This window comes from Heloderma suspectum, chromosome 6, assembly GCF_057233095.1.
Source record: "Heloderma suspectum isolate Gila_16-S chromosome 6, 16-S_ref, whole genome shotgun sequence".
Lineage (NCBI taxonomy): Eukaryota > Metazoa > Chordata > Lepidosauria > Squamata > Helodermatidae > Heloderma > Heloderma suspectum.
The window spans coordinates 79,251,402-79,372,269 of record NC_139463.1 but is presented as its reverse complement, the minus strand read 5'-3'; the positions used below and the strand labels follow the sequence as shown (position 1 = coordinate 79,372,269).

Below are 120,868 nucleotides of genomic sequence, written 5' to 3'. Positions count from 1 at the left end.
AATGCCATTTGCCAGAACACATAAAGGAAATGCATCAGTGTCTCATCAGCCTTCATGTTTCGGAGAAAATCCTGGAATGTGGGCACTGCATTTGTTTGGACTGAGAAAGTTAATGAGCCATGGAAGGTTTTGGAAGAAAACTTTCTTCCATACATTGTGCTGGTGAAATCCCACTGAGGAGTTGTAATCCAAACCTTCCCTATATGGGGATCATGAGCACCATAACTGCCTAAGATGACAGTTAATGGAAACAGAGTATGAACATCCCCGCTGACAATAACCACATTGCCTTTAGTTAATAAAAGTGCTTTCTTTAACTTAGAAAGAATCTCGATGTAAGCAAGTATATTGGATCTGTGTACTGCTCGGGACCTTTCCAGAAAGGCAGCACAGATATGATTCTGAGCAAGCAGAGGATTCAGCATCTGCACAAACCTTTCTCCATCTTCATCATCTGAAACAATGAGGCCAATCCATGTCCATCTGAAATGCAGGAGCAGCTGGACAATCCCCTCATGCAAAGACGTTTCCCTGGGTGTCATCCAGTACAAAGAAGGAATATGGGTTTTACTGGAGAGTGTAGTCTCATGCCCAGTATATGTGATGTAATGGGGAAAATGTTACGTAAGGCTAGAGAAATATTTGCAGGTTTCCAAATTACTGTGTCCGCAAAATTTCTTTCAATATTTGTCTTTTCAATGTTTCCTAAATAATACGAAACATACATTTTCTGTAATATTAGGTTCATAAAGAAACATTCTACTAATGATAAATTATTTTCTGACTACAATAGACAAAAAGATCGAATGAAGCTGGTTAAAATAGGCAAAATCAGTTCCTCAAGCTGAGCAATTGTTTTACTTCATGCCAAGCATAACCTCCACTAGATCATGGCTAAAATGCCCAATACTCAGAAAAGAGTGTCTTCTAGGCATTTTACATCCAAGTATTTAGATTTAATGACATGGAAGTGACTTCAATCCATCGTTTCTATCCCCAAAGAAAACCATAATTACCACTGGTCAGCCTGTGAAATATAGACCAAAGCAACATCTTTAAATGAAGCTTCCTTCAAATCTTTGCCTAAAACCGTGGAATCAGAGCATGTCTCATGTTAGCTGGCTGCAATATTGGGGGATATATTTTGGTTATGGGGACATAACAAAGCACCAAATGTTCAGAGAGAGAGAGAGACAGAGAGAGAGAGAGAGGGAGGCAGGCAGGCAGGCAGGCAGGCAGGCAGAGAAGGAGACATGCAGGCAGATGAAATAAATTTGGGTGGATTTATTCATTACCACAACAGTTATCAAGGATGTATATCCATTCAATATGCCCTTCCTTAAATACTGGAGCAGGAAATGAATGTTACATTAGGTAACATATATTTTAGTTTGCTTTGACTTTGTAGATTGCAGTGAAGATGCAACATCCTCATGGAGGTCTACAAAGTCAAAGCAAACTAAAATATATGTTACCTAATGTAACATTCATTTTCAGCTCCAGTATTTAATTTTGGTGAAATGAACAAAGTTAATGGAAAGAACATCATATTAGAATATGTCTGAAAAGCAAGATTTTTTACCCATCCCAAAAGATGTTTTTTACCTGTGGAATCTTATACAGACCAACGATGCTGGCCATCTGGATAATGTATCCTACACTGAGCCCCCCAATGATAGACAACACCTCTTTTTTCCGATTACACTTGAAATTAGGTGCCTTCCTTTGCTGTGCGAACAGCAGATCCACAATGGCATCAGATGTGCCTCTTGCATTATGTAGGTTGTCATACATATGGAACCCCAGAGTCAAGTTGGGTAAGAGGCTGGGATTCTTATTGATCTCGTGGATGGCAAAAATAAAAGCAAAGACCTGTTGATAATTCTTTGACACTATTCTGCAATGAAATTGACAGTGGGAGAAATATTGCAATGCATTTTCACTAGTGGCAGATGGGTGAGAGGTTGTAGAGCTCCCCATACATATCAGAATGGGGGAATTATTTATTTATTTATTTATTTATTTATTTTCTTAATTGCCCATCTGGACAGTCACCTGGCCACTCTGGGCGATGTACAATGGTACAAACTGTTTAAAACAGTGAAATTGCACATTGAAACATGGTAAAAATACCCTAACCCACCCCAAATGCCTGCCTGAACAACCAAGTTTTCAATGTGTGGTGGAACCCCATTAAAGAGGGGCATGTCAAAGTTCCCTAGGGAGGGAGTTCCACAGAGTGGGGGCCACCACAGAGAAGCTCCTCTCCCTCGTCCTCACCAGCCTTGCTATCCTGGCTGATGGGATAGAGAGAAGGCCATCCTAGGCTGATCTTGTTGAGTGGACACTCTGCTGCTGATGGAGGTGCTCCCTTAGATAGGCTGGGCTGGAACCATACAGGGTTTTAAAGTTCAAAACCAACACCTTGAATTTGGCCCGGAAAACAACGGGTAGCCAGTGCAACTCCTTCAGCATTGGAGAGATTGAAGCAAAAGGAAGGGAAGGGTTAAACAGAGGGTAGACACACCTCTAATAATACCTGAAATTTTTCAGCTGATCCTATTTTCCCAATACCTTGAGAGCATTGATAGGCAAAGATGCACCAATTGAGTTCCATCCTTGGCCATTCTAACCTTCATCTGGGAAACTGTGTTACTACTACTACATAATAAAGGAAGGCTTACTGAAGATCACCAGGAGTCCAGTCTGGAGGATCTGTAAACTGAAGTGAATCATACAAAGGATGTAAGAGAGAGAGGAACCCTCCAATTATTATATCTCCAGACTTAGAAGTATTGGTTGATTCATGAACCTTCTGTAGCTTAAAATCATACACAATAGGAGGCAGCAGGAGAAGCAGCCATACCACCACTAACAACCACTTGATTCCAAGAACATGCTGACTCCTGCAACAACTGCACACCTTCATCTTTAATGACTGCCTTGTCTACATTGGTCCCCACAGCAGGAAACTCACTGAAATGTATCCCTTTCATTCATGCACCACACAGGAGAAGAATGAGTGGATCAAAGAAAAGATGATGGATTTTGGCCTACTCCTCAAAGGAGCAGTACCCTAGCTCTGAGCGGCACATTATCAGTTCAGCCCAGAAGTCAATTTAGGAATGAAAAAATCCTACGTTTTAAACTGGATTAATAATTCTCCCCTTAATATACACAAAACAATGACAATGATTTTGATAATTACATAGTATACAGATACCTCCCTGGTGTCATGGATTCTCTGTCTGTGTAAAGCAAAAAAACAAAACAAAACAAAAAAACAAGTTTTAAAGATGTCATCAAACCATCTCCCTGGAGAATTAGTAATAGGAAAAGTTGGCTCATATTGCACAACAGTTGCGTATGGACATCCGGCATGTGTGGTATTGGTAATAAGTTCCCGAAAAAGAGACATTGGTTCGAATCCGCCCTTAGTTGCATTACTGAAAAAGATGTGTCTACGATACCAATATATGGGTCTGCTTTGAGGATGGCTACATCTGACTCCAACCAATTCTCCTTTCGACTGTTAAGAGAATTAGGTGTGGTTTTACTATGCTAACAATACGCTGCAAGTGTAGGTCTCAGGGTGGGTAGGTCAAATCCTATAAGCATATGTTTCCCTCACAATTACCAGGGTTAACAAACAACAGAGTATTCATTTGAAGAGGAATGGTGAAGGAATCAGGTAAATCAAAATCTGCACTGAATGTCATGGGGACTAGAAATCTCCTAAACTCATTACCCCCCAGCTCATCCCCTCTACCCTTTTTCATCTCCCTCTTCCAGCTATCCACTCAAATAATTCCAAGGATGATGTCAGCCTCCCTCCAACTTTCCTTAACATTACCTAATCCAAGCAATCTCCTCCTTCCTAGCATCCAAACATCAAACACCAAGGATGGTTCATCACTATTTATTTAGTTAGTTAGTTAGTTACCATCTTCATATGTCGCTCCACATCTCAGATTTCGGAGCGGTGAACAACAAGATATAAGAATAAAAACCTCAAATTAAAACAATTAAATCATTTTAAAAGACACAGATTCTGAACGTAATACACTGCCGCTGTTTGCTTAAGGAAATTAGGGCTTTTCTTCACTTTGGCCTGAAGCCCAAACTCTGAGCCGAATGTGGGTGTCTCAGGCAGGCCACCTCTGAGTCAAGTCAGAGGGCCCTGAAGTGGCCTGAAGCAGATCAGGTCGCACAAAAGCACTTCCGTGCACTTTGGAGAGTTACGGAGGCCAAACCACCATGCCTCGTTCCAGAAAGATAGGGAGACACTGTTTTAAAAATTGTTCCCTGATTCCCTGCAGCAAGATGGCTGCCAGTGTGCATCCAGATGGCCTCAGAGCTGGTGGAAGCAGGGGCGCCCCCGTGGCAGTGGCAGCAGTGTCAGCAGCCCAGTCTTATGGTGAACTGCTGCCGCTGGCCTCACTCCAACCTCCAGGGACTCCTTGCAAGTGAGCAACCAGTGAAGGTTTGAGCAGAGGCTGGAGTCAGCCTGCAACTGGGTGCCCTCCCCTCCTTTGAAGGATGGGGGCAGCGCAGATGGAGGGCGACTCCTGCCTTGTACCTGTTCGCGGTCTGTGAGGCACAGCCCCTTCCCCAGCAGTTCTTCTGACAGCATCTTCCCCAGCGGCAGCGGCTGCTCTCTCACAGCAGCAAAAAGAATAGAACATAAAATGTAATTATATGAGAAGGACAAGTGGGGGGGGGTCTCAATTGACAATGCTAATGTCGTCAATGACAATGACTCAATGACAATGCTAATGTCGAAAAATACAGTCATACTCTAGTGACGTGAATTGTAAATGACTACAGGCAATCCAACCAAACACAAACAAAATAAATATACCAAAATCCTGTTCCCATAATCAATGGATATATAAAGTTCAAAAAAACGCAATCCATTTTCTTTTTGTTGTTGTTTTGCAAAATGTAAATATCCAGCCTGAGTCCGAGAGACAACCAGTCTTATAGCCTGTGGGGTGGCGACATTGTGCCTATGGGCAGCAGGGCACCCCCACACAAATTTCTGGGCACCCACCGATTTGCCCTACCCCTCCCACTTTTTATTTGCTTTTTAAAAAACAAAAACAAAAAACAAATGTTCTTACTGGCAGCTTGGATCACATCATGCCAAAGTGGAGGCCTCGGTCCACTGCCACAGAATCATAGAATAATAGAATAGTAGTGTTGGAAGTGTCCCATAAGACATCGAGTCCAACCCCCTGCGCAATGGAGGAATCTGAGTCAAAGCATCCCTGACAGATGGCTGTCCAGCCTCTTCTAGAATGCCTCCAGTGTGGGAGAGCCCACCACCTCCCTACATAGTTGGCTCCATTGTCCTATTGCTCTACTAGTCAGGCAGTTTTTCCTGATGTTCAGCCAGAAATCTGGCTTCCTGTAACTTGAGCCCATTATTCCATGTCCTACATTCTGGGATGATGGAGAAGAGATCCTGGATTTCCTCTTTGTGACAACCTTTCAAGTACTTGAAGAGCACTATCATATCTCCCCTCAGTCTTCTCTTAAAAGGGATGTATGAAAGTCACTTATGTTTTCGTGGATTGATTCGCGGTGGGGGGGAGGTGCTCCGTCCCTCCTCCCGGAATCCTCAATGGGGGGGAGGTAATCTAGTCCTCCACACACACACACCCGGAATCCTGCCTGGCCAGCTCCGCTCCTTGGTGGCTCCGCGGAGCAGCTGGCCAGGGCCGTCCGCAGCCAGAGTTCCAGACGTGGACTGGCTGCTGCCGTAGCAGCCGCCATTTGCATCCAGCCAGCCTGCCATGATAGGCTACGTAACTAAGTAAGGGAGGCAAAACAAAAACAAAAACAGCTTACGCAAATGGTGGTGGCTACGGAGGCCGCCATTTTCATTCCCTATTTTTCGCCGTTTTAGCCTACGTAAATATTTACGTAGGCTATTACGGCGAAAAAAATGGGGAATGCAAATAGCGTAGTGGGTGCTATTTGTGTTCCATTTTTGTCTGCCATTTTAGCCTACATAAATATTTAAGCTACGTAAGCTATCATGGAGGAAAAAAAAGGAATGCAAATAGCATCCACTACGCTATTTGCGTTCCCCTTTTTTTCACCGTAATAGCCTACGTAAATATTTACGTAGGCTAAAACAGTGAACAATCGGAAACGCAAATGGCAGCTGCCGTAGCCGCCGCCATTTGCGTACACTGTTTTTTGGGGGGGTTGCTTGCTGTGATAGGCTACGTAAATACTTACGTAGCCTATCACGGCAAAGAGCAGATGCAAATGGCGGCCACGGCAGCCGGTCGAAAGGTGCCACTGCCAGAACATCCACCCCAGGTATGCTTCATCCAGGGGGGAATCCGCGGGGGGGGGGCTATTCCGCCACGGATTTTGGGGGGCCAAATGCCAGTGTATTCTTCCTCACTGAAATACGTGGCGGAATTCTCTGCCATCCCTAGTAGGGATGTACAAAAGTCACTTACCTTTCCGCGGATTATGTTTATGGTGCAGGGGAGGCGTTCCGTTCCTCCCCCCCAGAATTCTCGACGGCCGGCTCTGCTCTGCGGCAGCTCTGTGGAGCAGCTGGCCAGGCCCAGGCCAGAGCCGTCCGCAGCCGGATTTCTGGCGACGGAGGGCTCTGGGTAAAGAAAGCACAAAACATAATCGCATACACAAATGGCGGCAGCTATGGCTGCCGCCATTTGCGTTCCTTATTTTTCACCGCCTTAGTCTACGTAAATATTTACATAGACTATTATGTTGAAAACAAAGGGGAACACAAATAGTGTAGCGAGCGCTATTTGCGTCCCCTCTTTGATTCGCCATTTTAGCCTACGTAAATATTCACATAGGCTAAAATGGCGAATCAAAAAGGGGACGCAAATAGCTCCCGCTACGCTATTTGCGTTCCCCTTTGTTTTCAACATAATAGTGTATGTAAATATTTACGTAGACTAAGACGGCGAAAAATAAAGAACGCAAATGGCGGCAGCCATAGCCGCCACCATTTGCATACACGTTTTTTTTTTTTTAACCCAGCCATGATAGGCTATGTAAATCTTTACGTAGCCGATCACATCCCTGTAAAAAAAAAAAAAAAAACACCTCCAGACTGCAAATGGCGGCAGCCGGTCGGAAGACCAGCCTCTGCCGCCACCAGAGCCGCCGCCACCCGGTGCATCCGCCCCAGGTAAGTCTCATACCGGGGGGGATCCGCGGGGGGGGTGGGGGGTTGCAGGCCATTCTGCCACAGATTTCGGGGGGCCGAATGCACTGTCATTTGGCCTCACGGAGATCCATTGCAGAATTCTCTGACATCCCTACCTCTCCCCGTGCACCAACCACATCACAGGTCTCTGCAGTGGCAGGAAGATGACAGGCTATTTTTGCCATTGCCAGAGGAACTCAGGATTGAGGTGAGAAGGGTCACATGCTTGTCTAACTGGGGACTGACGCAGCCTGTGCAACACCAGGGCACATACCATGAGACAGTGGCATAGCGGGGCAGATGTGCCTGAGCCCAATGGCACAATCCCACTCAACCTTACGGAGGGATGACCTGTACCTTAAGGTTGATAAAGTTGCAATTCCAACTGTCAGTACAACCACCGATGTGATGATCTCTTCCGCCAGCTACCAGAGAAGATACGGAGGGGGGAGCGGGTAGATGTACCCCCCCATTCTGTGAAGAGATACTGAAAGATAACACAGGGCAGAGGATGCTGGACAGGACAGGGTGAGACACAAGATGGTGTCACACATGAGCTTCTTGGTGTTCTCCAACAGAACTTTCTATAGAGGGTTTGGATTGGCCTTTGACCCTTCATTCATTGGTAAACTGCCTCAGCTGGGGACTTTCTTGACCTGTCTCCTGTGCCTGGACCTGCTTATTATACTAAGAAGGCTCAACAGGAAGTGGATTATATTCTTGCCCTAGTGGACACCAAGATTTAAGGGTTTCTGGGCCTCAGTCTGGACAAAAGGGGGCAGGAGGGCTGGCACAGGGCAATAACCCTACCCAAAGGGATACTCCCCTTTTTGAACTGAGCCCCCATGTGATTGTTGTGGTGGTCCTGTGGAAGGAAGATGCACGTGTGCTTTGAAAGGGGCATTTGAGAAAGGATCTGGGATTCATTCCAAGGCCCACTTTTCTAGGGATGTATGAATCCCTTACCTGGCTCTGCACAGGGGCATCCACGGTGGAGGGGGAGGCACTCCATCCCTCCCCTTGGAATCCTACCTGGCTGGCTCTGCTCCACGGCGGCTCTGCAGAGCCACTGGCTGGGGCTGTCTGCAGCCAGAGTTCCAGCTGCAGCTGGGCTGCCAGGGCCGCAAATGGCGACCATCATAGAGGCTGCCATTTGCGTCCTTGCAAGCAGCCGTGATAGGCTATGTAAGTATTTATGTAGCCTATCACAGCAAAGATAGGAGGCTGCTATGCCATTTGCACCCCCTGCTCTTTGCCATGGTAGGCTACGTAAGTATTTATGTAGCCTGTCAAGAACAAAGCCAGCCACACAAATGGCATAGTAGCCACCATTTGCATGGCTGCCTTTACCGTGATAGGTTACGTAAATACTTATGTAGCCTATCACGGCAAAGAACAGGGGGTGCAAATGGCATAGCAGTATCCATTTGCATCCCTGTTCTTTGCTGTGATAGGCTACACAAATACTTACATAGCCTATCATGGCTGCTAGGACGCAAATGGCGGCTGCATCAGCCCGGCTGCGGCTGGCCGAGAGATAGGGAAGTCAGAGAATTCCATGACGAATCTCAGGGAGGCCAAATGCCAGCACATTCGGCCCCCCGAAATTGGTGGCAAAATGGTCTGCCCCCCCCAGGACAGGACTTACCTTGGGTGAATCCTCCTGGCGGCAGCAGCGGCGGTTCAGCAGTGGCAGCTGCGGCGGCCAGTCTTCCGACCGGCTGCCACCACTGCCACTTCCAGTAAAAAACAAACAAACAAAAAAAAGTGATAGGCTACGTAAAGATTTACGTAGCCTATCACAGCTAGATTTTAAAAAAAATACCGTGATAGGCTACGTAAATGTTTACGTAGCCTATCACAGCTGATTTAAAGGGAAAAAAACCCGCGCGTACGGAAATGGCAGAACCCATGGGCACCGCCATTTGCATTCCTTATTTTGACACGTCTTAGTCTACGTAAACATTTACGTAGACTAAGACGGCAAAAATAAGGGGAACGCAAATAGCATAGACGCTACGCTATTTGCGTTCCCCTTATTTTCGCTGTAGTCTACGTAAATGTTTACGTAGACTAAGACGTGTCAAAATAAGGAACACAAATGGCGGCGCCCATGGGTGCCGCCATTTGCGTACTTGCATTTTTTTTCTTTTAAATTAGCCATGATAGGCTACATAAACTTTTACGTAGCCTATCATGGCTGACTGCAGGGACGCAAATGGCGGCAGCTACGGCCTCCGCCATTTGCGCACCCGGCCGGCCAGGATTCGGGGCCAGAAATTCGGGGGGGAGGGACGGAGCACCTCCCCCCACCTCGAAAAAAATTCGTTAAAGGTAAGTCACTTTTGTACATCCCTACCGAGAGACCAGCTGCCGCTGCAGGAGCTGCCGCCGCTTCCACCGGAGCCACTGCCGCATCCGCCCCAGTTACGTTCTGTCCTGAGGGGATTCCACACGGTGGCAGAGGGTGGGATGCCATTCCACCACGGATTCTGGGGGGGGCAGATTCTAATGAATCTGGCCTCACTGGAATCTGTGGCAGAATTCTCTGACATCCCTACACTTTTCTCTGAATCAGAAATGTATCCACAGCAGGTACATTTTGTTATATTGATATTGATAAGGAGGTGCAGCGTGCAGGGTTCTATGCTTGTTTGTGGCCTTGTCCATTCTTACTCTCAGAGTATCTTCCTGCATGATAGTGCCTAAAGGGTGCCTGTGGGGAGACAGATGGATCTATGATCCTTTTGTCTCAGCAGTGGGTACCTTTTTGAATGGGGTGAGAGACAGGATGGGCTTGCAGAGTATGGTCCATAATTCGGATAGGTTTTCTGTTACAGGCCCTGGGGGTTACTTCCCAATCCTCTCATTTATCTAAATGTTCTGAACAGTGACCAAGGAACAGTGACCAATGAGAAGAGGGGCTAGACACCTTACAGGTGTCCCTTCTTCTGGTTCTTCCCCCAACCTGATGGTTCCTGGCAGCCTTACCAGTCTGCCCTTGGGCCTGGTGGTGCTGCTGCTGAATGCCAGGTCGGCCCAAAATAAAATCTCCCTCATCCATGATTTGATTGTGGATGAGGGGGCTGACCTGGTATGTATTACTGAGACCTGGGTGGGGGAACTGGGGGGAGTCACTCTCCCCCAGTTGTGACCTCCTGGGTACTCAGTGCAGCACCAACACCGACTCAAGGGTCGGGGACAGGGGGTTGTCGTGGTCTATAGGAATTCAATCTCCCTCTCTAGGCTTCCTGCCCATTCGAGTGCAGATCTTGAGTGTTTGTACCTTGTGTTGGGTACCAGGGACAGATTAGGGATCCTGTTGGTGTATTGCCCACCTCTCTGCCCATCAGATTCCCTGCATGAGCTGACAGAGGTGGTCTCGGACTTGGTGTTGAGGAACCCTAGGGTGATGGTCCTGGGGGATCCCAACTTCCATGCTGAGGCCGCTGTATCTGGGGCAGCTCAGGACTTCATGGCTGCCATGACAACCATGGGGCTGTCCCAACATGTCATTGGCCCAATGCATATAAAAGGACACACGCTTCATCTGGTTTTCTCGACTGGGCAGGAGGATGGTGATCTGAAAGTGGAGGAATTAACATCTGTCCCTTTGTCATGGTCAGATCACTTCCTGCTGAGGTTTAGACTCTTGGCAACCTACCCCTTCTGCAAGGGCGGGGGACCTATTAAAATGGTCCGCCCCCGGAGATTAATGGATTCTAATGAATTCCAGAGGGCTCTGGGGGATTTTCCTGCTGGTATGGCTGGTGCTCCTGTCGAAGCCCAGGTCGCTCTGTGGAATGCAGAGATGACTCAGGTTGTTGACACGATTGCACCCAAGCACCCTCTCCCTCTGAGCAGAGCCCAGCCAGCTCCTTGGTATACACCTGAGCAATGAAGCAAGAGGCGAGACGGCTAGAACGCAGGTGGAGGAAAACTCATGCTGAGTCTGACAGAACACAGGTAAGAGCCCACTATCAAGCCTACTCTTTGGTGGTGAAGGTGGCAAAGAGACAGTTCTTTTCCACCAGCATTGCATCTTCTCAGTGTTGTCCAGCAGAGATTTTCTGAGTGGTTTGCAGCCTGTTACATTCTGGGCCAGGGAGAGAGACTGTGGAACCCTCCGTGGCATGCTGTGATAAGTTTGCACAGCACTTTGAAGATAAAGTTGCTCAGATTCGTCATGAATTGGACACCACAATTAATGCAGTTCCATTGGTAGAGGCATTCAGAGCACCCTCTGGACCAGTTTTATTGGATGAGTTTCAGTTAGTGAGGCCTGAGGATGTGGACAAGGTGCTTGGCCAAGTCCGATCAACCACTTGTGTGCTTGACCCTTGCCCTTCATGGCTTATTAAATCAAGCAAGGAGGGGATGTCTGGCTGGATCCAGGAAGTTGTAAATTCCTCCTTGAGAGAGGGAGTGGTGCCTGCTGCTTCAAAAGAGGCGGTAATTAGACCACTCCTGAAAGAGCCTAACCTGGACCCAGAGGATGTTAACAATTATAGGCCAGTGGCCAACATCCCCTTCCTGGGCAAGGTGCTTGAGTGGGAGGTTGTAGGACAGCTCCAGGCACTGTTGAATGAAACAGATTATCTAGATCCATTTCAATCAGGCTTCAGGCCTGGTTTTGGAATGGAAACTGCCTTGGTCGCCATGTAGGATGACCTCTGCCGGGAGAGGGACAAGGGGAGTGCGACCCTGTTGATTCTCCTGGACCTCTCAACAGCTTTCTATACCATCGACCATGGTATCCTTCTGGATAGGTTGTCTGGGTTGGGAGTTGGAGGCACTGCACTGCAGTGGTTCCACTAGGGATGTCAGAGAATTCCACCACAGATCTCGGGGAAGCCAAATGCCAGCGCATTTGGCCCCCCGAAATCAGTGGTGGAACGGTCTGCCCCCCCACTCCCCCGGGATGAGACTTACCTGGGGCGGATCTTCCTGGTGGCAGCGGCTCCGGCAGCAGCTCCAGTGGCGGTTCGGCTGCAGCGGCTGCGGCAGCCGGTCTTCCGACCGGCTGCTGCCACCACCATTTCCAGTTAAAAAAAAAAAAAAAGATGTGATAGGCTACATAAAGATTTACGTAGCCTATCACGGCTAGGTTTTTTTAAAAAAACCATGATAGGCTACATAAATGTTTACGTAGCCTATCACGGCTGACTTATAAAACCAACAACAACAACGCGCGTACGCAAATGGCAGTGGCCATGGCCGCCGCCATTTGCGTATGCGTGTTGTTTTTTTCATGGCTGACTGCAGGCTGACTATCACAGCTGACTGCAGGGATGCAAACAGCAGCGGCTACGGCCGCTGCCATTTGCGTCCCTGCTAGCCAGCGGCCAGATGTCCGGCTGCTGGTGGAGCCGGCTGGCGGCTCCGCAGAATCCCTGTGGAGCACAGCCGGCTGGCCAGGATTCCGGGGGGGGGGGGAGGAACGGAGCGCCTCCCGCCCCATCCAGGATTCCGGGGGGAGGGACAGAGTGCCTCCCCCCCACCATCAATATAATCCGCGAAAGGTAAGTGGCTTTCGTACATCCCTAGGTTCCGTTCCTACTTGGGTGGCCGATTCCAGAAGGTGGTGCTGGGGGATTATTGCTCTGTCCCATGGCAATTGTGCCATGGGGTTCCACAGGGCTCTATTTTATCCCCTGTGTTGTTTAACATCTACATGAAACTGCTGGGGGAGGTTATCTGGAAGTGTGGGCTGAGGTGCCATCAATATGCAGATGACACCCAGCTCTACCTCTCTTTCTAATCAAAACCAGGTGAGGCAGTGGCTGTTCTGAATCAGGTAATGGACTGGATGAGGGCCAATAAACTGAAACTCAATCCAGACAAGATGGAGGTACTATTAGTGGGTGGTTTGTCTGCCCAGCTAGGTGATATTCAACCTGTTCTGGATGGTGTTGCACTCCCCCTAAATGATCACGTTCATATTTTGGGGGTGCTCTTGGACCTAGAACTGTCACTTGAGGCACAGGTGAACTCAGTGGCATGGAGCACTTTTTATCAGCTTAGGCTGGTATACCAACTATGCCCTTATCTGGCCAGAGATAGACTAGCTACAATTATTCATGCTGATAACTTCTCGTCTGGATTGTTGCAATGTGTATATGTGGGGCTGCCTTTGAAAATGGTCCAGGAAACTTCAGCTGGTCCAAAATAGGGCAGCAAGATTGTTTACAGGGACTGGCCTGCGAGCTCATATAACACTGCACTGGCTGCCAGTCCATTTCCAGGCCAGATTCAAAGTGCTGGTATTAACATTTAAACCCTTAACGGCTTGGGGCCAGGTTACCTGAAGGATCGCCTCCTCCCATATGTGCCTGCCCAGACCTTAAGATCATCGTCAGCGGCCCTTCTCCATGAGCCCTTGCCAAAGGAAGTGAGGCGGGTGGCTACTAGGAGGAGGGCTTTTTCTGCTGTGGCACCCCGGCTCTGGAATGAGCTCCCTAGTGAGGTTCGCCTGGCAACTACATTGTATTCCTTTCGGCGCCAGGTGAAGACCCTTTTATTTTCCCAGGCATTTTAGCATTTTAGCTTTCTAAACTTTTAGCTTTGCTGTTTTAAATCTGTATTTTAAACTCCTGCACTGCTGCTAGGTTTTATTGTGGTTGTATTGTTATATTGTGGTTTTAATGTTCTATATATTTTACATTGTTTTATTGTGTGCTGTTTGGTTTTAATTTTTGTGAACCACCCAGAGAGCTTTTGCTATTGGGCAGTATAACAAACAAACAAACCGGGAATACCCTTCCTGATCAGATGACCAAAAGCCCACCAGCCATCTTAATGTCTCTGGGTGAATGTGCTGGACTCTACTCATCAGTGCCATCAGACTCTATTGATCAGCGCTGTAAAATCCCAAGGGACAAGGTCCAGGCTTTGCGAAAGAAGATCTTGGTGATCATCTGCTCTCATGATGTCTCCCTTCATGCCCTCTAGGAGTGGCAGACTCCTTATTTCTCCGGCAGAGCTGTTGTCCCGTGATGCCCTTTCAGTGCAGGCTGTGCTGTGCCACACAAGGGCTTTGGCTCCCGCACCATCAACTGAGGGTTTTCCCCCCACTCTGGGAGAGGATTTCTGTCTGGGACTCAATTTTTCCAGAGCTCACCAGTGTTTCCTTTCTGGAAACATGAGTTCTGCATCGAGCTGGAGCAGGAGACATACTCTGATGCCACTAGTGGACGGGGACTTAGGGTCAATTTGCATGATCGTTGTGTGTGGAGTGGCAGGCCCAAGGGTTGGCCCTCTTATCTTTCAGGATCCCATTTCCTGGAACTTCTCCTATATGTGGCAGCACTTATACAGGCCGATGAATGCCTAATGCCTAACCCTTAAACTCGTTTGTGTGTGAAGAAAAGGTCTCCATTCATGTCTTTATGACACAGTCCTCCCACAATCCGAAAGTTATGGCTCTGATTTTAGCGTTTAGTTTGCCCTGCCTCCTGCACAATACCTGGGTTCTCATGAGGCAAAAAGTGGACGGGGACAATGCCAGTGCCAGCACTTTGTCGCATGGCTGGATGCAAATGTTATGGTAAAGGGGGCCCCCTGGGTACTGGCTCTTCCACAGACCATGCCAGAGGTTCTCGTGGAGACTGGTGAATTTAAGCTGGGCAAGCCATGGTGCACCCCATCGGTCATGGTACAAGGGCTTCCTATACCTCGGTAGATATGCATCCCTTGGCGTTGGGCTCTGATGTTCAGCTGCAATGGTTGTCGCCATCTTGGTAGTTTACAGTTATGGTATATTGTCCATTCCTGGAGTGTAGGACTCCCAACGAGATGATAGGTGGTGAGCTGGCTGGTTTGTCTTCTGGTCAAGTTTGAAGTGACAAGCTTGACATACACCACAGAGTTTAGGGTCTGGTGTACCCTGCAGAGTTTGGCCGGTGTGTGGCCCGCAGATTTTATTCAAGATACCCATGCCTCCCCTCCCGTAGTTCTCCATGTCTGTGGGGTCACCTTAGTGCAACTGCCTTTATGATCCGATTTGTCCCTTGCAGCAGAATTGAGAGTTTTCTTGAGGCAGTTTATCTTCCCTACTTATTGTTGGCAGCTACGAACAGTGTGTGTGAATGTGCTAGGGATGTGCGAACTCACCGCTGTCCGGGTTCCCTGGACTCCTGCCCAGCCCCTGCCCCAGCCAGCTGGTCCCCGGATTGCGCTCGAGCCCCTCCCACTCTCAGCGAGCCGCCTGCACTCACCCCAGCAGCCTTGTCAAGATCCATTGTCACCAATTCTAAAAAAAAAAAATAAAAAATGGTGAACGCAAAAGTGTGCATATTTTTGTATGCAGTAAAATGCGTATTTTTGCGGAAACACATATTCTCATGTGTGAAAACCATATTTTTGTGAAGGCAGACATTGGTGGGCGTACAAAAATGTGCATTGTTTGTAAAATGCACATTTTGCTCATACACAAAGATGCACATGTACAAAGATGCGCTTTCTTGTGTGTGTGCCAATTTGCGCATTTTTTCAATCGCCATTTTAGTTCTCAGAAAATAGCAACTGCAATGCTTGACAAGGCTTTCCTGGGTGAGTGCAAGCCATTTGCTGACCATGGGCAAGAGGCAAGCAGGGGAAGGGGCTCAACGATTGGGGCTCCGTGGTGCAGCCTGGAGCAGGTCTGCCAGTTTGCCTGACTGAATCGGGGACCCGTGTCATCCCTAGAATTGTCCTCTTAGTTGGGATATTCAGTTCTCTCAACAGGCCATACGTATCTGGCTCTGTTGTGTCAGGACCAAACTGTGGGGCACAGATGTAAGAGTGTCTGCATTTCCCATCCAGGTTATGGAATTGCACACTGTGGAGGCTGTGGTGGCTTTTATTTGTGTTATGGGGCCAGGAGCACCCTGCTTTCCCTCGCAGTGGTTCCCCATTAACTGAAGTATTCATTTCAGTGATCATGAGGGTGGCCTGGGAGGCGAGAGGCCTTGGAGCCTTCATATTCCCTCCATACCTGGACTGCTTCCTTGGCCATCTCTATTGGTTCATGCTGGACAAGGTTCAGGAGGGGTAGGTGATGCTCCGAGGCCTTTCAATTTGCACATGCAGTCATTCCGTGGGCACTAAAGATGCAATATTATGTAGTGTTCAAGCTCACCTGTTGGTTTTGTTCCCTTAAATCACAGGATTGTTGGAAACCAGTGCATATGCTCATACATGGGCACCGCAGTATGTTTTGGGCCGGACATGGCATTGCCAGGTCAAGCTGAGGAGCCATAATGGACACGGATGGTGCCAATGTTCAGTTGTTGGGCAGACACACAGTCAAACCAGACCAGGGGCTTCCAGGTCAAGCTGTGGTGCTAGCTTTGACTTTCCTGGAATGCCAACAGTCAAGTGTTGGGCAGACACAGTATGGGGGGGAAGAGAATTCAGCCCAGTTTGCTTCCCAGGGTGGAAGAACTGCTGGAGCCAGTGGGCCTTGGAGTGGGCCCTCCAGGAAAGCCAGACAGGAAATGGCCAAGGGGCTCTCTCTGCATGGGGATGTGTGTATCCCTTATCCTGAGATTTACGGACAAGGAGGGAGCTTTACAGGCAGGTGGAGTTCACCTGTATAACATAGGAATTGACCTGTTCTTATTCAATCTGCAAGGGGAATGTGGGAATTAATTATGTGCGGGGTGGGGGTAGACTAAGCATTAGGGTTGTTGACCCCCTGTGGCTGTCAAGGACAGGCAATGGGAGGAGAACAGGGATGGTGAGCATTCAGGGGCACTGTTTTAGTGACAAGTGATGCCTGAGGCTTGTGCTCTGGGTTTTGCGCATAAATTGATTAAAAAAACACAACATATTTACAGATAAGTCATATTTCTTCCTGGTGCACAGAGCATACTATACCTTCTCCCACTCCTACAAACTCTTTTCCAAAGGCTGCTATATAAATGAATGAATTTGGCAACAAACTTAACCCCATGTAAGTTTCTGGGGAAAGCACACACACACACACACACACACACACACACACATGTGGAACTGCTGGTGTACACTTGTCCAATTTTAAACTTCTACAAATACTTCTTGGACATTCTATGCCAAATGTGGTGCTGACCTTCCTCAAGCCCCATCTCTCCTATACTGCCTAGTTTCAGATCAGTCCACCCATTCATTTTATCGGTATAAGTCCCACCTATTTCTGGTTGTAATGGTAGAATAGCATTCAGCCAACTCACCCTTAACATGGAACCATGACTGTAGCCTTCTAATAACATGATGTGCTGTCTGATATTTTGGGGAACTGAACCACAACACCAGAACCAGTTCCAGCTCAAGAATGGGGGGGGGGGGCTCTCAACCATCATTAGTAATATGGCTGTAAAATGGACACATCTAGAAATACACAGAAAGCAGCAAAACGATTTTAGTATCAGGGCTACGTTACAATATATTTAGTATCTGGTCTATTTTTTTATTTCTTTACATTCCTCCATTTAAATAAATAAAAATAAACAAGGTAACTGACAAAATATAAGTATCAGAATGATCTACAATATAGTATCCATTAAATGATCTGGTGGAACATTAAAGTGCTAAAATGGAGAAGTCCCATTTCAATTCAGCAGAAGAAATCCATCACGGAACTTATATACTTAACAAATTCCCTGACTATAACTACCTTGGTCTTCCTCCAAATAAACAAGTGGATGAAGTAGAGGACACCTTTGATTTCCCCATATTCCCTAAGTGGTTTTCTCTGTTAGAAGTTTCCTGGAGTTGAGCTCGGCTCTTAGAACAATGATGCAACACTTTGGGAGAAAGATGCAACCCAATAACCCAGTGTTGGAGGCCAAGATGGCAAAAACTTCCACAGCCACCACATCTTTCCCCTTGGTGCTCAGGGAAGCTGGAATGAAGGAGATCCAAACACTGCAGAACACCAGCATGCTGAAGGTGATCAGCTTGGCTTCATTGAAAGTGTCTGGCAACTTTCTGGCCAGGAAAGCTACTGTGAAGCTGATGAGGGCCAGAAAGCCCATGTAGCCCAGAACACAGTAGAACATGAGGATGGAGCCTTCATTACATTCCACTATGATCTGCCCAGCTTGAGAGTGCATGTCAACATCTGGGAATGGAGGGGAGGTTGAGAGCCATGCAATGCAGATGCACACCTGAATGAAGGAGCAGGAAAGCACAATGGCATTTGCCACTTTTTGCCCAAGCAGTTTCCTCATCCTGTTGCCTGGCTTGGTGGCCATGAAGGCCAGGACCACCATGATGGTTTTTGCCAAGACACAAGACACTGCAATGGAGAAAATGATAGCAAATGCCAACTGCCGGAGAAGGCAGGAGACCTTCCCAGGAGTGCCAATGAACAGAAAGGAAGAGAAGTAGCAAAGCAGGATGGAGGTGAGGAGAATACAGGTGAGGTTTCGGTTGTTGGCTTTGACAATGGGTGTATTCCAGTTCTTTACAAAAGTCAATATCACCAAACCTGTAATCACAGCAAGGGAAAGAGCCAGGGAAACCAGAACGATCCCCAAAGGCTCTTCATAGGTGAAGAAGGTGAGGAGCTTGGGCATACACTGATCTTGGTTCTTGTTTGCATATTGATCTTCTGGGCACTTGATACAATGAACAGCATCTGAAAGGGTTAAGAAAAGTGTGTGGTAGTGTTAGCTTTCTTGACAAACCATGGCTGTCGCAATGCAAAGTTAATGTTTGACAAGAATTACTAACTTTGGATTTATTTCCTGTTTGGCCTTCAGGTTTCTGACATAGACTGACTTCAGTGTCCCTGCTACTCTTGTGGGCTGGTAGTACAGCAGAGATCATATTTATTCCCAGCAGCAATGTTCAGAATAATAAGCATTTCAAACAACATATATGTTAGATGTTATCAACTGCAACTCCACGACGGTTCATGGAAAACCGGCAACTCACCCCAATGATGTTGTTACATGCTGAGGATTCCATGTGGTAGCCAACCTTGGAATCATCCAAACAACATATCCAGGCATGACTTTATGTCCTTTCATAACTCACCAAAAGCAAAAACACAACTCCGCAGTCTCAAAGATACTAAAGTCCACTGAGCTATATTAGTTACTGTGAAGGCCTTTCAGACACCTCCAGCATAAGGAGTAATTTTCCAAGCACTTAATGTTGAGTTTCAGAGAGGCTGAGAGAAATAAGGATGGTGGAGAATTCCGCCACAGACTCCAATGTGGCTGGATTCTTAGAATCCCCCCCCCCAGAGTCCATGGCAGAATGAAAGACTAACCGCCGCCACCCGGGGAATCCATGCAGGGCTGGATCCTCCCTTCTGCCAGCAGCCCACTGCCGCCTGTCCCCTCTGCTCCTGCCTGTCTTCAGATGCAAATGGCATCCGACATAGTGGACATCATTTGCATCCCTGCCATTTGCCATGATAGGCTACGTAAAGATTTAGATATCCTATCACGGCAAATGGCAGGGACACAAATGACATAGCAGGCGCCATTTGTGTCCCTGCTCTTTGCCGTGATAGGCTACAGAAAGATTTACGTAGCCTATCACAGCAAATGGCAGGGATGCAAATCGCATCCGCTATGCTGGATGCCATTTGCATCCGAAGACAGGCAGGGTGGAAGCAGACGGACCCGGCCAGTGACTCTGTGGACTCGCCACAGAATGGAGCCGGCCGGGCAGGATTCTGGGGGGAGGAATAGATGGCCTCCCCTCCACAGACCCCCCCGGCAGATGCGAAGTTCAGTTCCATACACCCCTAGGGAGAAATAATTTGTGCTCTTTTGAATTTTGAATCATTTTCTAGTTAATCCAAGGTGAACTGACATTGGAGGTTCGGCCCCAGCATCAGTCTCACCTTCACCCTTTTTGTTTTTCCTCTAAGCAGAGATGTCCATATTATACAGTATTGGTTGTCTTTCCTTCGGTATCAGTTCCTCTAGTCATCATAACTTGAACAGAATTCAGCCAGCCTTCATTGCAATACTAAGAGAATGGAATGTGTATTAACATTCAAAGACATCGCACAATCTCAGCAAGTATCTCAGCAAGTATGTTCAAGGCTTGATGGCAGCCCTCTTTGCAGCTGTCCTTTATAGATAAGGCAGTCCCATTTCTTGATGGGACCTTTTTCTTTTTGCTGATTCATAGCATCAGCTGGTTCCCCCCCCCCCCTCATGATGGAGGAGGTTTTGAGGACAGGAAAGGAAGCAACTTTCCTCTCAATCCTCTGGGCAGAGTAAACATGTATGTACATAACAGGCTCTATAAAATGTAATTAACTGAAAATTGATTATGGATCCCAGGAATTAAATGGCCAACATCCCCCCTACACACACACACACACACACACACACACACACTCCATGAATATGGCTGTTAATGATCCAGTGAAGACTGGAATACTGAAAGGTGGAAAATGCAAAAAGTCATTTCAAAAAGAAAAGAAAATAACAGCAGAACTTGTTTTCTCAAAAAAATCATTTTAATCTTGAATCATGAGAAAACACTGATACAAAAGCACAAGCATTTCATGGACTACTCAGGAACTGGAAATTAAGTGGGATGTCAGAGAATTCTGCCATGGACTGAAATGCAATCAAATTCCCCTCAATCCGTGCCACAGAATCCTCTGCGGAACAGCACCACGAGGTCCTGCGGAGCCAGCAGTCATGCGGCTTCTCTGTTGTCATTCGCAAGGAGTCATGCAATTTTCATAAATAAAAACACAGTATAGTAATATTACGATAATAAATACATAAGGTGTTTTTTTTAAAAAAGGAACTGTGCTTACTGCCTTGTTTGTGGGTGTTCTTTTTAAATTGAAATCCTCCTTCTCCGTTGGGGAGTTTTGTTGTTCAGTCGTTAAGTCGTGTCCAACTCTTCGTGACCCCATGGACCATAGCACGCCTGGCCTTCCTGTCCTCTGCTCTCCCGGAGCGTGCTCAAGTTCATATTCATTGCATCGGTGATGCTATCTAGCCATCTCATCCTCTGCCATCCCCTTCTCCTTTTGCCTTCAATCATTCCCAGCATCAGGGTCTTTCCCAGGGAGTTTTCTCTTCACATTAGGTGGCCAAAATATTTGAGCTTCAGCTTCAGTATCTGTCCTTCCAATGAGCACTCAGGGTTGATTTCCTTTAGGATGGACTGATTTGACCTCCTTGCAGTCCAGGGGACTCGTAAGAGTCTTCTCCAGCACCACTGTTTGAAAGCATCAATTCTTCGGCACTCAGCCTTCCTTATAGTCCAGCTCTCACAGCCATACGTTACTACTGGGAAAACCATAGCTTTGATTAGATGGACCTTTGATGGCAAGGTGATGTCTCTGCTTCTTACTATGCTGTCTCGGTTTGCCATAGGTTTCCTCCCAAGGAGCAAGCATCTTTTAATTTCATGGCTACAGTCACCATCTACGGTGATCTTGGAGCCCAAGAAAGTAAAATCTGTCACTGCTTCCATTTCTTCCCCTTCTATATGCCAGGAAGTGATGGGGCCAGATGCCATGATCTTCATTTTTTTTAATGTTGAGTTTCAAACCAGCTTTTGCACTCTCTTCTTTCACCCTCAACAAGAGTCTCTTTAGATCCTCTTCACTTTCTGCCATTAGGGTGGTATCGTCTGCGTATCTGAGGTTGTTGATAATTCTCCCAGCAATCTTAATTCTGACCTGTGAGTCATCCAGCCAGGCATTTCTCATGATGTACTCTGCATATAAGTTAAATAAGCAGGGCAACAATATACAGCCTTGTCATGCTCCTTTCCCAATTTTGAACCAGTCGGTTGTTCCATGTCTGGTTCTTAATGTTGCCTCTTGACCGTCGTACAGGTTTCTCAGGAGACAGGTAAGGTGGTCTGCTACTCCCATCTCTTTCAGAATTTGCCATTGTTTGTTGTGATCCACACAATCAAAGGCTTTAGCATAGTCAATGAAGCAGAAATAGATGTTTTTCTGGAATTCTCTTGCTTTCTCCATGATCCAGCGAAAGTTGGCGATTTGATCTCTAGTTCCTCTGCCTCGTCGAAACCCAGCTTGTACTTCCGGTAGTTCTCAGTTCACATACTGCTGAAGTCTAGCTTGTAGGATTTTCAGCATAGCCTTGCTGTAGGAGTGCACGAAAGCCACTTACCTGGTCTCGCAGCTTGCTTTGTGGTGGGGGGGAGGCGCTTCACTGCTCCCCCCGTGAAGTTCAGGCCGGGGGGGGGAGGCTTCCTGCCTCGCCCGGCTGAAATTCAGGACGGGGGGGAGGCTTCCTGCCTCGCCTGGCTGAAAATCAGGCTGGGGAGGAGGCGCCTCGCCTCGCCCGGCCGCGAAATACAAAGTTAAAAATAAACACGCCCCCGTGATAGGCTACGTGACGATTAACGTAGTCTATCACGGCTAGATTTGCAAAGTCAGCCATGATAGGCTACGTAAATCGTCATGTAGCCTATCACGGGTGACTTAAAAAAAAAAGAAAAAAGCGCGTACGGCTAATGGCGGCCCCCATGGGGAGCCACCATTCGCGTTTCTTATTTGGTCGCTGTAGTCTACATAAATCTTTATGTAGACTACGGCGAAAATAAGGGCAACACTATTTGCGTTGCCCTTATTTTCGCCGTAGTCTACGTAATCTTTACGTAGACTACAGCAACCAAATAAGGAACGCGAATGGCGGCTCCCTATGGGGGCCGCCATTAGCCGTACGCGCTTTTTTCTTTTTTTTTTAAGTCACCCGTGATAGGCTACGTGACGATTTACGTAGCCTATCATGGCTGACTTTGCAAATCTAGCCATGATAGACTACGTTAATCGTCACGTAGCCTATCATGGGGGCGTTGTTTTTTTTTTACTTCTCTTGGAATGGCGGTGGCAGCAGCCGGTCGAAAGACCAGCTGCCGCCTCTGCCCCTGTCGAAGACCTGCTGAACCGCCGCCGGGACCCGCCGCCGGGAGGGACATTCGGGAAAGGTAAGTCCCATCCCGGGGTGAGTGGGGGGGCGGATAATTTCTCCCTGAAACTACTTCGGGGGGCCGAATACGTTGGCACCTGGCCCCCCGAAGTTTCGGGGAGAAATTCTCCCCCATCCCTACCTTGCTGGCATGTGAAATGAGCGCAATTGTATGGTAGTTTGAACACACTTTGGCACTGCCCTTCTTTGGAATTGGAATGTAAACTGACCTTTTCCAGTCTTGTGGCCACTGTTGAGTGTTCCAAATTTGTTGGCGTATTGAGTGCAGCACTTGAACAGCATCATCTTTTAGGATTTTAAGTAGCTCAGCTGGAATACTTTCATCTCCGCTAGCTTTGTTGTTAGTAATGCTTCCTAAGACCCACTTGACTTCACTCTCTAGGATGTCCGGCTCAAGTTCAGTGACCGCACTATCATGGCTATCCGGGACATTCAGATCTTTCCTGTATAGTTCTTCTGTGTATTCTTTCCACCACTTCTTAATCTCATCTGCTTCTGTTAGGTCCCTGCCTTCTTTGTCCTTTATCATGCCCGTCTTTGCACGAAACATTCCCTTGAGATCTCCGATTTTCTTGAAGAGATCTCTAGTCTTTCCCATTCTATTGTTTTCCTCGATTTCTTTGCATTGTTCATTTAAAAAGGCCTTCCTGTTTCTCCTTGCTATTCTCTGGAACTCTGCATTCAGATGGGTATATCTTCCCCTTTCTCCCTTGCTTTTCACTTCCCTTCTTTCCTCAGCTACTTGTAAAGCCTCATCAAACAGCCACTTTGCTTTCTTGCATTTCTTTTTCTTTGGGATGGATTTCGTTGCTGCCTCCTGAACAATGTTACAGACCTCCGTCCATAGTTCCTCAGGCACTCTGTCTATCAGGTCTAATCCCTTAAATCTATTTGTCACCTCCACTGTATGTTCATATGGGATATGATTTAGGCCATACCTGAATGGTTTAGTGGTTTTCCCTACGTTCTTCAATTTAAGCCAAAGTTTTGCAAGAAGCAGCTCATGATCTGAGCCACAGTCAGCTCCAAGTCTTGTTTTTACTGACTGTATAGAGCTTCTCCATCCTTGGCTGCAAAGGACACAATCAATCTGATTTCGATATTGACCATCTGGTGATGTCCATGTGTAGAGTCGCCTCTTGTGCTGTTGGAAAAGAGTGTTTGCTATGATCAGCGTGTTCTCTTGGCAAAACTCTATTAGCCTTTGTTCTGCTTAATTTTGTAGTACACCAAGGCCATGCCTGCCTGTTATCCTAGTGATTTCTTGACTTCCTACTTTCGCATTCCAATCCCCAATGATGAAGAGGACATCTTTTTTTGGTGTTAGTTCTAGAAGGTGTTGTAGGTCTTCACAGAACCGATCAACCTCAGCTTCTTCATCCTCAGTGGTTGGGGCATAGACTTGAATTACTGTGATGTTGAATGGTTTGCCTTGGATTCGTACTGAGATCATTCTATCTTTTTTGAGATTGTACCCCAGTCCTGCTTTCCCCACCCTTTTATTGACTATGAGTGCTACTCCATTTCTTCTAAGTAGGGGTGCACGAAAGTCACTTACCTGGTCTCGCAGCTTTTTGCGGTGGGGGGGAGGTGCTTCGCTGCTCCCTCCGAAGTTCAGGCCGGGTGGGGAGGCTTCCTGCCTCGCCCGGCTGAAATTCAGGCCAGGGGGGAGGCTTCCCACCTCGCCCAGCCAAAATTCAGGCCGGGGAAGAGGCGCCTCGCCTCGCCCGGCCGCCAAATTAAAAGTTAAAAAAAAAAAAAACGCCCCCGTGATAGGCTACGTGATGATTAATGTAGCCTATCATGGCTAGATTTGCAAAGTCAGCCGTGATAGGCTACGTAAATCGTCACGTAGCCTATCACGGGTGACTTTAAAAAAAAAAAAAAGCGCGTATGCAAATGGCGGCCCCCATAGGGAGCCGCCATTCGCGTTCCTTATTTGGTCGCTGTAGTCTACGTAATCTTTACGTAGACTACAGCGACCAAATAAGGAACGCGAATGGTGGCTCCCTATGGGGGCCGCCATTATCCGTACGTGCTTTTTTTTTTTTTAAGTCACCCGTGATAGGCTACGTGACGATTTACGTAGCCTATCACGGCTGACTTTGCAAATCTAGCCATGATAGGCTACATTAATCATCACGTAGCCTATCACGGGGGCATTTTTTTGTCTTTTATTGGAATGGCGGCGGCGGCAGCCGGTCGAAAGACCGGCTGCCACCCCCGCCCCTGTCGGAGCCCTGCCGAACCGCTGCTGCAACCCGCCACCGGGAGCAACATTCAGGAAAGGTAAGTCTCGTCCCGGGGGGGGGGGTGCGGGGGGGTGCGGAGAATTTCTCCCCGAAACTTGTTCGGGGGGCCGAACTTGTTGGCGCTCCCCCCCCGAAGTTTCGGGGAGAAATTCTCCGCCATCCCTACTTCTAAGGGATTCTTGCCCACAGTAGTAGTTACAATGGTCACCTGAATTACATTCACCCATGCTTGTCCATTTTAGTTCGCTGATTCCCACAATGTCAATGTTCAATCTTGCCATCTCATGTTTGCCCACCTCCAGCTTACCTTGATTCATTGATCTTACATTCCAGGTTCCTAAACAATATTGTTCTTTACATCGTCAGACTTTCTTTTCACCACCAGACACATCCACCGCTGAGTGTCCTTTCGGCTTTGGCCCAGCCGCTTCACTCTTTCTGGTGCTACTTGGAAATACCCTCTGCTCTTCCCCAGTAGGATATTGGACACCTTTCAACCTGAGGGGCTCATATTCTGGTGGCATCTCTTTTAGCCTTGTGCTAGGTTCCATGGGGCTTTCTTGGCAAGACTACTGGAGTGGGTTGCCCTTTCCTTCTCCAGTGGACCACATTTGGCCAGAACTCTCCGCTTTGACCTACCCGTCTTGGGTGGTCTTGCACAGCATAGCTTATGGCTTCACTGAGTTACTCAAGCCCCTTTGCCACAACAAGGCAGTGATCCATGAAGGGGTTGGGGAGTTTACTGGCAGCCAAAATACTTCCTCTTCCTAGAGGCTTCCCACAAGAAGGCTGTCTTAGGTGTGCCTGAGATAAACTATTTGTTTAAAGCAACACTGTTTTAAAGAAAGAAAAAGGTCTTGGAGCCCTGCACAGTGTCTTGTTCTCTTTGCTAAGCTCCAGGACTGGCGTGGTCATTTTAAATGGTTTTGTCTTTGTTTAAAACAGCGTTTCTTCTTACGGAAGTTATGTAGACTCACGGAGACGGCTGTTCACGGGAATTACGTTTGTTGGTATGGATTTATCTACATAATTTTTGGAGTGGAAAAAAAAGAGGAGAATTCCGGGGGCTTGTGAACAATGAACGGAGCACTGGACGCAAACTCCGGAAGTCAATTCGTACATCCCTAAAAATAAGTAGAGAAAGCCAATGATGAGGATGATTTTTATTTTTACTGGATGCTGGCTAGATTTTCCTGCCTAGCATCACTGTGAAGGCCTCATGCTGCTCTGCGCACATTCAGTGGAAAGCCAGAAACAAGGCCTGAGTACATCCCAGGTGCTGCAGACAACAGTACGTATAACTTCCTCAACTTCAGATTCCACCTGAATTGCAAATGTCTCCATCCTATAGCTCTAATATTTGAAGAAGGACAGAGAAACAAGTAAGATGTTAGTGTGTGCCTTAATGACTTGCAGGTCCCTCCTTGTAGTTTTGTCTGGCTTCTCCTTTGATTTTCCTTCCTGTCAGAAAACCAAGTGAAAAGATTTAACTAGTTCCTATGTCATGGAGTACTCAGAAACTGGAAAACAAGTATGGAAAGCCAAGGATGAGGTTGATTTTTATTTTTTCTTGATGCTGGCTAGATTTTTCTGCGTAGCATCACTGTGAAGGCCTCATGCGACTCTGCACACATTCAGTGGAAAGCCGGAAACGAGGCCTGAGTACAGCCTAGGTGTCCAGCAGTGTTTGTATGAATCTAGGCCTCTGCCTTTGCAATCATTAAGTGCCCCAAAAGGTATGTATCATTCTAGCCCCTATTCAAATATACTGTGCCTTAAAATGTTGTTGTTGTTGTTCACTTGTTCAGTCATGTCCGACTCTTTGTGACTCCATGGAACATAGCATGCCAGGCCTTCCTGTCCTGCACTCTCTCCCGGAGTGTGCTCAAGTCCATTCTCATTGCATCGGTGATGCTATCTAGCCATCTCATCCTCTGCCATCCCCTTCTCCTTTTGCCTTCAGTCTTTCCCAGCATCAGGGTCAGTGCCAGGGAGTTTTCTCTTTGCATTAGGTGGCCAAAATATTTGAGCTTCAGCTTCAGTATCTGTCCGTCCAATGAGCTGTCAGGGTTGATTTCCTGTAGAATGGACTAATTTGACCTCATTGCAGTCCAGGGGACTCGTAAGAGTCTTCTCCAGCACCACAGTTCGAAAGCATCGATTCTTCAGTGCTCAGCCTTCCTTATAGTCCAGCTCTCACAGCCATACGTTGCTACTGGGAAAACCATAGCTTTGATTATATGAACCTTTGTCAGCAAGGTGATGTCTCTGCTTCTTACTATGCTGTCTAGGTTTGCCATAGCTTTCCTCCCAAGAAGCAAGCATCTTTTAATTTCATAGCTACAGTTACCATGTGCGGTGATCTTGGAGCCCAAGAAAATAAAATCTGTCACTGCTTCCATTTCTTCCCCTTCTATATGCCAGGAAGTGATGGGCCCAGATGCCATGATCTTCGTTTTTTTTAATGTTGAGTTTCAAACCAGCTTTTGCGCTCTCCACTTTCACCCTCAACAAGAGGCTCTTTAGATCCTCTTTGCTTTCCTCCATTAGGGTGGTATCATCTGCATATCTGAGGTTGTTGATAATTCTCCCGGCAATCTTAATTCCGAGCTGTGATTCATCCAACCCGGCGGTTATCATGATGTACTCTGCATATGAATTAAATAAGCAGGGCGACAATATACAGCCTTGTCGTACTGCTTTCACAATTTTGAACCAATTGGTTGTTCCATGTCTGGTTCTTACTGTTGCTTCTTGACCCTTGTACAGGTTTCTCAGGAGACAGGTAAGGTGGTCTTGTACTCCCATCACTTTAAGAATTTGCCACAGTTTGTTGTGATCCACACAATCAAAGGCTTTAGCGTAGTCAATGAAGCAGAAACAGACATTTTTCAGGAATTCTCTTGCACAGCTGGAATACTGTCATCTCCACTAGCCTTGTTGTTAGTAGGGATGTCAGAGAATTCTGCAATGGGCACCCACTTTGCTTTCTTGCATTTCTTTTTCTTTTGGAAGGATTTAGTTGCTGACCCCTGAACAATGTTATGGTTCGCCTCTTGTGCTGTTGGAAAAGAGTGTTTGTTATGATCAGCGTGTTCTCTTGGCAAAACTCTATGAGCCTTTGTCCTGCTTCATTTTGTACACCAAGGCCATGCTTGCCTGTTATCCCGGTGATTTCTTGACTTCCTACTTTAGCATTCCCATCCCCTATCATGAAGAGGACATCTTTTTTTGATGTTAGTTCTAGATGTAGGTCTTCATAGAACCGATCAACCTCAGCTTCTTCAGCATCAGTGGTTGGGGCATAGACTTGAATTACTGTGATGTTGAATGGTTTGCCTTGGATTTGTGTAGGCTATAAAAGTTAGGGTAGATATTTTTCCAGACTGTTTTACTTCTTTATTACACTGTTTTAGCATCTGATTTTGGCTACTCTCTATAATAATGATTCCATATGAAAGAAACATTTAAATGCAGGCACACAAATATGCTTCTTTTTTGCTGGCCGTGTGAACAACACAAATAAAAATAAAAGTGAAACCTAGGTCAAAGGGAAGTCCAAGCTGTGGACTCTAACTCTAGCTCACAAGAGAAAATTGTAATATGTAACTCTTCAGGGCACATGTTACCACAAAGGATCATGTAAGTAAAAACAGGGTGACAATAAAAACTCCCTGGGAGGTCAAGACAAATCTTGAGAGAGTAGACTTGGGAGTCCTTCTGTATTTTTGTAGGGAGAAGCAGAACCACCTGCAATATAAATATGACAGGTGTCTGTGTGTGTGTGTGTGTGTGTTTGTGTGTGTGTATGGAACAACTAATGATGGGGGCAGAAGCTGTAACTTTTACCTCAAAATATGTTTTTGAATACTCTGTTGTTAGTCTTGCTGTTTTTCATCTCTATCTCTATCTCTATCAATGCCTTTATTTATTTATTTATTTATTTATTCATTTAATTTCATTTCATTTCTATACTGCCCAATAGCCAAAGCTGTCTGGGTAGTTCACAAAAATTAGAACCAAACAACACACAATAAAACAATTTAAAATATACAGAACATTAAAACCACACTATAACAATACAACCACAATAAAACCTAGCAGCAGTGCAGGAGTTTAAAATACAGATTTAAAACAGCAAAGATAAAAATTTAGAAACCTAAAATGCTAAAATGCCTGGGAAAATAAAAAGGTCTTCACCTGGCGCCGAAAGGAATACAATGTAGGCGCCAGGCGAACCTCACTAGGGAGCTCATCCCAGAGCTGGGGTGCCACAGCAGAAAAAGCCCTCCTCCTAGTAGCCACCCGCCTCACTTCCTTTGGCAGGGGCTCACGGAGAAGGGCCACTGATGATGATCTTAAGGTCCGGGCAGGCAGATATGGGAGGAGGCGATCCTTCAGGTAACCTGGCCCCAAGCCGTTAAGGGCTTTGAATGTTAACACCAGCACTTTGAATTGGGCCCGGAAATGGACTGGCAGCCAGTGCAGCTGGAAAAGTATTGGCGTAATATGAGCTCGCAGGCCAGTCCCTGTTAACAATCTTGCTGCCCTATTTTGGACCAGCTGAAGTTTCCAGACCATTTTCAAAGACAGCCCCATGTATACTGCATTGCAGTAATCCAGACGAGAAGTTATCAGAGCATGGATAACTGTAGCAAGGCTATCTCTGTCTAGATAAGGGCGTAGTTGGTATATCAGCCTAAGCTGATAAAAAGTGCTCCATGCCACTGAGTTCACCTGTGCCTCAAGTGACAGTTCTGGATCCAAGAGCACCCCCTAACTATGAACCTGATCCTTTAGGGGGAGTACAACCCCCTCCAGAACAGGTTGAATATCACCTAGCCGGGCAGACGAACCACCCACTAACCTTTATATAGACACAGAGAGAAAGAGAGAGACACACACATTTGAATTTTTCCTGTTGTCAAAACAAGCTGGCATTCCATAAGGAGAGGCTGTCCTTGTCAAGTCACAAACTGAGAAGGACACCCTGCCCCCCGCAAACATCCTACTTTGGGCTGTTCTAGGTGGGGCAGTGCACCCAATGGCCCCACACCACCTTAGAGAACTGTTGAGGGGCTTTATGAAAGTTAGTTAAAAGTAGTGCAAACATATTATATGATATGCCATTCCATCTACCAATGAATTATAAATCCTCAAAAGATGTGTCTGTAAAAAATCAAAATCTCTTTGAGATTTTTATCACATGACGATTACTACAGTAACTGTGTCAGTTCTTTGAGGAATCAAAAATTGAATCAAGACATTAAAATATGAAAGGACATATACATTTGAAAACATTCTTAGGCAAATCTGTGCACTGCCACTGACCTGTCTGGTTAGAGATCATGTCTTCTGGGCACTGAATACAGTCATGGCAGCAAACTGGGTTCCCCTCTGGAACTATCTTGCTGGATCCAGGAAGGCAGCTCTCAACACACGTGGAACGGGGCTGCATCTAATAACAATATACTGGGAGGTCAATAGCAACTAATTTTTTCATGACAGTTACTCCACCTCTATTCCTATTGGAAAACACGGGAAATTCTGAAGTCTAGTTTCCTAGTGTGCTGTCAAAAGTAGAGCCAGATGAAATTCCATATATCATAAACACGGTATTATATTTACAAGACCAAAAAAAGTCATTCAACATTGAAACACAAATGAAACTATTTTTGTGACAATTGATTCATTTGTCAGTGACATATCAGTTGCTTATTGTGATGGTCACAGATGTTGTCTCAAGTTCATGTTTTTTTCTAGTCAGAAATCTGGTGTTGGGACTGTTAAAGGGCCATATGTTCTATGGTGTTTTTCCCTTCATACGCCTTGTGGCTATAAATGCATCTCAAAGTTGTTTTGATTTGGTTGTTTCAGCATTGTTGTGTGCTTAGTGTGCATTCTGCTCTAAAGATTGACCTGAAATGAGCAAAAGATGGAAAAGAGCAAAGCTTGGGAGAGAGTTGTTACTGAACTAAAACTGTGTCGGTAAAGAAGTCAGTAAAACCTCGCATTTCCTGGTGACACTTTGCGCTGGAGAAAAAATATGTGGGAGTGGTTATTTGGAGGGCTAGACCTCCCGCCATCCAATTACTGGGATTCCACCCAAATGTCTTCATGACAGTTAGTCCACCTCTTTGTTGTTCAGTCGTTCAGTCGTGTCCGACTCTTCGTGACCCCATGGACCATAGCACGCCAGGCCTTCCTGTCCTGCGCTCTCTCCCGGAGCGTGCTCAAGTTCATATTCATTGCATCCGTGATGCTATCTAGCCATCTCATCCTCTGCCGTCCCCTTCTCCTTTTGCCTTCAGTCTTTCCCAGCATCAGGGTCTTTTCCAGAGAGTTTTCTCTTCACATTAGGTGGCCAAAATATTGGAGCTTCAGCTTCAGTATCTGTCCTTCCAATAGTCCACCTCTATTCCTACTCAAAAACTGAGGAAATTCTGAAGTCTAGTTTCCTGGTGTGCTGTCAAAAGTAGAGCCAGATGAAATTCCAGACATTATAAGCACTGTATAATATTTACAAGAGGAAAAGAAATGAAATTCAACCTTTCATTTTCAGGAATGATTTAAAATTATCCAGGGAGGTAAACATGACATCTGCATCTTTTTTCACGTGCAGCATAATGTTTGTGTGCAGGAGGTGGGGGGAATACTCATGGAATTTCATGGAATACTCTCTGTAGGAATAGATGGAATTCTTTCAACGCTATGAGAAAAGAGCAATTATCCTCCGGGAAATTTCACTTCAATTCAGGATAAAGGAAACTATATTGTTAGTTTACACTGATGGGCAAAGAAAGCAAAGGACTCAGGGAAGGAAAGTGGAAGTAGGAGGAGCATCATCCATTGCTTCCTTTGACAGTAACTGAAGTAGGAGAAACTAATACGACATAAGAAGAGTCATGCTGGTTCCGACCAAAGATCCATCTCCTCCAGCATTATGCTCACACAGTGGCCAAACAGCTGTTGACCATGAAGTTACAAGCAGGACACTAGTGCAACAGTACCCTCCCGCCCATGTTCCCCAACAAATGGTCTAGGCATACTGCCTCTGGTACAGGAGATAAAACATAGCCCTCAAGCCTAATAGCCCTCAACAGACTTATCCTTCAGTAATTTCTTTAACCCCCTTTTGAAGTCATCCAAGTTGGTGGCCATCACTACATCTTAAGGGAATGAATTCCATTCTTTAACTATGCACTGAGGAAGTCCTTCCTTTTATCCGTCCTGAATCTCCCACCAATCAGCTTTATGGAATGACCTCCGGTACCAGTATTATGTGACAGGGAGAAAAATCTCTCCCCATCCATATTAATCAAACCATGCATAATTGTGTACATTCTGTCATGTCTCCCCTACCCTCTTTGTTCCAGGTTAAACAGTCCCAGCTGTTGTAACCATCCCTCATAGAGGAGATGCCTCCTTGCAGGTAGCAATAATGAGTCTTCAGCAATTCATGGGACCGATATTGTGTAGCCTGACCTGGCTAAGCAGAGCAAGAACAGCCATAAAATTAGAAATGTTATCAATCCAGGAAGGGATGGATGAAAGAAGAAACATTGGCTCCCCCAGGCTGAATCACAAATGAAACTATTTTTGTGACAATTGATTCCTTTGTCACTGACATATCAGTTGCATATTGTGATGGTCACAGATGTTGTCTCACATCCATGTTTTTTCTAGTCAGAAACCTGGTGTTGAGATCAGGAGGTATAGATTTTTAGAATAGAACTAATATTGTGTTGATATTTCCATTGTGTTAACAGGAAACATGAAATCTGAATGTATGTAAGCAGATAAACATGTGTAAAAATGCTTATTAGGTAGAAAAGGCTGTTCAGTGATCAAATATTTCAGTTCTCCATGGGAGAAATCACCGTCTTTGCTTGATCTGAGAAGACTGTGAAAGAGGAAAATGTTCTGGGGTGTTTTTCTCTTCCTAAGCCTTGTTGCTATGAATGCATCTCGAAGTTGTTTTGATTTGGTTGTGTCAGCATCGTCTGCTTAGTGTCTATTCTTTACTACAGATCGAATTGAAATGAGGAAAAGATGGAAAAGACCAAACCTTGGGCTCTGAGAGTTGTTAGTGAACTTAAACTGTGACTGTGAGTCTAGTAGGGATGTAAGAGAATTTCACCATGAATCTCGAGGAGGCCGAATGCCAGCGCATTCAGCCCCCCGAAATCAGTGGCGAAACGGTCTGTCCCCCCGACCCCCCAGGACAGGACTTACCTTGGGCAAATCTCCCCGGCAGTGGCGGCTCCGGTGGCGATTTGGTGGCGGTTCGGTGGCGGCAGCGGCGGCAGCCGGTCTTCCGACCGACTGCCGCCACCGCCATTTCCAAGTTAAAAGAAAAAAGAAAAAAACCTGATAGGCTACATAAAGATTTACATAGCCTATCACGGCTAGATTTTTAAAAAAATCCATGATAGGCTACGTAAATGTTTACGTAGCCTATCACGGCTGAGATAAAAAAAAAAACAAAACCGCGCATACGCAAATGGCGGCGCCCATGGGCGCCACCATTTGCATTCCTTATTTTGGCATCTACGCTATTTGTGTTCTGCTTATTTTTGCTGTAGTCTACGTAAACGTTTACGTAGACTAGATGTGCCAAAATAAGGAATTCAAATTGCGGCGCCCATGGGCATCGCCATTTGTGTACGCGCGTTGTTGTTTTTTTAACTCAGCCGTGATAGGCTATGTGGACATTTACGTAGTCTATGATGGCTGACTGCAGGGACGCAAATGGTGGTGGCTACGGCCGCCACCATTTGCAGTCCTGGCCAGCCAGGATTCGCGGCGGGAGGGACGGGTCGCCTCCCCCCCACCAGAATTTCTGGGGGGAGGGACGGGGCACCTCCCCCCTCACCAGAATTTTGGGGGGAGGGACAGAGTGCCTCCCCCCCACCGCGAATCAAATTGCGTCACAGGTAAGTATCTTTCGTACATCCCTAGTATCTAGTACCAGAAGTCAGTAAAACTTTGCATTTCTTGGTGACACTTTGCTCTGGAGAAAAAAATATGTGGGAGTGGTTATTTGGAGGGCTAGACCCCCACCACTCAATTACTGGAATTCCATCTCAGAGGGCATTTCTATATGCGGTTACAATCCCACAGCCTTACTGAGGCTTTTGCTTTCAGATTCCTTGTTGGATTAAGAATGGATCCTTTTCACATGGTTTCACCTGAGGTTTCTCTTTCTAGGGAAAGTTCTAGATGTTTCATTATAGAGCCAATAGACTGTGCTATACTACAGTTGCAATATCACGGGATTCCGGAAATTCAACAAACATTTCTTGAACTTCAGAGAGCGATACAATCTCTCATCCCACTTTCCCCATTGAAAATAAAGCCCCTATAATGGCCAGAAAACATGGGAGAGGCCCTGGAGGTTGACCATATCATTTCAAGGACCCACAAAACCTGTGAGGCATAATTAAAGCCTTGTGCAGAAATGCACATGGAATCCCTGGGTAAAGGCAGTTTTTTTCACAGAAGGAAAGACAATTCTTCTATTTATCCAAAAATACTTTCTTTCCCCCCGGAAATATTAGCATAGCTCCACATTATCAGTTTCTCAGATATTTGGGAAATATTTCAGTAAATATTTCACCACAGATTAGACAGAAAGAATTTTACACACACATTTATGCAAATATAAACATTTGCATGCCAATGAGAAGGAATATAATTACACCTAAGGTTGCAAGAAAAAGCTAGGCTGTTTATGAAATCAATGGGGCAAACACATTGACTCTTCCCCAGTTGTGTGAAAACTAGAGACTACAGATGTCTGGAAATTTTGAGGCAATGGGAGGGGGGGAAACAAAAAGAAAAAACCCAAAACCGAATTTCGGGGGGGGGGGTTGAATAATTGGAAATTTGGGGGAAATTGAAAAATAAGCAATACTTATGTTTTAGCACTTTTTCAGATCTGAAGTCACTTTATTGCTTTAAGTCAGCCTTCCCCAACATGTAGCCCTACAGATATTTTGGACTTCAGCCCCCATCAGCCTCAGGCACTATGGCCAATGGTCAGGAATCCTGGGCTCTGTAGTCTAAAACATCAGGAGGGCACCAGCTTGGGGAGGGTGGCTTCAGGAAGAGAATGCAGCCATTCTGTTCTTCATTTTTATTTTTATTTTTGTAGAACTTATTTTGGTCATAAAATTATCATGATATACTAAAACTTTTAAAAGTAAACTCATTTAGCCAATGTGTAGTTACTGACATGGGTGTGTGTTTGTGTGTCTCCATGAGCAATTTACTCTGAGCTGGCTGTGTTTGGAGGTCGTTAGGGACACATGACATCGTGACCATGTAGCAGACACCCTGGACCTTATTGCTGGAAAACTGGATTTCCTGAGACTGCTTAAAGTCTCATTCTTTTCCTTAAGTTGGCTTCTCTGTGGTATAGTTGTCATGTGTCCCAACACCAGCAATTACCTTGGTATGCTAGCCCTGTCCCAGGGGGTGCCTTTCACTGTGATAGCATATTTTAAAGCATGACTTCCCTAAAGGCTGTAAAACAATATCTTGATGCTGCCATTCTCCATTGTTTGGTTTATTGCATCTGAGTGTAACTAATTCACACCTTTGTTCCAGTGCAGCATCAGCTTAGAAAGGGGGCTGGTAACTCGCACTGTGCTCAATGAGGCTTGTTCCTGAAATGCAGGTGCATCTGGACCTTCAGGGAAAAGGGGAAAGGGGACAATCTGTTCCATTAATGATTGTCCCTGTAAGAAAGTAATTAATGATGGTGGGGAGAGACAGAAAGAGAGTGATTTCTGCTGATACAGGGGAGGCAGACCCCCAGGATTTTATCTAGAGAGAAGGGAGGGAGCCTGGATGGGGGGACTGGTTGAGCAGCTGTGCCCTCAGCTGATGTTCACTCCAACCTTCCCACTATACCCAGAAGTATATGCTGTAAAGTGAATTTTATGGGTGCAAAACACTCACCCATGGAGCCCTGTGTGGACCAAAGCTGTCTCCGTGAATCTAGGTAAGACACCATTGCTTCTCCTTCCATTTACTTCTGATGTCAAAGAGAAACCCCCATGGTCTATGTTTATCACTGATCTCTCATCAGAGAGAGGGAATCAGAAGTCCCATAGTGGTGCCAGATGCAGGGGACTTTGGAGGACCACCAGAAACGGCTTTCCTGGTCAAATGCTGCCCACATGCAAGAGCTTTTGCACCATTCAAATAAGCTAAAGAGTTCAGGGCTACTCAGAAATATACACTGATGAACAATCTCCAAGACTGTGATACAGTAGCAGGGCAGCATTATCCTTCCAATTATCTCTGGCTTTAAAAGTGATCCTGTTGTTTATTATTACCTGCTTAAATATGCTGTTGAATCTAATGGAATCTGAAGCAATGCTGAACTTTTGGCTTGACGAAATTGTTCCAACCGGGACTTTCAGAAAGGATTGGTTGGGAAAAGTGATCCAGTTGATGATGTCATATCCAGCTGCCAGTTGCCCATCCCCAAACAATATTTCGTGGCCAGCTCCATTGTTAACATGGAGGTTTTCCAGGAAAGAGTGGAGCTAGATGAGGAGAAAATACACCAGCACTTATCAAGCAAAGGGCACTCTTTTTGAGTGTTTGTGCCATCAGGCTTCCATTGAGATTATACTGTAAAGCTGAACTGATTAGGAATACAGAACAGCACATTTCCCTTACCTTCCTATCATCTTGGTACCGTACAAAGCTCTGAAACCACATCTATTATTGTTAGATTGTTCACACAACACACAAAATGGCTCCAGAACAGAAGAAGAGCTGTCTTGGATCAGACCAAAGGCCTGCCTTGCAGGAATCCAGTTACCGGCAGAGACCAACCAAATGTCTGTGAGAAACCCCAAAGCAGGACATGAGGGCAAGAACCCTTCCCCACTGTTATACCCAGCAACTTGTACCAAACACATTCTCCTTCTCAGTTTTATGCCTCCTGGCAACAGTCTGTTATGCTACCAGAAGTCATTATATATATATATATATATATATATATATATATATATATATCCTACTCTGGGAGACATGCAAATTAGTGGTAACTTTACCTGCCATGGCTGAACATTCAGATGTCCCACTTTGCCTCCAAGCACCCTTCTCCTCTGTTTCAATAAATACGTAGAATGCAAAGTGTGTGCTACAGCATAGAGGGCATTGTAGATACTGTAGCTCTGACTGCTCATATCCATATCAAAGAGGGATGCAGACAGGGTCTCCAGCTTTTCCCCTCCAGTACAGTTGTTACAGTTTTTAATGCTTACTCCTCTCACACAACACTTGAATGCCATTTGCCAGAACAGATAAAGGAAATGCAACAGCGTCTCATCAGGCTTCAGGCTTCGGAGAAAATCCTTGAATGCGGGCACTGCATTTGTTTGGACTGAGAAAGTTAATGCACCATGGAAGGTTTTGGAAGAAAACTTGCTTTCATACAGTGTGCTGGTGAAATCCCACTGAGCTGTTGTAATCCAAACCTTCCCTATATGGTGATCATGAAATTCATAACTGTCTAAGATGACAGCTAAAGGAAACAGAGTATGAACATCCCCACTGACAATAACCACATTGCCTTTGGTTAATAAAAGTGCTTTCCTTAACTTAGAGAGAATCTCGATGTAAGCATGGTTATTGGATCTGTGTACTGCTCGGGACCTTTCCAGGAAGGCAGCACAGATATGATTCTGCACAAGCACAGGATTCAGCAATTGCACAAACCTTTCTCCGTCATCATCTTCTGAAACAATGAGGCCAATCCATGTCCATTTGAAATGCAGGAGCAGCTGGACAATCCCCTCATGCAAAGATGTCTCCCTTGGTGTCATCCAGTACAAAGAAGGAATATAGGTTTTACTGGACAGTGTAGTCTCATGTCCGCTATATGTGATCTAATGGGGAAAATGTAACTTAATCGAGGCTGGAGAAATATTTGCAGGTTTCCAAATTACTGTGTCTACATATATTTCTTTCAATATTTGTATTCTCAGTATTTCCTTAATAATATGAACCATAGATCTTCTGTAATATAAGGTTCACAAAGGAACATTCCAGTAATGCTAAATTATTTTCTGATTGCAATAGACAACAACTAGGGGTGGACGAAAGTCCCTTACCTTTCACCGAAGCTTGTTCGCAGTGGGGGGGAGGCGCTTCGCTGCTCCCCCTGCAAAGTTCAGGCTGGGGGGGGAGGCTTCCCGCCTCGCCCGGCCACGAACTCGAAAGTTTAAAAAAAAAAAGCCCCCTGATAGGCTACGTGACGATTAACGTAGCCTATCACGGCTAGATTTGCAAAGTCACCCGTGATAGGATACGTCAATCGTCATGTAGCCTATCACGGGTGACTTAAAAAAAAAAAGCGCGTACGCTAATGGCGGCCCCCATAGGGAGCCACCATTATCCGTACGTGCTTTTTTAATTATTTTTTAAAGTCACCCGTGATAGGCTACGTGACGATTGACGTAGCCTATCACGGCTGACTTTGCAAATCTAGCCGTGATAGGCTACTTTAATCGTCACGTAGCCTATCAGGGGGCGGGTTTTTTTTTCTTTGATTGCAATGACGGCGGCGGCAGCCGGTCAAAAGACCGGCTGCTGCTCCTGCCCCGCTCGAACACCCGCCAAACCACCGGCTGGACCCGCTGCCGGGAGGGACATTCGGCGAAGGTAAGTCCCATCCCGGGGGGGGTGCGGGGGGCAGGGGGGTGCAGAGGATTTCTCCCCGAAACTTGTTCGGGGGGCCGAACACGTTGGCGCTCGGCCCCCCGAAGTTTCGGGGAGAAATTCTCCGCCATCCCTAACAACAACCAAGTTCGAATTAAGCTGTTAAAATACGCAAAATCAGTTCCACAAACTGAGTGATTGTTAACACTTGTCAGCCTGCAAAATATCAACCAAACCAACCTCTATAAATGAAGCTTTCTTCAAAACTATGCCAGAAACAGTGGAATCAGAGCATATCTCATGTTAGCCGGGTGAAATATTGGGGGATATATTTTGGTGATGGGCAGGGATGGCGGAGAATTCTGCCATGGACTCCAGTGATGCCAGATTCTAAAGAATCTGCCCCCTGGAGTCCGTGGTGGAACAGCCTCCCACACCCCCACCAGCCGCAGAATCTCCCCAGGATGGAGTTACCTGGTGGCGGCTGTGGCTGCGGCGGCAGCTCCAGTGGTGGATGAAGTGGTGGTGGTAGCTACGGCAGTGGCAAAAGATGCCATTTGCATCCCTATGCTAGCCCATGATAGGCTACATATATTTTAAGTAGCCTATCATGTGGGGATGTCAGAGAATTTTGCCACAAATCTCGGGAAGGTTGAATGCCAGCGCATTCGGCCCTCCGAAATTGGTTGCGAAATGGTCTGCCAGCCCCATGACCCCCCCCCCCCGGTATGGGACTTACCTTGGGCAAATCCTCCTGGAAGCGGCGGCTGCGGTGGTGGTTCGGCGGCGGTTTGGCGGCGGCAGCTGCAGCGGGCGGTCTTCCGACCGGCTGCCACCGCCGCCATTTCCAGTAAAAAAAAAAAATGGAAAAAAATGTGATAGGCTAAGTAAAGATTTACGTAGCCTATCACGGCTAGATTTTTAAAAAATACCATGATAGGCTACATAAATGTTTATGTAGCTTATCACAGCTGAGTAAAAAAAAACAACCGCATGTATGCAAATGGCAGCGCCCATGGGCGCCACCATTTGCGTTCCTTATTTTGTCACATCTAGTCTACGTAAACATTTACATAGACTACGGCGAAAATAAGGGGAATGCAAATAGCGTAGCACTTTTTTTTTTTTTACTCAGCTGTGATAGGCTACGTAAATATTTATGTAGCCTTTCACAGCTGACTGCAGGGACGCAAACATTTGCGCACCCGGCTGGCCAGGATTCGGGGGGGGAGGGATGGAGCGCCTCCCCCCGAGCCAGAATATTGGGGGGGGGAGGGACGGAGCGCCTCCCCCCCACCTCGAATCACATTTCGTGAAAAGGTGAGTGACTTTCGTACATCCCTACTATCACGGCTAAAGAAGGGACACAAATGGCGTCCCCTACGCCATTTGCATCCTGTCTTTAGCCGTGATAGGCTATGTAAATATTTATGTAGCCTATCACGGGCTACCATAGGGATGCAAATTAGGGATTGCAGAGAATTCCGCCATGGATCTCGGTGAGGCCGAATGCCAGTGCATTCGGCCCCCCGAAATCTGTAGCGGAACAGCCTGCCACCCCCCACCCCCCCCACGGATCCCCCCCGGGGTGAGACTTACCTGGGGCGGATCTTTCGGGCGGCGGTGGCTGCTGCGGTGGCGGCAGTTGCAGCGGCTGATCTTCTGACCGGCTGCTGCCACCGCCGCCATTTGCAGTCTTGTTAAAAAAAAAACACACGGTGTGATAGGCTACGTAAAGATTTATGTAGCCTATCATGGCTGGATGTAAAAAAAAAAAAAACACGCATGCAAATGGTGGCGGCTATGGCCGCCGCCATTTGTGTTCCTTATTTTTGGTAGGGATGGCGGAGAATTTCTCCCCGAAACTTCAGAGGGCCGAGCGCCAATGTGTTCGGCCTCCCGAACAAGTTTCGGGGAGAAATCCTCCGAACCCCCCCCGCCCCCCGCACCCCCCCTGGGACGGGACTTACCTTCACCGAATGTCCCTCCCGGTGGCGGGTCCGGCCGGCGGTTCGGCGGGTGTTCGAGTGGGGCAGGAGCGGCAGCCGGTCTTTCGACCAGCTGCCGCTGCCGCCATTGCAATCAAAAAAAAAAAATGCCCCCTGATAGGCTACATGATGATTCACGTAGCCTATCACGGCTGACTTTGCAGATCTAGCCGTGATAGGTTACGTGAATCATCACGCAGCCTATCAGGGGGCGTTTTTTTTTAAAAAAAAAAACTTTCGCGTTCACGGCCTGGGCGAGGCGGGAAGCCTCCCCCCCGGCCTGAACTTTGCAGGGGGAGCAGCGAAATGCCTCCCCCCCACCGCGAACGTCCTTCGACGACAGGTAAGGGACTTTCGTCCACCCCTAATTTTTGGCCATCTTAATCTACGTAAATATTTATGTAGACTAAGACGGCGAAAATAAGGGGAACTCAAATAGCATTGCAGACGCTATTTGCGTTCCCCCTTCTTTTCGCCGTCTTAGTCTACGTAAATATTTACATAGACTAAGATGGCCAAAAATAAGGAACGCAAATGGCGGCAGCCGTCGCCGCCGCCATTTCCGTACACGCGTTTTGTGTGTGTGTGTTTTTTAAGCCAGACATGACAGGCTACGTAAGTCTTTACATAGCCTATCACGGCTGACTACAGGGACGCAAACGGCAGCGGCTATGGCTGCCGCCATTTGCATCCCTGCTAGCCAGCAGCCAGATATCTGGCTGCTGGCGGAGCTGGCCGGCGGCTCCACGGAATCCCCACAGAGTGGAGATGGCCAGCCAGGATTCTGGGGTGAATGTGCGGAGTGCCTCCCCCCTCGGCGAGGGTTCTGGGGGGAGGGACTGTGCACCTTCCCCCCCCCAGCGGAACCCGGCGGAGCCAGGTAAGGGGACTTTCATACATCCCTATGGAGCAGAGCTGGCCAGGCAGGATTCTGAGGGGGGGCTGACCTGATCGCCTCCCCTCCTATCGAGGATTCTGGGGGGAGGAACGGATCACTTCCCCCCCCAGTGGATGCCCCAAATGGAACCAGGTAAGGGATTTGTATATCTCTTGTGAAGGGGACATACAGAAGCAACAAATGTTCAGAGAGAGAGAGGGAAAGAGAGAGGTTGGCAGGCAGGAAGGCAGGCAGAGAAGGAGACATGGAGGTGGATGAATTAAATTTTATGTGGAATCATTAATTACCACAACAGTCATCAAGGAACATTGATTGTTGATCCACAACATTCATTCAATATTCCCTTCCTTAAATACTATTGCAGGAAATGGATGCTACATTAGGTACCATTTATTTTCATTTACTTTTAGTTTATAGATTGTCGAGAAGATGCAATGTGTTTGTTTTGAAATGAACAAAGTCAACTGAAAGATCATCATATTAGAATATGTCTGAAAAGCAAGATTTTTCACCCATCCCAAAAGATGTTATTTACCTGTGGAATCTTGTACAGACTAAAGATGCTGGCCATCTGGATAATGTCTCCTCCACTGATCCCCCCAATGATAGACAACACCTCTTTTTTCCAATTACACTTGAAATTAGGCGCCTTCCTTTGCTGCGTGAAGAGCAGATGCACAATGGCTTCAGATGTGCTTCTTGCATTATGTAGGTTGTCATAAATATGGAACCCCAGAGTCGTGTTGGGCAAGAGGCTGGGATTCTTATTGATCTCGTGGATGGCAAAAATAAAAGCAAAGGCTTGTTGATAATTCTTCGACACTATTCTGCAATGAGAATGACAGCGAGAGACATATGCGATGCATTTTCGCTAGCGGCAGATGGGCAAAGGTTGTAGAGCTCGCCATCCATATCAGAATGGGAGATTGAATGACTGATAGATTTTCTTAACTGCCCATCTGGACAGTCACCTGACCACTCTGGGTGATGTACAACAGTACAAACAATTTTAAACTCTAAAATTACACTTTAAAACATCGTATTTCTAAAAATATCCTCACCCACCTCAAATGCCTGCCTGAACAACCATGTTTTCAATATGTGGCAGAAGCCCATTGCAGAGTTCCCTAGGGAGGGAGTTCCACAGAGTGGGGCCACCACAGAGAAGGCCCTCTCCCTCGTCCTCACCAGCCTTGCTATCCTGGCTGATGGGACAGAGAGAAGGCCATCCTAGGCTGATCTTGTAAACTGGACACTCTGGTTCTGATGGAGGTGTTGCTTTAGATAGGCTGGGCCAGAACCATACAGGGTTTTAAAGTTCAAAACCAACACCTTGAATTTGGCCCAGAAAACAACTGGTAGCCAGTACAACTCCTTCAGCATCGGAGAGATTAAAGCAAAAGGAAGGAAATGTTAAACACAGGGTTGACACACCTCTAATAACACCTCAATTTTCTCAGCTGATACTATTTTCCCAATACCTTGAGATCATTGATAGGCAAAGATGCACCAATTGGAGTTCCACCCTTGGCCATTCTAACCCTCATCTGGGAAATTGTGTTACCGCTACTACGTAATAAAGGAAGGCTTACTGAAGATTACAAGGAGTCCGGTCTGGAGGATCTGTAAACTGCAGTGATTCATACAAAGGCTGTATGAGAGAGAGGAACCCTCCAATTATTATATCTCCAGACTTGGACACATTGGTTGATTCATGAACCTTCTGTGGCTTAAGGTCATAAACAATAGGTGGCAGCAGGAGAAGCAGCCATACCACCATTAACAACCACTTGAGTCCAAGAACATGCTGACTCCTGCAACAACCACACACCTTCATCTTTAATGACTGCCTTGTCTACATTGGTCCCCACAGCAAGAAACTGACTGAAATGTATCCCTTTCATCCAAGTACCACATAGGAGAAGAATGAGCACTCAAAGAAAAGATGATGGATTTTGGCCTACTCCTCAAAGACACAGTACCCTAGCTCTGGGAGGCACATTATCAGTTCAGCCCAGAAGACAGTTTAGAAATGAAAAAAGCCTACGTTTTAAACTGGATTAATAATTCTCCCCTTAATATACATGACAAAATAACAGTAATTTTGCTAATTACATAGTATAGAAATGTCTCCCTGGTGTCATGGATTCTCTGTGTAAGGCAAAAAACAAAACAAAACAAAAAAGAAGTTTTAAAGATGTTATAAAACCATCTCCCTGGAGAATCAGTAATAGGAAAAGTTGGCTCATACTGCTCAACAGTTGCATATGGATGTCTGGCACGTGTGGTATTGGTCAAAAGTTCCCGAAAAAGAGACATTGGTTTGAATCCAGCCTTAGTTGCATTACTGAAATATATGTGTCCACCATACCAATATATGGGTCTGCTTTATGGCTAAATCTGACTCCAACCAATTCTCCTATGGACTGTTGAGCACGGATGGCGGAAAATTTCTCCACAAATCTTCAGGAGGCCGAGTGCCGATGCATTCGGCCCCCCAAAAGTGTTGGGGAAATTCTCCGCCGGCCCCCCAGCCCCTCTGGGATGGGACTTACCTTCGGCAAATGCCCCTCCCGGCGGCGGGTCCCGGTGGCGGTTCGGCAAATGCGGCGGCAGCGGCCGGTCTCCCAACCAGATGCCGCCGCCGCCATTACAAAATAAAAAAGTACAGTAAAAACAAAACAAAACACATACCCGTGATTGGCTACGTGACAATTTACATAGCCTATCACGGCTAGATTTCCAAAGTCAGCCATGATAGGCTACGTAAATAGTCACGTAGCCTATCACGGGTGACTTTGGAAAAAAAAAAAAGCGCGTACGCAAAAGCGCTATTTGCGTTGCCCTTATTTTCGCCGTAGTCTACGTAAATCTTTACGTAGACTAGACGTGCCAAAATAAGGAATGCAAATGGCGGCGCCCATGGGGCGCCGCCATTTGCATACGCGCTTTTTTTCCCCCCCAAAGTCACCCGTGATAGGCTATGTGACGATTTACGTAGCCTATCATGGCTGACTTTGGAAATCTAGCCGTGATAGGCTACGCAAATCGTTACATAGCCTATCACGGGTGTTTGTGTTTGTTTGTTTTTTACTTTTTTTTTCGCGGCCAGGGAGATGGGCGCTCCTCCCCGGCCTGAATTTCACCGGCGAGGGATGGGGCGCCTCCCCCCCAGCCTGAATTTCGGCCGGGCGAGGCAGGGCGCCTCCCCCCCTCACCTGAACTTCAGGGGGAGAACCGAAGCACCTCCCCCCCACCGCGAAGCAAGCTGCGGGACAAGGTAAGTCCCTTTCATCCATCCCTACTGTTGAGAGAATTAGGCACTGTATTACTATGCTAACAATACGCTGTAAGTGTAGGTCTCAGGGTGGGTAGGTCAAATCCTGCAAGCATCAGTTTCCCTGACAATTAACAGGGTTAAGAGCCAAGAGAGTGTTCATTTGAGAAGCAGTGGTGGTGTAAACATGGTAAATTAAAATCTGCACTGAATGACATGGGGACTAGTAATCCCCTAAACCCACGACCCTTCAGCTCATCCCCTCTTCCCTCTTTCATCTCCCTTTTCCAGCTGTCAGGTCAAATAATTCCAAGGGTGATAGGCTCCCTCCAACTTTCCTTAACATTACATACTCCAAACAATCCCGTCCTTCCTTGCATCCAAGCACAAATGAGAACCAATTGCAGACACTTGTGGAGGATACTGATTATCTAGACCCATTTCAATCTGAGTTTCGTTCTGGTTACGGGACTGAATCAGCCTTGGTTGCCCTGATGGATGACCTTCATCAAGAGTGGGACAGGGGGAGTGCAACCCTTTTAGTTCTGCTTGATCTCTCATCGGCTTTTGATGCCATTGACTATGATATCCTCCTGGATCGACTCCGTGGGATGGGTATTGGAGGCACTGTGCTACAATGGTTCCGGGCCTACCTACAGGGCAGAGTAACATTGGGTGACTATTCCTTGGCCCCTTGGCAATTGAGCTATGACAGGGTATCATCCTGTCACCAATGTTGTTTAACATCTATATGAAGTCGCTGGGAGTGGTCATTAGGGGATTTGGAGGTAAATGCCATCAGTATGCTGATGACACACAGCTCTATCTCCCTGTGTCATCTGAATCAGGAGAGGCTGTGCAAGTCCTGAATCAGTGCCTAGGCTCAGTGATGGGCTGGATGAGGGCCAATAAACTGAAGTTGAATCCTGCCAAGATGGAAGCCCTGTGGGTGAGCGGTTCCCAGGTCCAGTTCTGGATTTCCTCATTTCATTTCACATTTCCTGTTCTGGATGGGGTTGTACTCCCTCTGAAAGATCAGGTCCTTAGTCTGGGGGTACTCCTAGATCCATCATTGTCACTGGAGGCCCAAGTGGTTGCGGCAGCTCGTAGTGCCTTTTACCAGCTTCGGCTGGTTCACCAGCTATGGCCTCTCCTGGACAGGGATAGCTTGACTACAGTGGTACAGGCATTAGGAACCTCAAGACTGGATTACTGCAATGTGTTCTATGTGGGGCTGCCCTTAAGGCTGGTCTGGAAGTTGAAGCTAGTGCAGAATGCAGCAGCTTGGCTGTTGTCGGGAGATGTCCCCTTTCAGCATGTAACTCCTTTGCGGAGGAAACTACACTGGCTGCCTATTCACGACTGGGCCAGGTTTAAGGTATTAGTACTAGTGTACAAAGCCCTAAACAATTTGGGACCAGGATACCTGAGAGAGCACCTCCTTCCCTACTAACCTGCCCGGTCACTGAGATCATCAGAGGGCATGTTCCTGGTGGTTCCACATGGACCTATGGCCCGGTTGGAATCCACCAGGAGAAGAGCTTCAATGTGGTGGCCCCCTTCCTGTGGAATTCCATGCCTTTAGAGGTCAGGCAGGTGCCAACATTGTGTTCCTCTTTCCGGTGCCTCCTGAAGACGTTGTTCTTTCAAGAGGATTTCCTTGCATGACCAGCCATGGTTTGTTGAATTCCACTTTGTTGGGATTTGTCTTTTTAATAGGGATGCAAATTCCATTTGCGTTCCTTAGTTTGGCACGTCTAGTCTACATAAAGATTTACGTAGACTATGGCGAAAATAAGGGCAACGCAAATAGCGTTCCCTTATTTTCGCCGTAGTCTACGTAAATCTTTACGTAGACTAGACGTGCCAAACTAAGGAACACAAATGGCGGCACCCCATGGGCGCCGCCATTTGCGTACATGCTTTTTTTTTCCAAACTCACCCGTGATAGGCTACGTGACAATTTACATAGCCTATCATGGCTGACTTTGGAAATCTAGCCGTGATAGGCTACATAAATCGTTACATAGCCTATCACGGGTGTGTGTTGTTGTTTTTTTTACTTTCCTTTTTTTTTCGCGGCCGAGTAGATGGGGCGCTCCTCCCCAGCCTGAATTTCGGCGGCGAGGGATGGGACGCCTCCCCCCCTCACCTGAATTTCGGGGGGAGAACCGAAGCGCCTCCCCCCCACCGCAAAGCAAGCTGCAGGACCAGGTAAGTCCCTTTCGTCCATCCCTAGCAGCCGCCATTCGCTTCCTCCTCTCAATAGCTGTGATAGGCTATGTAAATACTTTGTAGCCTATCACAGCCTTTGCAGGGACGCCATTTGCTGGGCATTTGCTACCGCCATTTGCGTACACTGGGGTTTTTCCCTCTGCCATGATAGGCTACGTAAATATTTACATAGCCTATCACGGCTCAATACAGGGACGCAAATGGCGGCGGCTATGACAGCCACCATTTGCGTCCCTGCAGGGCTGCCCAGCAGATGGATGTGGAGTGGAGCTGGCTGGGCAGGATTCTGGGGGGAGGGACAGAGCATCTCCCCCCCCCATCGAGGATTCCAGGGGGAGGGACGGAGCACCTCCCCCCCACAGCGGATGCCACTGCGCGGAGCCAGGTAAGGGATTCATACATCCCTAATTTTTAAAAATGTTTTAACTTTTAAACTCTTTTAAACATTGTTTTATTCATATCATGTTGTGCACTGCTCCGAAAACTTCTGATGAGGAGCGGTATATAAATATTGTAAATAAATAAAAGAATAAAATAAAAAACTCCAAGGATGGTTCATAACAAATTATTTATTTATTTTTTCATTCACCATCTTTACATACCAGTCCACATCAAAGTTTTCAGAGCAGTGAACAACAAGATAAAAGAATAAAAACCCCAAATTAAAACAATTTTTTTTTTTTTAAAGGGGCACATTCTGAATGTAATCAACTGCTGCTGATAGCTCAAGGAAATTCGGGCTATAGTAATCTTTGGCCTGAAGCCCAAACTCTGAGTTGATGCTGGGTATCTCGGGTGAACTCCAAGTGGAGGCAGAGGGGTCCCGAAGTGGCGTGAAGGAGATCAGGTCACACAAAAGCACTTCAGAGTGCTATGGAGAGTTACGGAGGACAAGTCGCCATGCCTCGCCAGAAATATAGGGAGACACCGTATTAAAAATGGTTCCCCCATTCCCTGAGCAAGATGGCTACTGACATGTGTCCGGAGATCCTCAGAGCCAGCGGAGGCAGGGGCTCCCCCCTGGCAGTGGCAGCAGTGGCGGCAGCCTGCTCTCATGGTGAACTGCTGCCACTGGCCTAGGGTTGTACGAAACCCCTACCTTGCTCCGCTCCGGGGCATCTGCAGTGGGGGGGAGGTGCTCCATCCCTCCCCCCAGAATCCTCCCTGGTCAGCTCCTCCCTCCAGCGGCTCACAGAGCCACCAGGCTGCTGCGGCCACAAATGGTGATTTGCAAATGGTGGCTGCTACGCCATTTGCATGGCTGCCTTTTGCCATGATAGGCCACATAAATACTTACGTAGCCTATTATGGCAAAGAGCAGGGGTGCAAATGGGGTAGCGGCTGCCATTTGCACCCCTGCTCTTTGTAGGGATATACGAAAGTCACCTTTTCATGGATTCTGTTCATGGTGGGGGGGAGGTGTTCCGTCCCTCCCCCTGGAATCCTCGATGGGGGGGGAGGCGATCCGGTCCTCCCCCCCGGAATCCTCGACAGCTGGCTGTGCTCCGCAGCTGCTCCACGGAGCTGCTGGCCAGGCCCAGGCCAGGGCCGTCCGCAGCTGGATTTCCGACCGCAGAGGGCTATGGGTAAAAAGAAAAAAAGTTTACGCAAATGGCGGCTATGGCCGCCACCATTTGCATTCCTTATTTTTCGCCGTCTTAGTCTACGTCAATATTTACAGAGACTAACACGAAGAAAAGAAAGGGGAACAGAAATTGCGTAATGGGCGCTATTTGCATTCCCCTTTCTTTTCTTTGTCTTAGTCTACGTAAATTTTGATGTCAACTAAGACGGTGAAAAATAAGGAACACAAAACGGAGCACTTACCTGCTCCCATCCGCGCTGCTTTGCGTACGTGTTTTGTTTTTGTTTTTTAAACCCAGACATGATAGGCTACATAAGTCTTTATGTAGCCTGTCACGTCTATGGGGGGAAAAAAAAGAGAAAGACCAGACTGCAAATGGCGGCGGCAGTCGTTTGGAAGACCAGCAGCTGCCACTATCCGGAACATCTGCCCCAGGTAAGTCTCATCCCGGTGGGGATCCGCGGGGGGCGGGGGGGCTGGTAGGCCATTCCGCGATGGATTTCGGGGGGCCGAATGCACTGGCATTCAGCCTCACCGAGATCCGTCGCAGAATTCTCTGACATCCCTAGCTCTTTGCTGTGATAGGCTACATAAGTATTTACGTAGCCTATTTCGAACAAAGGCAGCCACGCAAATGGTGGCTGCTATGACAGGAGACCAGCCGGAGCCGCCTCTGCCGCATCTGCCAGAGCCGCCGGAGCCCCCTCCAGGTATGCTCTGTCCTGGGGGGATTCCGTGGGGTGGCAGGGGGGGGAGGCTGTTTTGCCACGGATTCTGGGGGATTCCGGATTCTGTGGCAGAATTCTCCTGGATTCTGTGGCAGAAATCTCTGACATCCCTACACTGGCCTCACTCAGACCTCCTTGCAAGCAAACAACCGGTGAAGGCTTGAGCAGAGGCTGGAGTCAGCCTGCAAAACGGCGCCCTCCCCTCCTTCTCAGGAAGGGGGGCAGTGCAGTTGGAGGGCAACTCCTGCCCTCATGCCTGTTCACAGTCTGTGAGGTGCAGCACCTTATCCAGCGGTTCTCCAGCTGGCAGCATCTCCCCCAGCAGCAGCGGCGGTTCCCTCGCGGCAGCAAAAAGAATAGAACATAAAATGTAATTATATGAGAAAGACAAATGGGGGGGAGACTCAATGGCAATGCTAATGTTGAAAAATAGAGTCATACTCTAGTGGTGTGAATTGTAACTGACTACAAACATCCCAACCAAACAAGAATACAGCAAAATCCTGTTCCCATAATCATTGGACATAGAAAGCTCAAAACAATCTAATCCTTTTTTATTATTTTTTTTCATTTTCCAGAATGTAGATATCCAGCCTGAGTTGGAGACACAACCAGTCTTATAGCCTGTGAGGTGGCAACATTGTGCCCATGGGCAGCAGGGCACACCGTACAACTTTCTTAGCACACACCAAGGTGCCCTACCCCTCCCACTTTTTATTTGTTTGGGTTGTTGTTTTTTTAATAACATATGTTCTTCCTGGCAGTTGGGATCACATCAAATCAAGGTGAAGGCCTCCAGCCACTGCCATAGAATCACAGAACAGTAGGATCAGAAGGGTCGTATAAGTCCATCGAGTCCAACCCCCTGAGCAATGCAGGAATCCAAGTCAGAGCATCCCTGACAGATGGCTGTCCAGCCTCATCTTGAATGCCTCCAGTGTGAGAGAGTCCACCACCTCCCTAGGGAATTGGTTCCATTGTCATATTGCTCTAAAAGTCAGGTGGTTTTTCCTGACATTCAGTCTGAATCTGGCTTCCTGTAACTTAAACCCATTATTCCATGTCCTGCATTCTGGGATGATTGAGAAGAGATCCTGGCCTTCCTCTCTGTGACAGACTTTTAAGTACTTGAAGAGTGCTATCATATCTCCCCTCAGTCTTCTCTTCTCAAGGCTAAACATGCCAAGTTTTTTCAGGCTGGCCTCAGAGGGCTTTGTTTCCAGTCCCCTGGCCATCTTCGTTTCCTTCCTCTGAACACTCTCCAGTTTGTCTGCATCCTTCTTCAAGTGTGGTGCCCAGAACTGGACACAGTACTCCAGATGTGGCCTAAGCAGTGCTGAGTAGCGGGGAACTAGTACTTCACAAGTTTGGAAGCTAAACTTCTATTCATGCAGCCCCAATTAGCACTTGTCTTTTTGCAGCCACATCATATTGTTGGCTGATATTCACCTTGTGATCTACAACAATTCCACGATCCTTCTCGTGTGTAGTATTGTTGAGCCAAGTATCCCCCATCTTGTAACTGGGCATTTGGTTTCTTTTTCCTAGGTGCAGAAATCAGCATTTATCTCTATGAAATCTCATTCTGCTGTTTTCTGCCCAGCACTCCAGCCTATCAAGGTCACTTTCTGTCTCTTTCTGTCTTCCAAAGTATTAGCTATCCCGCCCAATTTTGTGTCATCTGCACATTTGACAAGCATTCCCTGCACCTCCTCATCCAAGTCATTAATACAAATGTTGAAGAGCACTGGGCCCTGGACAGCCCTGCAGTAACCCGCTTGTTACCTCTCCCCAGTTGGAAAAAATCCCGTTGAGAAGCACACTTTGAATCTGATCCTGTAGCCAACTGTGGAACCACCTGAGAGTTGTTTCATCTATCCCACTTTTAGCTAGTTTGCTTATCAGAATATCATGGGGCACTCTGTGGAAAGGTTTGCTGAAGCTGAGGTATATTACATTCACCACATTCCCACAGTCCACAAGGGAGGTGACCAGATCAAACAATGAGATCAGCTTAGACTGGCAGGATTTGTTCTTGAGAAATCCATGTTGGCTTTGAGTAACCACTGGATTGTTTTCAAGGCAGTTACAGATAACACCAGGGACATAGAACCTCAGGCCTGGGGGTCATATCCTGCTCTCTGGGGGTGCCAAGGGACGGGATAAAAATTAAAGTGCTACAAGACAGCAGCAATACATATAAAGACTTTTAAAATGTCTGTCTATAACTCTGTTTGCTTTGCTCAAACCTGGTGGTTTCCCAGCTTTTTTGCAGATCTCTCCTCATTCTGAAAGGACGAAATATGTCTCCTAAGGTTTAATTAGTGGTAGTAGGAGGTTTAATATAATACATGCTGATCATTTGTATGTGTTTTGCCTTTGCTCCTTGGCTTTTGGTCCTACCCACCAATCAAACATGGCTCCCTGAGATCTTCTCTGAATGTAATTCAGCCCTGAGGTTGTGACAGAGGTTCCGTGCCCCTGAAGTCAGGGAATAAACATAGAGCCCTCTGGAATCCCAGAATATAACTCCCACACCATAGAGTAATAATCCCCCCAGCACCACCTTCTGCAATCACTGATTCCAGTAGCAGTGAAAACACTCTACGCCGTGGTCAATGTTATCAAAATACAAAAAAGGGCCACAGTTGTCAAAGCCGATAAGACACTTTACATCAGTTTTTGACCTGGATCAATACCATACATCCTACTATAAAATGTTCTTCTCATTTAGATGCATGGAGTGTTTCATTTTTAGATACAGAAGTATACTGCAGACAACATCATCTATACATTAGAGGCTTCAGAAAACCGACTGACAGAAATTCCCTTTTGCATTTTGAATCTTTCCACCCTGTGCATCTGCGTAGGAATTTACCATATGGACAATATTTACATCTCAAGAGGAACTCCTCACAATATCAAGAGTATGTGAATAAAAAATACTATTGAGGCAACAATTGGTAGATAGTAGGGATGGCGGAGAATTTCTCCACGAATCTCCAGGAGGCCGAATACCAACGCATTCGGCCCTCTGGAATTGGTGGGGAAATTCTCCGCCTCCCCGCCCCCCCCCGGGATGGGACTTACCTCGTGCGAATGTCCCTCTCGGTGGCATGTCCCAGTGGCATTTCGGCAGCGTTTCGGCAGGGGCGGGGGCGGCGGCCAGTCTTCCGACTGGCTGCCGCCGCCGCCGCCATTTCCCAGTAAAATGAAATGAAATAAAAAAACGTGATAGGCTACGTAATGATTTACATAGCCTATGATGGCTAGATTTTCGAAGTCAGCTGTGATAGGCTACGTAAATCTTTACATAGCCTATCATGGGTGACTTTGAAAAAAAAAAGCGCTTACACAAATGGCAGCACCCATGGGCGCCGCCATTTGCGTATGGGCTTTTTTTTTTTTTTCAAAGTCACCCTTGATAGGCTACGTAATGATTTACGTAGCCTATCACGGCTGACTTTGAAAATCTAGCCATGATAGGCTACATAAATCATTACATAGCCTATCACGTGTTATTTTCCCCCCATTACTTTTTTATTTCGCGGCTGGGGAGACGGGGCGCTCCCCCCCAGCCAGAATTTTGGCGGCGAGGGATGGGGCGCCTCCCCCCCGCCAAGAATTTCGGGGGGAGAACTGAAGCGCCTCCCCCCCCCACCATAAAGCAACCTGCAGGACCAGGTAAGGGATTTTCGTCCATCCCTACCTGACAGGGGATCTAATGATAAGATTACAGTCTCTCTGGAGCATTCTAATTTGTCCTTCTCTATCAAAAAATCAATATATAACTATTGGCATATAGTAGGGATGGCGGAGAATTTCTCCCCGAATCTTCAGGGGGCCGAGCAACAACGCATTCGGCCCCCCAAAATCGGTGGTGAAATTCTCCGCCCCCCCCGGGATGGGACTTACCTCGTGCGAATGTCCCTCCCGGTGGTGGGTCCCGGCGGCGGTTCGGTGGCCTTTCGTCGGGGGCGGGGGCGGCAGCCAGTCTTCTGACCGGCTGCTGCCACCGCCATTACAAAGTGTAACAAAAAAAACCCCACCCTGTGATTGGCTACGTAAGGATTAATGTAGCCTATGATGTTTGGGTTTTTTTACACTTTTTTTCGCGGCCGGGGAGACGGGGCGCTTCTCCCCGGCCTGAATTTCGGTTGGGTGAGGCGGGAAGCCTCCCCTCCCGGCCTGAACTTCGGGGGGAGAAGCCAAGCGCCTCCCCCCCACCACGAAGCCAAGCTGCGAAAAGGTAAGTGACTTTCGTACATCCCTAGCATATAGTTAGGGATGTATGAAAGTCACTTACCTTTTCGCAGAGGTGATTCGTTGTGGGGGGGGAGGTGCTCTGCACCTCCCCCCAAAATCCTAACCCTGCTGGCTCTGCTCCACGGCAACTCTGCGGAGCCGCCGGCAGGGTGCACTCACAGGCGTCTGGAACCTGCGGACAAAAATGGTGGTCACTGCAGTATCGCTGGTGGACTGGATTGACTATGGCCGCAAATGGTGTCCAGGATGCCATTTGCGGCTGTAAAAGCTTTAGTTTAAGGTAAATGCAGCCATTTACGGGTAGGGTTGGCAGAGAATTTCTCCCCGAAACTTCGGGGGGCCGAGCGCCAACGTGTTCGGCCCCCCGAACAAGTTTCGGGGAGAAATCCTCCGCACCCCCCCCACCCCCCGCACCCCCCCCCGGGACGGGACTTACCTTCGCCGAATGTCCCTCCCGGCGGCGGGTCCGGCCGGCGGTTCGGCGGGTGTTCGAGCGGGGCGGGAGCGGCAACCGGTCTTTGGACCGGCTGATGCCGCCGCCATTGCAATGAAAGAAAAAACAAAAAAACGCCCCCTGATAGGCTACGTGACGATTCACGTAGCCTATCACAGCTAGATTTGCAAAGTCAGCCGTGATAGGCTACGTCAATCGTCACGTAGCCTATCACGGGTGACTTTAAAAAAAAAGTGTGTACGGATAATGGCGGCCTCCATAGGGAGCCGCCATTCCCGTTCCTTATTTGGTCGCTGTAGTCTACGTAAAGATTTACGTAGACTACGGCGAAAATAAGGGCAATGCTATTTGCGTTGCCCTTATGTTCGCCGTAGTCTACGTAAACATTTACGTAGACTACAGCGACTAAATAAGGAACGCGAATGGCGGCTCCCTATGGGGGCCGCCATTACCGTACGTGCTTTTTTTTTTTTTTAAGTCACCCGTGATAGGCTACGTGACGATTGACGTAGCCTATCATGGCTGACTTTGCAGATCTAGCCGTGATAGGCTACGTGAATCGTCACGTAGCCTATCAGGGGGCTTTTTTTTTTTTTTTAACTTTCGCGTTCGCAGCCGGGCGAGGCGGGAAGCCTCCTCCCCAGCCTGAATTTCGGCCGGGCCGAGGCGGGAAGCCTCCCCCCCCCGGCCGGAACTTCGCGGGGGGACCAGCGAAGCGCCTCCTCCCCACCACGAACGTCCTTCAAGGACAGGTAAGTGACTTTCGTCCACCCCTATTTACGGGGAGAGATTTATGAAAGTGACTTACTTTTCACGGATTATGTTGATGGTGAGGGGGAGGTGATCCTCTCCCCCGGAATCCTAGATGGCCCGCTGTGCTCCACGGAGCAGCCGGCCAGGCCCAGCCCAGCCGAGAGCCGTCCGCAGCCGGATTTCCGGGCGCAGAGGGATCTGGGAAAAAAACAAACCTGCGTATGCAAATGGCGGTGGCTAAGGCCACCGTCATTTGCGTTCCTTATTTTTGGCCGTCTGAATCTACGTAAATATTTACGTAGACTATGACGGCAAAAATAAAGGGGAACGCAAATAGCATAGCGGGCGCTATTTGCGTCCCTTTATGGTTCACCGTTTTAGCCTACGTAAATCTTTACATAGGCTAAAACGGTGAATCAGAAAGGAACGCAAATAGCACCTGCTATGCTATTTGCATTCCCCTTTATTTTCGTCATCATAGTCTATGTAAATATTTACGTAGACTAAGACAGCCAAAAATAAGGAACGTGAATGGTAGCGGCCATAGCCGCTGCCATTTGCGTACGCGATTTTGTTTTTTTTAAACCCACCCTGCCATGATAGGTTACGTAAAGATTTATGTAGCCTATCACATCATGGTTTTGTTTTTTTTAACCTAGCCATGATAGGCTACGTAAATCTTTACATAGCCTATCACGTCTTTTTTTTTTTTTTAACAAGACTGGAAATGGCGGTGGCAGCAGCCAGTCAGAAGACCAACCACCGCAGCCGCCGCTGCTGAAGCCGCCGCCATAGCCGCCACCGCCCGGAAGATCTGCCCCAGGTAAGTCTTGTCCCAGGGGGATCCTCGGGGGGACGGGGAGGTAGGACGTTCCGCCACGGAGTTCGGGGGGCCGAATGCATGGACATTAGGCCTCACTGAGATCCGTGGTGGAATTCTCTGCCATCCCTATTTATGGGTGCATTCACCTTAAACTAAGGCCGTTACAACTGCAAATGGCATCCCGGACATAGTGTTGTATGAAAACCTGCTTACCTGGCTCCTCTGGGGTCCACAGGTGGGGCGAGGCGCTCAGTTCCTCCCCCCGGAATCCTCGATGGGGGGGAGGCAATCCATCCCCCTCCCCCAGAATCCTGTTTATTCCGCTGCCAGGCTGCTATAGACGCAAATGGTGTCCTGCTTAGGGGACGCCATTTGCATCCCTACGCTAGCCCGTGATAGGCTACGTAAGTATTTACATATCCTATCACGGCTAAAGCAGGGACGCAAATGACTTAGGGGACACCATGTGCGTCCTTGCTTTAGCCGTGATAGGCTATGTAAATATATATGTAGCCTATCACGGGCTGGCGTAGGGACACAAATGGCGGCCACTACGACGGCTGTCATTTGCGGTTGCAGCAGCCCGGCAGTGGCCGGAACCACCGCCGCCACTTCTTCATCCGCCGCCGGAGCCACTGCCTCCGTCACATCCACTGCCAGGTAGGTCCGTCCTGGAGGAATTCCAGGATTCTTTAGAATCTGGCCTCACTGGAGTCCATGGCGGAATTCTCCGCCATCCCACCCGGACGCCATTTGCAGCCCCACTCAATCCGGCCGTAGTCAATATGAAAAAACGTTATAGGCTATGTAAATAGCTATGAAAATACAGACCCATAGCCAATCAAAAGAAGAAACAGGAATGGATCACTTCCTGTTTCTCATCAGCAGCGATACGGATGGCAATGGCGGCAGTATCGCTTGCAGAATGGAGCCGCAGGCGAGGAGGATTCGGCTCCACTATGATCCAATGGGAGGCAGAGCTTAGTGGGATCGTTCTGCCACGTACCCTGGAATTCCAGGGAATTCGGCCTTATTGGAGTCCATGGCGGAATTCTCCACCATCCCTAGTTGCGGTCCAGCACACAATACCCTCATGTAATGCTTTGATATGCCTGTTGGTTTACAGTTGTCCTAGGACATAACACATCAGCCTGTGGGAGGCTTCTCCCCCTTCTGCCACATTTTCCTAGATGGTTTTCCACAAATACTCTTCAAGGCAGTGACATAGGGCAGTGATTGTCCCATGGTAGATGTATCACTTGATTGAATAAGTGTAATATCCTCAGACCGATGCAGTCCTCAACCAAGGTCCTTTATGATTACCCACCCCCTCAGTTAGAAGAACACATACCAAAACAGTTGCCTCCATGGTAACCACACAACATTCTGTACCGCTCCTATCCAGAAACCTGGTCAACATACATAATTCCCTTCCTCTTCCCCTCCTGCAACACTTATGAATTCCAGAGCCTAAAACAGGGTGATAAATTGCATTTTTATTTTTTTTCACCAAATTTACAGATGTCATATTTCTTCCTGGGGCACAGAGCATACTATACCTTCTCCCATTCCTAAAAAATCTTTCAAAAGGCTGCTGTAGAAATGAATGAATTTGGCAACAAACTAAACACCATGTAAGTCTCTGGGGAAAGTGCACACACACACACACACACACACACGTACACACACGTACCCCATTCCTCACCCCCTCACTATTTTCGCAATATTTACGTCCAAGACAGGTCAGGGCAAATTCCGCCTGCTGTGAAATGCCCTACCCAGCACCAGCTTGTCTGGCTGATGGGGGGGGGGCATTGCAGGCGGGTGGCGTGACAAGACGCATGGGCCTCTGATTGGTGCACCCCAGTCGCACCACCAGTCATGGAGGAGCAAGCCGAGTTGTCTTAAACTCGACCCCCCTCCCTATCTCAGATCTTTGGTGTGACGCAGCTATTGAGAGCTTAAGACTCGCCTGGATTCAACGCGGGATTCTTGCCTATTAGTAACCGGCTTTGTCGTCATTCCAGCCACCTGGACTCAGCGTGCTTCTGCGCGCCAAACTTCTCTTCATGCGCGGCTATCGAGTTGCCGACACTCACGGCGGGTCTCGTGCGCTCCGGCGCCGCTCCCTCTGGGACGGCACCTGCTGGCCATTGGGAGAGCCAACGTTGCTGGGTGATATCGTGTCGGCCCCCCCTCCTTCCTCCCTCCTTGCTGGCTCTTCTCCTCGAGCGCCTGCCGTGGCCCCGGGTTGGCCGGTGGCCCGGCGGCAGCACTCGAGCACGAGACCTCTCCTCTCCGCAGCCGGCCTTTACTGCCTGAGTGAGCGCCGGCTGCGGCTCCTGGTGTGCGCGCCTGGGTGAGGCGCTTTACTCCTTCTTCCCGGGGGTCTGGGTGGAGCAGCACGCGCCCACCTGCCTGCTCGCTCGGCCATTTGTTCACCCCCCCACTCACCTCGCCCACCCCCTCGGCCACTGGTCCCATCGATCACCCGTCCCCTCGCTCATTCGCCAGCCCGTTCGCCTGCCCGCCCGCTTGCTCGCTCCCCCACCTTCTCGCTCACTCACTCGCTCGCTCGCCCACCCGTTTGTCTGCCGGCCCACCGGCCCGCTGGCCAGCTCTCAGCCCGCCTGCCGGCCGGCCTGTCTATTAGGCCGCTGGCCTCCTCCTGGCTCACCTTCCGCCGGCCTCCACCCCCCCTCCCCAAAAGACTGCCGCCAAGGCCTGATTCTGAGTCTGATGAGGACTCGGACTCAGTACTGACATCAATTCTTTCTCGTCTGGAAGCTGCTGAGCGTTCCTCGGGGATCCCTCTTCCTCCCCCAGCCAGGCCCAAAAAGCCCTCAGCAGTCCAGGCTAAGCGAACGCGGCAACAGACCCAACGCTCGTTGCTCCTTTCTATTTCAGCTTGCCTGGACACTATTGAGGCATCCACCTCCTCTTCCTCGGCTCTTCCAGAAGGCGTACCGCCTTCAGTGGACCTCCTTACTTCTGTGGCCTCATCTTCCCTGGGCGCACAAACAGCAACGTCGGTTTTTCCAGCTAGGGATCAGAGCATGCCCACGATTGATACAGGTGAGACTGCTTTGTCACCTCAATTCGCCTGGCCGGGCATGGGGCAAATCATCCCATGGGGTTGGTTGCCGTGGTTTACCCTTCAGGGCGGCCCAGTCCCCCCTCTCCCACTTCCTTCAGTTACTTCAGCCTCCCCGGTTAGTACTCCCCAGACGGTTGCTTCAGCCTCAACTCCTAGTTCAATTGCTCCAGTGGCCAGCCCACCCAGTTCATTGGGGCCTGGCGCCTCATTCCCCTTACTGCTACCAGCAGGAGATGCCACCACGTCGGCCCTGCCACTGCTTCAGCCTCATCCGCTTAATGTCGCCTCCGCCAGTGTTTGGCAGGGGCCCGCCGGTTCAGTTCGGGACCCCCTGGCTTCCCTATCTCCTCCTCTCCTAGCCCCACAGTTGTCCTTGGTTGACCCATGCACCAACCTGAGTCGAGGATCTATGTCCACAGGTGCTACTTCCTCCCCTATTGGTTTTCACTTAACCATTGCCACCAGAGAAATATTTTGTGGGGTGAATTTACTGATGTCTTTGCCCTGCTCTTTCGCGAGCCCAAACCCAGCGATAAAGATAGGACCTGTGACCGAGATCCTGAGCGGAGCAAAGCCCACAAGGTGCCTCACACCTGGGCGAACTGGTTGCCAGGTTTTTTAATTTACGCTGGCATCCTCCAACAGAGATTCCCTGAGAGGGCTTGGGTTCTCACCAAGTACCTTGAAATAATATACAGGACTTACACCGAATATGAAGGGAGCGCATGGCTGGCCTACGATGAGGCCTTTCGAAGGAGGGCCGCCATTGACCCCTCCATGCGCTGGGATCTGAAGGACCAGGGCCTTTGGCTCCAATTCATGACTCCTTCTAGGCCAGGCTTTGGCGACAGGTCTGACAGTGGCCACATCCTGGCCAAGCTGTCACCTGCAATATCCGCTAGGCCTATTGCGGGTCCAGGGGTCCAACACCGCTGGCTGTGCTGGGAGTTCAGCTCCAAAGGTTCCTGCTCCCGAAACCCATGCCGCTTCCAGCACGAGTGCTCCCTTTGTGGCGGTCAACACTCCTGCTCCTCCTGCCCGAGAGCCAGAGATTGGAGAGGTCCCCAAGGGATGGCCGTGGTGGCAGAAAACAGGGCAGTGGGCATCCTCCCCCTCCCAAAGGGCCCCAGCCCAGTTAAGATTCTTCCGCTCCTTCAACTTCTAAGGCGTTACTCAAATTGTCGGGCAGTGATCTACTTGGAACGCGGCTTCACACTGGGTTTCAGGATCCCCTTTAAGGGTCTGCACAAGCTGTATTTGACTGGTAAACACTGGTCTGTTCTTAGCATGCGGCGCTTGGTGCAAGATAAAATTAACAAAGAAGTTCAGTCAGGTCGGGTCATCGGCCCCTTTTCCTCGCCCCCGCTACCCAACCTGCGGATTTCCCCTTTGGGAATTATCCCCAAGAAATTGCCCGCTGAGTTCAGGTTAATTCATGACCTCTCTTTCCCCAAGGGCTAGCCGGTTAACGATGAAATCCCAGATTCCCTATGTTCCGTGCGTTATACATCCTTTGACACTGTGGTAGACATGATAAGAGCCCTGGGCCGCGGGACATTGATGGGCAAGTGTGATATCAAATCCGCTTTTTGCATTTTGCCTATCAATCCTCTGGATTTTGATTTGCTGGGATTCTCCTTCCAGGACAAATTTCACATCGACCGCGCCCTCCCAATGGGATGCTCCATCTCTTGCGCCATGTTTGAAACGTTTAATACCTTTCTGGAATGGGCCATACGGGATAAGACGGGCTGCGGCGATGTGGTCCACTATTTGGATGACTTCCTATTTGCTGGACCCGGGGACGGCAGTCAATGCTCTGACCTGATTAAGGCGTTCATATCCCTTTCCTCAGATTTAGGTGTCCCTTTGGCACATGAGAAGACAGAGGGCCCAGCTGTTACTTTGACATTCTTAGGGATCGAGCTCGATACCCTCACACAGTGTTCTTGTCTCCCTCACGATAAATTGCTGGTACTTAAGAATAAGCTCCAATCCATCTTGCACCTTCATAAAGTCTCCCTTAGAGCCCTCCAACAGGTCGTTGGCCATTTGAAATTCGCTTGTAGGGTGGTGGCCCCCGGCCGCGCATTCCTGCGACGGCTCTGCTGGGCAATGTGGGGTCTTCAACTCACGCATCATCGCACCAGAGTCACCTCTGCTATGCGCATAGACCTACAGGTATGGCTTAAATTCCTGAGGGACTTTAATGGCATCTCCTTTTGGAGGCGCGAGTTACTTCTACGAGCCAACATGCAGATCCATTTGCACGCGGCTGGCACCTTTGGTTTTGGGCTAATTTGGCGAGACCAGTGGTGCCTGGGCCAGTGTCCGGAGAGCTGAGCTGCCAACAGTATCAGTCGGGACCTCACCTTCCTGGAATTCTTCCCCATTTAAGTGTCAAGGGCTCCTTGGAGGGCTCTCTCAGTCTAATCCAGTAGCCAAGTCCAGACACAGACAAAGGGATTCTTTTCAAAGCTTTATTCTTCTCTTACAACTTCATAACTCTACAGGTAGCAACTAGATCTGAACAGCAGCATCCCTATGCCCTAAGTTGGAAGAGTTGGTCCCCGTTTGAAAGGCAATTACTGGCAGACCCCTGAATATAAGGACTAGGGAGAATCCCTCCCTTTTTCCCTTGGATCCTCTGGGCGCAACCGTTCTTTGAGCGCGGACCCTTTGGTGCCGCTCTCTGCATCTGCGCTGCGCCACCCAGTCTGCTATCTGCGCTGAGTCACTCCCTGGACTGCTTTCTAAACTAGGAATGTGGGTGGGAGGAATCTCCATCAGCTGTTGGTCCTGGGGAAAAGGAGTGCGCTCCTCTCCCCAAGGAGCAACTGCTCTTCCTCAGCATCAGAACTACTCTGGGAATCTATGGGCTCAGTGTCCACCTTGACATCATCCCCGATCCCACAAGGCCCTCCCTCCTGCTCCTCCCCTGGGGCCCCGGGCTTGTAGGGGTACAGCTGGTGGAAGCGCCTCAGCAGCAACGGAGCATGCACATTTTTCGCGGGATCCCAGGATCGCTCATCAGGCCTGTCCCAAGAATGAGGCACTGCAGCTGCCGCCAGGCCCTGAGGGGGAAAAATCAGAGGGGGGGGGTGTCTCCTCACTCCCTGGCTGGAGTTCAGGCTTACGAGAAAGAGCATCCGCTTGTAGGTTGTCTGAGGCCTTCACATGGCAAATCTTAAGGTGGAACCGAGAAAAAAAAAGCGACCACCTAATCTGCCACTGGTTTAAGGCACGGGCTGTCTGAAGATGTTCGAGGTTGCAGTGGTCGGTTCTAACTTCGACTGGGTGTTGTGCCCCCTCCAGGAGATGACGCCAGGTCTCCAAAGCGGACTTGATGGCCAACAGTTCCTTCTCCCAGATGGTATAATTCCTCTCAGACATGGTCAGTTTCCTGGAGTGGTAGGCGAAGGGTTGCAGCCCGCCGCCCTCCCGATGAGGCTGAAAGAGCACCGCCCCCACCGCGAAGTCAGAGGCATCAGTTTGCACTACAAAAGGCTTCGTCGGGTAGGGATGTAACAGGATCGGCTCAGAACTGAAAAGCCTCTTAAGTTCATCGAAAGCCTGTTGGGCTGATGCTGTCCAATGAAAAGGAGATTTCTTGCCCTTAAAGAGGTCCGTGAGAGGAGAAGTGAGCCGAGCAAAACTGGGCAGGAACTTTCTGTAAAAATTAGCAAACCCCAGAAAATGTTGCAAGTCCTTCTTGGTGGACAGAGCCTGCCAGGAGAGGACAGCCTGGACCTTTGCAGGATCCATCCTGATACCGTCAGGCGAAATAATGTAGCCAAGAAAGTCCAAAGAGGTTAGGTCAAACGCTCATTTCTCCAGCTTGGCATAAAGATAGTTCTCGTGAAGGCGCTGGAGTATGGCAGAGACATGGTGTTGATGGGCCTAGGAGTCCTCAGAAAATATAAGTAATTCATCGAGATACACAATGAGGAAAGTGTCCAAATAGTCCCTGAAGATGGCATTCATAAAATGCGAAAAAGTGGGAGGGGCGCAGGCTAACCCAAAAGGCATTACTAGGTATTCATACACTCCATACCGGGTCCCGAAACAGGTCTTCCACTCATCCCCCTCCCGGATGCGAATGAGATTATATGCGTTACGCAGGTCCAACTTTGTGAAAATCTTGGCTCACCCCAGGTGCTCCAGCATCTCTGGTATGAGGGGTAGGGGGTACTTGTCAGGGATGGAGATGGAATTTAGGTTTCTGAAATCATGCACCGGCCTGAGTTCTCCAGATCTTTTGGCCACAAAGAAGGTAGGGGCGCAGGCGGGGGAGGAGGAGGGGCAAATGAAACCGCGTTTGAGGTTTGTGTCCAAAAACTCCCGCAGAGCTCGAAGTTCCAGCTCCGACATCGGATACAGCTGGCCAGTGGGGATGGTCACCCCCGGAATGAGGTTAATGGCACAGTCAAAAGGGCAGTGGGGGGGAAGCCGGTCAGCCTCTTTCTTGTCAAACACATCCCGGAAAGCTGCATACTTCTCTGGGAGGATGACAATCGCTGAAGGACTGCCAGAAGCAGATGAGGAGGGAGAGGAAAGGGTTAAGGCCTGGGCTGGGACTGGCGTCTCCCCCGGGAGGCAATGCTGCCGGCAGTAGGGAGACGCAAACTCCACTTGCTGAAGTCCCCAAGAAATCTGAGGGTTGTGCTTAGAGAGCCAATAAATCCCCAGCACGATTGGGCATAAGGGAACCTTGGCTAAGTGAAACTGAATCTGATCAACGTGGGACTGGGTGCGCATAGCGAGCAGAACTGTAATCTGGGTCACCGCGCCCAAAGAGAGAGGACGCCCATCAATGGTCTCCACTGCCAATGGGGGCAGGAAGGGGCAGGGTAGGAATCTTGTGTAAAAGGGCAAAGGACTCATCCATGAAACTGGTCGTCGCCCCCGAGTCCACTAAAGCCAGGGCCTCCACCCCCCCCACTGAGAGGAGCGGAGGTGAACATGCAACAGCAGATGGGAGGGTGGGGGGGGCTGGGGAAAGCACCCACCCAGTGGGGAACTGACCCCCACAACTGAGGCCGCCAACAAGCCTGGGGGGCAGCCTAGTCAGACCTGGGGACAAGGAGGAGGGGGAAGGAGAGGAGGAGGAGGGGGAGGCAGCGGAGCAGTGGATGTCCCTCAGCAGGTCTTGGTGAAATGCCCCAGCTTTCCACATCGAAAACATCGGCACTCAGCACGGCGGCGCTTAAACTCCTCTGGCGGCAGTGAGGCTCCAGTAGCTCCCAGCTGTATCGGGGTCTCCTCTGCCCCCAGCGTAGGAGCGGGGGGTGGGGGAGGAGGCAGGAAGCATGGGGGAATTGGAGGAGGGAAATACCGGCCCCTGGCTCCCCACCGGGTTTGCCAGCACCCCTCCAGTCGACTATCTATCTGAAGGCAGGTGTGGATGAGCTCCTCCAAAGTAGGTGGGCTGGGCGTGCGCGCCAACTCATCCAAAATCTCGTTGTTCAAACCCTCCAAAAACTGAGCCAGTAGTGTGGCATCATTCCACTGTAAATCCTGCATCAGCAAGCGAAAGGAAGTCGCGTAGCTAAGGGTGCACGAAAGTCCCTTACCTGTCCTCGAAGCTTTTTGCGGTGGGGGGGAGGTGCTTCGCTGCTCCCCCCACACAGTTCAGGCTGGGGGGGGAGGCTTCCCGCATCACCCGGCTGAAATTCAGGCCGGGGGGGAGGCACCTCGCCTCGCCCAGCCACGAACTAAGAAGTTAAAAAAAAAAACGCCCCCGTGATAGGCTACGTGACGATTAACGTAGCCTATCATGGCTAGATCTGCAAAGTCAGCCGCGATAGGCTACGTCAATTGTCACGTAGCCTATCACGGGTGACTTTAAAAAAAAAAAAGCCCGTACGCAAATGGCAGCCCCCATAGGGAGCCACCATTCGCGTTACTTATTTGGTCGCTGTAGTCTACGTAAATCTTTACGTAGACTACGGCGAAAATAAGGGCAACGCTATCACGGCTGACTTTGCAGATCTAGCCATGATCTAGCGAGAAGAAGTCCCGAAGCCCATTTAGCTGCCATGCCTGACAGCAGGCTAATGACAAAAACCACACGAACCTGTTCCGTCTGGAAATCCTCAGGTCGAAGGCACATGTACAGCTCTGATTGGGCCCTGAAAATCTGAAAAAGTTCTTTCTCACCAGAAAACGTCTCTGGCAACGCCACCGGGCACTTGCGGCGTGGGGGAATCGGAGGTGGGGGGGGTTGAAACGTTGCCTGTAGATTCTGCATGGCAGCCGTCAGTTGAGCCATCTGATCACAGAGCATCTGATTCTCTTGCGCCAGAGCTTGCACCGTTGGATTCCCGGCACTCTCCATAAGGCAGTAGGAGAAAAGAGGGAGAGAGGAGAGAGAGAGAAAAAAAAGAGGAACGGGGACCAAGCTGTCAAGGGCTCCTTGGAGGGCTCTCTCAGTCTAATCCAGTAGCCAAGTCCAGACACAGACAAAGGGATTCTTTTCAAAGCTTTATTCTTCTCTTACAACTTAATAACTCTACAGGTAGCAACTAGATCTGAGCAGCAGCATCCCTGTGCCCTAAGTTGGAACAGTTGGTCCCCGTTTGAAAGGCAATTACTGGCAGACCCCTGAATATAAGGACTAGGGAGAATCCCTCCCCTTTTCCCTTGGATCCTCTGGGCGCAACCGTTCTTTGAGCGCGAACCCTTTGGCGCCACTGTCTTCGTCTGCACCGCACCACCCAGTCTGCTATCTGTGCTGAGTCACTCCCTGGACTGCTTTCTAAACTAGGAATGTGGGTGGGAGGAATCTCCGTCAGCTGTTGGTCCTGGGAAAAAGGAGCGCGCTCCTCTCCTGAAGGAGCGACTGCTCTTCCTCAGCATCAGAACTACTCTGGGAATCTATGGGCTCAGTGTCCACCCTGACATTATGTGGCTGCACATATTTGGGCAGACTTGATGGCCAACACTGTCGCTCTTTTTTGGTGAGACACTTTGGCTGTAGTGCACATCATTAATACATTATCCTCCAGAAACCAAAGGGTCATGGAGTTAGTTAGAGCATTTACCCTCCAATGCCTATGCCACAACATATGGTTCCACGCCCGCCACTTGCCGGGTCTGGGGAACCCTGTAGCCAATGCTTTTTCATGAAACCAGCTCGACCAGTTCCATGCGTTGGCTCCGTGGGCATGTCCGCTGCCAGACCCCATGCCAGACGAACTGTGGGAGATTGGCGCTCTCAAGTCGAACATACTATCCTGAATTCTATAGCCCCCAGCACTAGAGCTGCCTACGAGAGAGCAGGTAGGGAGTTTAGCACCTTCAGGTGTGGACTTCAGTTGCAGGATGTGTGGCCCTTACCTGTGGACCACTTGTTACAATTCTGTGTACATCTGCATAACAAGGGACTGTCTGCTAGGACCATTTCGGGGAAGCTCGCCTCTTTGGCCTTCTGGGCCAAAGTGCGAGGGGTGGAGGACTCCACCTCAGATTTCTGAATTAGGAGGGCTGTGCAAGGCTGGGCATGGATGTCTCCCGCCCCGCCAGACTCCAGACATCCTTTGTCGCCAGTTATTCTTATAGGGCTTCAGGCATTGTGGCCCTCCATTTGCTCTTCTCCATACGAAGCCTCCCTCTTTCACGCTGCAGCCTTAACAGCCTTTTTTGGGGCCCTAAGGATTTCAGAACTGGTCTGGTCATCCAAATCCGACACCACCAGGAGGGCCTTGAGGTATTCCGATATCCTGATCCATTCTAGCCTGATTCACCTCCATATTCGACATTCAAAAACCGATCAGTCAGGCAAGGGAGCATTAGGGACCCTTAACCAGGCCCAGGCCGACCAGTTATGCCCTGTCAGGGCCTTGCGGGCTTTCACTGAGCATCGCGGGGTGAGAGTTTCCCCAACTGCAGTTTCCCCAACAGGTGGTGATACAATGGCTCGGCCGACAGGGTATGTGATGGGACGGTCTTCTCCCCACACTCTTTCAACGAGGTTTGGTCAGTTTCCCTCCACAGGTCCTGGTGTTGCACCTAGGAGGGAACGACCTGGGCTACAAGCCTGGAAAGGGCTTGATTGAGCAGGCATTGGCCGATCTGCGGACGATCCGATCGGTCACATCGCTGGCCGGGGGTGACCATATTATGGTCCACAATGCTCCCGAGAATCATGTGGAGGGCGCAGAGCAATGCGGCCATGGAATGGGCCCGGCACAAGGTGAACAGAGAACTGGCACATGGGTTATCAGATCATGTGACGGTTGCATCAACCACCAAGGAATCCATTGGACTAGGAGGGAGCTTTACAGGCAGGACGGCGTCCACCTGTCAGACATAGGCAATGACTTATTTTTGGCCGATCTGCAAAGGGGCCTGCGGGAAGTTCTTCTGCGCAGGTGGGGGGAGTTTCACAAGCAATAGGCTTGTAACTCCTGTGGCGGCTAGGACGGGCAAAACAGGAAAGGGAGTAGGGATGGTGTGCATGCAGAAGCACCTTATGGTGACAGGTGACGCCTGAGGCCCCCCGAACAGGTTGTGCGGCTCGGCGGGGGGATAAGGGTTGCCTGGGAGACCAACCCTACTCACTCACCCAGGTGTTGTGCGGCACTGGGTTGGGGGTGACACCGGAAGGTCTACCTCCCCCAGAAGGGGCAGTCCGGAGGGATGGCGGGATCACCGCCACCCCTCAGGCTGGGTGTGTTTTCGCCCAAGAAGTGTCAGCTAGCCGCTGACACAGTTAGATGCCCGTCCTAGTTACCCCTTTGCAAATATTTCAATAAATGTGGCCCAATTTTCAACCCAAGCTTGTTGTCTGCGTCTTCTTTGACCCATCTCCGCTGGCAAAGGATATTATTCAACTCATGCCTAGTATTCTGCAGCTCTTGATAAAGTTCTGCTGTGGGGGATTTGATTCCCAATCCTGTCCTGCAACACTTATGCATTCCATAGCCAAAAACAGGGTGAGAAATAGTTTTTTTTTATCTTTTAAACAAATTTACAGATAACTCATAATTCTTCCGGGGACACAGTGCATACTCAATTACCTACAAACTCTTTTCCAAAGGCTGCTGTACAAATGGATGAATTTGGCAACAAAATAAACACCATGCAAGTCTCTGGGGAAAACACACACACACCCGTTGACCTGCTGGTGTAAACTTGTCCAATTTTAAACTCCTACAAATATTTCTTGGACGTTCTATCTCAAACATGGTGCTGACCTTCCTCAAGCCCGATCTCTCCTATACTGCCAAGTTTCAGATCACTCCATTCAGTCATTTTCTCAGTATTTTGTTGTTGTTCAGTCGTTCAGTTCGTGTCTGACTCTTTGTGACCCCATTGACCATAGCACGCCAGGCCTTCCTGTCCTGCGCTCTCTCCTGGAGTGTGCTCAAGTTCATATTCATTGCATCGGTGATGCTATCTAGCCATCTCATCCTCTGCCGTCCCCTTCTCCTTTTGCCTTCAGTCTTTCCCAGCATCAGGGTCTTTTCCAGAGAGTTTTCTCTTCACATTAGGCGGCCAAAATATTGGAGCTTCAGCTTCAGTATCTGTCCTTCCAATGAGCACTCAGGGTTGATTTCCTTTAGGATGGACTGATTTGACCTCCTTGCAGTCCAGGGCACTCGTAAGAGTCTTCTCCAGCACCACAGTTCGAAAGCATCAATTCTTCGGCGCTCAGCCTTCCTTATAGTCCAGCTCTCACAACCATACATTACTACTGGGAAAACCATAGCTTTGATTAGACGGACCTTTGTTGGCAAGGTGATGTCTCTGCTTCTTACTATGCTGTCTAGGATTGCCATAGCTTTCCTCCCAAGGAGCAAGCGTCTTTTAATTTCATGGCTACAGTCACCGTCTGCAGTGATCTTGGAGCCCAAGAAAGTAAAATCTGTCACTGCTTCCATTTCTCCCCCTTCTATGTGCCAGGAAGTGATGGGGCCAGATGCCATTATCAATTTTTTTTTAATGTTGAGTTTCAAACCAGCTTTTGCACTCTCCTCTTTCACCCTCAACAGGATCTTTAGATCCTCTTCGCTTTCTGCCATTAGGGTGGTATTTCAGTATAAGTCCCACCTATTTCTGGTTGTAACAGTAGAATAGCATTCAGCCAAATCACTCTTAACATGAAGCCATGACTGTAGCCTTCTGATAACATGATGTGCTGGCTGATACTTTGAGGAACTGAACCACAACACCAGAATCGGTTCCAGATCAAGAATATGGAGAGAGCAGGGAGGGGGGGGGTTGCTCACACCTATCATTAGTAATATGGCTGTAAAATTGACACAACTAGAAATATACAGAAAGCAGTGAAAAGATTTTCGTATCAGGGCTATTGTACAATTTATTTACTATCTGGGCTATTTTTTATTTATTTGCATTCCTCTATTTAAATAAAGAAAAATAAACAAGGTAACTGACAAAATAGGAGTATCAGAATGATCTACAATGTGGTATCCATTAAATGATCTGGAGAAATATTAAAGTGCTAAAATGGAGAAGTCACATTTTAATTCAGCAGAAGAAATCCATCACAGAACTGATATACTTTCCAAATTCCCTGGCTATAACTGCCTTGGCCTTCCTCCAAATAACCAAGGGGATGAAGTAGAGTACACCTTTGATTGTCCCATATTCCCTAAGTGGTTTTCTCTGTTAGAAGCTTCCTGGAGTTGAGCTCGGCTCTTAGAACAATGATGTAACACTTTGGGAGAAAGATGCAACCCAATAACCCAGTGTTGGAGGCCAAGATGGCAAAAACTTCCACAGCCACCACATCTTTCCCCTTGGTGCTCAGGGAAGCTGGAATGAAGGAGATCCAAACACTGCAGAACATCAGCATGCTGAAGGTGATCAGCTTGGCTTCATTGAAAGTGTCTGGCAACTTTCTGGCCAGGAAAGCTACTGTGAAGCTGATGAGGGCCAGAAAGCCCATGTAGCCCAGAACACAGTAGAACATAAAGACGGAGCCTTCATTGCACTCCACTATGATCTGCCCAGCCTGAGAGTGCATGTCAACATCTGGGAATGGAGGAGAGGTTGAGAGCCATGCAATGCAGATGCACACCTGAATGAAGGAGCAGGAAAACACAATGGCATTTGCCACTTTTTGCCCTAGCAGTTTCCTCATCCTGTTGCCCGGCTTGGTGGCCATGAAGGCCAGGACCACTATGACAGTTTTTGCCAAGACACAAGACACTGCAATGGAGAAAATGAGAGCAAACGCCAACTGCCGGAGAAGGCACGACACCTCCCCAGGAGTGCCAATGAACAGAAAGGAAGAGAAGTAGCAAAGCAGGATGGAGGTGAGGAGAATACAGGTGAGGTTTCGGTTGTTGGCTTTGACGATGGGTGTATTCCAGTTCTTTACAAAGGTCAATATCACTAAACCTGTAATCACAGCAAGGGAAAGAGCCAGGGAAACCAGAACGATCCCCAAAGGCTCTTCATATGTTAAGGAGGTCCGAAGCTTGGGGATACATTGATCTTGGTTCTTGTTTGCATATTGATCTTCTGGGCACTTGACACAATAAACAGCATCTGAAAGGGTTAAGAAAAGTGTGCGGTAGTGTTAGCTTTCTTTACAAACCATGGCTGTCACAATGCAAAGTTAATGGTTGACAAGACTTACTAACTTTAGATGTATTTCCTTTTTCGCCTTCAGATATCTATGTGGCTAAGGATGGACGAAAGTCCCTTACCTGGACCCACAGCTTTTTTTTGGGGGGGAGGCGCCCCATCCCTCCCCGCCAAAATTCTGGCCGGTGGGGAGAGCCCCATCTCCCCGGCCGCGAAAGAAAAAAGTGAAGTGTAAAAAAAAAACAACAACCCGTGATAGGCTACGTAAAAATTTACGTAGCCTATCACGGCTAGATTTTCAAAGTCAGCCATGATAGGCTACGTAAATCTTTACGTAAATCTTTATGTAAATCACGGGTGACTTTGCAGATCTAGCCGTGATAGGCTACATTAATCGTTACGTAGCCTATCACAGGGGCGTTTTTGTTTTTTGTTTTTTTTTTAAGTTCGCGGCCGGGGAGGCGGGGCGCTTCTTCCCGGCCTGAATTTCGGCCGGGCAAGGCGGGAAGCCTCCCCCCCCGGCCTGAATTTCAGCCGGGCGAGGAGGGAAGCCTCCCCCCTCCGGCCTGAACTTCGGGGGGAGCAGCGAAGTGCCTCTCCCCCACCGCGACGCAAGCTGCGAGACCAGGTAAGTGACTTCCATGCATCCCTAGAAATAATTTGAGATCTTTTGAATTTTGGATCATTTTCAGGTTAATCCAAGGCGAACTCACATTTGAGGTTTGGCCCCAGCATGAGTCTCACCTTAACCCTTTTTGTTTTTCCTCTAAGCAGGGATGTCCATGTTATACAGTATTGGTTGTCTTTCCTTCGGTATCAGTTCCTCTAGTCATCATAACTTGAACAGAATTCAGCCACCTTCATTGCAATACTAAGAGGATGGAATGTGTATTAACATTCAGAGACATCGCACAATCTCAGCAACTATCTCAGCAAGTATGTTCAAGGCTTGATGGCAGCTCTCTTTGCAGCTGTCCTTTATAGGTAAGGCAGTCCAATTTCTTGATGGGGCCTTTTTCTTTTTGCTGATTCATAGCATCAGCTGATGCCCCCCCCCTTCTCATGATGGAAGAGGTTTTGAGGAGCGCAAAGGAAGTAACTTTCATCTCACTCCTCTGCGCTGAAGGAGCAAGTGTACATAACAGGCTCTATAAAATGCAATGAACTGAAAATTCATTATGAACCACAGGAATTAAATGGCCAACATCCCACCTCCACACACACACGCGCGCACACACGCACAAACACTCCAAGAAATAAGGCTGTTAAAGATCCATTGAAGGCGGGGATACTGAAAGGTGGAAAATGCACAAAATCATTTGAAAAAGGAAAGGAAATAACAGCGGAACTTGTTTTTCAAAAAAGTCATTTTAATCTTGAATCACAAGAAAACACCAACACAAAACCACAAGCAAACCCTGTTCGTGGAACAGTTAGAAAGAGCACATTACAATGCAGCCAAAGTAAACCTTTGGGGGAAGGTGCTGCTGACAACAATATGAATGGCTTCCTCAACTTCATATTCCACCTGAATAACAAATGTGTCCATACTATAGCTCTAGTTTAAAGAAGGAGAGAGAAACAAGTCAGATGTTAATGTGTGTCTTCAGTCATTGCGGTTCCTTCCTTGTAGTTTTGTCTGACTTCTCCTTTGATTTTCCCTCCTGTCAGACAACCAAGTGAAAACATTTAATTGGTTCCTATGTGATGGACTATTCAGAAACTGGAAAATAAGTATGGAAAGCCAGTGGTGACGTTAATGCTTATTTTTACTGGATGCTGGCTAGATTTTTCTGCCTACCATCACTGTGAAGGCCTCATTAGACTCGGCACACATTCAGTGGAAAGCTGGAAACAAAGCCCGAGTACATCCTCGGTGTCCAGCCAGCTAACTGTATTTTACATAGCACAGCAGTGTTTCTATCAATCTAGAGCTCTTTTTTCCGCCTTTGCAATCATTAAGTGCCCCAAAACGTATGTATCATTCTAGCCCCTATTCAAATATAGTGTGCCTTAAAATAAAAGTTAGGGTAGGTATTTTTCCAGGTTGTTTTGCTGCTTTCTTACACTGTTTTAGCATCTGACTCTGGGCTACTAACTATAATAATGATTCCATATGAAAGAAACATTTGCTTTAAATGCAGGCACACAAATATGCTTCTTTTTTGCTGGCCGTGTGAACAACACAAATAAAAATAAAAGTGACACCTAGGTCAAAGGGAAGTCCAAGCTGTGGACTCTAACTCTAGCCCACAAGAGAAAATTGTAACAGTTAACTCTTCAAGGCACATCTTACTGCAAAGGATCATGTAAGTAAAAATAGGGTGATTGTGATAATGAAAACTCCCTGGGAGGTCAAGACAAATCTTGAGAGAGTAGACTAGGGAGTCCTTCTGTACTTTTGTGGGGAGAACCAGCACCACCTGCAATTTAAATATGACACGTGTGTGTGTGTGTGTGTGTGTGTGTTTGTGTATGGCACAACTAATGATGGGGGTGGATGCTGAAAAGTTTAGCTTAAAATAGGTTTTTTGAATACTTTGTTCTTAGTCTTGCTGTTTTGAATATGTATCTATATCTATTTCAATTCCTCTGTATAGACAGAGAGAGAGAAAGAGAGAGACACTTGATTTTTTCCTGTTGTCAAAACAAGCTGGCATTCCTTACGGAGAGGCTGTCCTTGTCATGTCACAATGTAAGAAGGACACCCCGCCCCCCGCAGACATCTAGTTTGGGCAACTCACTGTTCTAGGTGGGGCAGTGCACCCAATGGCCCCATACCACCTTGGAGAACTGTTGAGGGGCATTAAGAAAGTTAGTGACAAGTAGTGCAAACATATTATATAATATGCCATTCCATATGCCAATCAATTATACTTGCTCAAAAGATGCAAAAAATCAAAATCTCTTGGAAATTTTTGTCACCTGGGATTACTACGATCACATAGTCAGTTCTTTGGGAAATGAAAAACTGAAGAAAGACACTAAAATATTAATGTAAATATACAGTTGAAAACATTCTTGGGCAAATCCGTGCGCTGCCACTTACCTGTCCGGTTAGAGATCATGTCTTCTGGGCACCGAATACAGTCATAGCAACAAACTGGGTTCCCCTTTCGAACTATCTTGCTGTGTCCAGGAAGGCAGCTCTCCACACACGTGGAACGGGGCTGCGTCTAATAACAATAAACTGGGAGGTCAATAGCAACTAATTTCTTCATGACAGTTAGTCCACCTACATTCCTACTCGAAAACTGAGAAAAGTCTGAAGTCTAGTTTCCTGGTGTACTGTCAAAAGTAGAGCCTAATGAAATTCCATATACCATAAACACTGTATAATATTTACAAGAGGGGAAAAATGAAATTCAACCTTTCATTTTCAGGAATGATTTAAAAATATCCAGGAGAGTAAACTTGACTTCTGCATCTTTTTTTCATGTGTAGCTTAATGTTTGTGCATGGGGGGGGGTGGCACTTTGTCAAATATTCTCCTAAGAATAGATGGAATTCTTCCCACACTATGACAAAAGAACAATTATCCTTTGGGAAATTTCACTTCAATTCAGGATAAAGGAAACCATATTGTATGTCTACACTGATGGTCAAAGAAAGCAATGGACTCAGGGAAGAAAAGTGAAAGTAGGAGGAGCAACACACATTGCTTCCTTCAACAATAACAGACGTTGGTGGATCTACTAAGAACGAAAGACATAAGAAGAGTCATGCTGGTTCCGACCAAAGATCCATCTCCTCCAACATTATGCTCACACAGTGGCCAACCAGCTGTTGACCATGAAGTCACAAGCAGGACACAAGTGCAACAGCATATGTTCTGTGGTGTCTTTCTCTTCCTAATCCTTGTTGCTATAAATGCATCTTGAAGCTGTTTTGATTTGTTTGTGTCAGCATCGTTTGCTTAATGTTTTTTCTGTACTAGAGATGGACTTGAAATGAGTACAAGACAGGAAAGACCAAACCTTGGGCACTGAAAGTAGGGATGGCAGAGAATTCCGCCACGGAATCCATGGCAGAACAGCCTCCTGCCTCCCACCCCTCTACGGAATCCACAGGAATGGAACATACCTGGGGCGGATGCGGCAGATTCAGCGACAGTTCCAGCGGCAATGGCTCCAGCGGTGGTGGCTCTGGCGGCTGGTCTCCTGGCTGGCCACGGCCGGGCTGCTGCGGCCACCATTGGCATCCTTGCAGCTGTGATAGGCTACGGAAGTATTTACGTAGCCTATCACGGATACCCCCCCCCAAAAAAAACCCAGCATACGCAAATGGCAGCGGCTACAGCGCCACTATTTGCATTCCCTATTTTTCGCCATGAGAGCAGGCTAGAACGGCGAAAAATAGGAAACGCAAATGGCGGCCGCCGTAGCCGCCACCATTTGCATACGCTGAGGGTTTTTTGGGGGGGTTAGCCATGATAGGCTACGTAAATACTTACGTAGCCTATCACAGCTGCAAGGATGCCAATGGCACAAAAATATTTACGTAGGCTAGACGGGCGAAAAATAGGGAAAGCAAATGGCGGCTGCGTAGCCGCCAGCATTTGCATATGCTGGTTTTGTTTTTGTTTTTTGGGGGGGTTAGCCGTGATAGGCTACGTAAATACTTATGTAGCCTATCACAGCAGCCTGTTTGGACACAAATAGTGGCCACTACAGTGGCCGCCATTTGCGTCCTCAGCAGCCCGTCCATGGCTGGAACTCCGTTTGCGGAAGGACCTGACCGGCTGCTCCGCAGAGCCACTGTGGAATGGAGCTGGCCAGGCAGGATTCTGGGGGGGAGGACCAGATCGCCTCCCCCCATCAAGGATTCTGGGGGGGGGAAGGGCCCCTCCCCTCCCACCACGAAAAATTCCACAGAAAGATAAGTGAGTTTTGTACATCCCTAGAGAGAGTTGTTAGTGAACTAAAACTGTGTGTCTAGTACCAGAAGCCAGTAAAACCTCCTGTTTCCTGGTGACACTTTGCACTGGAGAAGAAATATGTGGGAGTGGTTATTTGGAGGGCTAGACCCCCACCACCCAATTACTGGAATTCCATCTCAGAGGGCATTTCTATATGAGGTTACAATCCCACAGCCTTACTGAGGCTTTTGCTTTCAGATTCCTTGTTGGATTAAGAATGGATCCTTTTCACATGGTTTCACCTGAGGTTTCTCTTTCTAGGGAAAGTTCTAGATGTTTCATTATAGAGCCACTAGACCATGCTATAGTACAGTTGCAATATCATGGGATTCCGGAAAGTCAACAAACACTTATAGCACTTCAGAGAGCGATACAATCCCTTATCGCACTTTCCCAATAGAAAAAAAAGCCCCTATAATGGCCAGAAAGCACAGGAAGTGCCCTGGAGGTTGACTACATCATGTGAAAGACCCACAAAAACGTGTGAGGCACAATTAAAGCCTTGGGTAGAAATACTCATGGAACCCCTGGGTAAAGCCAGTTTTTTCACAGAAGGAAAGACAAATTTTCTCTTCATCCAGAAATGCTTTCCCCCCCAGGAATGTTAGCACAGCTCCACATTAAAAGTTTCCAAAACATTTGGGAAATATTTGGGTAAATATTTCTCCACAGAATAGACTGAAGGAATTTTGCACACACATTTATGCAAATGTAAACATTTGCACGCCAATGAGATTGAATATATTTACACCCACGGTTGAAAGAAAACTGAAAAAGCTAGCCTGTTTATGAAATAAATGGGGGAATAGACTCTTCCCCAGTTGTGTGAAAACTAGAGATGAGAAATTTCTGTAAATTTGGAGGCAGTGGTGGTGGTGGGCGGGTGGAAAGAAAAAGAAAACACCAAAACAAAGTTTCTGGGGGTTTTGGGAAATAATTGGTCATTATGTGAACATTGAAAAATATGCAATACTTGCGTTTTAGCACGTTTTTCAGATCTGAAGTCACTTTATTGCATTAAGACAGACTTCCCCAACATGTAGCCCTCCAGATATTTTGGACTTCAGAACCCATCAGCCTCAGGCACTATGGCCAATTGTCAGGAATCCTGGGCTCTGTAGTCTAAAACGTCTGGAGAGCACCAGCTTGGGGAGAGTGGCTTCAGGAAGAGAAAGCAGCCATTCTGTTTCTCAAATTTGTTTATATAGAACTTAGCTTGCTCATAAAATTATCATATTTCAAAACTTTTAAAAGTAAACCCATTTAGCAAATTTGTAATTATTGACAGGGGTGTGTGTGTGTCTCCATGAGAAATTTACTCTGAGCTGGCTGTGTTTGGAGGTCATTAGGGACACATGACATTGTGACCATGCAGGAGATAGGGGTGTCAGAGAATTTCTCGCCGAAACTTTGGGGGGCCAAGTGCCAATGTATTCGGCCCCCCGAAGTAGTTTCGGGGAGAAATTCTCCCCACCCCCCCGCACCCCGCACCCCCCCGGGATGAATGAATTCCCGAATGTCACTCCCGGTGGCGGGTCGCAGCGGCGGTTCGGCAGGGCTTCGACAGGGGCAGGGGCGGCACCCGGTCTTTTGACCGGCTGCCACCGCCGCCATTCCAAGAAAAGTAAAAAAAAAAAAAACACCCCGTGATAGGCTATGTGACGATTAACGTAGCCTATCATGGCTAGATTTGCAAAGTCAAAAAAAAAAGAAGTTCTTTTACTTTTCTGATGAAGTTCGCGGCTGGGAAGACGGGGTGTTTCTCCCCGGCCTGAATTTCGGCCAGGGGCGAGGCGGGAAGCCTCCCCCCCGGCCTGAATTTCAGCCGGGAGAGGCGGGAAGACACCTCCCGCTCGCATGAACTTCGGGGGGAGAAGCGAAGCGCCTCCCCCCCACTGCGAAAAAAGCTGCGGGACAAGGTAAGTCCCTTTCGTACATCCCTAGCAGGAGACACCCCGGACCTTATCACGGGAAAACCAGATTTCCTGAGACTCCTTACAATCTCATTATTTTCGTTAAGTCAGCTTCTCTGCGGTATAGCTGTTATATGTCCTAACACCAGCAATTGCCCCGGGTATGCTAACCCTGCCCAGGGGTGTGCCTTTCACTGTGATAGCAAATTTTAAAGTATGACTTCCTTAAAGGCTGGAAAGCAATATCTCAATGCTGTGATTCCCCATTGTTTGGTTTATTGCATTTGAGAGTAACTAATTCACACCTTTGTTCCAGTGCAGCATCAGCTTAGGGGGCTGGTAAGTCCCATTGTGCTCAATGAGGCTTGTTCCTGAAATGCAGGAGCATCTGGACCTTCAGGGAAAAGGGGACAATGTGTTCCTTTAATTATTGTCCCTGTAAGGAAGTAATTAACGATGGTGGGGAGAGACAGAAAGAGAGTGATTTCTGCCGATACAGGGGAGGCAGATCCCCAGGATTTTATCATGAGAGAAGGGGGAGGGAGCCTGGGTGGGGGGGATTGGTTGAGCAGCTGTGCCCTCAGATGATGTTCACCCCAACATCCCACCATACCCAGAAGTATATTCTGTGAAGCGAAATTTACGGGTGAGATACACTCACCCACAGAGCCCTGTGTGGACCAAAGCTGGCTCCATGAATCTGGGTAAGACACCATTTCGTCTCCTTCCATTTAATTCCATAGTCAAAGAGAAACCCCCATGGTCCATGCTTATCACTGTTCCCTCATCAGAGAGAGGGGATCAGACGTGCCACACTGATACCAGATGTAGGGGGCTTTGGAAGACCACCGGAAAGGGCTTTCCTAGTCAAATGCTGCCCACAGGCAAGAGCTTTTGCACCAGTCATATCAGCCAGATGGTAAAGGGCTACTCAGAAATATACACTGATGAATAATCTCCAGGACTGTGATACAGTGCCTGGGCATCATTATTCTTCCATTTATCTGAGGCTTTAAAATACATCCTGTAGTTTATTATTACCTGCTTAAATATGCTGTTCCATCTAATGGAATCCGAAGCAATAATGAACTTTTGGCTTGATGAAATTGTTCCAACCGGGACTTTCAGAAAGGATTGGTTGGGAAAAGTGATCCAGTTGATGATGTCATATCCAGCTGCCAGTTGCCCATCCCCAAATAATATTTCATGGCCCACACCATTGTTAACATGGATGTTTTCCAGGAAAGAGTGGAGCTAGATGAAGAGAAAGTACACCAGCATATATCAAGGAAAGACCACTCTTTCTGAGTGTTTGTGCCATCAGGCTTCCATTGAGATTTTACTGTAAACCTGAACTGTATAGGAATACAGTACAGCAGATTTTTCTTACCTTCCTATCATCTTGGTACCATACGAAGCTCTGAAACCACATCTATTATTGTTAGGTTGTTCAGACAACGTACAAAAGGGCTCCAGAATATAAGAAGAGTTCTCATGGATCAGACCAAAGGCCTACTTTGCAGGACTGCTGTTACCCGCAGTGAAGAACCAAATGTCTGTGAGAAACCCTGAAGCAGGATAGGAGGAAAAGAGCCCTTCCCCACTTTCGTCCCCAGCAACTTGTACCTGAGGCATTCTCCTTCTCAGTTTTGTGTCTCCCGGCAACAGTTTGTTATGCTACCGAAAGCCATGAAAATACATTGTCCTACTCTGGGGGAAATGCAAATGAGTGGTCACTTTACCTGCCATGGCTGAATGTTCAGACGTCCCACTTTGCCTCCAAGCACCCTCATCCTATGTTTTGATAAATACGTAGAACGTAAAGTGTGTGCTACAGCATAGAGGGCATTGTAGACACTGTAGCTCTGACTGCTCATATCCATATCAAAGAGGGATGCAGACAGGGTCTCCAGCTTTTCCGCTCCGGTACAGTTCTTACAGTTCTCAATGTTTACACCTCGCACACAACAGCTGAAGGCCATTTGCCAAAACACATAAAGGAATTTCATCAGCGTCTCATCAGGCTTCATGTTTCGGAGAAAATCCTGGAATGCTGGCACTGCATTTGTTTGGATTGAGAAAGTTAATGCACCATGGAAGGTTTTGGAAGAAAACTTGCTTTCATACAGTGTGCTGGTGAAATCCCACTGAGCTGTTGTAATCCAAACCTTCCCTATATGGGGATCATGAACGTCATAATTGCCTAAGATGACGGCTAAAGGAAACAGAGTATGAACATCTCCGCTGACAATAACCACATTGCCTTTGGTTAATAAAAGTGCTTTCTTTAACTTTGAAAGAATCTCAATGTAAGCACGTATATTGGATCTGTGTACTGCTCGGGACCATTCCAGAAATTCAGCACAGATAAGATTCTGAGCAAGCACAGGATTCAGCATCTGCACAAACCTTTCTCCGTCATCATCTTCTGAAACAATGAGGCCAATCCATGTCCATTTGAAATGCAGGAGCAGCTGGACAATCCCCTCATGCAAAGACGTTTCCCTGGGTGTCATCCAGTACAAAGAAGGAAGATGGGTTTTACTGGAGAGTGTAGTCTCATGTCCACTATATGTGATCTAATGGGGAAAATGTAACTTAACAGAGGCTAGAGTAATATTTGCAGGTTTCCAAATTACTGTGTCTGCAGATATTTCTTTCAATATTTTTCTTTTCAATGTTTCCTAAATAATATTAACCATATATTTTCTGTAATATAAGGTTCACAAAGGAACATTCCAGTAATGGTAAATTATTTTCTGACTGCAATAGACAAAAACCAAGATAGAATTCACATGGATAAAATAGCCAAAATCAGTTCCACAATCTGAGCAATTGTTTTACTTCATAACAAGCATAACTCTCCATTAGTTCATGGCTAAAATACCCAAGAATCAGAAAAAGGGTGTCTTCTATGCACTTTACATCGGAGGATTTAGATTTAGTGACATAGAAGTGATTTCAATCCATCATTTCTATCCACAAAAAAAGCATAATTAACACTGGTCAGCCTGCAAAACATACACCAAACCAATCACTTTAAATGAAGCTTTCTTCAAGTCTATGCCTGAAACAGTGGAATCAGAGCATATCTCATGTTAGCTGGCTGAAATATTGGGGGATATATTTTGGTGATAGGGACATAAAGATGCACCAAATGTTCAGAGAGAGAGAGAGAGAGAGAGGCAGGCAGGCAGGCAGGCAGGCAGGCAGATAAAATAATTTTTGGTTCATTCAATCATTACCACAAAAGTAAAAAAAAGAAGTATGTATATTAGTTAAATTTGCATTTCCTTAAATGCTGGAGCAGGAAATGAATGTTACATTATGTAACATATATTTTAGTTTACTTTTAGTTTGTAGATTGTCATGAAGATGCAATGTGTTTGTTTTGAAATGAACAAAGTTAACATAAAGGACATCATATTAGAATATGACTGAAAAGCAAGATTTTTCAGCCATCCCAAGAGATGTTATTTACCTGTGGAATCTTGTACAGACTAAAGATGCTGGCCATCTGGGTAATGCCTCCTCCACTGAGCCCCTCAATGATAGACAACACCTCTTTTTTCCATTTACAGTTGAAATTAGGTGCTTTCCTTTGCTGCGTGAAGAGCAGATCCACAATGGCTTCAGATGTGCCTCTTGCATTATGTAGGTTGTCATAGATATGGAACCCCAGAGTCGTGTTGGGCAAGAGGCTGGGATTCTTATTGATCTCGTGGATGGTAAAAATAAAAGCAAAGATCTGTTGATAATTCTTCGACACTATTCTGCATTGAGATTGACAGTGAGAGAAAAATTGCAAAGCATTTTCACTAGCGAAAGATGGTTGTAGAGCTCCCCATACATATCAGAACAGGGGATTTATTTATTTATTTATTTTCTTAATCACCCATCTGGAGAGTCACCTGGCCACTCTGGGCAATGTACAACAGTACAAACAGTTTGAAACAGTAAAATTACACATTAAAACATCGTATTTCTAAAAATACCCTCACCCACCTCAAATGCCTGCCTGAACAACCAAGTTTTCAATGCATGGCAGAAGCCCATTAAAGAGGGGGTTTGGCAGAGTTCCCTAGGGAGGGAGTTCCACAGAGTGGGGGCCACCACAGAGAAGGCCCTCTCACTCATCCTCATCAGCCTTGCTATCTTGGCTGTTGGGACAGAGAGAAGGCCATCCTAGGCTGATCTTTTTGAGTCTACTGTCTGGTGCTGATGGAGGTGCTTCTTGAGACAGACTGGTATAGGGTTTTAAAATTGAAAACCAACACCTTGAATTTGGCCCAGAAAACAATGGGTAGCCAGTGCAACTCTTTCAGCATTGGAGAGATTAAAGCAAAAGGAAGGGAAGGGTTAAACACAGGGTTGACACACCTCTAATAACACCTGAATTTTTTCAGCTGATCCTATCTTCCCCATACCTTGAGACCATTGATAGGCAAAGATGCAGCAATTGAAGTTCCATCCTTGGAGATTCTATCCCTCATCTGGGAAATTGTGTTACCACTACTACGTAATAAAGGAAGGCTTACTGAAGATTAACAGGAGTCCAGTCTGGAGGATCTGTAAACTGAAGTGAATCATACACAGGCTGTATAAGAGAGAGGAACCCTCCAATTATTATATCTCCAGACTTGGACACATTGGTTGATTCATGAACCTTCTGCGGCTTAAGATCATAAACAATAGGCGGCAGCAGGAGAAGCAGCCATACCACCATTAACAACAACTTGAGTCCAAGAACATGCTGACTCCCGCAAGAACTGCACACCTTCATCTTTAATGACTGCCTTGTCTACGTTGGTCCTTACATCAGGAAACTCACAGAAATGTATCCCTTTCCTCCAAGTACCACACAGGAGAAGAATGAGCGGATCAAAGAAAATATGATTTATTTTGGCCTTCTCCTCAAAGGAGCAGTCCCCTAGCTCTGAGAGGCACGTTATCAGTTCAGCCCCGAAGTCAGTTTAGAAATGAAAAAAGCCTACATTTTAAGCTGAATTAATAATTCTCCCCTTAACATACATGACAAAACAACAGTGATTGTGATAATTACATAGTATAGAGATGTCTCCCTGGTGTCATGGATTCTCTGTCTGTGTAAGGCAAAAAAACCATCTCCCTGGAGAATCAGTAATAGGAAAAGTTGGCTCATACTGCACAACAGTTGCATATGGACATCTGGCATGTCTGGTATTGGTCATAAGTTCCCGAAGAGACATTGGGTTGAATCCGGCCTTAGGTGCATTACTGAAATATATGTCTCCACCATGCCAATATATGGGTCTGCTTTTGGTATAGCTACATCTGACTCCAACCAATTCTCCTGTGGACTGTTGGGAGAATTAGGCACAGTCTTACTATGCTAACAATACTCTGCAAGTGTAGGTCTCAGGGTGGGTAGGTCAAATCCTGCAAGCATCAGTTTCCCTGACAATTACCAGGGTTAAGAGCCAACTGAGTGTTTATTTGAGGAGCAATGGTGAAGAAATGACAGTAAATCAAAATCTGCACTGAATTTATTTATTTGTATTTGTATTTATTTCATTTCTATACTGCCCAATAGCCGAAGCTCTCTGGGTGGTTCACAAAAATTAAAATCAAACAGCACACAATAAAACAATTTAAAATATATAGAACATTAAAACCACAATATAACAATACAACCACAATAAAACCTAGCAGCAGTGCAGGAGTTTAAACTACAGATTTAAAACAGCAAAGCTAAAAGTTTAGAATGCTAAAATTCCTGGAAAAATAAAAAGGTCTTCACCTGGCGCTGAAAGGAATACAATGTAGGTGCCAGGCGAACCTCACTAGGGAGCTCATTCCAGAGCCGGGGTTCCACAGCAGAAAAAGCCCTCCTCCTGGTAGCCACCCGCCTCACTTCCTTTGGCAGGGGCTCATAAAGAAGGGCCATGGGGACTAGTAATCCCCTAAACCCATTACCACCGAGACGCTGAACTGCTGACCGTAAGGTCAGCAGGACAGCAGTTCGAGACCTGAGTGCCGCGTGACGGAGTGAGCTCCTGTCTTCAGTCCCAGCTTCTGCCAACCTAGCAGTTCGAAAGCAAGAAATTGCAAGTAGATAAATAGGTACCGCTTCGGCGGGAAAGGTAACAGCGTTCCGTGCACCTCGGTGTTCAGTCATGCCGGCCACATGACCACGGAAGTGTCATCGGACAGCGCTGGCACTTCGGCTTAGAAATGGAGATGAGCACCATACCCTAGAGTCAGACATGACTGGTTGGGGACACCTTTACCTTATTTTTTAACATCCCCTCTACCCCCTTTCATCTCCCTCTTCCAGCTGTCCACTCAAATAATTACAAGTGTCATGTCAGGCTCCCTCCAGCTTTCCTTGACATACTCCAAGCAATCTCCTCCTTCCTCACATCCAAACACAAACCCCAAGGATGGTTCATTACAATTTATTTATTTATTTATTTATTTATTTACCGTCTTTATATACCGCTCCACATCAAAGATTTCAGAGGGGGGAACAAGGTAAAAGAATAAAAACCCCAAATTAAAAGAATTAAAACCTTTTAAAAGAGACAGGTTCTGAACGTAATCAACTGCTGCTGGTCGCTCAAGGAAATTAGGGCTATGCTTTGCTTTGGCCTGAAGCCCGAACTCTGAGTTGAAGCTGGGTGTCTCGGGCGAACTCCAAATCAAGGCAGAGGGGTTCCGAACTGGCGTGGAGGAGATCAGGTCAAGCAAAAGCACTTCGGTGCACTGTGCAGAGTTACGCCATGCCTCTTCCAGAAATATAGGGAGACACCCTTTTAAAAATGGTTCCCCAAGTCCCTGCAGCAAGATGGCTGCCGGCATGTGTCCAGAGGGCCTCGGAGCTGGTGGAGGCAGGGGCTCCCCCGTGGCAGTGGCAGCAGTGGCGGCAGCCCGCCCTCATGGTGAACTTCTGCTGCTGGCCTCACTCAAGCCTCCAGGGACTCCTTGCAAGTGAGCAACCAGTGAAAGCTTGAGCAGAGGCTGGAGTCAGCCAGCAACCAGGCGCCCTCCCCTCCTTCGAAGGTGCAGGGCGACTCCTGCCCTCATGCCATGCCTGTTCACGGTCTGTGAGGTGCGGCGCCTTTCCCAGCAGTTCTCTCAGCAGCATCTCCCCCAGCAGCAACAAGAGAAGAAAATATGAAATGTAATTATATGAGAAGGACAATGGGGGTTTGACTACAAACATTCCAACCAAACACAAATAAAGCAAAATCCTGTTCTCATGTCATAATCATTGGACATAGAAAGTTCAAATCAATCTAATCCTCCCCCCCCCCATTTTCCAAACTATAGATATCCAACCTGAGTCCGAGAGAAAACCAGTCTTAAAGCCTGTGGGGCAGCAACATTGTGCCCATGGGCAGGAGGGCACCCCATACAACTTTCTTGGCACCCACCAAGGTGCCCAACCCCTCCCACTTTTTTTAAAAAAATAACAAATGTTCTTCCTGGCAGCTGGGATCACATCAAACCAAAGTGAAGGTCTCCGGCCACTGCCATAGAATCACAGAATAGTAGGATCAGAAGGGTCCTATAAGACCATCAAGTCCAACCCTCTGTGCAATGCAGGAATCCAAGTCAGAGCATCCCTGGCAGATGGCTGTCCAGCCTCATCTTGAATGTCTCCAGTGTGGGAGAGCCCACCACCTCCCTAGGTAATTGGTTCCATTGTCATATTGCTCGAACAGTCAGGGGTTTCTCCTGATGTTCAGTCGGAATGTGGCTTCAAGTAACTTGAGCCCATTATTCCATGTGCTCCACTCTAGGATGATTGAGAAGAGATCCTGGCCTTCCTCTCTTTGACAACCTGTCTAGTTAGGGGTGAAGAAACCCCACTTACCTGGCTCCACTGGGTTCCTCAGGTGGGGGAAGGTGATCCATTCCTCCCCCCCCCCCAGAATCCTGCCCGGCCACCTCCGCTCCGCAGCCAGGCCAGAGAGCAGCCGGCTGGGCCAACCTGCAGCGGGGCCTTGAGACGCTGCCGAGCTGGTGCGGACGAAAATGGCGTCCTGAGTAGGGGATGCCATTTGCGTCCCTATGGTAGCCTGTGATAGGCTACGTAAATATTTACATAGCCTATCACGGATAAAAAGGGAATGCAAATGGCATACAGGACACCATTTGCATCCCTGCTTTAGCCGTGATAGGCTACGTAAATATTTACGTAGCCTGTCATGGTCTACCATAGGGACACAAATGGCATCCCCTACTCAGGAAGCCATTTGTGTCCGCACCAGCTCGGCAGCAGCCAGAGCCACCACTGCCGCCAAAGCCAAAGCCGCAGCTGCAGCCAGATAGGCTCCGTTTTGGAGGGATTTTGAGGGGTGGAGGGGTGGGGGGCTCTGTTCTGCCATGGATTCCGGGGGGGTGAATTCACTGGAATTCAGCCCCCCTGGGATCCATGGTGGAATTCTCTAACATCCCTATCTCTAGTACTTGAAGAGTGCTATCATCTCTCCCCTCAGTAGGGATGTACAAAAATCACTTACCTTTCGCAGATTATGCTAATGGTGGTGGGGAGGCATTCCATCCCTCCCCCCGGAATCCTGGCCGGGGGGGAGGAGCTCCGTTCCTCTCCCCCGGAATCCTCTGCAACCGGCTGTGCTCTGTGGCAGCTCCGCAGAGCAGCCAGCCAGGCCCAGCCAGGCCAGAGCCGTCTGCAGCCGGATTTCCAGCCGTGGAGGGCTCTGGGTAAAAAAACAAAACAAAAACCCGCATATGCAAATGGCGGTGGCTACGGCCACCGCCATTTGCATTCCTTCTTTTTGGCCGTCTTAATCTACGTAAATATTTATGTAGACTATGACGGCGAAAATAAGGGGAACGCAAATAGCGTAGCGGACGCTATTTGCGTTCCCCTTATTTTCGCCGTCTTAGTCTATGTAATTATTTACGTAGAGTAAGATGGCCCAAAATAAGGAACACAAATGGCAGTGGCCATAGCCGCCGCCATTTGCGTACAATTTTTTTTTTTTTTTACCCAGTCGTTTTAGGCTACGTAAGTTTTTACGTAGCCTAAAATGTCTGGGTAAAAAAAAAAAGGTGTACACAAACGGCAGCGGCCGGCCATAGCCGCCGCCATTTGTGTACGCCTTTTTTTTTTTTTTACCCAGACGTATTAGGCTACGTAAAAACTTACGTAACCTATCACGTCTGTGTAAAAACAAAACAAAAAAAACTGCAAATGGCAGCAGCGGCAGCCGCCCGGAAGATCCGCCCCAGGGAACTCTCATCCCGGGGGGATGCGCAGGGGGTGCGGGGGGGCAGGCCATTCCGCCACAGATTTCAGGGGGGTCAAATGCACTGGCATTCGGCCTCCCCAAGATCCATGGTGGAATTCTCTGCCATCCCTACCCCTCAGTCTTCTCTTCTCAAGGGTAAGCATGACCACTTCTTTCAGATTCACCTCATAGGGCTTTGTTTCCAGTCCCCTGGTCATCTTCGTTGCCCTCCTCTGAACACTCTCCAGTTTGTCTGTATCCTTCTTGAAGTGTGGTGGGCAGAACTGGATACAGCACTCCAGATGAGGCCTAGCCAGTGCTGGGTAGAGGGGAACTAGTACTTCACAGGATTTGGAAGCTATACTTCTATTCATGCAGCCCCAAATACCATTTGCCTTTTTTGCAGCCACATCATATTGTGGGCTCATATTCAGCTTGTGATCTACAACAATTCCATGATCCTTCTTGTGTGTAGTATTGTTGAGTCAAGTACCCCCATCTTGTAACTGGGCATTTGGTTTCTTTTTCCTAGGTGCAGAATTTGGCATTTATCCCTATGAAATCTCATTCTGTTGTTTTCTGCCCAGCGCTGCAGCCTATCAAGATCAATTTGAATTTTATTTCTGTCTTCCAAGGTGTTACCTATCCCATCCAATTTTAGGTCATTTGTACATTTGATCAGCATTCCCTGCACCTCCTCATTAATACAAATTAATACAAATTGATTAATTAATACAAATGTTGAAGAGCACTGGGCCCAGGACTGAGCCCTGCAGTACCCCGCTTGTTACCTCTCCCCAACTGGAAAAGATCCCATTTGAAAGCACACTTTGAGTCTGATCCTGTAGACAACTGTGGATCCACCTGACAGTTGTTTCATCTAGCCCACTTTTAGCTATTTTCCCCTTCAAGATATCATGGGGCCCTTTGTGGAAAGGTTTGCTGAAATTGAGGTATATGATGTCCACAGCATTCCCACAGTCCACAAGAGAGGTAACCTGATCAAACAATGAGATCAACTTAGACTGGCAGGATTTGTTCTTGACAAATCCATGTTGGCTTTGAGCAACCACTGCATTGTTTTCAAGGTGGATACAAATTACACCAGGAACATAAAACCTGAGGCTCGGGGTCATATCCTGCTCTGTAGGGGTGCCAAGGGAACAGGATAAAAAGTAAAGTGCTACAAGACACACAGCAATGAATATGAAGACTTTAAAAATGTCAGAATATAACTGTCTTTGCCTTACTCAAACCTGGTGGTTTCCCAGCTTTTTTGCAGATCTCTCCTTATTCTGAAAAGCCGAAATGTGACTCCTAAGGTTTAATTAGTGGTAGTAAGATCTTTAATGTAAAATATGCTGATCATTTGTGTGTGTTTTTGCCTTCGTTCCTTGGCTTATGATCCTACCCACCAGTGGAACATGGCTCCCTGAGATCTTCTCTGAATGTAATTCAGCCCTGAGGTTGTGACAGAGGTTCGGTGCCCCTAAAGTTCAGGGAATAAGAATAGAGCGTTCTGCAATCCCAGAATATAACTCCCACACCATAGAGTAATAATCCCCCCAGCACCATCTTCTGCAATCACTCATTCCAGTAGCAGTGAAAACACTCTACGCTGTGGTCAATGTTATCAAAATACAAAGAAGGGCCACAGTTGTCAAAGCTGATAAGACATTTTACATCAGTTTTTGACCTGGATCAACACCATACATCCTACTATAAAATGTTTTAGTAGGACTGCTGCCGTCCATGCTGACTTGCGAATGGCGTCTGCGTCTGCGGCCGCCATTCGTTTCTTCCATGTAACCGTGATAGGCTACGTAAATACTTACATAGTCTATCACATCTAACTCATGGATATCATTTGCGTCCCTACAGAAGCTGTGATAGGCTACGTGAGTATTTACATAGCCTATCATGGCTTAACTAAGGGAACGCAAATGATGGCGGCGGCTACGGCAGCTGCCATTTGCGTTCCTTTTTTTTTTTTTGCTGTTTTAACCTACGTAAATAATTACCTAGGTTATTACGGGAAAAAAAAAGAGAGAGAGAGAACACAAATGGTGGCCGCCGTAGCCACCACCATTTGCGTCCGTTTTGTTTTGTTTTTTGCCATGATAGCCTATGTAAATATTTTAGGGATGTACGAAAATTCCACCACGGATCTCGGGGAGGCCGAATGCCAGCACATTCGCCCCCCCGAAATCGGTGGCGGAATGGCCCGCCACCCCCCTGCCACCCCCCCTGGGATGAGACTTACCTTTGGCGGATCTTCCTTGTGGAGGCGGCTCCAGCAGCAGCTCCGGCGGCAGCTCCGGTGGCGGCTGCGGGCGGCGGTTCAGCAGTGGCGGCTGCGGCGGCCGGTTTTCCGACCAGCTGCCGCCGCCACCATTTCCAGTTAAAAGAACAAAAGAAAATGTGATAGGCTATGTAAAGATTTATGTAACCTATCACGGCTAGGTTTTTTTTAAAAAAGTGATAGGCTACGTAAATGTTTACGTAGCCTATCACGGCTGACTTTTTAAAAAAACAAAAAAAACCCGCGCATATGCAAATGGCTATTTGCGTTCCCCTTATTTTTGCCGTCTTAGTCTACATAAATGTTTATGTAGACTAAGATGTGCCAAAATATGGAATAGAAATGGCGGCGGCCATGGCCGCCGCCATTTGCGTACACGCATTTTTTTTAAAGTCAGCCGTGATAGGCTACGTAAACATTTACGTAGTCTATCATGGCTGACCGCAGGGATGCAAACGGCGTGTTCCTGCTAGCCAGCGGCCGGATGTCTAGCTGCTGGCAGAGGCGGCCAGCGGCTCTGCAGAATCCCTGCAGAGCACAGCTGGCCATCCAGGATTCCGGGTGGGGAGGAATGGAGCGCCTCCCCCCACGGCAAGGATTCCGGGGGGAGGGACGGAATGCCAATATTTGGCGCCATCCGGGGGGAGGGACGGAACGCCATTAGACGGAACGCAGAGATTCCTCCTGCCAGCATTCCTGGGATAGATAGTGAACCTGGCAGTGAGAGAGTGCTGGAGGAGGGCTTGCTGGACCCTCAATGCCGACACCGGGAGTGATGACAGCTGGAGGGCGCGGAAAGCAGGCGTAGCGCTCATTTGGCATGCAAGCAATGTTCGTGTCCCGAGGACCCAAGGGAAAGAGGGAGGATCTCTCCCTAGCCCATAAGTTCAGGGTCTTCCCGTGATGCTCCTTCAAATGGGGACCAACTGCCTAACCTGGAGCATAGGCTACTCTGCTATCTTTCCCCAGTGCTGTTCCTTGCTTAGTTGCTGGTGATTTGCATCTGAAAGAGTCATTAAGTTGTAAAAGGATTAAAGCCTAGGGATGTAGGAAAGTCACTTACATTTCCGCGGATTATGTTCATGGTGGGGGGGAGGCATTGCATCCCTCCCCCCGGAATCCCCGACAGGGGGGGAGGCGATTCGTTCCTCCCCCCCGGAATCCTCGACGGCTGGCTGTGATCCTCGGCGGCTCCACGGAGCAGCCAGCCAGGCCCAGCCCAGGCCAGAGCCGTCCGCAGCTGGATTTCCGGCTGCGGAGGGCTCTGGTTAAAATAAAACAAAACCGCGTACGCAAATGGCGGCTGCTATGGCCGTCGCCATTTGCATTCCTTATTTTTGGCCATCTTAGACTAAGTAAATATTTATGTAGTCTATGACGGCGAAAATAAAAGGGAACACAAATAGCTTAGCGAGTGCTATTTGCATCCCTTTTTGATTTGCTGTTTTAGCCTACGTAAATATTTTTAAATATTTAAATAATTAAATGTTTAAATATTTATGTAGGCTAAAACAGCGAATCAAACAGGGACACAAATAGCACCCGCTATGCTATTTGCGTTCCCCTTTATTTTTGTTGTAATAGTCTACCTAAATATTTACGTAGACTAAGACGGCGAAAAATAAGCAATGCAAATGGCGGCAGCCATAGCTGCCGCCATTTGCGTACACTTTTTTTTTTTAAACCAGCCATGGTAGGCTACGCAAATCTTTATGTAGCCTATCACGTCCCTGTAAAAAAAAAAAAAACCCTCCAGACTGCAAATGGCGGTGGTGGAAGCCGGTCGGAAGACCAGCCACTGCAGCCGCCGCCACCGAAGCTGCAACCGCCGCCACCGAAGCCTCCGCCAGAGCCACCAGCGGAGAAGCAACCGCCCGGAACATCCGCCCCAGGTAAGTCTCATCCCGGGGGTGAACTGTGGGATGGCAGGGGGGTGGCAGGCCGTTCCGCCACAGATTTTGGGGGCGAATGCACTGGCATTAGGCCTCACTGAGATCAATGGCGGAATTCTTTGACATCCCTATTAAAGCCTTGAAAAGACTCCTTTTGTCTGTGTCTTGAGTTGGCTATTGGTGTAGACTGTCAGAGGCAGCTAGGGCGCTCCTGACAATTATGCTGCTATTGTTGTTGTTGTTCAGTCATTCAGTCGTGTCTGACTCTTTGTGACCCCATGGACCATAGCACGCCAGGCCTTCCTGTCCTGTGATCTCTCCCGAAGCATGCTCAAGTCCATATTCATTGCATCAGTGATGCTATCTAGCCATCTCATCCTATGCTGTCCCCTTCTTCTTTCGCCTTCATTCTTTTAGGGATGTATGAAAGTTCCACCATGGATCGCAGGGAGGCCGAATGCCCGGTGGCAGAATGGCCCCCGGCCCCACCACCCCCCCGGGACGGGACTTACCTTTGGCAGATCTTCCTGGTGGCGGCGGCTCCAGAGGCAGTTCTGTGGCGGTGGCTGCAGCGGCCGGTCTTCGGACTGGCTGCCGCTGCCGCCATTTCCAGGTAAAAAACAAAACAAAAAAAAGGTGATAGGCTTAGGGATGTCCGAAATTCACTTACATTATGACGAAATTTATTCGCGGTGGGGGGGAGGCGCTCCATCACTCCCCCAAAAAAATTTTGGCCAGGGGGGATTCGTCCCGTCCCTCCCCCCCAAAATTCTGGCCGGGGGGGAGGTGCCCCATCCCTTCCACTGTGAATCCTGGCTGGCCAGGTCTGCAAATGGCAGTGGCCATAGCTGCCGCCATTTGCGTCCCTGCAGTCAGCCATGATAGGCTACATAAATGTTTACATAGCCTATCACGGCTGAGTAAAAAAAACCACCCAAAACTGCGTGCATGCAAATGGCAGCGCCCATGGGCGCCACCATTTGCATTCCTTATTTTGGCACATCTAGTCTATGTAAACATTTACATAGACTATGGCGAAAATAAGGGGAACGCAAATAGCGTAGCATCTACGCTATTTGCGTTCCCCTTATTTTCGCTGTCTCAGTCTACGTAAATGTTTATGTAGACTAAGATGTGCCAAAATAAGGAAAGCAAATGGTGGCGCCCATGGGCGCCACCATTTGCATACGCACTTTTTTTGTTTTTTAATCAGCTGGCTGATTTTTTTAATCAGCTGGCTGATTTTTTTAATCAGCCAGCAGAGCTGGCCGGCCAGGATTCTGGGCGGAAGGAATGGATCGCCTCCCCCCCCGGCCAGGATTCCGAGGAGAGGGACGGAATCCCCCCCCCACCATCAACATAATCCGCAAAAGGTAAGTGACTTTCGTACATCCCTGGTCCAAACCAAGTTTTAAACCAGACTGAAATGGATCTAGAAAATCACTTCAATCCAAGAAGAGATGGCATGGGATTTCAAGTGGGGACTGGAGTCTGACAGACTCCCCCCTGCCCGGCCACCTGACCCCCACTGGTGGGGCTGTGGGGGGCTCTCTTTCCTGCTCAGTGATTCGAAGGAAGTGCTGCAAGTAGGGATGTATGAAACACCTACCTGGCTCTGCACTGGGCAATCCGTGGTGGGGGTGGGCGTAACTCCCCCCAGAATCCTCATTGGGGGGGAGGTGATCCGGTCCTCCCCCCCAGAATCCCACCGGGCCAGTTCTGCTCCGCAGCCACTGGGCAGCCCTGCAGGGACTCAAATGGCGGCTCTCGTAGCCGCCGCCATTTGTGTCCCTGTATTGAGCCATGATAGGCTACGTAAATATTTACATAGCCTATCACAGCAGGGGGAAAAACCCAAGCATACGCAAATGGCGGTAGCCACTGTTTTTTCCAGGGTTTTTTTCCTCCTGCCGTGATAGGCTACGTAAATACTTACGTAGCCTATCACATCCTCCTCAGGGATGTAAATGGTGTCCCTGCATTAGCCGTGATAGGCTATGTAAGTATTTACCTAGCCTATCATGACTATGAAGAGGAGGAAGTGAATGTCGGCCGCAGGATGGCCATCATTCACAAAGCAGCGCGTAAGGGAGCAGGTAAGGGCTCCGTTTCGCGACCATTTTGTGGGTTGGTGGCAGCGGGGACTTCATTCCGAGCACCTTTTTATGGGTTGGAGGGGTGGGGTCTTCATTCTGTGATGGATTTCGGGGGGCCGAATGCACTGGCATTCAGCCTCACTGAGATCCGACGTGGAATTCTCTGACATCCCTAGCTGCAAGGTCATCTGTCCCCTTTCCGAGCTGCAATGGTGTGCTGGGAGATAAGGCCCTTCACACCTTTAATCTTGAGTCATTGCCCCTTTTAGGCTGCTATAGATGCAACTTCAGACATGCAGAAGTCACTGAAAGCCACCATTGTGTGCACAATCACAGCTTAGTAAGGGGATAGCTGGCCTTGCCCTGCTTCCTGGGCGGTAACTGAGCCATCCTTTGGCTCCTACAGCACCGCTCACATGTGTGGCAGCAACAGCAGCTTGGCCATCACCCAAAGGACCAGATGGAGGTGAGGGTGCCCATCCCTAAACCCAAAATTTCCTGGAGTTGAGCAGTGACCACTCAGTCAAGCACCTTGCCCAGGAGGTGGGCCTATAGTTGTTTTCCCCTTCTGGATCCCAGGAGCCTCCTAGTTCTTGCGTGTTCCAAAACATCTCTTCCCATTTCCTCTTTCAAAGAGGAATGAATGTTTTAAAATCATTTTTATCATGAATTTTTAACAAAACAGTACAAACAAAATACCTAAAAAAACCAAAATTAGAAATATAACAGCATATCCTGAAATCCCAAATTTCAAATATTACAATGTTCTAAGCATGAAAAAGGTGGCGGGGGGGGGGATAGGTTACACGTGTTGTTTTTCAGTCATTTCTGACTCTTCATGACTTCATGGACCAGCCCACGCCAGAGCTTCCTGTCGGCTGTTGCCATGCCCAGCTCCCCCAAGCTGGAGTCCATCACCTCCAGAATATCATCCATCCATCTTGCCCTTGCTTGGCCCCTCTTCTTTTTGCCTTCCACTTTCCCTAGCATCAGCATCTTCTCAAGGGTATCCTATCTTCTCATGATGTGGCCAAAGTACTTCAGTTTTGCCTTTAATATCATTCCCTCAAGTGAGCAGTCTGGCTTTATTTCCTGGAGTATGGACTGGTTTGATCTTCTTGCAGTCCAAGGCACTCTCAGAATTTTCCTCCAGCACCACAGTTCAAAAGCATCGATCTTCCTTCGCTCAGCCTTCCTTATGGTCCAGCTCTCGCAGCCATAGGTTGCTACGGGGAATACCATTGCTTTCACTATGTGGACCTTTGTTGTCAGTGTGATGTCTCTGCTCTTCACTATTTTATCAAGATTTGTCATTGCTCTCCTCCCAAGAAGTAAATGTCTTCTGATTTCCTGGCTGCAGTCAGCATCTGCAGTCATCTTTGCGCCTAGAAAGACAAAGTCTGTCACTGCCTCCACGTTTTCTCCCTCTATTTTCCAGTTCTCAATCAAGCTGGTTGCCAGAATCTTGGGGTTTTTGAGGTTTAACTGCAACCCAGCTTTTGCACTTTCTTCTTTCACCTTCATCATAAGGTTCCTCAGCTCCTCCTCGCTTTCAGCCATCAAAGTGGTATCATCTGCATATCTGAGATTGTTAATGTTCCTTCCAGCGATTTTAACTCCAGCCTTGGCTTCATCAAGCCCAGCACATCGCATAATGTGTTCTGCATACAGGTTGAATAGGTAAGGTGAGAGTATACAACCCTGCCGTACTCCTTTTCCAATCTTAAACCAGTCCGTTGTTCCGTGGTCTGTTCTTACCGTTGCTACTTGGTCGTTATACAGATTCCTCAGGAGGCAGACAAGATGACTTGGTATCCCCCTCCCACCAAGAACTAGCCACAATTTGTGATGATCCACACAGTCAAAGGCTTTAGAATAGTCAATAAAACAGAAATAGATGTTTTTCTGAAACTCCCTGGCTTTCTCCATTCTCCAGCGGATATTGGCAATTTGGTCTCTAGTTCCTCTGCCTTTTCTAAACCCAGCTTGTACATCTCACAATTCTCGTTCCATGAATCGCTGGAGTCTACCTTGCAAGTGCCACTGTTCAATAGTTTGAACATTCTTTGGTGCTTCCCTTTTTTGGTATGGGGATATAAGTTGATTTTTTCCAATCTGTTGGCCATTCTTGTGTTTTCCAAATTTGCTGGCATATGGCATGCATCACCTTGTCAGCATCATCTTGCAAGATTTTAAACCGTTCAGCTGGGATACCATCATCTCCTGCTATCTTGTTATTAGCAATGCTTCTTAAGGCCCATTCAACCTCACTCTTCAGGATGTCTGGCTCTAACTCACTGACCACACCGTCAAATCTATCCCCGATATTATTATCCTTCCTATACAGATCTTCCATATATTCTTGCCACCTTTTCTTGATCTCTTCTGCTTCTGTTAGGTCCTTGCCATCTTGGTTTTTGATCATAAACATTTTTGCCTGGAATTTACCTCCGATGTTTCTAATTTTCTGGAAGAGGTCTCTTGTCCTTCCTATTCTATTATCTTCTTCTGCTTCCGCGCATTGCTTGTTTAAAAATAATTCCTTATCTCTTCTGGCTAACCTCTAGAATTTTGCATTTAGTTGGGCATATCTCCCCCAATCACTGTTGCCTTTTGCTTTCCTTCTTTCTTGGGCTGCTTCCAGTTCACTTTAGCCTGATTCTAAATTGTGCCGTTGAGTCTGATTCTAAACTGTGACATTTAGGTTACACGTGGGGATGTACGAAAGTCACTTACCTTACCGCGGATTATGTTGATGGTGGGGGGGAGGCGTTCCATCCCTCCCACCAGAATCGTCAATGGGGGGAGGCGATCCGTTCCTCCCCCCCGGAATCCTCCATGGCCGGCTGTGCTCCGTGGCAGCTCCGTGGAGCAGCCGGCCAGTCCCAGCCATGCCAGAGCCGTCCGCAGCCGGATTTCCGGCTGCAGAGGGCTCTGTGTGTGGGGGGGAACCACGTATGCAAATGGCGGAGGCTACGGCCGCCGCCATTTGCGTTCCTTATTTTTCGCCGTCTTAATCTACGTAAATATTTACGAAGACTATGACGGCGAAAATAAAGGGGAACGCAAATAGTGTAGCAGGTGCTATTTGCGTCCCTTTTTGATTCACCGTTTTAGCCTACGTAAATATTTACATAGCCTATCATGTCTTGTTTTGTTTTGTTTTTTACAAGACTGCAAATGGCAGCGGTGGCAGCTGGTCGGAAGACCACCCACCGCAGCCACCGCAGCCGCTGCCACTGCCGCAGCCACCACCACCTGGAAGATCTGCCCCAGGTAAGTCTCATCCCGGGGGGGATCCGCAGGGGGGCAGGGGGGTGGCAGGCCGTTCCACCACAGAGTTCAGGGGGCTGAATGCACTGGCATTCGGCCTCACCGAGATCCATGGCGGAATTCTCAGACATCCCTAGTTACACGTGAACGTCAGTAATAGCAGACCAGATAACCAAATAGAAGTCCCTTTGCAAGTTATGCCTCTATACCCCTCTTTCAAATGTTGCTAGCGATATTAAGTCTTCAATCCATTGCATTATAGGCACTGAGCTTTTATCCTTCCACTATTGTAGTATCAGTCTTTTAGCAACCACCAGTGCATGGAAGATCCATTTACGCTGACCATGTGTCACTTTCCAAAACACAGGTAAGTAATTTAAGAGAACCAGTACATCAGTAAATATAAAAGTGCTTTCCAATACCAAATTGATCCATATAATAACTTCCTCCGAAAGGGAGGCAACTATTGGGCATTTCCAAAACATATGAATAAGAGAAGCGTTGACTATATGACACCTCCAACAATTAGCCAAATCTGACAAGCCTGTATTAAAGAGATGCTGTGGCGTCCAATAGAGCCAAAACAAAGTTTTTTTTTTCCGAATAAGGCAACCGAAGATCCAGAGAGATATCTGATACTTATGCCAAAATGGCAATCCATTGATTAGACAAAACAGGACATTCCAATTCCCTATTCCCTTTGTGCTGGAAACCACATGTATCACCTTTGTTCATTGATGGTACATATTTATTAGTTGTAAAGCTGTAAATAGGAAAAACCCATCATCAACACCCACTAATCAATCAAGGGTAAAAACCCTTTTATCTGACCAGGTCCACCATAAAAACAGTTTCTTTCCCATTCTTAAGTATTTTAACAAAATTTACAGATAACTCATATTTTGTCCTGGGGCACAGTGCATACTATACCTTCTCAATTACTCACAAACTCTTTTCCAAAGGCTGCTGTACAAATGGGTGAATCTGGCAACAAAATAAACCCCATGTGAGTCTCTGGGTAAAACACACACACACACACACACACACACACAAACATCTGTCAACCTGCTGGTGTAAACTTGTCCAATTTTACACTCCTACAAATATTTCTACCTCAAAAGTTGTGCTGACCTTCCTCAAGCCCCATCTTTCCTATACTGCCAAGTTTCAGATCAGTCTATTCAGTCATTTTCTCAGTATAGGTCCCACCAATTTCTGGTTGTAATGGTAGAATAGCATTCAGCCAGCTCACCCTTAACATGAAGCTATGACTGTATCATTCTAATAAGATGATGTGCTGGCTGATATTTTGGGGAACTGAACCACAACACCAGAATCGGTTCCAGCTCAAGAATACGGTGAGAGGGGCAGCTCTTATGCATCATTAGTAATATGGCTGTAAAATTGACACAACTAGAAATACACAGAAAGCAGCGAAACGATTTTTGTATCAGGCTATGTTACAATTTATTTAATATCTGGGCTATTTTTTTTAATTTCTTTCCATTCCTCCATTTAAATAAAGAAAAATAAACAAGGTAATTGACAAAATCTGAGGATCAGAATGATCTACAATGTAGTATCCATTAAATGATCTGGGGAAACATTAAAGTGGTAAAATGGAGAAGTCACATTTTAATTCAGCAGAAGAAATCCATCACAGAACTGATATACTTTCCAAATTCCCTGACTATAACTGCCTTGGCCTTCCTCCAAATAACCAAGTGGATGAAGTAGAGAACATCTTCGATTGTCCCATATTCCCTAAGTGGTTTTCTCTGTTAGAAGCTTCCTGGAGTTGAGCTCGGCTCTTAGAACAATGATGTAACACTTTGGGAGAAAGATGCAACCCAATAACCCAGTGTTGGAGGCCAAGATGGCAAAAACTTCCACAGCCACCACATCTTTCCCCTTGGTGCTCAGGGAAGCTGGAATGAAGGACATCCAAACACTGCAGAACACCAGCATGCTGAAGGTGATCAGCTTGGCTTCATTGAAAGTGTCCGGCAGCTTTCTGGCCAGGAAAGCTACTGTGAAGCTGATGAGGGCCAGAAAGCCCAGGTAGCCCAGAACACAGTAGAACATGAGGATGGAGCCTTCATTGCATTCCACTATGATCTGCCCAGCCTGAGAGTGCATGTCAACATCTGGGAATGGAGGAGAGGTTGAGAGCCATGCAATGCAGATGCACACCTGAATGAAGGAGCAGGAAAGCACAATGGCATTTGCCACTTTTTGCCCAAGCAGTTTCCTCATCCTGTTGCCCGGCTTGGTGGCCATGAAGGCCAGGACCACCATGACGGTTTTTCCCAAGACACAAGACACTGCAATGGAGAAAATGAGAGCAAACGCCAACTGCCGGAGAAGGCACGACACCTCCCCAGGAGTGCCAATGAACAGAAAGGAAGAGAAGTAGCAAAGCAGGATGGAGGTGAGGAGAATACAGGTGAGGTTTCGGTTGTTGGCTTTGACAATGGGTGTATTCCAGTTCTTTACAAAGGTCAATATCACTAAACCTGTAATCACAGCAAGGGAAATAGCCAGGGAAACCAGAACGATCCCCAAAGGCTCTTCATAGGTTAAGGAGGTCCGAAGCTTGGGGATACATTGATCTTGGTTCTTGTTTGCATATTGATCTTCTGGGCACTTGACACAATAAACAGCATCTGAAAGGGTTAAGAAAAGTGTGCAGTAGTGTTAGCTTTCTTTACAAACCATGGCTGTCACAATGCAAAGTTAATGGTTGACAAGACTTACTAACTTTAGATGTATTTCCTTTTTTGCCTTCAGATATCTATGTGGCATTGAATGACTTCAATGTACCTGCTACTCTCATGGGCTGGTAGCACAGCAGAGAACATATCCATTCCCAACAGCAACATTGAGAATAATAAGCATTTCAAACAACAAATATGCTAGACGTTATCAACTGCAACTCCATAATGGTTCATGGAAAACGGCAACTGCCCCCAAGGATGGTGTTACATACTGAGGATTCCATGTGGTAGCCAACCTTGGAATGATCCCAACAACATATCCAGGCATGACTTTATGTCATTTCACAACTCACCAAAGACACAACTCCACAGTCTCAAAGATACTACAGTCCACTGTGCTGTATCAGTTACTGAGAAGGCCTTTAAGGCACCTCCAGCATAGGGAGTAATTTTCCAAGCACTCAGAGAGGCTGGGAGAAATAATTTGAGATCTTTTGAATTTTGAATCATTTTCAAGTTAATCCAAGGCGAACTCACATTTGAGGTTTGGCCCCAGCATGAGTCTCACCTTAACCCTTTTTGTTTTTCCTCTAAGCAGAGATGTCCATGTTATACAGTGTTGGTTGTCTCTCCTTTTTTGGTATGAGTTCCTCTACTCATCATAACTTGAACAGAATTCAGCTGGCCTTCATTGCAATACTAAGAGGATGGAATGTGTAATAACATTCAAGGACATCACACAATCTCAGCAAGTATCACAGCAAGTATGTTCAAGGGTTGAAGGCAGCCGTCTTGGCAGCTGTCCTTTATAGGTAAGGCAGTCCCATTTCTTGATGGGGCCTTTTTCTTTTTGCTGATTCATAGCATCAGCTGATGCCCCCCCCTCATGTTGGAAGAGATTTTGAGGAGAGCAAAGGAAGCAACTTTTGTCTCACTCCTCTGCACAGAATAAGCAAGTGTACATAACAGGTTCTATAAAGTGCAATTAACTGAAAATTCATTATGAAACCCAGGAATTAAATGGCCAACATCCACCTCCACACACACACGCACACGCACACACACTCCAAGAAATAAGGCTGTTAAAGATCCATTGAAGACGGGGATACTGAAAGGTGGAAAATGCACAAAATCATTTGAAAAAGGAAAGGAAATAACAGTGGAACTTGTTGTTTTCAAAAAAGTCATTTTAATCTTGAATCACAAGAAAACACCAACCCAAAACCACAAGCAAACCCTGTTCATGGAACAGTTAGAAAGAGCACATTACAATGCAGCCAAAGTAAACCTTTGGGGGAAGGTGCTGCTGACAACAATATGAATGACTTCCTCAACTTCATATTCCACCTGAATAACAAATGTGTCCATACTATAGCTCTAGTTTAAAGAAGGAGAGAGAAACAAGTCAGATGTTAATGTGTGTCTTCAGTCATTGCGGTTCCTTCCTTGTAGTTTTGTCTGACTTCTCCTTTGATTTTCCCTCCTGTCAGACAACCAAGTGAAAACATTTAATTGGTTCCTATGTGATGGACTACTCAGAAACTGGAAAATAAGTATGGAAAGCCAGTGGTGACGTTAATGTTTATTTTTACCGGATGCTGGCTAGATTTTTCTGCCTACCATCACTGTGAAGGCCTCATGCGACTCGGCACACATTCAGTGGAAAGCCAGAAACAAAGCCTGAGTACATCCTCGGTGTCCAGCCAGCTAACTGTATTGTACACGGCACAGCAATGTTTCTATGAATCTAGGGCTCTGTTTTCAGCCTTTGCAATCATTAAGTGCCCCAAAACATTCTAGCCCCTATTCAAATATAGTGTGCCTTAAAATAGTAGGCCATAAAAGTTAGGGTAGGTATTTTTCCAGGTTGTTTTGCTGCTTTCTTACACTGTTTTAGCATCTGACTCTGGGCTACTAACTATAATAATGATTCCATATGAAAGAAACATTTGCTTTAAATGCAGGCACACAAATATGCTTCTTTTTTGCTGGCCGTGTGAACAACACAAATGAAAATAAAAGTGTAACCTAGGTCAAAGGCAAGTCCAAGCTGTGTACGCTAACTCTAGCCCACAAGAGAAAATTGTAATATTTAACTCTTCAAGGCACATGTTACCGCAAAGGATCATGTAAGTAAAAATAGGGTGATGGTGATAATGAAAACTCCCTGGGAGATCAAGACAAATCTTGAGAGAGTAGACTTGGGAGTCCTTCTGTATTTTTGTAGGGAGAAGGAGAACCACCTGCAATATAAATATGACACGTGTGTGTGTGTGTGTGTGTGTGTGTATGGCACAACTAATGATGGGGGTGGATGCTGCTGTTTCGAATATGTATCTATATCTATTCCAATTCCTCTATATACAGACTGAGAGAGACAGAGAGAGAGACACTTGATTTTTTCCTGATGTCAAAACAAGCTGGCATTCCTTACGGAGAGGCTGTCCTTGTCATGTCACAATGTAAGAAGGACACCCCGCCCCCGGCAGACATCCTAGTTTGGGCAACTCACTGTTCTAGGTGGGGCAGTGCACCTAATGGCCCCATACCACCTTGGAGAACTGTTGAGGGACTTTATGAATGTTAGTGAAAAGTAGTGCAAACATATTATATAATATGCCATTCCATATGCCAATCAATTATTCTTGCTCAAAAGATGAAAAAAATCAAAATCTCTTTGAGATTTTTGTCATCTGGGATTACTACAGTCACAGAGTCAGTTCTTTGGGGAATCAAAAACTTAAGAAAGACACTAAAATATTAATGTAAATATACAGTTGAAAACATTCTTGGGCAAATCCGTGCGCTGCCACTTACCTGTCCGGTTAGAGATCATGTCTTCTGGGCACTGAATACAGTCATAGCAACAAACTGGGTTCCCCTTTCGAACTATCTTGCTGTGTCCAGGAAGGCAGCTCTCCACACACGTGGAACGGGGCTGTGTCTAATAACAATAAACTGGGAGGTCAATAGCAACTAATTTCTTCATGACAGTTAGTCCACCCACATTCCTACTAGAAAACCGAGAAAAGTCTGAAGTCTAGTTTCCTGGTGTACTGTCAAAAGTAGAGCCAGATGAAATTCCATATACCATAAACACTGTATAATATTTACAAGAGGAAAAAAAATGAAATTCAACCTTTCATTTTGAGGAATGATTTAAAAATACCCAGGGGAGTAAACATGACTTCTGCATCTTTTTTCACATGCGGCTTAATGTTTGTGTGTGTGTGTGGGGGTGGCATTTTGTGAAATATTCTCCATAGGAATAGATGGAGTTATTCCAACATTATGACAAAAGAACAATTATCCTTTGGAAAATTTCACTTCAATTCAGGATAAAGGAAACTATATTGTATGTCTACATTGATGGACAAGGAAAGCAGTGGACTCAGGGAAGAAAAGTGGAAGTAGGAGGAGCAATGCCCATTGCTTCCTTCAACAATAACAGAAGTTGGTGGATCTGCTAAGAACATAAGAACAACAGAAGAGCCCTGCTGGTTCAGAGCAAAGATCCATCTCCTCCAGCATTATGCTCACACAGTGGCCAATCAGCTGTTGACCATGAAGTCACAAGAAGGACACAAGTGCAACAGCACCCTCCCAGCCATGTTCCCCAGCAAATGGTCTAGGCATACTGCCTCTGGTACAGGAGATAAAACATTGCCCTCAAGCCAAGTTGCCACTGAAAGACTTGTTGTTGTTGTTCAGTCATTAAGTTGTGTCTGACTCTTCGTGACCCAATGGACCACAGCACGCCAGGCCTTCCTGTCCTCCGCTCTCTCCTGGAGTGTGCTCAAGTTGATATTGAAAGACTTAGCCTTCAGTAATTGGTTTAACCTCCTTTAAAAGTCATCCAAGTTGGTGGCCATCACTACATCTTAAGGGAACAAATTCCATTGTTTAACTATGCGATGAGGAAGTCCTTCCTTTTATCCGTCCTGAATTTCCCACCAATCAGCTTTATGGAATGATCTCCAGTACCAGTATTATGTGACAGGGAGAAAAAAGTCTCCCCATGCACTTTATACAAACCATGCATAATTGCGTACATCCTGTCATGTCCCCCCTTACCCTCTTTTTTCCAAGCTAAACAGTCCCAGCTGTTGTAACCTTCCCTCATAGAGGAGATGCCTCCTTGCAGGTAGCAATAATGAGTCTTCAGCAATTCATGGGACTGATATTACGTAGCCTGACCTGGCTAAGCAGAGCAAGGTCAGCCATAGAATTAGAAATGTTATCAACCCTGGAAGGGATGGTTGAAACACTGGGTCCCCCAGGCTAAAACACAAATGAAACTATTTTTGTAACAATTGATTCCTTTGTTAATGGCATATCAGTTGCACATGGTGTTGGACACAGATGTTGTCTCAAGTCCATGTTTCTTCTAGTCAGAAATGTGGTGTTGAGACCAGGAGGTATAGATTTTTAGAATAGATCTAATACTGTGTTGATATTTCCATTGTGTTAACAGGAAGCATGAAATCTGAATGTCTGTAAGCAGATAAACATATGTAAAAATGCTTAACAGGTAAAAATGGCTGTTCAGTGATCAAATATTTCAGTTCTCCATGGGAAAACCCCCCTTCGTTGCTGTATTTGAGAAGACTGTTAAAGGGCCATATGTTCTGTGGTGTTTTTCTCTTCCTAAGCCTTGTTGCTAAAAATGCATCTCGAAGGTGTTTTGATTTGGATGGAAAAGATTGAAAAGACCAAACCTTGGGCTCTGAGAGTTGTTAGTGAACTAAAACTGTTAGTGACTAGCACCAGAAGCCAGTAAAACCTTGCATTACCTGGTGACACTTTGCACTGGAGAAAAAAAAAATATGTGGGAGTGGTTATTTGGAGGGCTAGACCCCCACCACACAATTACTGGAATTCCATCTCAGAGGGCATTTCTATATGAGGTTACAATCCCACAGCCTTACTGAGGCTTTTGCTTTCAGATTCCTTGTTGGATTAAGAATGGATCCTTTTCACATGGTTTCACCTGAGGTTTCTCTTTCTAGGGAAAGTTCTAGATGTTTCATTATAGAGCCAATAGACTGTGCTATAGTACAGTTGCAATATCACAGGATTCCAGAAAGTCAGCAAACAGTTATAGCACTTCAGAGAGTGATACAATACCTTATCGTGCTTTCCCAATAGAAAAAAAGCCCCTATAATGGCCAGAAAGCACAGGAAGTGCCCTGGTGGTTGACTACATCATGTGAAGGTCCCACAAAAACCTGTGAGGCACAATTAAAGCCTTGGGTAGAAATGATCATGGAATTCCTGGGTAAAGCCAGTGTTTTCACGGAAGGAAAGACATTTCTTCTATATATTCAAAAATGCTTTCCCCCTCAGAAATGTTAGCACAGCCCCACATTATCAGTTTCCAAAATATTTGGGAAATATTTGGGTAAATATTGCACCACAGAATAGACTGAAGGAATTTAACCACACACATTTTTGCAAATGTAAATGTTTGCATGCCAGTGAGAAGGAATATATTTACACCCAAGGTTGAAAGAAAACTAAAAAACCTAGCCTGTTTATGAAATCAATGGGGGAATCTCATTGACTCTTCCCCAGTTGTGTGAAAACTAGAGATGAGAAATTTCTGCAAATTTTGAGGCAATGGGGGGGGGTGGAAACAAAAAGAAAACAACAAAACAAAATTTCTGGTTTGGGGGGAGAATAATTGGAAATTTTGCGAAAATTGAAAAATACGCAATACTTATGTTCTAGCACTTTTTTCAGATCTGAAGTCACTTTATTGCGTTAAGACAGCCTTCCCCAACATGTAGCCCTCCAGATATTTTGGACTTCAGCACCCATCAGCCTCAGGCACTATGGCCAATGGTCAGGAATCCTGGGCACTGTAGTCTAAAACATCTGGAGGGCACCAGCTTGGGGATCGTGGCTTCAGGAAGAGAAAGCAGCCATTCTGTTTCTCAAATTTGTTTATGTAAAACTTAGCTTGCTCATAAAATAATCATGATATTTCAAAACTTTTAAAAGTAAACCCATTTAGCAAATTTCTAATTATTTACATGTTGTGTGTGTGTGTGTCCATGAGCAATTTACTCTGAGCTGGCTATATTTGGAGGTCATTAGAGACACATGACATTGTGACCATGCAGGAGACACCCCAGACCTTATCACAGGAAAACTGGATTTCCTGAGATTCCTTACAGTCTCATTTTTTCCATAAGTCGGCTTCTCTGCAGTACAGTTGTTACGTGTCCCAACACCAGCAATTACCTCAGGTATGCTAGCCCTGTCCCGGGGGGTGCCTTTCACTGTGACAGCAAATTTTAAACCATGACTTCCCTAAAGGCTGGAAAGCAATATCTCGATGCTGTGATTCTCCATTGTAGGGTTTATTGCATTTGAGAGTAACTAATTCACACCTTTGTTCCAGCGCAGCATCAGGTTAGAAAGGGGGCTGGTAACTCACACTGTGCTCAGTGAGGCTGGTTCCTGAAATGCAGGTGCATCTGGACCTTCAGGGAAAAGGGGAAAGGGGACAATGTGTTCCTTTAATGATTAGCCCTGCAAGGAAGTAACTAATGATGGTGGGGAGAGACAGAAAGAGTGATTTCTGTCGATACATGGGAGGCAGACCCCCAATATTTTATCAAGAGAGAAAGGGGAGGGAGCCTGGGTGGGGGGGACTGGTTGAGCAGCTGTGCCCTCAGATGATGTTCACCCCAACATCCCACCATACCCAGAAGTATGTTCTGTGAAGCGAATTTTACTGGTGTGAAACACTCACCCATGGAGCCCTGTGTGGACCAAAGCTGGCTCCATGAATCTAGGTAAGACACCATTGCTTCTCCTTCCATTTACTTCCGATGTCAAAGAGAAACACCCATGGTCCATGCTTATCACTGATCTCTTATCAGAAAGAGGGGATCAGACATGCCACACTGATACCACATGTAGGGGGCCTTGGAGGACCACCGGAAAGGGCTTTCCTAGTCAAATGCTGCCCACAGGCAAGAGCTTTTGCACCAGTGATATCAGCCAGATGGTAAAGGGCTACTCAGAAATATACACTGATGAATAATCTCCAAGACTGTGACACAGTGCTTGGGCAGCATTATCCTTCCATTTATCTCTGGCTTTAAAATGGATCCTGTTGTTTATTATTACCTGCTTAAATACGCTGTTCCATCTAATGGAATCTGCAGCAATGTTGAACTTTTGGCTTGATGAAATTGTTCCAACCAGGGCTTTCAGAAAGGATTGGTTGGGAAAAGTGATCCAGTTGATGATGTCATATCCAGCTGCCAGTTGCCCATCCCCAAACAATATTTCATGGCCAGCACCATTGTTAACATGGAGGTTTTCCAGGAAAGGGTGGAGCTAGATGAGGAGGAATTACAACAGCATATATCAAGGGAAGACCACTCTTTCTGAGTGTTTGTGCCATCAGGCTTCCACTGAGATTTTACTGTAAACCTAAACTGCATAGGAATATAGTACAGCAGATTTTCCTTACCTTCCTATCATCTTGGTACCATACGAAGCCGGGGAAACCACATATATTATTGTTAGGTTGTTCAGACAACACACAAGAGGGCTCCAGAATATAAGAAGAGTTCTCTTGGATCAGACCAAAGGCCTACCTTGGAGGAATCCAGTTACCTGCAGTGACCAACCAAATGGCTGTGAGAAACCCAGAAGCAGGATAGGGGGGAAAGAGCCCTTCCCCACTTTTGTCCCCAGCAACTTGTACCTGAGGCATTCTCCTTCTCAGTTTTGTGTCTCCTGGCAACAGTCTGTTATGCTGCCGAAAAGCCATGAAAATACATTGTCCTACTCTGAGGGAAATGCAAATGAGTGGTCACTTTACCTGCCATGGCTGAACGTTCAGATGTCCCACTTTGCCTCCAAGCACCCTCATCCTATGTTTCGATAAATACGTAGAACGTAAAGTGTGTGCTACAGCATAGAGGGCATTGTAGATACTGTAGCTCTGACTGCTCATATCCATATCAAAGAGGGATGCAGACAGGGTCTCCAGCTTTTCCCCTCCAGTACAGTTGTTACAGTTTTTAATGCTTACTCCTCTCACACAACACTTGAATGCCATTTGCCAGAACAGATAAAGGAAATGCGACAGCGTCTCATCAGGCTTCAGGCTTCGGAGAAAATCCTTGAATGCTGGCACTGCATTTGTTTGGACTGAGAAAGTTAATGCACCATGGAAGGTTTTGGAAGAAAACTTGCTTCCATACAGTGTGCTGGTGAAATCCCACTGAGCTGTTGTAATCCAAACCTTCCCTATATGGGGATCATGAACGTCATAACTTCCTAAGATGACGGCTAAAGGAAACAGAGTATGAACATCCCCGCTGACAATAACCACATTGCCTTTGGTTAATAAAAGTGCTTTCCTTAGCTTAGAAAGAATCTCGATGTAAGCACGTGTATTGGATCTGTGTACTGCTCGGGACCATTCCAGGAAGGCAGCACAGATATGATTCTGAGCAAGCACAGGATTCAGCATCTGCACAAACCTTTCTCCATCGTCATCCTCTGAAACAATGAGGCCAATCCATGTCCATTTGAAATGCAGGAGCAGCTGGACAATCCCCTCATGCAAAGACATTTCCCTTGGTGTCATCCAGTACAAAGAAGGAAGATGGGTTTTACTGGAGAGTGTAGTCTCATGTCCACTATATGTGATCTAATGGGGAAAATGTAACTTAATTGAGGCTAGAGAAATATTTGCAGGTTTCCAAATTATTGTGTCTGCAGACATTTCTTTCAATATTTGTATTTTCAGTATTTCCTTAATAATATGCACCGTACATATAAGGTTCAGAAAGGAACATTCCAGTAATGGTAAATTATTTTCTGACTATAAAAGACAAAAACCAAGATCGAATGAAGCTGGTTAAAATAGGCAAATTCAGTTCCTCAAGCTGAGCAATTGTTTTACTTCATAACAAGCATAACTCTACATTAGATCATGGCTAAAATACCCAAGAATCAGAAAAGAGTGTCTTCTATCATTTTATACCCGAGGTTTTACATTTAGTGACATAGAAGTGATTTCAATCCATCATTTCTATCCACAAAGAAAAGCATAATTAACACTGGTCAACCTGCAAAACCCCACCAATACACCAAACCGACCTCTTTAGCTTTCTTCAAGTCTACGCCTGACACAGTGGAATCAGAGCATATCTCATGTTAGCTGGCTGAAATATTGGGGGATATGTTTTGGTGATGGGGACATAAAGATGCACCAAATATTCAGAGAGAGAGAGAGGGAGAGAGGCAGGCAGGGAGGCAGATGAAATACATTTTGGTTGATTCAATCATTACCACAAAGTAAAAAAAAGGATATATATTGGTTCAATTTGCCTTTCCTTAAAAGCTGGAGGAGGAAATGAATGTTACATTATATAACATATATTTTAGTTTACTTTTAGTTTGTAGACTGTCATGAAGACACAACACATTTGTTTTGAAATGAACAAAGTTAACTGAAAGGACATCATATTAGGGTATGTCTGAAAAGCAAGATTTTTCAGCCATCCCAAGAGATGTTATTTACCTGTGGAATCTTGTACAGACCAAAGATGCTGGCCATCTGGATAATGTCTCCTCCACTGAGCCCCCCAATGACAGACAACACCTCTTTTTTCCAATTACAGTTGAAATTAGGCACCTTCCTTTGCGGCGTGAACAGCAGATGCACAATGGCTTCAGATGTCCCTCTTGCATTATGTAGGTTGTCATAGATATGGAACCCCAAAGTTGTGTTGGCCAAGAGCCTAGGATTGTTATTGATCTCATGGATGGCGAAAATAAAAGCAAAGACCTGTTGATAATTCTTTGACACTATTCTGCATTGAGATTGACAGTGAGAGAAAAATTGCAATGCGTTTTCACTAGCGGCAGATGGGCAAAGATTGTAGAGCTCCCCATACATATCAGAACGGGGGATTTATTTATTTATTTATTTTCTTAATCACCCATCTGGACAGTCACCTGGCCACTCTGGGCAATGGACAACAGTACAGTTTGAAACAGTAACATTGCACATTAAAACATCGTATTTCTAAAAATACCCTCACCCACCACAAATGCCTGACTGAACAACCAAGTTTTCAACATGTGGCAGAAGCCCATTAAGGAGGGGGTTTGGCAGAGTTCCCTAGGGAAGGAGTTCCACAGAGTGGGGGCCACCACAGAGAAGGCCCTCTCCCTTGTCCTCACCAGCCTCGCTATCTCAGCTGATGGGACAGAGAGAAGGCCATCCTAGACTGTTCTTGTTGATTGGACTGTCTGGTGCTGATGGAGGTGCTTCTTCAGACAGGCTGGTATAGGGTTTTAACTCCTTCAGCATTGGAAAGATTAAAGCAAAAGGGAGGGAAGGGTTAAACACAGGATTGACACACCTCTAATAACACCTGAATTTTTTCAGCTGATCCTATCTTTCCAATACCTTGAGATCATTGATAGTTAAAGATACACCAATTGAAGTTCCATCCTTGGCGATTCTATCCCTCATCTGGGAAATTGTGTTACCACTACTACGTAATAAAGGAAGGCTTACTGAAGATTAACAGGAGTCCAGTCTGGAGGATCTGTAAACTGAAGTGAATCATACACAGGCTGTATGAGAGAGAGGAACCCTCCAATTATTATATCTCCAGACTTGGACACATTGGTTGATTCATGAACCTTCTGTGGCTTAAGGTCATAAACAATAGGCGGCAGCAGGAGAAGCAGCCATACCACCATTAACAACCACTTGAGTCCAAGAACATGCTGACTCCCGCAAGAACTGCACACCTTCATCTTTAATGACTGCCTTGTCTACGTTGGTCACCACAGCAGGAAACTCACAGAAATGTATCCTTTTCCTCCAAGTACCACACAGGAGAAGAATGAGCAGATCAAAGAAAAGATGATGTATTTTGGCCTACTCCTCAAAGGAACAGTCCTCTAGCTCTGAGAGGTACTTTATCAGTTCAGCCCAGAAGTCAGTTAAGAAATGAAAAAAAGCCTACATTTTAAGATGGATTAATAATTCTCCTCTTAATGCACATGACAAAATAACAGTGATTGTGATAATTACATAGTACAGAAATGCCTCCCTGGTGTCATGGATTCTCTGTCTGTGTAAAGCAAAAAAACCATCTCCCCGGAGAATCAGTAATAGGAAAAGTTGGCTCATACTGCACAACAGTTGCATATGGACATCTGGCATGTATGGTATTGGTCCCGAAAAAAGAGACATTGGGTTGAATCCGGCCTTAGGTGCATTACTGAAATATATGTCCCCGCCACACCAATATATGGTTCTGCTTTAGGTAAGGCTACATCTGACTCCAACCAATTATCCTGTGGACTGTTGGGAGAATTAGGCACAGTCTTACTATGCTAAGAATACTCTGCAAGTGTAGGTCTCAGGGTGGGTAGGTCAAATCCTACAAGCATCAGTTTCCCTGACAATTACCAGGGTTAAGAACCAACAGAGTGTTTATCTGAGGAGCAATGGTGAAGAAATGACAGTAAATCAAAATCTGCACTGAATGTGTCATGGGGACTAGTAATCCCCTAAGCCCATTACCACCCAGCTCATCCCCTCTACCCCCGTTCACCTCCCTCTTCCAGCTGTCCACTCAAATAATTCCAAGTGTCATATCAGGCTCCCTCCAACTTTCCTTAACATGACATACTCCAAGCAATCTCCTCCTTCCTCGCATCCAAACACAAACCCCAAGGATGGTTCATTACAATTTATTTACTTACTTATTTATTTATTTATTTATTTATTTACCATCTTTATATACTGCTCCACATCCCAGATTTCAGAGGGGGGAACAACAAGATAAAAGAATAAAAACCCCAAATTAAAACAATTAAAACCTTTTAAAAGAGACAGGTTCCGAACATAATCAACTGCTTCTGGTCACTCAAAGAAGTTAGGACTATGCTTTGCTTTGTCCTGGAGCCTGAACTCTGAGTCGATGCTGGGTATCTCAGGCAAACTTCAAGTCGAGGCAGAGGGGTGAAGGAGATCAGGTCAAGCAAAAGCACTTCAGTGCACTTTGCAGAGTTATGCCATGCCTCTTCCAGAAATATAGGGAGACACCCTTTTAAAAATGGTTCCCCGATCCCTGCAGCAAGATGGCTGCTGGCATGTGTCCAGAGGGCCTCAGAGCTGGCGGATGCAGGGGCTCCCCCGTGGCAGCGGCAGAGGTGGCGGCAGCCTGCTCTCATGGTGAACTGCTGCCGCTGGCCTCACTCAAGCCTCCACAGACTCCTTGCAAGCAAGCAACTGGTGAAGGCTTGAGCAGAGGCTGGAGTCGGTCAGCAACCAGGCACCCTCCCCTCCTTCAAAGGAAGGGGGACAGTGCAGGTGGAGGGCGACTCCTGCCCTCGTGCCTGTTTGCGGTCTGTGAGGTGCAGTACCTTCCCCAGCAGTTCTCCTGGCAGCATCTCCCGCAGCAGCAGCAGCAGTCCCCTAGAGGCAACAAGAGAATAAAATATAAAATGTAAGTATATGAGAAGGACAAATGGGGGGGACACACTAAATGGCAATGCTAATGTTGAAAAATATAGCCATATTCTAATGATGTGAATTGTAAATGACTACAAACATTCCAACCAAACACAAATAAAGCAAAATCCTGTTCCCGTAATCATTGGACATAGAAAGTTCAAAACAATCTAATCCTCCCCCTCCCCTTTTTCAAACTATAGATATCCAGCCTGAGTCCGAGAGACAACCAGTCTTATAACCTTTGGGCAGCAACATTGTGCCCATGGGCAGAAGGGTACCCCATACAACTTTCTTGGCACCCACCAAGGTGGCCAACCCCTCTCACATTTTTTTTTTTTAAATAACAAATGTTCTTCCTGGCAGCTGGGATCACATCAAACCAAAGTGAAGGCCTCTGGCCACTGCCATAGAATCACAGAATAGTAGGATCAGAAGGGACCTATAAGACCATCAATTCCAGCCCCCTGCACAATGCGGGAATCCAAGTCAGAGCATCCCTGACAGAGGGCTGCTCAGCCTCAGCTTGAATGCCTCCAGTGTGGGAAAGCCCACCACCTCACTAGGTAATTAGTTCCATTGTCATATTGCTCTAACAGTCAGGAGTTTTTTCCTGATGTTCAGTCGGAATCTGGCTTCAAGTAACTTAAGCCCATTATTCCATTGAGAAGAGATCCTGGCCTTCCTCTCTGTGACAACCTTTCTAGTATTTGAAGAGTGCTATCATATCTCCCCTCAGTCTTCTCTTCTCAAGGGTGAGCATGACCACTTCTTTCAGATTTACCCCATAGAGCTTTGTTTCCAGTCCCCTGGTCATCTTCAGGTCATCCCTCCTCTGAAGGGATGACCTGAAGGGATGACCTCCAATTTGTCTGCATCCTTCTTAAGGTGTGGTGGCCAGAACTGGATACAGCACTCCAGATGAGGCCTAGCCAGTGCTGGGTAAAGGGGAACTAGTACTTCACAGGATTTGGAAGCTATACCTTCTATTCATGTAGCCCCAAATGCCATTTGCCTTTTTTGCAGCCAAATCACATTGCTGGCTCGTAGTCAGCTTGTGATATACAACAATTCCATGATTCTTCTCATGTGTAGTATTGTTGAGCCAAGTATCCCCCATCTTGTAACTGGGCATTTGGTTTCTTTTTCCTAGGTGCAGAACGTGGCATTTATCCCTATGCAATCTCATTCTGCTGTTTTCTACCCAGCATGCCAGCCTATCAAGATCACTTTGAATTTTGTTTCTGTCTTCCAAGGTGTTAGCTATCCCGTCCAATTTTGGGTCATCTGCATAGGAGTGCACGAAAGCCACTTACCTGGTCTCGCAGCTTGCTTCGCGGTGGGGGGGAGGCGCTTCGCTGCTTCCCCCGAAATTCAGGCCGGGGAGGAGGCGCCTCGCCTCGCCCAGCCGCGAAATAAAAAGTTAAAAAAAAATGCCCACGTGATAGGCTATGTGACGATTAACGTAGCCTATCATGGCTAGATCTGCAAAGTCAGCCGCGATAGGCTACGTTAATCGTCACGTAGCCTATCACGGGTGACTTAAAAAAAAAAAAAGCACGTACGCAAATGGCGGCCCCCATAGGGAGCCGCCATTGGCGTTCCTTATTTGGTCGCTGAAGTCTATGTAAATCTTTACGTAGACTACGGCGAAAATAAGGGCAACACAAATAGCGTTGCCCTTATTTTTACGGTAGTCTACGTAATCTCTGCCCCTGTCGAAGACCTGACGAATCGCCGCCAGGACCCACCGCCGGGAGGGACATTCGGGAAAGGTAAGTCCCGTCCTGGGGGGGTGCGGGGGGTGGGGGTGTGCAGAGAATTTCTCCCTGAAACTACTTCGGGGGGCCAAACATGTTGGCACTTGGCCCCCCGAAGTTTCGGGGAGAAATTCTCCCCCATCCCTACATCTGCACATTTGATCAGCATTCCCTGCACCTCCTCATCCAAGTCATTAGTACAAATATTGAAGAGCACTGGGCCCAGGACTGAGCCCTGCATTACCCCGCTCATTACCTCTCCCCAATTGGAAAAAATCCCGTTGAGAAGCACACTTTGAGTCTGATCCTGTAGACAACTTTGGATCCATCTGAGAGTTGTTCCATCTAGCCCACCTTTAGCTAGTTTGCTCATCAGGATATCATGGGGCACTTTGTGGAAAGGTTGACAGAATCTAAGGTATATTACATCCACAGCATTCCCACAGGCCACAAGGGGGGTAACCTGATCAAACAATGAGATCAGGTTAAACTAGTAGGATTTGTTCTTGACAAATCCATGTTGGCTTTGAGTAACCACTAGGGATGTCAGAGAATTCCACCACAGATCTTGGTGAGGCCAAATGCCAGTGCATTCGGCCCCCCGAAATCCGTGGTGGGATGAAGCCCCTGCCCCCCCACCCCACGAAAGGCGCGTGAAACTGAGCACTTACCTGCTGCCATCTGCGCTGACTTGCAAATGGCGGCTGCACTGCGGATGCGATTTGCTTCCTCATCATAGCTGTGATAGGCTATGTAAATAATTACGTATTATTTTACGTAAATGCAGGGACACCATTTGCATCCCTGCGGAGGCCGTGATAGGCTATGTAAGTATTTATGCAGCCTATCACGACAAGCTAAAAACAACAACAACAACAGTGCATGCAAATGGTGGTGGCTACGGCGGCCGCCATTTGCGTTCCCTTTTTTTTGCTGTTTTTGCCTACGTAAATATTTACGTCAGCTATTACGGCGAAAAAAAGGGGAACGCAAATAGCATAGTGGGGGCTATTTGCATTCCTTTTATTTCCCGCCGTAATAGCTTACATAAATATTTACGTAGGCTAAAACGGCAGGAAAAAAAGGAACGCAAATACTGCCCACTACGCTATTTGCGTTCCCCTTTTTTTCCCCTTAATAGCTTACGTAAAGCTATTTACGTAAATAGCAAAAATTATAGGCAAAAATGGCGAAAAAAAGGGGAACGCAAATGGCGGCCCCCGTAGCCGCTGCCATTTCCATATGCTGTTCTTTTTTTTTTTCCCTGCAGGCTGCCCAGCGGCCGGATGTCTGGCTGCGGGCGGCCCCGGCTGGTGGCTCCGCGGAATTAGGGATGTCAGAGAATTTCGCCACGAATCTCGGGGAGGCCGAATGCCAGCACATTCGGCCCCCCGAAATCGGTGGCGAAACGGTCTGCCCCCCGCCCCCCCCCGGGATGGGACTTACCATGGGCGAAACTTCCTGGCGGCGGTGGCTGCGGTGGCGGTTCGGCGGCGGTTCGGCGGTGGTTCGGCGGCAGCGGCTGTGGCGGCCGGTCTTCCGACCATTTTAAGCGGGATTAATAATTCTCCCCTTAATGTACATGAAAAAATAACAGTGATTTTGATAATTACATTCTATAGAGATAACTCCCTGGTGTCATGGATTCTCTGTCTGTGTAAAGTAAAAAAAAAAACAAAAAACAAAAAAGCAGGTTTTAAAGACATCATGGAAGCATCATGCTGGGGATTCAGTAGTATGAAATTTTGGCTCATATTGCACAACAGTTGCATATGGATATCTGGCACACCTGGTATTGGTCATAAGTTCCCGAAAAAGAGACGTTGGTTTGAATCTGCCCACAGTTGCATTATTGAAAAAGATGTGTCTACCATACCAATATATGGGTCTGATTTCAGCATAGCTATGTTTGACTCCAACCAATTCTCCAGTGGACTGTTGGGAGAATTAGGCACCGTCTTACTATGCTAACAATACTCTGTAAGTGTAGGTCTCAGCTGGGTATGTCAAATCCTGTACGCATCAGTTTCCCTGAGAATTACCAGGGTTAACAGCCAACAGAGTGTTCATTTGAAGAGCAATGGTGAAGAAACCATGGTAAATCAAAATCTGCACTGAACATCCTGGGGACTTAGTACTCCCCTGAAGCCATTACCCCCCAGCTCATACCCTCTACCCTCTTTCATGTCCATCTTCCAGCTGTCAACTGAAATAATTCCAAGGGTGATTTCAGGCTCCCTCCAACTTTCCTTAACATTACATACTCCAAGCAATTTCCTCCTTGCTCGCACCCAAACTAGGGATGTACGAAAGTCACTTACCTTTCGCAGATTATGTTGATGGTGGGGGGGAGGCGTTCCGTCCCTCCTCCCAGAATCCTGGATGGGGGGGGAGGCGTTCGGTTCCTCCCCCCCCCGGAATCCTCCGTGGCTGGCTGTGCTCTGCGGCAGGTCCACGGAGCAGCCGGCCAGGCCCAGCCAGGACAGAGCCATCTGCAGCTGGATTTCCTGCCGCAGAGGGCTCTGGGGAAAAAACCAACAACCCGCGTACGCAAATGGTGGTGGCTACAGCCGCCACCATTTGTGTTCCTTAGTTTGGGCCGTCTTAGTCTACGTAAATATTTACGTAGACTAAGACGGCAAAAATACGGGGAACACAAATAGCGTAGCTGACTTTTTTTTTTTTTTACCTAGACACGCCTTTTTTTTTTTTTACCCACACGTTTTAGGCTACGTAAAAACTTATGTAGCCTATCGCTCACTGTATAATAAAACAAAAACAAAACAACAACTGCAAATGCAAATGCAGCCTCCGCCGCCCGGAAGATCCGCCCCAGGTAAGTCTCGGCCCAGGGGGGATCCACGGGGGGGCAGAGGGGCAGGCCATGCCACCACAGATTTCGGGGGGCCAAATGCACTGGCATTCGGCCTCACCGTGATTCATGGCAGAATTCTCTGCCATCCCTAATCCAAACAGAAACCCAAACAATGGGATGCTTTATTACAAATTATTTATTTACCGTCTTTATGTACTGCTCCACACCAAAGATTTCAGAGTGGTGAACAACAAGATAAAATAATAAAACCCCCAAATTAACACAATAAAGTCTTTCTAAAAGTGACAGGTTTTAAACATAATCCACTGCCACTTGTTGCTCAAGGAAATTAGGGCGTTGCTTCACTTTGGCATTATATGAGAAGCACAAGTGGGGGGAGGACTCAATGGCAATGCTAATGTTGAAAAATAGAGTCGTACTCTAGTGATCCTATTTGTCAATGACTACAAACATTCAAACCAAATACAAATAAAATAAATATTGCAAAATGCTGTTCGGATAATCATTAGACATATAAAGTAGGGATGTCAGAGAATTTCACCACGGACTGAAATGGGATCGAATTCCCTTCAGTCCATGCCACGGAATCCTCTGTGGAACGGCACCACGAGGTCCTGTGGAGCTAGCAGTCATGTGGCTTTTTTCTTGCCATCTGCAAAGAGTCGCGGAATTTTCGTAAATAAAAATGTAGCGTAGTATATTCTGATACCCCTTCATGGATCACTGCCTTGTTGTGGCAAGGAGGCTTGCATAACTCAGTGAAGCTGTAAGCTATGCCGTGCAGGGCCACCCAAGATGGACAGGTCATGGAGGAGAGTTCTGACAAAATGTAGGGATGAACGAAAGTCCCTTACCTGATCCCACAGCTTGCTTCGTGGTGGAGGGAGGCTCTCCGTCCCTCCCCCTGAAATTCTGGCCGGGGGGGAAGCGCCCCGTTCCTCTGGCCAAAATTCTGGCCGGGGGGGAGGCACCCCGTCCCTCTGGCCATGAACCTTGCTGTCCTGCTGGGACGCAAATGACGGCGGCCGTAGCTGCCGCCGTTTGCATCCCTGCAGTCAGCCGTGATAGGCTACGTAAATGTTTACGTAGCCTATCATGGATGACTTTGGAAAAAAAAAAAGCTCATTAGCAAATGGCGGCCCCCATGGGCGCTGCCATTTGCATTCCTTATTTGGGCACGTGTAATCTACATAAACATTTACATAGACTACGGCAAAAAGAAGGGGAACGCAAATAGCGTTGCCCTTATTTTCGCCGTAGTCTACGTAAATGTTTATGTAGACTACACATGCCCAAATAAGGAACGCAAATGGCGGTGCCCATGGGCGCCGACATTTGTGTACGCGCTTTTTTTTTTCTCCCAAAGTCAGCCGTGATAGGCTACATTAACATTTACATAGCCTATCACGGTGTTTTTTGAAAATCTAGCCGTGATAGGCTACGTAAATTTTTACGTAGCCTATCACGTTTGTTTTTGTTTTTTTTACTTGGAAATGGTGGTGGTGGAAGCCGGTCGGAAGACTGGCCACCGCCGCCACCGAACCGCCGCCGAACCGCCGCCGGGAGACGCTGCCACCAGGGACATTCGCACAAGGTAAGTCCCATCCCGGAGGGGGCGGGGGGGCAGACCGTTTCTCCACCAATTTCGGGGGGCTGAATGCATTGGCATTCGGCCTCCTGGAGATTCGTGGAGAAATTCTTTGACATCCCTAACAAAATGTGGTCCACTGGAGAAGGAAATGGCAATCCACGCCAGTATTCTTGCCAAGAAAAACCCACGGAATGTATCACAAGGCTAAAAGATATGATGCCGTATTTACATAGTAAAGTATTTGCATAGCCTATCACGGCAAGCCAAGTAAAAAAAACAAAAACAAAACAGCATATGCAAATGGCAGCGGCTATGGTGGCCGCCATCTGTGTTCCCTATTTTTTTGCTTTTTTATCCTACATAAATATTTACGTAGGCCATTACAGTGAAAAAAAAGGGGAACACAAATGGCGTAGTGGGCGCTATTTGCATTCCTTTTTTTGCTGTTTTATCCTTCGTAAATATTTATGTAAGCTATTACAGCAAAAGAAAAGGAACGCAAATAGCGCCCATGACGCTATTTGCGTTCCCATTTTTTTTTTCGTCTTAATAGCCTATGGAAATATTTACGTAGGATAAAACGGCGAAAAATAGGGAACACAAATGGTGGTCACCATAGCCACCGCCATTTGTGTATGCTGTTTTTTTTTTGCCCAGCTGTGATAGGCTACATAAATACTTACATAGCCTATTACAGCAGCCTGGCTGGATGCATATGGTGGACGCTACAGCAGCCGCCATTTGTGTCCGCACCAGTCTGTCTGCCGTTGGAACTCTGGCTGTAGACAGCCCTGGCCGGCTGCTCTCTGGAGCTGCTGCAGAGTGGAGCTGGCCAGGCAGGATTCCAGGGGGAGGGACGGAGCACCTCCCCCCCCACCGCGAATCAATTCTGCGAAATGGTAAGTGACTTTCATACATCCCTAGCAGCAGGTAGGGATGTTAGAGAATTCCACCTCGGACTCCAGTGAAGCCAGATTCTAATCCAGCTAGGGATGTACGAATCCCTTACCTGGCTCCCATCTGTGGTGGGGGGAGGCACTCCGTCCCTCCCCCCGGAATCCTGCCCAGCCGGCTCCGCTCCACAGCGAAGCCACAGAGCCACAGGCCAGCTCCGGCCTCCCGCAGCCAGACATCCGGCCGCTGGGCAGCCCAGCAGGGACGCAAATGACGGCTGTCGTAGCCGCCGCCATTTGCATCCCTGTATTGAGCTGTGGTAGGCTACTTAAATATTTACGTAGCATATCACGGCAGGGGAAAAACCCCAACATACGCAAATGGTAAAGTAGCATTTTAAAGTAGCAAAGCAGTGAGGACAAGAGCAGGTAAGTGCGCCATTTTGTTTGCCTTTCGCGGGGTGGGGGGGGCGGGCTTCATTCTGTGATGGATTTCGGGGGGCTGAATGCACTGGAATTCAGCCTCACCAAGATCCATCACGGAATTCTCTGACATCCCTAAATCCAGTCCTCCTGAGTCCGTGGAGGAACGGAGCAATCCCCCCTGCCACCCGGTGAAACTTCCCCTGGATGGACCCTACCTTTTTTGGGCCGTTCTCTGCCCTCATCTGTGGCCGTGAATGGGCACCCCAGTCTGCGGCCGCCGTTTCCCTCCCTACTTTAGCCATGATAGACTATGTAAGTATTTACGTAGCCTATCAATGCAAAGACCAGGGATGCAAATGGTGTAGCAGCTGTACGAAAGTCACTTATCTTTCCGCGGATTATGTTGATGGTGGGGGGGAGGCATTCCATCCCTCCCTCCGGAATCCTTGACGGGGGGGGAGGCGATCTGTTCGTCCCCCCCGGAATCCTCCACGGCTGGCTGTGCTCCACGGCAGCTCCGTGGAGCAGCCGGCAAGGCCCAGGCCAGAGCAGTCCGCAGCCAGGTTTCCGGCTGCGGAGGGCTCTGGGTAAAAAAAAAAAAACCGCGTACGCAAATGGCGGCGACTACGGCTGCCGCCATTTGCATTCCTTATTTTTGGCCATCTTAGTCTGCGTAAATATTTACGTAGACTATGATGGCGAAAATAAAGGGGAATGCAAATAGCGTAGCAGGCACTATTTGCGTCCCTTTTTGATTCACCGTTTTAGCCTACGTAAATATTTACGTAGATTAAGATGTCAAAAATAAGGAACGCAAATGGTGGCAGCCGTAGCCGCCACCATTTGCGTACATAGGTTTTTTTTTCCCCCAGAGCCCTCCACAGCCAGAAATCCAGCTGCGGATGGCTGTGGCCTGGCTGGGCCTGGCCGGCTGCTCCGTGGAGCTGCCGCAGAGCACAGCGAGCCGCGGAGGATTCTGGGGGGGAGGAACGGAGTGCCTCCCCCCCATCCAGGATTCCGGGGTGAGGGACGGAATGCCTCCCCCGCACCATCAACATAATCCATGGAAGGCAAGTGACTTTCATACATCCCTAAACAAGTTCGCCGAACACATTGTTCTGTTTCCCGCCTCCCAGCTGAGCAGAGCAGAGCAGAGCAAGCTGCTCCAGCTGGTCCAGGGACTACAGAAGCAGGCAAGCTCCCAGAGAGCAAGCAAACAGAGCGAGCGAACAGGGGGAGCAAACAGGAGTTGGCCAGGGGAGTTGCAGTGGTTGAAGAGACAAAGGAGACAAAGGAGACAGAGGCTAAGAAGTAAGTGGGTTGCAGGAAGCCCAGGGGGCTGCCCTTTATCCTTCTGATTGGCTGTGAGCTCACCAGGTGCTTCTGAGAGCTCCAACTGAATTGGGGTGTGTGGCCTGAGTACTCCCAGCAGCTGAGTGGGCAGGAAGCTTCAGTCTGTTTCCCGCCTCCCAGCTGAGCAGAGCAGAGCAGAGCAAGCTGCTCCAGCTGGTCCAGGGACTACAGAAGCAGGCAAGCTCCCAGAGAGCGAGTGAACAGAGCGAGCGAACAGGGGGAGCAAACAGGAGTTGGCCAGGGGAGTTGCAGTGGTTGAAGAGACAAAGGAGACAAAGGAGACAGAGGCTAAGAGGTAAGTGGGTTGCAGGAAGCCCAGTGGGCTGCCCTTTATCCTTCTGATTGGCTGTGAGCTCACCAGGTGCTTCTGAGAGCTCCAACTGAATTGGAGGGATGTGGCCTGAGTACTCCCAGCAGCTGAGTGGGCGG

At 47.3% G+C, this 120,868-nt stretch overlaps 3 protein-coding genes across 3 annotated transcripts; all 3 read right to left on the bottom strand.

The window, feature by feature from the left end:
• Window positions 1-17,901: 17,901 nt before the first annotated feature.
• LOC146341345 (vomeronasal type-2 receptor 26-like) lies at window positions 17,902-58,082 on the bottom strand. Its single transcript, XM_084807384.1, has 4 exons — window positions 58,033-58,082; window positions 42,475-42,766; window positions 30,702-30,828; window positions 17,902-18,803 (listed from the first exon to the last, which is right to left on the bottom strand). Exons 1-4 carry the CDS (start codon window positions 58,080-58,082, stop codon window positions 17,902-17,904), a joined length of 1,371 nt encoding a protein of 456 aa, XP_084663510.1.
• Window positions 58,083-69,775: 11,693 nt separating this feature from the next.
• On the bottom strand, window positions 69,776-84,387 carry LOC146341344 (vomeronasal type-2 receptor 26-like). The gene is made up of 5 exons (XM_084807383.1): window positions 84,191-84,387; window positions 81,029-81,320; window positions 79,290-80,126; window positions 73,766-73,892; window positions 69,776-70,677 (listed from the first exon to the last, which is right to left on the bottom strand). Exons 1-5 carry the CDS (start codon window positions 84,385-84,387, stop codon window positions 69,776-69,778), a joined length of 2,355 nt encoding a protein of 784 aa, XP_084663509.1.
• A 13,726-nt stretch (window positions 84,388-98,113) lies between these two features.
• LOC146341343 (vomeronasal type-2 receptor 26-like) lies at window positions 98,114-107,668 on the bottom strand. The gene is made up of 4 exons (XM_084807382.1): window positions 107,336-107,668; window positions 106,207-106,419; window positions 101,884-102,010; window positions 98,114-99,015 (listed from the first exon to the last, which is right to left on the bottom strand). The coding sequence occupies exons 1-4, from the start codon at window positions 107,666-107,668 to the stop codon at window positions 98,114-98,116; spliced, it is 1,575 nt and encodes a 524-aa protein (XP_084663508.1).
• Between the last annotated feature and the right edge of the window lie 13,200 nt (window positions 107,669-120,868).

Coding starts and splice junctions, on each gene's coding strand:
- LOC146341345 (XM_084807384.1), bottom strand. CDS start 58,082: ATGACGACAAAGCCGGTTACTAATAGGCAAGAATCCCGCGTTGAATCC. Junction 42,767..58,032: donor GAATCCCGCGTTGAATCCAG/GCGAGTCTTAAG, acceptor TTCTCATTGCAG/AATAGTGTCGAAGAATTATC. Junction 18,804..30,701: donor CATGATCTCTAACCAGACAG/GTCAGTGGCAGT, acceptor TAACCCTTTCAG/ATGCTGTTCATTGTATCAAG.
- LOC146341344 (XM_084807383.1), bottom strand. CDS start 84,387: ATGCCGGCAGCCATCTTGCTGCAGGGACTTGGGGAACCATTTTTAAAA. Junction 73,893..79,289: donor TGAACATTCAGCCATGGCAG/GTAAAGTGACCA, acceptor TATTGTTATTAG/ACGCAGCCCCGTTCCACGTG. Junction 70,678..73,765: donor CATGATCTCTAACCGGACAG/GTAAGTGGCAGC, acceptor TAACCCTTTCAG/ATGCTGTTTATTGTGTCAAG.
- LOC146341343 (XM_084807382.1), bottom strand. CDS start 107,668: ATGTCTTTGCATGAGGGGATTGTCCAGCTGCTCCTGCATTTCAAATGG. Junction 102,011..106,206: donor GGAACAGCGTATTTAAGCAG/GTAATAATAAAC, acceptor TATTGTTATTAG/ACACAGCCCCGTTCCACGTG. Junction 99,016..101,883: donor CATGATCTCTAACCGGACAG/GTAAGTGGCAGC, acceptor TAACCCTTTCAG/ATGCTGTTTATTGTGTCAAG.